Source organism: Zootermopsis nevadensis, unplaced genomic scaffold (assembly GCF_977971745.1).
Source record: "Zootermopsis nevadensis isolate Lab colony 2312 unplaced genomic scaffold, Znev_1.0 Znev_ptg000020l, whole genome shotgun sequence".
Lineage (NCBI taxonomy): Eukaryota > Metazoa > Arthropoda > Insecta > Blattodea > Termopsidae > Zootermopsis > Zootermopsis nevadensis.
In genome coordinates this window covers 17263536-17374037 of record NW_028259152.1, presented here as the reverse complement: position 1 = coordinate 17374037, position 110502 = coordinate 17263536, and the positions used below count along the sequence as shown (strand labels likewise).

The window sequence follows — 110502 nt, the reverse complement described above, 5'->3', positions numbered from 1 at the left end:
AACTGCACTTTTGTGATTTAAGAATTTGTTAATATTTTAATATTTTCCGTCAAATCACAATTTTAATAAGATAATAAAATATTTAAAATATCATTTCACGTTCATCATCGAATGATCGATTAAATTTACAAATCTAATTTATACCTGAGGACGGTTAAATATAACCGAAACATGTCGTAAGAGACGTTCCAATTTGTAAATCGATCATTCGATGCGGAACGTGAAATGATATTTTAAATATTTTATATTTTATTATCTTATTAAAAATTGTGATTTGACGGAAAATATTAAAATATTAACCTAATTCACAATATGACGCAAATATATTACCTTAAGAATTTGTGAGAATTCGCCTTTTCAGCTTTGCAATTTTACTGTCAAGGACTGAGAATTTTAGTTTATACATAAAATGTTTTGTGTTTAGCCTCGACACAGTTCAAATTTGGTATTGAATTTGAAGTACGTCTTGAGACATGTTCATTTCCTTGTGAACCGAGGCCCTACTTAAATGAAAATAGCAAACAGCTCGTTCATGAAATATGATGAATACAGACCAGAATCGCATGCATTTATATTGTGTACTTATGAATAATCGTATTGAATACAGAATATTCTCCTTTTTTTGCGTATGAAAATCGTTAACAGGGTTCAACCATGACAGTCTCGCGTGATGGCTGCCCATAAAATTTGGGGGGATGGCCCGGGATAGGAAGGGCTGCGAGGGGTGAAGTATACTATATACACCTATTCAGCCAGGATGCTGGAGTTGCCATGGAAACCCGGAGAAACCCGTGGGTGTTGGGAGTTTCCTCTGGTTCAGATGTGACCGCCTACCCTCCATTTCTGATGCCTACACCCCCTCCCCCGGTTTCCACCCATCCCCATGACTCCCACACTTGTTCAAGTAAATTCTAGTAACCATCAATACAAGAGTGACACAAGTCGTCATTTACAAACGCCGTACGTCGTTGCAAAATGCCATGTTAGTTCCATCGTTTTGTATGAAATCGAAACCACCGGCTCTTAGTCTGCAAGGAGTTCTTAACTGTTGGAGCAGAGTTGAGTGCCAGGTGATGATCTCGGTACTTGGGCAATGAGCACTGCCGTACGTTCACGTTGTAGGATTTGCTTTCCTTCTATGAAGGACCCTTCTTTTTCAGAAAAATATAAACTTTTTTCCCTTGTATCGTGACATGAGATCTAGAAATTCGGGTTCGATTCCCGGCGGTGCCCGAATTTATAACTTGTGTTGGGCAAGGCCGTGGTCTAGGCAACACGGAGTTTTCCTCCGGGGGCTTCCCCGGTTTCTCCGTGGCATCCCAACAATTACTCCATTCACACACAGAAGAAGGCAATGGCAAACCACTTCTGGATCATCTGCCAAGAACGTATATGAACAGGTCCCAGTCCGAGAAAAGGATGGAAGGATCCTGTTCATATGGACCTGTCGTCAGACAGAACACTAAATAATAATAAGATGAGGTGGTCTAGCGGTTAGAACGCTGGCCTTGTAATCCTGGGGGTCTCTGGTTCGATTCCCGGCGGTGCCCGAATTTATAACTTGTGTTGGGCAAGGCCGTGGTCTAGGCAACACGGAGTTTTCCTCCGTGGCATCCCAACAATTACTCCATTCACACACAGAAGAAGGCAATGGCAAACCACTTCTGGATCATCTGCCAAGAACGTATATGAACAGGTCCCAGTCCGAGAAGAGAAAAGGATGGAAGGATCCTGTTCATATGGACCTGTCATCAGACAGAACACTAAATAAATAAATTATCGTAGAAACATTATTCTGTCAAATGTTCTCTGTTTATCGTTGAATCTACTCCTACGTCCGACGACTGATGATTCATACATTAACAAATCACAATGGAGATTATAATTTCTGTGTCTTCGCTTAAAGCTTGAACTCTATTGTACCTGTGAAGGCTCCCGTTTACAGTTTCAAAAGTTATGTTATGTATTTGAATTCTATTGGAAAAATGGAAAACTTTCGATTGGAAGAACTGTCGTGTGTTTAATGTTGGCCTTGGTGAATGAAATTAACACGATGCACTGTGGCTACAAACGAGTTTTGTACGCGTAGTGACTGGCTAAAGGACTATCAGCTTCTCAACAAGGTCTATGTGATGCGTCTATGACCCGTTCTTTGGATATCTCGGAAGAACAGTTAATAAGAGACTGTGTTCATTTTGTCTTGTTACGGGAATAAATCACATTCACGCTTTCATCAAAAGTGCGCGATACCCGAAGTTAAGACCTTATAGGAAAATGGGGTTAATTAGATTCTCTGAAGGTGTTTGAATCATTCATGGTACCCTCGAGGAATCAGACTAGGTCTCTCAGAGATTATTAAGGACTGGGCCCCGGCTCGTATTGTCACGTGACAGAATTCTGATACGGGCTTACACGACAGTCGGACAGAACAGCGATTCGTGTCCATAAAGTGTCCTCGTCTGCAGTTAGCGTTACAGCGTGTGTTCAGAATGCTTTGATTTGAATAACGCCGAATGGTAACTATGTGTACCACCTGCTTTAACTATCATTTTGTATGATTCTCACTGTAAACAGCGATTATTCCTTTAAACAGCGTTAACCAGTTGATCTTTGTAATGGTGAAGTGTTGTGTTTTCTTCGCGGTACGGACTGAATTCTTAAGTTTCATTTGAAAGAGCTTCGGCTCCAAAGGTTAATTAGCGTTTTAGTCGTATTATTTCCTTAAACAAGGTTAACCAGTTGATCTTTGTAATGGTGAAGTGTTGTGTTTTCTTCGCGGTACGGACTCTATTTTTAAATACGTAATATTTAGACGAGCTTTGACTTCATTGATTTAATATATCCAATCTCGTCCACGTTTATGATATTGCGTTTTACATGGTAACTAGTTAGTGACGAGTCTTGTCTCGACCTCGTCCTACGTGTGCGTTCAAGTCTCCGTGGCTATCGATATTTCACGTCCTTCATCCACTGCGTCTCTTCTCCTCAGTTTTCATGCATTTCTGACAGAGGCTTTCAGCATCCAATTGCAACATCAGTTCCTCTTCATATCCTCTTTTCGTGTGTAAACTGAACACGTAATGGAGAGGTCATCCCTGCCCATCTGACCGACCGTCTGCATGATGTACGAGGGTCGCTCATTAAGTAATGCCCCACATTTTTTTTCTCAGCCAATAATGAAGATAGAAAAGTGTACTTTTACATGCTTGAGATTTGATGTTTCCCGCGTTCGTGTACGGAGTTTCAAATGATTCCAACCGATAGCGGAGCTGTAGTGAACTGTTAAAATGGCGTCTGTGAACGACTCTCGTTACAAGCAACGAGCTGTAATTGAATTCTTTTTTGCTGAAAAAGAAACTGTGGTGAACATTCATAAACGTTTGTGTGCTGTGTATGGAAGCTGTGCAGTCGATAGGAGCACCGTTGGTCGCTGGGCTAAGAGAGTTAAAGCTTCAGGAAGTGAAGAAACCGAGTTCCGTGATCTGCCGCGCTCTGGGCGTCCTGCCACAGCCACCACTCCAGACATGTTGAACCGCGCGGATGCCATTATTCGTGAGGATCGGCGCATCACAACTCGACAATTGGCCCAACAGCTTTCAGTCAGCAATGGAAGTGTGATTGCAATTATCCAGGCTCTCGCATATTCGAAGGTGTGCGCAAGATGGGTTCCACGAAGTCTCACAGCAGACCACAGGATTCAAAGGAAAACGATTTCTTCTGAATTGTTGGAGCGTTTTGATGCTGAGGGAGAGGTCTTTCTGTCCCGGATCATTACAGGTGACGAAACCTGGATACACCACTTTGAGCCGGAGACAAAAAGGCAGTCGATGGAGTGGCATCATCCTCAATCACCGAGAAAGAAGAAATTCAAGACAACTCCCTCCGCCGGAAAAGTCATGATGACTGTCTTTTGGGACAGTGATGGGGTCATTCTTGTGGATGTGATGCCAAGAGGTGCGACCATCAATTCAGACGCGTACATCAGGACCCTGAAAACCCTCAAGAAGCGTTTTCGACGAGTTCGGCCTCACAAGCATCCAGCAGAAATTTTGCTCCTGCACGACAATGCACGCCCTCACACAAGTCTGAGAACCCGGGAAGAAATCACCAAATTGGGTTGGACGGTGCTACCCCATCCACCCTACAGTCCAGATCTGGCACCCTCCGACTTCCATCTCTTTGGGCCACTTAAAGATGCTATCCGCGGAACAAGATTTGAAGATGACGAGAGCGTGATTCAAGCAGTGAGGACATGGCTACGTGCACAGGACAAGAGCTGGTACCGGCAAGGCATGCATGCACTTGTTCCACGCTGGCGTAAAACCGTACAAGTTGATGGGGACTATGTGGAAAAATAGTATGTGTAAAGGAAACATTGATTTATATTGTCACTAAATTTGAGCCATCTTGAATAAATATGTTCTGAGGAAAAAAATGTGGGGCATTACTTAATGAGCGACCCTCGTATCTTCGAAACTCCTTATTACTGAGAGTCTTTACAAGATGCTGCATTGCAGATTATGTTTGTACTGATTCTATATAGGCCTTACTTTCGTGAGATGATCAACTCTAATTTGATGAGTCTTCTCTTAAATGGGTCATCTTAGAAGAACTGATAAACTTACATTCTGCACCTGTTCAAAGCCGTATTCGTACGAGTTTGGCTCTGGACTCTGTTTTGAGTCATATGTATCGATACCTTCGCGCCCAATTTATTCCAGATACATTTTAATATTATCCACACATGGGTTTCCCAAATGGTCTACGTTAAACCCATTGTGTTGTAAGATTCTTTGTAATTATATATATTAGATTTACAGGATGTGACGTGAATTCTAGGTAGATATTCAGCCTTCAGACTGCAGTCAGTCACAAAATACACGTGATGCTGCGTGGTACTGGCGATCGTGAAGTGATGATAACGGCTGATCATTACGATGGCGTATATACAGACCTCCAGAGGGAAATTAAATGTTAACTGAACGTGATCCCAATAGCCCAAAGTTTACATCAGGTCAATTTGTGGCTCTTGGATTATGCAGAAACACCTTTTCAACGTTTTAAACCTTTGAATTCCTCCGAAGAGATTAAACTGTTATCTCAAATTAGGATTTGAGGTTTTCACGGTGGTGAGTATGAAAGATGGCTGTCTTCTGGGTTGTAGCGCGCTGTAGACTGTGCAGAAGTCTACCAGCGTTTCAGAGGTGGATGATGCTGGAGGCAGCAAGGACTTCTGAAACGTCAGTAAACTTCTGCTAGTCTACAGCGCGCTACAACCCAGAAGACAGCCATATTTGTTATGTCTAATGGTCACTAGGGGTTACTTTTCTCTTTCAGTCCTAGAATGTGTCATAAAATGTTCAGGAAAATTGGCATCTACACTATTACAGTAAAACCTCTCTAAGTTGGACACTTGTGGTTCCACGAAAATGTGTCCAACTTACAGAGGTGTCCAAGATACAGAGAAAGAGAAAAATCAGATTGTGGTCTATTTACTTACATACACAAACTGCTGTAGGCTTACTTGAATTAAGAATTAATGACAATAGTATTAATAATAATCTTTTGACGCCCACTCCCATGCATTGCCCATTACACCCCCAGCCTCAATAACATTTTCTAAAGTTAATTCCACTAATTTTCGCGTCCCCATCGCAAAAACAAAAATTCCATTTCTGTTAACAGTCTGAACTCAAATACAAGCTCAGAACTGATGGAGTTAAAACTGTGTCTTCTGCGATACTGTAGTCCAGTTAAGGGTTCAGCAAAAGAATGGTTAAACACTTGCAATGCATTCCAATGCTGGGTTCAGTGTCCATAAGACAATCCTCTAGAGAGGAGGCATTCATCAGTCAGAAATTCAAAATAACAAAATATGTAACTGAAAAACTTTCCCTCAAAAGCATCGAAGTTAAGTGCACGAACCTGTCCAACTTACAACAAAAGGGGTGTCCAAGATATAGGGTATTGTGGACATGTAAAATTATAGGATATTCGCCGGTTCCAATTAAAAGTGTCCAATATAAAGGGGTGTCCAGGATATAGGGGTGTCCATCTAGAGGGGTTTTACTGTACTACGTAATTTCACACCGGAAACGTCAGAAACAAAACTTACGTTCGCAAAGAAGTGAAGTTTTTTTTTAGTTTTGGGGAATCCTTTCTACCACTCAGTTGAGAATATTTTGTCCTCGCTTTAAAATTTACAAAAACTGTATTTTTACCCACTGTTTCGCACTTGCGTGAAACGTGGTTTCTTACCACGAGGAGAGACTACCGATTGGTCACGTCCGAAAGGAAATACGACTTCGATCCAAGAAGTAGGAAGTAAGATATCGAGAAGACGCTGTTACGAGTGAAAGACTTGCGGATGTACTGTCATCTGACCTCAGTCCGCTCTTGGTCCGTTGTTGTGTTTCCCGGTGCGAATACCAGACGGCGTGGGCGATCACGATGCCAACTACTTCCTCCCACGCTTTTCCTCAGTGAGGGGCTGTTTTTATTGAGAGGTATATGTGATACGGGGGTGGATAAACTGGCAAGTTCGGAGGGGTAGCTGCCCTCCCACGCACTGCGGAGCAAATTTAATTTTACGTGAAAAAGCACCGATTCTGGCGCAGAGACACGGGAGCTTCAGGCAGACATTACAAAATTCAATTGAGCTTTTCTCGTCCCCGGAACTATGTGTATGACGTCATGCCCCTTTTTTTTTGGTACGATATAATTCATTTCTAATATATCTCGTCAACGCTACATGTCCAGCCCATCATTCTCTCCTCGCTGCCCTAAACTACTGGATTATTTTTGAGTCTTTGTTCATGGAATTCTCTCCAAAAGAAGAGAACATGTTTGATACATGCATTTAAATGACATTTCATGTATGAAAATTTAAAACAAATCTGTGTTACTTCTTGGTTTATTAACGAAGCTTCTGATTTCTGTGATGGTTCTGAGTGTTGAATCAGGAATGGCGTGCCATGAAGAAACAGTGAGTTATTTGTTAATCGTATTTTTTTTTTAAGTTTTAAACATTTGCCTGTAAAGATGCAAACAACCAACGACAAATTTCAGTCTGGAGATTTGAACCTCGTACCGTCTGTAATGGAAAACAACAGCCCTATCCACTGCATGGAAACATGTGTTTTGTGTTCTTACACGTGAAGAGATAAATAACTACTATCCAGTCCACTCAATTTGTCATCCATTTTAAATCAATTTTAATTTGTTAATAATGTGAGTATCTTTACCTTAAACCGCGTCATTCTGATTCCTCACAATTTATGGGAACCCCCCCCCCCCTCAAAAGAAAATAAAAGCTTTATTATGCTTAGTAGAGTCCTCCATCTGTCAATCCTGAACGAGATGAATTCAGTCCACAACCTTCCATGTTATTTCAGTGTGATGTGTATTAATGTTATCCTCCCTTGTGTGTCAAGATCTTCTGGGTTACACATTTCTGTAAACCTTCCAACAAATAAAATAGTAGATTCGTTTAATTTTTAAGTAAGTGATATTTTATGACTTTGGATATCGTCACTTTGAGCAGTTCCTTGCGATGGGTCACTTAAACGGTCTCTTCGGATCACAAATCTGAATTAGTCTCTTACGTTTCTCATCTCCACCCTCCCCCGTTCGCCCTCTGCATCCAGCGTTCATTTGCCACGACACGACGTGCAGCCTTGCTACAGACCAGACCTTTCCGCTGTTACGTCGTCCGTTGTCGAAGTTGAAACGAACGGAGCCGGTGAGAATGGGCTGCGAGATTATACCTGGAATTCTCTTTTCGCCCAAAATGTGCTTTCTGTTTGGAGGAGGAGGCCACAATTCGTGTCCTTTCACCGGGGTGTGAAGACGACTAATTGATTCCATCTTCTACCGGAGCTAAAATTCCTTGGAGCTTTACCTCCAATCGTTGCCACCCTAACACCTTTTATAAGGTTTCCGGAATGCTTTCCAAGCCGTCGCTGATTCTACTGGAAGCAATGTTAAATGTTGTAATATAATTCTGGTCGTGCGGGGAGACCCTTCGGTCACGAAATGGAACAGAAGAGAAACATGGATCTAAAGCTAATGGTCGTCGTCCTTCTGATGTTTCATTCATTACTAATGCCCTTTCTTTTCTGCTCTGAATCAATAGTTGCTTATCTATGTGAAGTACATAAACACGTGTAAACATGTGTATATGCATACTAACATGGTCACGACTGAGTGTTTCTTTCTGGAGGAGGTCTAATTCAGGTCTCGAGTAGGACAGTTCTGACTGATTGAAGATTTCTGTCTTCTGGGTTGTTGCGCTGTGTAGTCTGGTCGATGTTTACAAACGTTTCAGAGGTCATACTGCCTCCGTCATCATCGCCCTGATGATGGAGGCAGTATGACCTCTGAAACGTCGGTAAACATCGACCACACTACACAGCGCAGCAACTCAGAAGACAGAACTCTTCATACTCTGATGATGGAGGCAGTATGACCTCTGAAACGTTGGTTACCATCGACCAGACTACACAGCGCAACAACCCAGAAGACAGAAATCTTCATACTCACTGCTGTGAGAACCTCAAATCTTACGTTCTGACTGATTGTTCGTGAATTTCCTGACTCCGTCCAGGTAAATGCCTGGAATGTGCAGTTCGCTGTTAATTTCCTCCAATTCATTTTCAATTTACAATCATATTTGATTTATAAACACAAAGTGTCCAGTAGTTTTCGAGATGCTACATGCGAACGGACACAACTCCTCATTTTGCGTTCATTTAACTCAGATTTGCAAATAATACTTAGAATTGGCCTCAACGAAATAGATTTTAAGGATAAGAACTCGACTGAATTTTCTTGCTTGTGGGATTTATATTATTGGCGTCTTAATCTGTGATCTATTTATTAATTAATTAATTAATCTTTGCTTGTAGTCGAATCATGTGCTGTTGTTGTGTTCAAGTGCCGATCTATGGCGACATAATTACTTACCAACAAGACGAACCCTAAAACTCGAAACAAGAAACCAGTCCCTCAAACATTTACCCCGCTCCGTAACAACCCCTACGACAAAAAATCGACCGATCACCTGAGCTACGGCTCGACCCTCATTAGTACGTCATCAGTTTTGGGACAGGGCACTGTCTGGACGACCGGGGTTCGATTCTCGGCAAGAATGTGTCGATCATCCCCATTTTATACCGACGTTCAGAATGTCCGTCAACAAACACGAGCTGTTGGCATTCGGGCTGTTGTTCTAGTGATCCCGGGTTCGAATCTCGGTTGTAACACCGGTTTTTCTAACTTTATCTCTTCCTTGCAATTCATTATTTATTAATCATGGCATTAGACGTCATACGGCCTGGTATGAGCTACTGACATCATCGTTATATAAACCGCCAATAGAAAAATGTCACCGGTGTAACTTTCAACTTTATCTTATAAATGAATTACATTCGTCCCTGAGCGTAAGTAAGACGTAAGGACGTAGAAGACCGCGGAGTGATTACCACACGTGTCTCTAACCTCGCCTTCTTTGATTCAATAGTTTTATGTGAAGATTGCCAATTATAAAGTTTCTCACTGCGTAATTTTCTCCGTCCTCCGGTTAGTCCAGGTGTCCTGCTCCCAAACGCACGCAGCGCAAATTTAAAACAAGTCCAAATTAGACTACTCATTTATTCATTTGCAGTTTCTACTCTTCACACAGATTTGTCCCGGATTCATTGCGTTAAGAAAAATCTGTTGTAACCCACCCCTTCATAACAGTTCCCTTTAGAATCCTGGAATACTTGTCTCCTTATTACCGCTTCTCAAATATCTCTCTCTCTCTCTCTCTCGTAGCGTGACGTACAGGAAGTGTCGTGAGTGCCATTTCCGGTTGCAGTACTTCCGGTTGAGACCCGTCCCCCCGCCTCCCGGATATCCGGCGGAAGACATGCCTCATCACAGTTACTGAATCCTAGTGACCGGTAGTAACGTGTAAGATGCTACAGGATAGGAAGGCTTGCCAGATGGTAGGTGTCCTCCAGCGTGGAGTACGCGCGTCGTAAGTGTGTTTGGCCCTTATGTGCTGTTATTCCGGGCAAAAACACGGATTTTGCAAAAGGTAAATTCCGCGTAGGAACTGGTTTTTATCTTGCGTTTTAAGTAAAATATGTGCGTTCTGCGAAATCGCTTATGGGTTGGTACATCATTGGAGTTACTTTATCTCCGGAGGTCTGTAGCTTTTCATCAGATCAAGAGATCTCGTGAAGCAGGCCTCTGTGTGTCCGAAACTAATTATATTTTAAGAGTCAGTGATAAAACTGTTGTTACCAACAACACAGAGGCAACACGGAGTTTTCCTCCGTGGCATCCCAACAATTACTCCATTCCCACACAGAAGAAGGCAATGGAAAACCACTTCTGGATCATCTGCCAAGAACGTATATGAACAGGTCCCAGTCCGAGAAAAGGATGGAAGGATCCTGTTCATATGGACCTGTCGTCAGACAGAACACTAAATAATAATAATAGCTGCTTTTAAGAGAGCGGTTTCAATTTGAAATGTTTGTGTAAATTCTGGTTTGATTTGGACCGATAGAGGCGGAAATTGAAACAAATCTTGTTGCAGACAGCAAGGCAGGTCTCGGCCTAACAAATGAAGAAGATGGCGACCATACTCAAATTTCTTATCGTTCATTTGTTGCGAAGTTCAAGCAGCCCCGTCCTTGATTGTCGACTTGTTGAGACGAAAGTGTAAAACGGCCTCAAAAAAGTTACACGGAGGTTTCCGACATCTGAACCGAGGACCTCTGAGGAGATTATATGAATGAACTGCGGAATTCGTGTAATTACATCCGTGGAAACTTCTCACGAACCCTGTAATGGCAGTTTGTCTTCCCATGAGAAAAGCGCGCAGTGCTGAGACAGAGTCCGAGGCTTGTCACATCCGTCGAATATTTCCATACGACCAGCTAATCGACTGGCTTTCGATATATCGGAATTCGTATTGCAATCTGAGGCACAACCACGGCAATTGAAAAAAGGACATGAGATTTGGTACTTGGAACATTAGGAGCCTCTATAAGGCTGGGGCACTGAAATCAGTGGACAATTTTACATTTTTCTATGGAAAGTGGAATGACAATCATCAGTTAGGGACGGGGATTTTTGTTCATAGCAGAATTAGGGCGGCAGTTAAGAGAGTAGAATTTGTTAGTGACCGGTTGTCTTATGTAATTTTGGAAGGACGTTGGTGCGACATCATTGTCCTTAATGTTCATGCCCCAACTGAGGACAAAAGCGATGATATCAAGGATAGCTTTTATAAAGAATTGTAATCAGTATTTGATACATTTGGCATGAAAATTCTGTTAGGAGATTTCAATGCAAAAATTGGGAGGGAGGATATCTTCAAACCCACAATACGTAATGAGAGTCTGCATGCACTTAGTAATGATAACGGTGTTATATTGTCACCCAATAGCTGATGTGTCCCATTCAGTTGCAAACCCTCCTGCCTGTCTTGGACCTTCCTGATGGCGTATCCTAGCGGAAAGTTGAAACCGTTCTTGATTAAGAATGTCTCAGATGCATATTTACCTACTCGAATTTTGTTATAGGTTTCATTTAAGCACATTTTTATTAGATTCACTTAGCTTATTTGGTATACCGAATTCAATGAAAGTATTTTATAACACTTCTCTCTTAACAGAATCTGTAAATAACTGATGTACGGTCCCACCGAACTCCCATTTTTTGTCAAGTATCTGACGAATGCAAAAGATCTGATCAATCGTTAATCTGTTTCGTCTGAACCCACACTGATGATCCCCAATAATTTCATTCGCATATGGAGTTAATCTTACCAAAAGAATGTTTGATAGAATTTTGTATGAGGTTGATAGCAGCGAAATTACCACACTCAGTCTTGTCCCCCCTTCTTATGAATAGGAATAATTATGGATTCCTTCCACTGTTGTGGCATCTCTTCCTTATCCCAAATTAACTGAATAAGCTTATGGATCCTCATATGCAACCCTTTGCCATCTGCTTTAATTAATTCTGCTGGAATCTGATCAATACCTGAAGATTTATAACTTTTCAACTTCCTAATGGCTAGTTAAACTTCATCTAAACTAGGTTCTGGCACCAACAGTTCAGCTGTATGCATTTTAATCTGTCTAATATCACCAGTATCATGAACATTTAAGAGCTCGCTAAAGAAATGTTTCCACCTATTCACAATTTTTATTGGATCTGCAAGCAAATTGCCACTATCATCCTTTACCAAATTGGTCTGGGGTTGATATCCTTTGTTAAAGTTATTAATGCCTCTGTACAGGTCTCTGAGAGGCATCTAACATTTAACGCGCGTAGAATCTCAGTGCGTAATTTCATAGAAATCGGTTCAGTGGTTTAAGTTGACATACTGTACTCGTACGAGTGATGAAACTCTTTGGATACTGAATCACAAAGCGCACATTGTTCTCTGAACATGTTAGCCGTATCTACACGACAAGAAAGTGAGTAACAACGTTCAAAATATTTACATAATTTTATCAGAAGCCGATACGCGGGCGAATAACGGACAGCGTACACGATGAACCGGACTTGTAGGAAAAATGATAAAATGTTGACGACTAGTGAAATGTTAGTGGCGAGATAACAGGTGCTGAAGTGTCTCTGATCTCCTGATTCAGCATCTCAACTGAACCGAAGACGACGATTCGGGCATCCTGATAATGAGGGACTACGCACTGCACGTGGCGGTTTCTGAAGGCTTAGCAGGTCGAGGGAAGTTGAAGGCAAAGTCGTTCGTTCCTCTGCAAAAAAGTCCGACCGTGTCACGAGCTGTGGGTGGCCAAGTTCTCTCACCGGCCGCTTTGACCCCACGGAAAGAGTTTCTGGATCTCACTGGGTAGAACCCTCCGCCTGAACGCAGACAGGAAGATATGTCTGTTGCTGTTGGGAATCGAATCGGACTCCCTGGGCTGTAGGTTAAGCTCCTCTCATCAGCATTGGCCTAGGAACTAAGTATGTGTCCCTCAGCAGTCGGACTGAATCTCTGGCCATTTCACCGGGACTACAGTTTAGCCACGACGCCGTCCCTGGTACTGATTTTGAAGACAGTGTCGTCAGTTAAGGCGACGTAGCTGAAGAGTAGGGGGTGTGACCTGTCCCCGTAAAATTTTAGGTCTTAAGAGGCTAGTCCCAATTCCTGGTTCAGGTACCCAACAGATTACGTGAAGACGGGAGTACAGTCACCTCCCGAAACGTCGTAGTTTTACGATACTGAACGACGAATAAAGTCCAGAGAAGTATCAACGCACTGTCGCTAGAACCCGTTTGCCTCTGCTTCGTTCATCTTCAGGGTGATAAAATATTATGAACTGAATGGTATAAAAATTTCGTGGAATTTAATCGATTGCTTTGTGGTTTAATTTTCCATAGGAAGCACGTGGCCTCCGAGGCGATGACGTGGTTCATAGACGGCGACATTCCCGTAAATGAACACGCGAAAACCGAAGGCGGAATAATCCGGGTTATGTGCTCTGGCTTGAACGATGTTAGTAATCCGCCCGTCACGAAACTAGACGCTCGAATTGCGAAATTTCGAACGCCATATTTGTAAACCAACCACCAATGGCTAACAATCAGCCGTTCGTTCTGTTCTGCAAGAAACGAGAGAAATCGCGTTAAGCGGTGTTGCAGGTAAGCCTACACGTCGCCTGCCGTTGACAGTCGCAGCGGAAAAGAATGTCCTGGGTCCCACGATGCAATCCGGAAGTAGCCGTGGCTTGCGGCCGAGAGTTTCCTTCCCCTCTCTGCATCCTTAAGCTGTTTTCAACATTTCTATGGCGCATTCATCCGTCTCTTCCATTCATTCCCTGTGCGTTCATACGCTCAAGGCACTCCTCGACCCAGCAGGAAGTACGATCCATTGTTCGCTCCCACCGGATGTGGCGCTCATGCGGCTTGTACGTGGAGATCCCAGGTTTGACGCTCTGCCGGATGTCTTACGTCGTACTCCAAAGTCTGTCCAGACAAATGCTGCTATAATACCTTACTTTTGACAACGACAGCTTCCTTCAACATCCCTCCTAATTCATCATTCAGAATCATACTTCCATTTGACGCTAAAGAAACAATTAGAAAAATATTCGTTTCCTTCGCCAGTTTTATATTATTTCTAGGATTTGAGGTTTCCGTAGCCGTTAGTCTGAAGATGACTGTCTTCTGGGTTGTACCGCCGCGTAGTCTGGTAGAAGTTTTACGGACGTTTCAGAGGTCGTAGCTGCCCCATGATCAGACAGCCTTGTTGATGGAAGCAACAGCAAGGTACCTCTGAAACGTCCGTAAAACTTCTACCTAGACTACGCGGCGCTGTAAGCCAGAAGACGCCATATTCATTGTGTTATTTACCAGAGAGGCGTCCCACAGCGATCGCTTAACGCACAAAAGCATTGTTGCCAAGCAACGCAGGAACAGTGGACATTGATCGCTTCGCTTAATGAAAACTTTTATGATCGCTTAGCAACCAAACTGACACCGACGGATGAAACCAAACGAAACAAAGCCCACAGAAGGCTTAGTGAATGTATCTTGTTATTGGTGAAGGTTGATGTACGAAGTATACGCGTTTCTAGGTGTGTCCAGACTTTTTCGTCATTCCCAGCTGGACCTGAATTCCAGGGACGGAGCCCTCAGCAAGACAGGCGTCCGCCCGAAGCGAGTTGCCTATCAACAAGGCGAAATATCGTGGTCTCACAGTTTTAAATGGTGTCTGGTCTCTCTCATTATTCTCACAGATTTGCTTTTGAAAACAACTGCTGCCCCGTGTAGCCTGGTAGATACTGACCGACGTTTCAAACGTGCGTATTGCTTCCTTCATCAGGAAGACGAGGGGGCCATCGTTCTGATGATGGAGGCAGCAGGGACGTCTGAAATGTTGATAAACTTCTTCGAGACTATACTGCGCTACAAATAGGAAGACAGCCATCTTTCTTATACAGGCCGTCAACCGATTTGATTTATCTGGTCCGATTATTCTGTACCTCAGTCCATCTTGGTTTAAATCAAAATTAAAAAGTGGTTTAGAAAATCTGTTACAAAAGTCAGAGCGTTTAAAAATAAATAAATAAATATAATAATTACACAGGGTGTCTCAGGAGGAAAGGTCAATATTCTGGGAGGTCATAGTATCGGTCATTGTAATCAAAAAAGGTGTATGTATGTACATGTGTCCTATCCCGAATGGTTTCCGAAGTAGAGTTATTTCAATGTATATTATTTAACGTATTAACATAAGTAAATTATTGCTAAAAATCTGAAGTTACTGATGGCTGGGAAATTAAGAGTTCAAATTTGCTGTTACCAAGTTTTGTGAAAATCCGTCAATCTGATCAAGATATCTCTGGTAGGGGGGGCAAGGATGTTGACATGATGATGCAACAAACCTCATCCTTTCATAATCTTCCGATCTGTGCTACACGTGACTGAATTGAATTAGTAATAAATGTTGTGTTTATGGGACTGTGACGTCATGTCATGTTATTTGATTTTAAAACTACCAATGATAATTCAAGTATTCTATAAAGCGATCGGAATTCTCGTTTTATTACGATATTTTGCAAGGACCGAGGAGGACAAGCTCTATCTGATGCTTCGCCCAGAGTATTTACCTTCTAGCCGGAAGACAGACAAAAAAATCAGTATCCGAAACGTAGGGAATTTTACAATTTTAATTTTTAATTTGGTTATGGTGTAATCTATAATTCTTGTACGCCGGACAAATGGATAATGTCCATGCATAATATGGTAATAATTTCAAATCTGCCGTTGCTTCGAAAGCTACAGAATGACAATCTCGCGATGTTGAAGCAATATATCTTCGGACATCGTTCATTGTCCGCTGTCCGGATTATAAGACAGACGCAACCAGGGGCCTTTCTTCATTTTAGCGGAAACAAATTAGCCAATGGAAACACAACCATGGCAGTAGTTTGCATCTGTATTTCCTTAGTAAGGTTAAAACAAAAGTATCCTCTGAAACGTCGTATCTTTATTCTAACCTAACCTCACAAGTTTATGAAATCCGTAATAAATAAATTTCTTTATATTAAAAATTTCTGTGTTGTAAATTACTTATTCGTCTGTGTGCAGGTTAACTACTCATCTTCATATGCAAAAGCGGCCGGAGCATGAAGCTGTGCAGTCATCTGCAGTTTCACTCAGTACTGAGACAGAATAAGAACTTTTGTATGACATCATAACACTTTCCTGGGGGCGCCTGAGGAAAAGCTAGGCGGATATCGACCCGCTGTGCGATGACGGTCTGAGTGCAAGGTATCAGGACCAGTCTACACGGGAAGTTCGGTGAGTTCCAGCAGCAACACGATTGATGTGTGCCACAGAAAGAGGCCTATCGACCTTTAGAAATTGTGTCTGTACTGAGACCCCCAATTTTCCTGCCCCTTTTCCTTCATATTTAATTAGCAGAGATTAACAAGTAATTAATTAAGTTCGTTGTTAGAAATTTTTCTTGAACCATTGTCCTTCGTGTGGAAAGGAAACTTAAATAGTACTTCGAATGCTGGTTTTCTCTTGGGGCAATGTCCAGCGATTTTTAAAGCTTATCATCTCAGAGACACAGGTTCCTAAATTATTTTATTTAGCTTCGACGAAAATCGAAATAAAGCCCCTGTAAAATAATGACTCACCCAACAGATCAAAGTCCTTGGTGAGAAGCTGTTGGCTCAGGTAGTGAGGACGTCTCCCACCTTTAATGGGACCTAAAGGTTAATTTCCGTCTTCACAACAACCTACTGCTGGTCCCTGTCCTTATATTCTATTTATTAAACGTCTAGTATAATATTTTAATTCCATCTACGCATTGGTCTTCCATGTAGACTCTTTCCTTCAGGCATTTTCACTGAAATTTAGTATGCGTGTAGGATATCTCCTTGCCTATGACATCTTCCATAATGGGATAACCCAAATAATGTTTGTGAAAATCTAAGCTAAATCCGTTACTTGGTCCTCAACGTGAAAATGGAGAAATTTCCCTCGTGGCGAATGGCGGAAATGAGCAGCCTCAGTTGTTGTACGACGCTCTACATTGCGAGAACAAAGACAACAGAACCACATTTTTGAGTTAAATGTCCTCAGGGCCTAGAAGCAAACACTGAACAGAATTATTTAAACGGTTCTAAGTTATGAAAGACTTAACGGGGTGAGGGGGTTGAATCTAAGTAATAAAAGAAAATTGTAATTCTTTTCTTTGTTTGTTTTATGTTTTGAAAAGTATTTTATATGCGTAAAAACATTTTTTGTTCTGCAAAATTTTCTGAGCAATAATTACGTAGTAGGGTTAGAATTGATACCACATAAAATTAGAATTTTTTTGATAAAAAATTAATTTATTAATCTTCAATAAAAACACTGAATGTTGCTAAAAGTAATTTTTCTCTGCTACGCGAAGTGTGCACGTGGAATATAAGCGTTATTTCAAAAGGGTATTTACTAAGTTTTTGTTAATATTATTCCCTGCTTAAAATCCGCGGCTACAGTTCTTAGCGTTTAACAAAAATGTTTCTTTACTCTTAGGTCTACCCGTGATCGAAAGTATTATATATTTTTTTTCGTATACAAAAAAAGGAAAGTTTTGGCACGAATTTTTTTTTTCAGAACCAAAGCTTCTGAATTATCACATATATACTCTTGCTGCATTAGACCTTCCATAAACCATATTAATGTTCATACATTTTTCTCGCTTTCCATGAAAAGCGTTTATTGTAAAATGAGATTTAATCAATACACAGTATTAATGAAAATCTAAAAATTACATTCCATGCATATTTCTGTTTTAATGCACTGAACTGTTCAATTATACATATCTTATGTTACCAAACGTGAATATGTTTCATAGTTAATAACATATCATGTTCAACATGAGTCATGTCAACGCATTCGACGTTACAAACGTAAAATGACAGATGCTTCACAATTATTAACGTAACTTTTTGTTGTACGCAAATCATCTAAAATTACTAGTATTTAGAATGACCTTGAAAAATTCAGTGGTTACTATCAGCTCTCAATTCGATTTCGTTGCCTTAATGATGTCTAGCATTCATCTTATGTCAGAAAACCTGCGACGATAGAGAATCACGCTGTTAAATGTTGATCAAACACGTGACCTTGTGAAGAAATTCGACCTTGAATTCATGTCCGTGACCTTGGAAAACTAGGCAGCAGGCTGAAGGCGTGTGGTCACACCGAGAATTTCAAAACATTGCGCCTTCTGTGACGACACAGGACACTTAGATTAAAGGTGAATATGAGACATGACCTTGTGGAGGTAAACGACCTTGAATCTGTGTCCGTGACCTTCTAAACAAAGGAATGGTTCAATGGCTGGTGGCACTGTGAACGTCTGTAACATTCTGTTGTGTGTGACTCCTGAGAACCGTTATGTTAAACATTCATACAAGAACATGAGTTTCCACGTGACCTTGAGAGGAACATCGTCCTTGAATCGGTTTTCGCAAGTTTTAACACAGAGCAATCGGGCTCGCAGATTTTCATGGCATTTAAAGTAACACATCTCCTGTTACTCGTGGCTGGATACAGCCATTAAGTGAGACGTGTACGTGAAATAGCGCTCTGCGGATGCAGAGTAGGCCTGAATTCGTGCTGGGTGCCGGTGAAATTCCAGCCCGATAGGAGCTCGGAAGGAGCCGGTGTACGTCGAGCGTCACCAGCGTACAGCCCAACCACAAAATTGATTCGAGATCCTTGGAAACATCCACTTGAAACATTCGTCAATCCATTTTGAGTCGAATTCAAATCAAAGAAGTCGACTTTTAATACAATGCGATATATTTTAATTCATTCGACAATCGATTCGTGTAAGATTTGAAGTTTCCACGGCGGTGAGTCTGAAGATGGTTTGTGGTCTGGTAGAAGTTTACCGACGTTTCAGAGGTCCTTGCTACCACCATCATCAGAAGACAGCTTCTTCATCGTCAGTCTGTTCAATAAAAACTTGATTCGTGTATCTACGGATGGATCCGTTCGTCCGTCCAAACCCACTTTGTGATAACAACTATCGTTTTATAAGCTTTGAGTCAAAGAAAGGAAAATATCCCGGAACGTTAGAAATACTAATGTCTACTGCATTTAGATACTACTCAGTTCGTAGTTCGTAATAAATTTAACATAGACTTCTGACAAATTAACGCCTCGATGAAAGAGACTACTTGAGAGACGTAGGCGTAGATATGAAAATAATATTAAATACCGCAAACACCTATTATAACAATCTAGGGGCACTGGTTCAAATCCAGGATATGGCTAGACCACATTAAGCAATAAATATCCACGTTTATTGGAATATTTCCCGCAAAATATATATTTTATGTCAGTTTTCTAATGTTACATGTAAACGAAAATGCAATAACAAATGTGGGTTTCCACATATACGATATATAAATCAATTAATATGTTCAAGTTTTGAAATCCACACTAGACATTTTTAAATTTTATCAGAGTAGGATTTTTAGAGTCAATATAATAGTTGTTCAGGATGTCAGTTATGGATCATCCCTCATACGTTGGCCACAAAAAATTGCTCGATATTTTGGTGTATATTTTAAGCACTTGAACGTCTTCAAAATTTTAAAACTTTTATTAGCTGTCCGTATGCTTTGATTTAACCTTGCGTCCTGGTTGCAAGCTATGAAAATAAATGTGGTTTCTTCGACGTTTAAGTCTAGATCAGTTCGACGGTAAAGTAGATTAATTGTATTTCCTGGTCCTGCTTACCCTCCTTGTTTATTCATATATTTTTTTTGTTATAATTAATCTTCGCCTAGTCCCAATGAGCCACGGTGGTCTAGCGGTTAAACGCTGGCCTTGTAATCCTGGGGTCTCGGGTTCGATTCCCGGCGGTGCCCGAATTTATAACTTGTGTTGGGCAAGGCCGTGGTCTAGGCAACACGGAGTTTTCCTCCGTGGCATCCCAACAATTACTCCATTCACACACAGAAGAAGGCAATGGCAAACCACTTCTGGATCATCTGCCAAGAACGTATATGAACAGGTCCCAGTCCGAGAAAAGGATGGAAGGATCCTGTTCATATGGACCTGTCGTCAGACAGAACACTAAATAATATAAATAGACCCAATGATCCTTATTTTACTGACATCTGTCCAAGTGAAAATCACACAAATTCTCTGAACGCGTAAATCAATGTGGAGAATTTCTACTCGCCATCTCTCAAAAACGCCTCGCCGTTAGGGAACGTTGACCTTGTGTTTCAAACCATTTTTAATACTGGCTGTCTCTCAGTTTCAAAACTGTTAATGACATATAACTAGTGGCCGTTGGTCAAACTAGTTGCCTAAATAATGACAGAGAACACATTTTTTGTTCTGCAAAAAAAAAAGCTGATAATTCTGCAATTATCTCGGTTTACTCTTTCGCATTATGCGTATTTGGCATTGAGATGTCCATTATATTTTAACCCTCTTGTCTAGAAATGTAATATCTGTTCTGTATGGGCTTATCAGTGATGATATCTGTGTGACGTCTTTTCCCCAAAAGCTGAGTTTTATCACTAAATTCATTTGTCTTCCTTTATTATCGATCTTATTAGCAGATCCTGGTGTTAGAACACTACGTTGAATCTTTTAAGAAACGTTTAAAGTAGACTTATAAAGTTAAAGTTTCCATAGTTAAGTTTTACTTAAACTGTATACGCCAATGTTTTAAAATGGTAAAGATTATTATTTGCTGGACCATTAACTTTCAATTATGTCCCACGTACCAACGTTGACCTTGATCCATTGTGAAAACATTGACCCTCAGATAGGACCTATGTAAAAACGTTAACCTTTATGTAAGTCTTACGTATGAACGTCGACTTTTAGACATTCTGTGTACAAATTAATGGTAAATTTTAAAGAAACGAAAGACTGTGGCAAGGAAAGTGTGACGGAGAAGGATAATTGATTTGTTGCTCCCCAAATTGTGATTTAATTGTCCACTGTGTGGGAGTCTGATATTCGATTTGGACCTACATGAGAATATGAAGGTTACTGTGTCTGCCGAGAATCGAAATCTGGCCACATAGGTTCTAGCCAATAACTTCCTTAGTTGACACACATCACATGCCTGCAATTTCGGGCTATGAAACCAGGTGTTCCGGTCGAATCTTGCATTGCATTCAGGAAGTCGAATGCCAGCCTGGAGATCGGCTGCCCTGACTAAACATTATCATGGTTTTTCTCAGCAGAGACAGTTGAAGCTGATTTATATAGCTTTACATGCACAATGCCAGTCGAGATTCTAATGTTTTTGAAACGAGTGATATATTCTGTCATCATCATTTTTGTGCACATTATAATCAGAATATTATCAAATCTAATAAAATGTCTATCTTCTCTCACCTACCGCCACCACTAGTGGATTGTTTGTTTGCAACCCACAGTTTACATCGTACGAGATTACGAGCCTTGTTTTGAAAACATGGTCGTAGAATGTTTGCAACATACTTTCCAGTATCGTGTTTCATTTCCTCCAAGTTTCGTGGGTTATTTTAACCCTTTGAAGCCGAAGATCGTCTGAATATTATTTATGAATTCAGTCCGTACCGCGAAGAAAACACTACACCTCACCATTACGAAAATCAGCTGGTTAACCCTTTGAAGCCGAAGCTCGTCTTCATAATATTTACGAATCCAGACCGTACCGCAAAGAAAACACTTCACTTAACCATTAGAAGTCGAATCAGGCGGTACCACATAAGATTTAACATCCCGGTCAAAGCCTTAATACACTCTTTGTTCGAGAACTCCCCACAAAAGTAAGTCTGGCTGAGTGAAGTCTGGAGACCACGGTGGCCGAATGTACTCGCCAAATTACTAATGCTATGAGGAAGTTTTGTTGAGAGCGCAGGCCACCGCCCTGTCCCAAAAGTTTGTTTTCAGTCGGTGTATTTTCGTCTTATCCACTGTTGAAATACATTTTGCTGAATTCTTCACGAACAGCGGCAAACGACTTCGAGGCGAGGCAAAGTTCTGCTCGTGAATCGATCATGTGACCACCTGCACAGTTTTTGCGCAACTGTCGTGAGCATCGGCCTAGCAATCAGGGTGACCTTAACTCGAGTGTCAGGAGGGGGGGGGGGTAGGTTGGGAAATTTGGGGTTGTAGGCTTGCGTTTAAAGATGAACTTGGTGGCATATTCAAAGCAGTTGATTCCTAGTCGATGAGTGTTATCAGCTCGTAACATGTAGGTCTTGTGTTTAAATGTTTTCAAATGGCTTTCTAAGATACGTGAGGTGCCAAATTCATTGTCTCATTTCATACAGAAACCGTAGCAAATGACTTCTTCGAATTTTCCTCAAGAAACCGTGCTTCGAAGTTCGTCCCGAGGTTCACAGTATTTCTAGACGCGTTCGTATTTACGAAGTGGGTGATTTCCCTAAACTCCAGCAGCTGGCACGTAGTTAAGAAGTTGCTCACACAGGGATGAGCGCTAGTTGTCACCACAGTTTTTAAGCGTTTTTGAAGTCAAAAAATATTACCAATTACAGCCAGGCCAATGAGCTTAAATTATTAAAAAAATCAGAAATTTCACAACGCATGTGATTTACAGCTCAGTCAGTATAGTGACAGACTACGGACTGGGCAACTGGGGTTCGATCCCCGACGGGAACAGAGGATTTTTCCTGTAATCTCTTTGTGCAGACCGGTTCTGGGTCTCACTCAGCCTCCTATCCAATGGGTACCGGGATCCTTTCCCCGGGGGTAAAGCACGACCGAGTGCCTAGGTCGAGAATTAATACGAGCTATACTTCATCTCCCCTCCGAGCGCCTGCATGGCGTATAGTGGGACAGCTTTACTATTTTTAATTTTTATGTGATTCACACTATAACCAGTTATTCAATGCAATGCTAACGGAACGTATGTGTATAGTGTTCGTTACACATCTGATGTTGACAAAAGCCCACCATGATCACTATTCTGAATCAGTCTTCTCTAATAAGTAAAATCCATTTCAACAGCATCCTTCAACATCCATGTCGTCCGTCTAATTTTCTTTTCCTTAATCAATCTTAGGCGAAGCCTACAAAATTCATTCTGTTCATTACGAAATGTTTTCCCCCCAAACCGATCTCATTTTAGCTTAAAAGATCCAAATATTCTCCTCAACACTTTGTTGTCAAACACATTTCTACACAACTTTAATGCTATAAACGAGATAACTCGTTCAGACTCGCCGTGCTTCCCTGAGTGATCTGCCTGCTTCAAGGGCGTGAAATGTATGTTATTCCATGAAAGCAAGTAGTTCAATTCGTAAAATTAGTTGCTTTAATTTTAGTGTTAAAAAGAGCATAACTGCACAGTCCATTGTGTGATTATTGTGATATAAATTTTTAGGTTATATCGCAATTTCATGAACAATAAATTCTGACCTGTCGCTCCTTATATTAAAGTAACTGTCAGCTGACAAAACCCATCCTATATCAGACTTGTCCTTTTTGAACTGTAGCGTAAACAATCATAGCATTTAATAATATTTTTTGCAGTTTGTTCGTATTTTATTTTAAATAGCACATAATTTTTATTATTTTATTATTATTATTTAGTGTTCTGTCTGACGACAGGTCCATATGAACAGGATCCTTCCATCCTTTTCTCGGACTGGGACCTGTTCATATACGTTCTTGGCAGATGATCCAGAAGTGGTTTGCCATTGCCTTCTTCTGTGTGTGAATGGAGTAATTGTTGGGATGCCACGGAGGAAAACTCCGTGTTGCCTAGACCACGGCCTTGCCCAACACAAGTTATAAATTCGGGCACCGCCGGGAATCGAACCCGAGACCCCAGGATTACAAGGCCAGCGTTCTAACCGCTAGACCACCGTAGCTAGCATATAATTAAGGAATACAAATTGTATCATATTCTTTTATGAAGTCAGATTGCTAACCTTTAAAACTTAAAATTCTGTGAGTTTGTGAGGAACCCGTGAAGAATCAGTTAAGAAAATCTTCCCAATTAATATTTATTTTCTGTAACGACAGACAAACGTTATCTAAATTTTACTTTGTGGCATCTTATGAAGCATCTGTGATCACTGGACTGTTTACAGAGAAAAGAGATGGTAAGATTATAAGAAACAAAGATAGCAATTGTGGGGGGAGATCTGAGAGACGTCTTATTTGTAAACAAAGACCATGTTTTTTCTCCCCAGAAGGTTCCCAGGCTCTACCCATTCGTCCTTCTGTTAAGGCTGAAATTAGCGTGCAGACGAAGCTTGAGATACAAGTAACGTAATATACGTATAATTTGTTACATTAATGCGTGATGAAACGTCAGATTCGAGGGATAAGGAGTTTAAGGTCAGCACTGTAAGGGTTTGAAAGGTGTATAACGTGGCAACTTGGAATTATAAATAATCTCAGAATGTTCTTGCAGACAGTGTTACAACACGAATTTAATAAAAATAATGTTTAAAAATTCAGTCCTTACGTCAGAGAAAACTCATATGTTTCCGTTACAAAGATCAGTCGGTTAGCGCTATCTGGAAAGTATCAGCAGTTTATGAGTCGAACACGTATAAATATTTTCTGGCCAAAATTGTGGTTATCGAATGCTTAAAGTAGATGGTGCATCTGTGTATTTTAAACAGCTAATTCAAAAGTGAAACATGACGCTTATGTACAAGAAACAAAATTTACCTTCAGTTTCAATGTTTATTATATACGCATGTTTCGACTTTAATTGGTTCTTTTTAAGTTCTTGAAACTAACAGATATGACTACTAATTTCTTTACACATTTTCTGTTGTTGGGACCTGTCTTAGGGGGCTCACGTAATTTACTAGTGGGCAAAGTTGTCTGCAGAAGGCGTTCCACTCTGTTCACGAAGACTTGGTTAAGGATGGTCATGTCAGGTGATGTTATCGCGGGACAGTTCATGGTATCAAGGCTCGGGATTAACAACACCAGAAAGCAATAGGTTATTCCAAAGTGATCCATAATTAACTCGTATCCCTCTAGCGGATATTACGTCACACAAGCTCAATTCGTGATGGCTACGTAGAAGCCTGAGTGCGTATGGATCACACTTCCGATATGCATTCGGAGGATCGTGTCGTTACTGATGCCTCGCGAGTCCTACAGTTTCTTCAGATGATTGCCTTCGGTACAGAAGAATTTTTTTGGGTGTGTACGCGATATAATATGGAATGCTAACCTTGTCATTTGCTCACAGCTGTCAGCTGTGCCGTGAAGATATCTGTGATCATTTTGAAAGCGAACACTGGATTCGTTAAAACACCGAGTTTGCAAAGTTGACGTATGTAAATTTATTAAAATGTCTTTGTTTCATTTATTCAATATTTTGGGACACACTATAGCAGAGTCACAGTAATCACAGTGCAGTATCTGGCATGAATCACCATCGAGAATCGACTCTTATAATCGGTTGTATTTGATTAGGTTATCATGAAGATACTTTATAAAATGATAAAATCAGGAGAGAAAAACAAACAAAGTTTAAGACAAATAAGTTATAATAATAGTCAATATGAAATAAATAAAGTTTGTTTAAAATGAAAAAAATATCTGTCGTCTCCGTCCACCAGTTTCTTGAAACGCAGAAATAATTCAGGAATGGAGAAAATTTATTCTAATTGAATCTGATACTGGAAAACGTTTACAAAAATTTACAATTTCATTTCAAACGCAACATTTTGTAACGGATGTGTGCGAGCTCTTTTATAATTTTATCTTAATAAATTCTTTTGTTAAAAGCTCGTGTCACATTTAAGATTTGTTGGACAAACATGAAGAATTATAAAATCCTTTTTTTAAATTTTTTATTTTTTTAATAAGATGTCTTAATAGTTTATTCAGTCTGCCGAACGCACACTTTAAATATTTTCATTTCCTAAGAAGACACAGGAGTACAGTAAGCATTCGTTTATATTCACTGTTTTTTTTTTAATATTACGTTCAGACCGCTATCTCTGATATCGAAAATAAATTCAAAGAAGGAAAATATCAGTACGATGAAAAAACAAACATCTGACGACTGTAACATACAGCTAACCCCCCCCCCCCCCCCCCCCCCCCGTTCTAAAGGCTTAGAAAAGCCTACTCCCTTATTAAGTGGATGTCAAACACGACCGTGGTTTTCAATTCTCCCACAGGAAAAATGTAGCCATGACGTCTAAGGCTCCGCGGAGTGATTTCCGTGATGTTTCATTTGGCAGTTCACGAACACCGTTCGACTATGTAAAGAATCAGTCGGAGAGCAAGTGCACTTATGCCCCTGTTTCGTAATCTGGCACCCACTGTTATATTTCCTCCTTCGCCGCCATCATCAATGGACTTGTCTCTCGTTCCCCCACCAATCCCCCTCCCATACATCCACCCACACAGTATCATGAATTAACCCTTTCATTTTCAATTGAATAAAAAGAATGTTCCACATCTCAATTGCTAATGAAACAGCTGCCTGTGGGATTAGTTTCTGATAGCATGAAACATCCATCCAGAAGGGGTATGATATACGAAAGGGTATTTTTCCAACCAACATGGCTACATTGCGTTTACCTACACATAGATCCGCGCGAGGGTGTAGGAAAAATTAAGAAAAGCGAAGGCGTTTTTCGGTTTTACTGAGCAGAGAAGGATATCTGGGCGGAGCTACATTTTCTGTCTGAAAAGTGGTCTTTTTCCATCTGCCAGCAGCCATGAATGAATGGTATAATGGCGTCACGGGGGGGAAAGGAGGGGGTAAGGACTGAGTCGAGGTCTCTGAGCAGAGCGCATGCGCACACCGCTCCCTTTACCAGGGGCTTGCTCTCTCTCGGCTTTGCAGAAAGATAGCCAAGGTTTCGGAAACTGGAACGTGGTCGATGTTCGTACGTGTTTTGTTATTGTACATGAAGAGGCTGTTGTTGCTTTGCTGTGAGCGAAACGACAAGACTGTGTTTTGTGTTGTGTTGTGTGGAATGAAAACTTTTGTGAGTTGGCTTGGTGTTCAGCGGAGCGAAAGAGAGCAATGATTCTCACTCTTCTCTTGCTGTTCAGCGCCTCCTACACTCTGACTAGCTACTAGCCACGGATCATGGCGGCCGCTGTTGAGACGTCTTTTGCTTGAATTACTGAATTCGTGATCACTCGTTGTAAATTGTAGGAGAGGAGACGTGACAGACTTTGCCTTCCGTTCAGTGAAAGTTATTACATACGATTTATTCCATCTCCATTTTTATTTTAAAGTTTGGTGCCATCTGTAAAAATCCATAGTGCCATAGGATGTGGATTAAGTTTCTCATTATTAACGTACATACAGAGGATAAAAGTTAACCTTTGTCAGGATCCCAGAAGAAAGTGATTGTTCGTACAGTTAGCTTATTTCGTACGAAACTTCCTCAACTCCACACTATATATATATATATATTTTTTTTGAAGTTTAAAATTGTTGTGTTTCGTTGAGAGAAATCTTTTTTGGTGAAGTGTCAAGTTTATTTTTGGTGATTGAAGAAAAATTGTGTTCCGTCTTTGTGTTTTTAACATTGAAACAGAAATAAGTGGGGTATAACGGATCATAACAAAGGACAGCGGTAAATCGGGAAGGACACGTGAATTTTAAGTTTCGTTCCAGTCTTTATCTAACTACGTTATTGGAAGAGAGGACAGCTTACCAACTAATCAGCTTGCTTCACGAATAAATAAACGTAAGTAAATCCTTATCACGCATTTAAAAAACTTTGTCTGTATTCGATACTTCGTATCTCTGTGGTCATTTGGTTATGGTACAGCATCGCCAGTTACGTGTTTCGTGAATGAAATCGAGAATCCAGGTCACATTGTTTGTGAAAGTCAGGGAAGTTGCTCATTCACTATTCATTCATTCATTCATTCGTTCGTCATTCTACCGCAAAGGTTCATTCACTTTAACGTACACGATATTCTACCGTTCATTTTATATGTTAACGCAAAATTTGTCTCGATGCCTTATTAAGATGGGTCGTGTAACGTTACCCCACACGGTCCCTCGTACAGTCCGCGCAAAAATAAAAACACACAACGTCTATTTAAACACGTGTAGAATTCGTCTTCATTGATGCTATCATAATGACTGTGTTGAGGCTGTATTTGTCCAAAAACTATCAAGGTTTGAAGAATAAACGATCGATAAATTATAGCTCCTTCAATTTTACTTTGGATTGAAATGTATCGGCTTTGCCTCGTAACATTCTTACGGTATATTTGAGTCAATTGTGGAATCTGTTTTTATCGTAAGCCCATCCTTGCAGTTTGAATGAGCGTTGGCCTGCTGGGTCAACATTCTTTGTTCCGATAGTAAGGAGTGTTTTGTCCATGTGCCAAGAACGAGACGACTTAGCTCACATTTTCCGTTCCTGTCTTACAAGACTCTCATAGAGGCCAATGTTACACGATGCGAGGCGAACTCCACTCGTGTTGTTTTACACTTTTATTCAGATATATTTTTTTTAACTGCGATGTTTATCCCGATCTAATTCTTATCTTTGATCCTAAATTTAATTATAAAACCGAATATGACGCCCGATATTTATTCTGTTTTACCAAATTTAGATTATCGACGTCTTGTTTACGTCTGTGTAGGATTTAAAGTTACGTTTAGTGTTCTGTGATGCCCATAATCGTCGGTAAAACGGATAATTATAAAAGTGCCCTGTTATTCTACGTTTAAAATAAGTCCTTTCCTTTGCAATATGTTTATCGAATTTTTTTTTTGTGTTATGTTATGTTCATCGCTGTTATGAATTCAGTAAATGATGCCATCTGAAGGACGAAATTATAATGAAACCTTAAGGTTCTAATTAGTTTCTCAAATAAAACGCAACGCCTCACTATTACGAAGATCATAACTTTCAGTTTAATTCTACAGGAACCTCGGTTTTTCGTGGTTTTCCTGAGTCCCTCCAGATAAATGCAGGGATAGTACCTTCATTATTCATTGTCGTCCTCTGAGTTACTGCAATTCCGTCGTTAAATAAGATTTTAGACGAACGGATTGCGATGTTTTTGAGACCGCCTGAAATTTCAAAGCTTCTGTCTTGAAGGCGGAGACGGTGGTTTTCCACAGAGCCTTGTGTACGAAACCACAATCCGTATTTTTGGTCTGGGGGGGCTCGTTAAAAGGAAAAAGTTTATGGTTTTAGAAAATCTCGTTTGTCGCGAGACCAGGCGTAGAGAACACGTACGACGTTTTTGCATTATGGAAGGCGATGGAACGGTTCATTGAAGCAATGCGGTTAGTTCCCGTAGTAATTGTTCTTATCGCGTTGTGTCCCTTATCATAATCCGTGTTGTAGTAACACACGTGTATTTGCCGGGACATTCTCGGTACAATTTCGTGATGATAAATTTCGTGTTAACTGAAATAGGCCAACATATTTGAACACGGGTTTTGGGGGGCTGGGGGGCGGTTCGTGCTTCTAGTGGTTTATGTAACTGTGGAATACAGACTTTTTTAAGTAGCTGATAGTCGCTCATTTTGTCAATAAATTCCACGCCGTCCATGTTTAAAGACGCTCAGGAGTTTGTTCGCATTTTAATTGTCTCATTACAGGTCCTTTGCTGTATAGAAACGTATTTAGTGTCCACTTCATTCGTACTTGTGGGGGGAGAGGGGTATTATAGGGGTATTTTCTTCACTAAGCATTCGATTTGATTTTGTATCGTTTGTGTAAGTACGGACTCCACGCTATTGGAAAAAATATTTTAATTAAAGCAGCTGTGACATCGAAGTTAATTCCTCGCGACGTGAATCTGCAGAAATAGGGAAATTAAAGATTTTATTTAAATGCGTTTCTCTAATCTGTTCTGAGTAACAACTGAAATTGAAATGGTTACAACGGATAAAATACTCCTCCTGCCCCCCCCTCCCCCTAATCAGTGTTCTCATAGCAAGTTTCAATAAAATTAAAGCAAGTCATGGCTTTTTGTGTGGGCGTACGGATCTGTTACATTGAAAACACTGAAATGCTGTTAATGGTTGTATTAAATCTCCGCCCACCACGAACTGTATTTCCTAGAAACGTCTGTCGTCTGTTATATTTCAGCCCAAAAGGAGGAGATGACTCCCCCCCCCCCATTTTTTTTGGGTGAAATATGGAATTGACGTCTGTCAGAAACGTTTTGGATGAAACGATGTATAAAATTACACACCAAATTCTTACTAAACTATAATTTTCGCTGTTGTTTTGTAGGCCTGTCTTGCTCAATGGAGGATAAGGGTATCTGAAGACGATATTTGCGCCTACCGAAGGGAACGTGGCTAGAGGTTTCAGAATATTACATAATTAGAAGCATCATAATTTATACCCTTCGTATATAAACTTATTAATAGGGTGATTACGTCAAATAGGGTGGGTGGACCGGTGATGCAGGTAAGCCCTCCGGAAGACGCATCAGACTTTCGAAACTATTGGACGAATGAAGCATTTCCGGTCTGGATCTATTTCATAAATCTAAAGCCGTGAAAGGAACCGGAAGTTGACGTCACGCCATCTTGTGATCGAATTCAAAATGTGAACTGCATAACAGAATCCGCGTGCGATGTGTGGACGGAGTTTACTCTGTACAAATGTCGTGTTGGTTTATCAACATCTTTGAAGGAAAAGCGATCCACGCGAAGGATCTTTGATAAATAAGTTAAATTGAATCTGTGTTATTTTTGCGTAACTGAGCGACTATGATATTCTCTTTCGCAGGGAGTTAGCATTTTTCCTGAGTAGCAATTTATGTGAAATGTGTCCCCCTTTTCAGCCATCGTTTATTTTCGTACTCTTACCTGATCCTTCTGCAGTTTAGACAGTCGTTAAATAGCTCACGAATAAACTGACTGGTAAAGATTTATAAAATATTGAATTCCTGTTGGGGAAACTTTTAATCTAAAACCAAAATGGCAACATTTGTACAAAGTTTCTGTTCACGGGCACGAAGATACCATTGCAGGTTATGCACTGAGAATATTTTGCAAGATGTGAGATTGTACACGGTCCTGAAGGTTTCGTAATAAATTAAAATGCCAACACGGCGTATTTTTTGAGGTTATGTTTTCGTAAGAATTGGAAACGAACATTTGGTAGCCCGTGTTTCGTTCTGTTTTGTTTAGAATGTCCAAGTAAGAAGTTATTTTATATTTCCGTTTAACACTCCCTTATTTCAGGGCCAGATTTATTTTAATGTAATAAAAATACGTTTTGATATAATGACTACCATTCGTGGATTACTTAACTTGCTTTGGGTTAAAAGAAAATGGCGCACACCTGTGAGATCAAGATATTAAGGACTAATACCACCTCAAACGAGTTTATCCCAAAAATACTGAGGTTCTTTAGTCTAGCAAATGCCAGTATTTAAGGTCGCTCACTTCAGTGTGTACGGTGTCAGGTTTTTAATGAAAATGTACAGCCATTTTGCCACAAATTGAAATGACAATATGGCTGCCATGCAATTTAGAGGGAGAAAAGTGGATAGGCGCTGTTTGATTCCCTGTAGAAGCGTATAATGTCATTACAGCAGTCACTAATGCTCCGTGCAGAATGACGTGGAAGGACGTCGCTTCTAATTACACGGATATACTCAAACAAACGCCTATTAAACGTGTGAACGTGTTTAACACGTTCACACGTTTTACAAAACGTATTTAAACCGTGCATGAACGAATGTGTATCTGGATGTAGAATGTTCGAATACTTTAACCGACGTTTTTATGGCAGCGTGTAGGGAAAGTTTGGGGAGGGGAAATCGTGTCACCTTAAGGGAAATTTAAGTTTTCTTGCGTCATGAACATCGCCCTGATGACGGAGGCAGTATGACCTCTGAAACGTTGGTAAACATCGACCAGACTACACAGCGCAACAACCCAGAAGACAGAAATCTTCATACTCTGATGACGGAGGCAGTATGACCTCCGAAACGTTGGTTAACATCGACCAGACTACACAGCGCAACAACCCAGAAGACAGAAATCTTCATATTTTTAATCGCCCTGATGATGGAGGCAGTATGACCTCCGAAACGTTGGTTAACATCGACCAGACTACACAGCGCAACAACCCAGAAGACGGAAATCTTCATACTCTGATGATGGAGGCAGTATGGCTTCTGAAACGTTGGTTAACATCGACCAGACTACACAGCGCAACAACCCAGAAGACAGAAATCTTCATACTCTGATGACGGAGGCAGTATGACCTCTGAAACGTTGGTTAGCATCGACCAGACTACACAGCACAACAACCCAGAAGACAGAAATCTTCATACTCTGATGACGGAGGCAGTATGACCTCTGAAACGTTGGTTAGCATCGACCAGACTACACAGCACAACAACCCAGAAGACAGAAATCTTCATACTCTGATGACGGAGGCAGTATGACCTCCGAAACGTTGGTTAACATCGACCAGACTACACAGCGCAACAACCCAGAAGACAGAAATCTTCATATTTTTAATCGCCCTGATGATGGAGGCAGTATGACCTCCGAAACGTTGGTTAACATCGACCAGACTACACAGCGCAACAACCCAGAAGACGGAAATCTTCATACTCTGATGATGGAGGCAGTATGGCTTCTGAAACGTTGGTTAACATCGACCAGACTACACAGCGCAACAACCCAGAAGACAGAAATCTTCATACTCTGATGACGGAGGCAGTATGACCTCTGAAACGTTGGTTAGCATCGACCAGACTACACAGCACAACAACCCAGAAGACAGAAATCTTCATACTCTGATGACGGAGGCAGTATGACCTCTGAAACGTTGGTTAGCATCGACCAGACTACACAGCACAACAACCCAGAAGACAGAAATCTTCATACTCTGATGACGGAGGCAGTATGACCTCTGAAACGTTGGTTAGCATCGACCAGACTACACAGCACAACAACCCAGAAGACAGAAATCTTCATACTCATCGCCCTGATGACGGAGGCAGTATGACCTCTGAAACGTTGGTTAACATCGACCAGACTACACAGCGCAACAACCCAGAAGACAGAAATCTTCATACTCTGATGACGGAGGCAGTATGACCTCTGAAACGTTGGTTAACATCGACCAGACTACACAGCGCAACAACCCAGAAGACAGAAATCTTCATACTCTGATGACGGAGGCAGTATGACCTCTGAAACGTTGGTTAACATCGACCAGACTACACAGCGCAACAACCCAGAAGACAGAAATCTTCATACTCTGATGACGGAGGCAGTATGACCTCTGAAACGTTGGTTAGCATCGACCAGACTACACAGCACAACAACCCAGAAGACAGAAATCTTCATACTCTGATGACGGAGGCAGTATGACCTCTGAAACGTTGGTTAGCATCGACCAGACTACACAGCACAACAACCCAGAAGACAGAAATCTTCATACTCTGATGACGGAGGCAGTATGACCTCTGAAACGTTGGTTAGCATCGACCAGACTACGCAGCACAACAACCCAGAAGACAGAAATCTTCATACTCTGATGACGGAGGCAGTATGACCTCTGAAACGTTGGTTAGCATCGACCAGACTACACAGCACAACAACCCAGAAGACAGAAATCTTCATACTCTGATGACGGAGGCAGTATGACCTCTGAAACGTTGGTTAGCATCGACCAGACTACACAGCACAACAACCCAGAAGACAGAAATCTTCATTGTTAAAAAACCTGAATGCTGAATCATCACGAACACTACACACTGAGAATTTTGTATTAATTTCTGTTCTACGTGTGATTTTTTTTTTTGCAAAAATTTGGAAAAGGAAATATACGGGATAATTTTGCCATGTGCCAGATGCTTTCGGTCCACAGATTTATTTATTTTCGATGGTACGTTTTAAGTATTTTAATGTGTAAGTACAAAATATTACCACAAAATACACAAAACTAGGAACTTGCGTCTAGTTAAGACACGTATATAGAAAACTAAAATGCATGTTTCGCAGATAAAATGAACTACAGAATCTGCTTAATAGATCATATTCCGGGGCTGAAATAAGACTAATGCCGTCACACTGCCTGGTACTGGGGCAATGTCGTATCATAAAGTGTCATTACCCCAGACGTGGTTAACATAACGCATAATTTATTGCCCTCCGAAGAATGCAGATTCGAAAGAATGGATACACATATTTGTACTTTCAAATTTTATCATCTGTTTTAAGAAATAAAAAAACTAAGTTACACTTTCCGTACAATCTGTTAACTTTCAAACGTAGATGAGACTTCCCTTCAACGAGATTCCTTTTCCCCACAGAGGAACGACGTCCATAAGAGCTCGCGTCTCTTTGCATCTCGTCACCAGAGATGTCAGTGTGAACAGAGCGCGTTCAATTTAAATCGTTCGAAAGATAATTAGGTGGCGCGATTTCCCCACCCCTCCCCACTTCCCCTACAATATACGCTCTAGACGTACGTCAGTATTACGTGACTACACAACGTACCTATCCATAGCAATATACATATACGTTATAACCCTTATTTTAATCGTTTTATAATCCTGGTCCGTGCTACTGAAAGTTCCTGGAGTCGAATATCACCCTGAACGACTACGCTGACAGAATATTCCCTGGATTTCTCTACTTTCTACTGACAAATTATGAGATGGTACCTACAAATAGTTGTCAGCCTTCGTTTTCTTGGGGTTTTGTGAACATTGATACGCGAAACAGTGCTACCACTATACGAGGTGCGATCGGAAAGTTTAAAGACTGTGTCAATAGCGGGCGAACCGGATGTAGTACGAGCTTCTGCCGCTAGGGGGTGCGGCCTACATTCATAGTGAATCAGTGTGCCAGCCGGCATCATCGAATTAGCATTTGTTTCTTAGTTACGGGCGTTTTTGGTAGTGCATTACACCGACCCTCCTGCGATTTCGGAATGGCGTGTGCATCAAATTTTGCCAAAGACTCGCCAAAACGGCTACGGAAACCTATGAAATGCTAAAGCAAGCATTTGGGGAGTCCGCAATGGGTCGTGCACAAACTTTTGTGTGGCATTCACGTTTTGAAAATGGCCGAACCTCTGTCGATGATGACGAGCGTTCTGGACGACCATCTTCGAGCACAACGCCCGAAAATGTTACGAAGATCGACGTCGTACCATCAACGACTTGTGCGACATTGTTGGGATAGGCTATGGGACCTGTCAGCTGATTCTAAAGGAAGAACTCCACATGCGACGCATCCTGTCTGAGGACCAGAAGCAGAATCGACTTCTCGTTTGTCAGGAGCTGAAAGATCTTGCAAGAACCGACCCCAACTTCCTTTCTAAGCTCCGTGTGACTTCTTCCTCTTCCCAAAGATGAAAATTCAGCTAAAGGGAAGGAGATTTGAGACGATAGAAGAGATTCAGGCAGAATCGCAGATGGTGCTTGACAGGCTGACAAAGAAAGATTTCCAGGGATGCTTCCAGGCTTGGCAGCGGCGCTGGGATCGTTGTGTTCACTCCCAGGGGAACTACTTCGAGGGTGATGGATGAATTTAATACCTGAGAAAAGTGTACGGGTTTTTATACGCGCAGTCTGGAAACTTTCCGTTCGCACCTCGTAGGGAAAAGAAATGTCTCTTTGTAAACGAATTCTGAAGTTCCATATGGATCCAACATAATTCTCTGGTGGACAGTTAAGCAGTAATTTGCTTTTAATGGATGGTGGTTACATAATACAGGGCAAGCGACTGAACGCCACCACAAGATAACGATACGTCGAGGTGGTTACCTCAGAATATTTCTCTAATTTGGGCGATAGTCTGTCTGTGGTGCTGGAGGTGTTGTGAATTCAGTTTTGATTCGCGTTAAGCTCAGATCAAGCGTTATCGATTTCATTCGGAAATCTCTGCATAAACATTATACATGACGTGGAATTCTGATGGCTGATCAATAGTATTCGGTTTTTATTTGAATGGGATTTCATTGTGGTGATATATTTGTAATGAAATCCACAGAAAGTAGTTGTTGACTGTGTGCGTTTTGAATCTGTTTGGTAACTGGTAGTTTGTGTCTGTAATTACGAGGGACTTATATGTTACCTGAGGAATATAATGTGGATTGTATCAAATTGAAATGAAACTTTTATTCAGTACTCTTGTTATGTTAAACTGAAGGTGGGATATAATACGTAGAAGGGAGTATTTTAAAGTTAGAGTATACATAAACGATATTTTGAAACCTTGCAGGCGATATGTCTACAGTGTACAAACTGCAATATAATATAAGCGAATTTCACACTATTCTCTACAGAAGTTGTTTAAACTGGTACCTCGTGACATTTATAATAAATTTGAATTTCAACATCAACAAGGTTCAGTGTCTTTTAAACCTGACGCTTGAACTTGCTATATATAATAGTTCTGTAGTGTCGGTGGTCTAGCGGTTAGAACGCTGGCCTTGTAAGCCTGGGGTCCCAGGTTCAATTCCCGGTGGCGCTCAGATTTATAACTTGTGTTGGGCAAGGCCGTGGTCTAGGCAACACGGAGTTTTCCTCCGTGGCATCCCAACAATTACTCCATTCACACACAGAAGAAGGCAATGGCAAACCACTTCTGGATCATCTGCCAAGAACGTATATGAACAGGTCCCAGTCCGAGAAAAGGATGGAAGGATCCTGTTCATATGGACCTGTCCTCAGACGGAACACTAAATAAAAAAAAGTGTCGAGAACAGTCTGTAATAATTTTTGTGAAAATGTAGTTCTGTCAAACAGCGTAATTCTGTATTGGTTCATGTAAGATGAACATAAATCTTCTGACAGCTTCTCACATTGCCCTATTCCTCAAGAATGCTTGGGGCTAGAATATTTATCTCCTTCTTGTCTTGCGAAATCTCAGTTTAACTGCAATGTGTATACCGACGAGGTGACATTATCAGCTCAGGAGATGTTTTCGTAACCTGACCGCGTTGAGAACTTAAAATTTTATTAAGAATGTGTTGAAATATCCCTAATGTTCAACTTCCCACATTATTTCTATGTAAATAAAGAATATTTATGAAATGAGAGATAAGAACACTTCAATTGTCCACATGCTGACAAGATCACTGCGTATTACAGATAATCTCTTGTCAAAGATATAAGCATGTCACATTACTTCTGTGTGTGTGTAAAGATAATGGTGTACCCATATTATCTGCATTCATCAATTGTCATCAGGTTTTAACATGATGATGAATGTTAAAGATTTTCCTATAGATAAGACGGTGCCCACTTTAGGGTAAATTTGGTTAGGGAGTTCTAAATTCAGGAAAGGAAAAGCACATCATACCGGTACCATCTGGACATAAACTTTTGGTTTCAATGCTGATTATACTAATTACTGTCGTCGTGATATATGGGCCAGAAAGTAAGATTTTTGACTTAGCCTTCGAACTGCGTAAAGCAGAATCCTTCGGTGCACTTCTGATCGTCACCGTGTGATTGACAATCGATTGCGACTATCGATTAGGTCTATGTGTGTGTGTGAGAGGATCTGGAAGGAGAAGCTGATTGTGTGCGTGATACCGCTATTGATAAAACGTCGTTAAATCTATGAACCCAAATTGAGAAGTGGCCACAGTTGTACTTTAGAACAGTGGTATTCAACCTGGGGTACGCGAAGACATTTTAGGGGGTACGTGAAATTTAAAATATATATATATATTATTTTATGATAAACACTGAATAATCAGTAATATAATTTATTTAATTTATTTTATATGTAGATTATATACTATGTATAACTTGAATTATACACCAACAACTTTGGGGGTACAAATTTGAAGAGAAATTATATCTGGGGGTACGCGAAGACATCTTAGGGGGTACGTGAAATTTAAAAAAATATATATTATTTTATGATAAACACTGAATAATCAGTAATATAATATATTTAATTTATTTTAAATGTAGATTATATACTACGTATAACTTGAATTATACACCAATAACTTTTTGGGGGTACAAAGTTGAAGAGAAATTATATCTGGGGGGTACGCGAAGACATCTTAGGGGGTACGTGAAATTTAAAAATATATATATTATTTTATGATAAACACTGAATAATCAGTAATATAATATATTTAATTTATTTTAAATGTAGATTATATACTACGTATAACTTGAATTATACACCAATAACATTTTGGGGGTACAAAGTTGAAGAGAAATTATATCTGGGGGTACGCGAAGACATTTTAGGGGGTACGTGAAATTTAAAATATATATATTATTTTATGGTAAACACTGAATAATCAGTAATGTAATTTATTTAATTTATTTTAGATGTAAATTATATACAATGTATAACTTGAATTATACACCAACAACTTTGGGGTTACAAAGTTGAAGAAAAATTATATCTGGGGGTACGCGAACAAAAAAGGTTGAAATCCACTGCTTTAGAACACACAATTTCACGTTTCGGCTGCTATGGAAACTGCGGGGAAGCTCAAAGCAATGTCTGTCAGCTAGTTTGAGACCCCCCCCCCCCCACCCACTCATCATCGCGGTGACGTCATGTGCGAGCAGGTTCAAAAATGAAGCCCACTAACCCTACGGAAAGGAGCCCTTGAGAGACGCTCAAAGTAGGAAGTTTGTTAACTCGTTGGGTTAAATTCATTCAACAGGCAATTTGTGACCAACTCTTCCTTAATAATAGTTCCGCTACTAATAACATTTGGAAGGAGTGTTTTTCAAGGTCACGCGCCCCTCCCAGCACCTGGCAATTTCAGTCAGACCTCATCCACAACTCTGGTCGTATAAGCCTGTGTGTAGCCGAACTATGAACTCGGCTGAAGAAGTTATTTGTAAGTTACTACGTTTATCGTTAACGAACACTTCAGAACCATCCAGCTTTGTCTCAACCTGCGGATATTTCTTGCGTTTAAATTGTCGTCTAGCGATAATTTCACCACTGGGCATTCGATGAGCTGCTTGCGTCAGTGTCACTGATAAGCTGACCACTTTTAAGGTGTTTTTTTTAATCCAGAAATCCTCACTTTAAACTCGCATTGAACTTTAACCGAGCGCTGTGTGTCAACCAAACCTAACAAAAACTGAGGTCACAGCAGATTTCTAGTAATCCGATCCCCAACACGTGTGTTTGGCATTTCTACGGTCCTGTCTGAGAAAAACCAGCAATCACACCTCCGTCCCTAAGAGTTCGCTCGGGTCAGTTTCATCGTACCACGTGCAGTTGTTGGTCCTCAGACTGCCTAATCTCGAGGCATCTCATGATACACAATCGCTGCTAACTGTACCCCTCTGCAAAACAACACAGAATAGAAGACCAACGATGACATTTACCTACCGCCTTGGTCTTCCGGGTGGTACATTTCTTTCAGATGTCGGCATCTAAATTCTGTACTTTTTCCTGCCATGTGTTCGCAAATCGAGACTTTCATCATCTGTTAATTATTCCCTGTAGTACAGGCATGTCACAAACACCTGACTACAGTTTGTCTTTTTAGGAAATAGTCGTTTTCTGTACAGTAAGAACGTGGAATTGACATGAGAAATATTAAGTCATTTCCGACGTAATTTTATTTAGTGTTCTGTCTGACGACAGGTCCATATGAACAGGATCCTTCCATCCTTTTCTCGGACTGGGACCTGTTCATATACGTTCTTGGCAGATGATCCAGAAGTGGTTTGCCATTGCCTTCTTCTGTGTGTGAATGGAGTAATTGTTGGGATGCCACGGAGGAAAACTCCGTGTTGCCTAGACCACGGCCTTGCCCAACACAAGTTATAAATTCGAGCACCGCCGGGAATCGAACCCGAGACCCCCAGGATTACAAGGCCAGCGTTCTAACCGCTAGACCACCTCATCTTATTATTATTTAGTGTTCTGTCTGACGACAGGTCCATATGAACAGGATCCTTCCATCCTTTTCTCGGACTGGGACCTGTTCATATACGTTCTTGGCAGATGATCCAGAAGTGGTTTGCCATTGCCTTCTTCTGTGTGTGAATGGAGTAATTGTTGGGATGCCACGGAGGAAAACTCCGTGTTGCCTAGACCACGGCCTTGCCCAACACAAGTTATAAATTCGGGCACCGCCGGGAATCGAACCCGAGACCCCCAGGATTACAAGGCCAGCGTTCTAACCGCTAGACGTTCACAGAAATGTTCTTCTACTAATATATTCAGACGCCTTGGTGAACAGACAATTATTGTGCACTGCGTTCGATGTTCCTCGTCCAAGGAGTCCCTCCGAATGTCTATAGATCAAGCCGTCGTTCCAAGTATCTCAGCGTTCGAGGTTTAAACCGACATGCATCGCTATGAATGCCACGCCGAATTATCGACACAGGTAGACATTCCTACTTTCCTTGCAGCTTTGGGGCTGCAGTCTGCTTTTACCCCGAAGCGAAAAAGTATTTAGAGCTAGTTAGGAGGAATGGGCCTCAGCTCACGACAATTTGCATCTCCGTATTTCCGGCGGAAATGGAAAGTCAGACTTTGCCTAACACAATATTGATGTGTTTTGTTACCGTTCATTGAGCTAGCGACCTTTCATATATGCATCAGGTCTTTTGAGTGACCTTTCGTTCTTAGAATCGTTTAGGACCTTCGCCTTGTATGTTTATGTATGCAGGGGAGACCGAGGTTGGTTGGTACATTCTTTTAGATTTCCATCATTAGATGTCATTCAGCAATAGTTACTATCAATGCGTTGCCTATTCTTACACTGCCCTCTAGGTCAGTGGTATTAAACCTGGGGTACGCGAAGACATCTTAGGGGGTACGTGAAATTTAAAAAAAAATATGTTATTTTATGATAAACACTGAATAATCAGTAATGTAATTTATTTAATTTATTTTAGATGTAGATTATATACTATGTATAACTTGAATTATACACCAACAACTTTGGAGGTACAAAGTTGAAGAGAAATTATATTAGGGGGTACGTGAAATTTAAAAAAAAAAAAAAATTATGATAAACATTGAATAACCAGTAATGTAATGTATTTAATTTATTTTAGATGTAGATTATATACTATGTATAACTTGAATTACACACCAACAACTTTGGAGGTACAAAGTTGAAGAGAAATTATATTAGGGGTACGTGAAATTTAAAAAAAAAAAAATTATGATAAACATTGAATAACCAGTAATGTAATGTATTTAATTTATTTTAGATGTAGATTATATACTATGTATAACTTGAATTACACACCAACAACTTTGGGGGTACAAAGTCGAAGAGAAATTATATTAGGGGGTACGCGAAGACATCTTAGGGGGTACGCGAAATTTAGAAAAAAAAATTATGATAAACACTCAGTAATCAGTAATGTAATTTATTTAATTTATTTTAGATGTAGATTATATACTATGTATAACTTGAATTACACACCAACAACTTTGGGGGTACAAAGTCGAAGAGAAATTATATTAGGGGGTACGCGAAGACATCTTAGGGGGTACGCGAAATTTAGAAAAAAAAATTATGATAAACACTGAATAATCAGTAATGTAATTTATTTAATTTATTTTAGATGTAGATTATATACTATGTATAACTTGAATTATACACCAACAACTTTGGGGGTATAAAGTTTAAGAGAAATTATATCTGGGGGTACGCGAACACTGCTCTAGATGGAATTCTTGTACGCCTCATGCGTGATGGAAACCTAACCTATCAAGGATTAATAAGACAAGTGAAAGCGTGATATTATGCGCAGAACACAGTTTTAATTATGAATGCTAATTTGCTAGGAATTATACCAACGATTTAAAATTTTATAGGGAGTCTAATTTTGGCGTATATGAATTTAAAATAAGAGGTGAAAAGAACAATATCATTAATATACAATTCGTGGGACACACCATCCCAGACACAAAACTTATTTTTTGTCTTATTTTAACCAGTTGATCGTAATTTGAGTTTATCATTATTAGAAAGTTAACCCGGCCGTGTTTCTTCGCCGGCGTATAGTAACTTGTGGAGTGTTTTCCTAACACAACTGTGTTTATCTTTTAGTTAGATTAACTTTTTAAATAAAACCTTTCAATTCTGCTTTTCTGAAAAAGATGCTACTTTTATGAACCGACTGTTAATGAAATTTCAGAGGCGATCTAGAAAAACTAGATAGAGCTAATCCCTATCTCCCAACTGTGTAGGAACCTGAAGACGGAGATAGAGTCCCATCTCCGAAACGTCGTTTTACGTTTTATATTTACTAGACGATGGATAATATCCAAGAAAGGTCCGGAGATAGGGATTAGCTCTATCTAGTGGGCCCAACTGTGTAGGAACCTGAAGACGGAGATAGAGTCCCATCTCCGAAACGTCGTTTTACGTTTTATATTTACTAGACGATGGATAATATCCAAGAAAGGTCCGGAGATAGGGATTAGCTCTATCTAGTGGGCCCAACTGTGTAGGAACCTGAAGACGGAGATAGAGTCCCATCTCCGAAACGTCGTTTTACGTTTTATATTTACTAGACGATGGATAATATCCAAGAAAGGTCCGGAGATAGGGATTAGCTCTATCTAGTGGGCCCAACTGTGTAGGAACCTGAAGACGGAGATAGAGTCCCATCTCCGAAACGTCGTTTTACGTTTTATATTTACTAGACGATGGATAATATCCAAGAAAGGTCCGGAGATAGGGATTAGCTCTATCTAGTGGGCCCAACTGTGTAGGAACCTGAAGACGGAGATAGAGTCCCATCTCCGAAACGTCGTTTTACGTTTTATATTTACTAGACGATGGATAATATCCAAGAAAGGTCCGGAGATAGGGATTAGCTCTATCTAGTGGGCCCAACTGTGTAGGAACCTGAAGACGGAGATAGAGTCCCATCTCCGAAACGTCGTTTTACGTTTTATATTTACTAGACGATGGATAATATCCAAGAAAGGTCCGGAGATAGGGATTAGCTCTATCTAGTGGGCCCAACTGTGTAGGAACCTGAAGACGGAGATAGAGTCCCATCTCCGAAACGTCGTTTTACGTTTTATATTTACTAGACGATGGATAATATCCAAGAAAAGTTTTATTCTATTAAAACGTGTGTTGCTCGACGGAAGTGTCATTAACGTCTGCTCTAAGTCACACCCCAGAAGATTACTGTCCATGATATAACATAATGTTAATATAATGGAGAATTATGAACTATAAATAGAAAATTTATATTATTATTGTCAGAAGCAGGAAGGCGCTTTGCGATTTTCTCTACTGCGGTGTACAACACGCATACTTAAAGAGAGAGACGGGACTTCACAGAATAATTAATTGTAACTGTAACTCGTGATAATACGTCGATGCCAGAAAGAAACTTAAACAGGAAGATATAATTCACGACAGTGCTGCCACGACAGGAAGAAGGCAGCAGACAGAACTGCCAAGGGAACTTAGCAGACACATCATTCAAGGATCTGTCACTCCTCTGTCTCCTTGAAGCATCAAGGACTCTTATTTCATTTTTTCCTTAAATCCTTCTTTCTCCGAGAGAAACCTAAAACGCTCCCCGCTGCAAGGTTCCAGACCTCGGAAACAAAAGGAAATTTTGACGAAGCAAAGATTTGTCTTGTGATCACAAATAAAATCTGAACAAATACGCGGTCCCCACCCTTAAATTACAGTATCAAATCTAAAACTTATTGACGATGGTGAAGAGTCAATTGAATAAAAATTTACTTGGATATTATCCATCTCTAGTAAATATAAAACGTAAAAACGACGTTTCGGAGATGGGACTCTATCTCCGTCTTCAGGTTCCTACACAGTTGGGCCCACTAGATAGAGCTAATCCCTATCTCCGGACAGGAACCTGAAGAAGGAGATAGAGTCCCATCTCCGAAACGTCGTTTTACGTTTTATATTTTACTAGACGATGGATAATATCCAAGTAAATTTTTATTCAATTGACTTAAATTACAGTATAATGACAACGAGGTGACAAAGAGACAACAACTTTGGGACCATCAGAGTTTGTAACATTCACGTGTTGTTTGTTAGGTTAGGTTAACGAGGTTGTGTTGCGAGAATAGGAGGATAATATTAAAATGAACTTCAAGTCTCCAATTGGAATGGAAGGTCCAGTGGTAAGGTTCACTCTTGACGTGGTCGGTCCATGGGGGTCCACAGAAACTGATACTTTCTTCAGTAAGGAAGACCGGAGTTGATTTGAGCCCATTTTTGAATTTCTGTCTCTTTTTAAAGATTACGATACGTCATATGGAACGGTGATAAATACACTCGCAAGCATTCTGTGTAACGCGATCAGTACTTGTAATTGTTATGGGGGCAGTTTCAACACTGAGGCTGTGACAAGATTCCACGCGTCTTCAGGAACACGATGTGTACAATTGTAAGGATCGTATAAAATGTTAAGAAATGCAAAATCGATTTTCACAACAGCCCGCCACCAGTCCCTGTCTAGAGCTACGCGAATCAAATTCACACTCCTCACTCTTTTTCCGTAAGATCCATTTTAATATTATCCTCCCATATACGCACAAGTCTCCCAAGTTCTCTCTTCCTTTAAGGAATTCGAAACAGAAATTTAATATAAATTTATTTTTTCCATGCGTGCTATGTTTCCCTCCAATCTCGTCCTCCCTTCAGACCGTTCTGAATACGAAATGCATAAGACTAATGTTTACAGATGCGGATTTGTCTCTACATTTCATGTAAACTAATTTTAATTGGCGAAATTGTACCAAATTCGGTGTGAACGATGCGCAATACGAGTTACTTCTGTCTTCAGCGAATCAGATATTCTTAGAGTCTGCAAATGGCTGCCCCATTGTACGAATGCGGAATATTTGATCGGCAGAACAATGCCTCTCGGGTCATGCAGGTTGCTTGCCCCACAGGAAAACCCCGACAGACAGACAGATATGGACGAAACTGTAAGTTGTTCTTTGCTCACGATAGAGCGCGAAGAACACCTAAATACTAACAAAAATTTGTCTGAGAATATTTGGTGGAATTTTCACTTGGAACATCCTAAATTCGGATGGCGTGTGAATGAATGTTAATACAGTATTTTGTGATGGTATGGATTGGGTTCAGCTGGCTAAGGATGGTTCCGTTGTTGGTGTACCGAATCTTAGGGTTTTTTCTTGTAAACGGGAAGGGAGTTTGATTAATAATCTACATTCTGACTAATTAATGTTCGGTTTCTTTAAACAAATATATATATATATATATATATATATATATATATATATATATATATATGATTCTGAAATGTCTGGATTGGTTGAGATTTTTAATCTTTGTTTTCTGTTTCATAGGGCCTGTCCTCTCGTTAGCCTACCTTACGTAAACAAAGCTGCTCTTTGTGTTATGTAAGCCTTTGTATTACATTTTAAATCCTGAAAAGGTAGTCACGTGGTTCGAGACCGATATGCCCTACGTTATTTCTAATGAATTCACTGGAAATTAATCTACAGAGTGTTGCAGTAATTATCGGGAAAAAGTAGTCGTAAATTCATCACAGTGTCACTTCGATATATCGTACATCGACCACAGATACTCGAAAAGTCGAAATTACGAACGAGCTAGATAGTTTGACGTTTATAACTTCGTGATCTCTGCCCCGTTTGATAGACCACCCGCATTCCTTATATCCGCTCTGAAAAAGTCGCTGTTGATTCTACAACCCACGGATGAATTTATCTGAAAAAAACTTTCGCCTATCAAGTAGTTTCAATGTGCATGCTTACAGAATTAAATATGTTTAAAGTAAAAATCGTATTGACTGAGGAAACCCACTGAATCATTCGATTCAGGCCTTCGTCTTGTGGTCTTGAAAATGTCTTCATTGAAGCAATTATTGTTTAAAATATAACCAGATCTCTATATGAAAGTGCATAATTATTGTCTTGGTCAGAAAACATTTCCGTCCTAGGAATTTATTTTTAAATTATTTAGTGTTCTGTGTGACGACAGGTCCATATGAACAGGATCCTTCCATCCTTTTCTCGGACTGGGACCTGTTCATATACGTTCTTGGCAGATGATCCAGAAGTGGTTTGCCATTGCCTTCTTCTGTGTGTGAATGGAGTAATTCTTGGGATGCCACGGAGGAAAACTCCGTGTTGCCTAGACCACGGCCTTGCCCAACACAAGTTATAAATTCGGGCACCGCCGGGAATCGAACCCGAGACCCCAGGATTACAAGGCCAGCGTTCTAACCGCTAGACCACCGTGGGGTCCTAGGAATACGGAGTTCAAAGTAACCTCGACCGTAGCATGCCTGTCGTAAGCTGAACTGTGCACGTGGAAATGGTGGAACGAGCTATAAGAATTTGTTTATTCCTACGCAATTTTATTTAGTGTTGTGGCACCCGGAATGCGTCTGAGAATGAACATTGCTTTCACAAATGGGAAGTAATGAAGCCGCAGTGTTGCCAAATTGTTCATAACAGTTGTGAGTACTGGTTCAGGGGGGGGGGGGAAACTGGGCATTGCCGACTGTCCGACTTGTCGAGTGGCATCGCTAAAAATTCCAGTACTCTACCTGCCGATACTGAAGGAAAATACGTCAGAAACTGTTAAATGTTGTGTTCGCCGATCCCCCATGCGAGGAATCATTACCCGAATGCATAGTAGGGTCTAGATAACATGTGTAGCCTTGCGCCAAATGTGCCATTCCTTCAGAAAAGATACCTCGTTTTACTTAACAGCTAAGCTACGTATAGAACGGATAATTTTAAAAACATTTTTTTTTTCCAATCCTCCCGGAGTTTAATTCCAGTTCCCGGAGTCCTGGAAGGCAGTGGGATAATTTTAAAAACATTTTTTTTTTCAATCCTCCCGGAGTCCTGGAAGGCAGTGGGATAATTTTAAAAACATTTTTTTTTTCAATCCTCCCGGAGTTCAATTCCAGTTCCCGGAGTCCTGGAAGGCAGTGGAACGAGTTTTGTCTGTGTGTTCCGATGGTCGCTGTACATCCCTTTCTTGAATCAAAGAAAAGTCTGTGTCTATGGCAGGGGGGAGTCAGTCAGCCAGCAGCAGAATCGATGATCCGTCCTTTTCGTGTGTAATTGCCTTCCCCCTCGGCTGTACAGAACAGGAAATGGGTTGGGGGACTTCCCCTCTCTGCTCTGACGTTGTAGGGGCGACAGGATGTCGTGTGGTGGGGGCTAAACCCATTCACTCCCTGCATGCTAATGTAAGAATGGAATAATTGAAAAGAAACAGTCCTTGTTTTTTTGTTTTTCGTTTGTTTCCTTACGAAAATAAGGAATATAGAACCGTATCGTATCCAGTGCAGTCAAGGACATTTAAAGTCTCTCGAGATAGTGATTTGGTTCTAGGCCAGTGAGTGTCGGCTGTAGTCATGATGTGAGGTCAGACGTTTCCACGCCGACTTTGAACCACGCAGACTTAACTCGAGGATTCGAAGTGTGAATTGGGACGGGACGAGTGACTTGACTTGTAGCGTCTTCAGTAGGAAACTTTTACGTCTCGTATCACACAAACGAGCAGTTTCAGAAATGCAATCTGAATTTTCGTTGGAAGACCTCGGATTAGAGCAGTGGTATCAAACCTTTTTTTGTTCGCGTACCCCCCAGATATAATTTCTCTTCGACTTTGTACCCCCAAAGTTATTGGTGTATAATTCAAGTTATACGTAGTATATAATCTACATCTAAAATAAATTAAATAAATTACATTACTGATTATTCAGTGTTTATCATAAAATAATATATATTTTTTTTTAAATTTCACGTACCCCCTAAGATGTCTTCGCGTACCCCAGGTTGAATACCACTGGATTAGAGCACATCAGAGACCTAGGGATGGGTGAAAATGGGTACTTGAGGATATGGAATGCATTCAACTGACTCAGTAAGGTCCAGTGACAGATTACTTTTGCCTCGAGGTTCCGTAAGTGGTACAGTAATGAACCACGGAGGGATCCGAAAGGAAGCGCCTTTCGCATGTGCCTTTTTAAAAATATTATCCCGGGACACTGCGGCCAACGTTAGCTCTCAGTTTGTAATCGACGTAATCGGAAATTTAAACCGCGTAGATGTACAAGTGAGAGTGGTCACCTTCACGACTCCGTCATTTTATCGCCGGGAAACGACCCTAGATCGATCCAATCCGGTGCCAGACTCTGTACAGCCCGAGATTTTACCCGGCTCACGATTCGAAGCTACCGCGCGATGGGACAGAACAGATCTGAACAGTCCTGTTTGCACACGGCACGTCGCCGCCCTCCGCGCGAGGCATTAGACACCGAGTAGTGTTCAAGAATCGTTTAATAGACACCAATAACAAATACCACGTCGGAACTTGGGGGATGTGAGAATTGGCGGAGGTGTAAGACCCGGGAAGGACACTCGAATATTCTCTCTGACCATCGTCCAATGCGTCTGGCTTCCTCGTCAGTGAGTTTGGCTTGACTGTTCTTTACAAAAACGAGAGGTCTCTTGTTTTGTGACAGGAGAGTACAGATTGGCGCTTTCGTTCAGTACCGTCTGAGTCATTCAAAAATTTGATTTTGCCCAAATCTGTAACTCAGAATTGTTACAAAACAGTTTGAAAAGTACCATGGGGGGGGAGTCTGAGAAGTATGCAGAAGGATAATATTAAATTGGAAATGTGAAAAGTTGAGTCTAGACCGGATGCTGTGGAAGGTTAGACGCTTAACTACGATGCCCCCATCTGGCGCCGGGATGTGGATTTCACGTTTCCTGGACTGCATTTTTCTTGGTGTGGTGCTGTTAGCGTCAGGTTAAAAGAACGGTAATTTGTTCTTCCCGAGGGTGGTCGGCGCCTCGCTTATGAAACGTCTCCATGTAAAAGCGAAACCGAGAGCCGAATGGACGTGGTACTGCCACCTTAACAAAGTCGAATCTTTGAACTGACAGAATATCAGGTCCCCGCGTTAAGGATCGCAGGTTCTCGGTTCGTTGGTTTTGTGCTTAGAACAGAAAGCTAATTCATCTCGTACCGACTTACATTCTATAATAGGAATTACCTTAAAAATCTAGCATATTATTGTCAGCTTCAACATTTCATTACGTTTTCACTATAAATAGCTCGCCCTCACCTCACAAGTTCGCACTGCCGCCATATTGATATTATACGATGTGCGATCGGAAAGTTTCAAGACTGCGCCTATAAAACCCGTACACTTATCTCAGGTATTAAATTCATCCATCACCCTCGAAGTAGTTCCCCTGGGAGTGAACACAACGATCCCAGCGCCGCTGCCAAGCCTGGAAGCATCCCTGGAAATCTTTCTTTGTCAGCCTGTCAAGCACCATCTGCGATTCTGCCTGAATCTCTTCTATCGTCTCAAATCTCCTTCCCTTTAGCTGAATTTTCATCTTTGGGAAGAGGAAGAAGTCACACGGAGCTTAGAAAGGAAGTTGGGGTCGGTTCTTGCAAGATCTTTGAGCTCCTGACAAACGAGAAGTCAAGTCGATTCTGCTTCTGGTCCTCAGACAGGATGCGTCGCATGTGGAGTTCTTCCTTTAGAATCAGCTGACAGGTCCCATAGCCTATCCCAACAATGTCGCACAAGTCGTTGATGGTACGACGTCGATCTTCGTGAATGGCCTGCCGAATCTTCGTAACATTTTCGGGCGTTGTGGTCGAAGATGGTCGTCCAGAACGCTCGTCATCATCGACAGAGGTTCGGCCATTTTTAAAACGTGAATGCCACACAAAAGTTTGTGCACGACCCATTGCGGACTCCCCAAATGCTTGCTTTAGCATTTCATAGGTTTCCGTAGCCGTTTTGGCGAGTCTTTGGCAAAATTTGATGCACACGCCATTCCGAAATCGCAGGAGGGTCGGTGTAATGCACTACCAAAACGCCCGTAACTAAGAAACATATGCTAATTCGATGATGCCGGCTGGCACACTGATTCACTATGAATGTAGGCCGCACCCCCTAAAGGCAGAAGCTCGTACTACATCCGGTTCGCCCTCTATTGACACAGTCTTGAAACTTTCCGATCGCACCTCGTATATGGTACGGAACTGGATTTTACAGCGGTTCGTAGTCTTCGAGAGACGTGTTTGGTGTAGGTACCATATTTCATTTGTCAATTTGAGTTGGTTGAAATTGTACGCTGTATGCCGTTCTGATATGACTTAATTTGCTTACGTGAAAGTGAGGTTGGTATTAACACTTCTAGATAGAATATATTTTCCGATCGGTCAGGGCCGTGTTTCTCTTGGCGTTAGTTTGTCCGGTGCATGTGTCCGTGAACATTATAGGGTCTTCTGATGTGAATGTTGCCATGTATCTTGTGTTTGCAGACTGAAGTCGGATTTAAAAAAAAAATCTGGCATCCGTTTGCGAAAGTCTGAGGTGCTTCGCCCAGCTAGAATCGTTGTCACGCAGTGGACATTGCATCGTTCAAAGCCCTGGTGATTTCTGATTCATCTGCTGGTAGTTCATTCCTGAATGAGTGTTGGGTCCTTCAGAACTTGGCTCACGTTTCGGAAAAATGTAAATTTTAACTTCATTGCTTCGAAGATGCCGATTTCAGAAGATGGCTGTGGTCTGGTGGAAGTTTACCGACGTTTCAGAGGTAATTGCTGCCTCCATCGTCGGTAAACTTCTGCCAGACTACCCAGAAGACAGCCATCTTCGGACTTACCACCGTGTAAACCTCAAATGCTACTTAAATTCCACTTTGTCAAAATTTAACAGTGGTTCAGTTTAATATCCGTCCAAAGTTAAAACATTGTCAGTAAGTATTCTGAGATTTTGAGACAGATCTCTGAATATTATTAAAAGCAACCTGAGTCCAATCCTAAATTCCGATTTCAATCTTCTGGCCAGTTTCTGAGGAACATACCGCCTCCATCTACCTGTAAGTACACTTGGAACCTCCATGTACTTGGAGTTGAGGTTTTCCATACAGAAACGTGTATTTTTTGTTCCATATTTTGTGCTGAATCCGTAAAATTCTGTTTTCGTTTCATTCGTGTCGCTGTTAAGTGTTTGGCTTTAAAACGTGCACTGCGTGCAGTTGCGTTCATAATCTTTGCAGCAGCATTATGATATCCCAATAATGATGCATGCATATTTTAGTCTGAACTTAATCACTCCTAAACTTAGTCAGGAGGATAATATTAAAATGGAATTTATGATCTTGTGGTTTAAGGGTGTTGAAGGACTGTGCTCTACGGAGTTCGTTATGCGTTAGTTTTTTTAAATGACCGCAGTTCCTGTAGCAGGGTTATAGGTCACAGGACGAGACGTTTTGCAAATTGTGGACTTAGCCCTTTGTTGCGTTGAAGAGATAAACTCATTGATAGAAATCTGAAGCCTGTTATCTTGTTCATTATCAGTGTTTGCAGAAGAAATGGGACTTGAAGGTGGTGAGAATTCTCGTACGATTACAGAAACTTCTGTTTGTACGTTTCTATAAGTGTGCTAGAGCAGTGATATTCAATCTGGGGTACTCGTACCCCCGGGGGTACGCGAAGACATTTTTGGGGGTACGAGAAATTTAAAGAAATATATTATCTTATAATAAACACTGAATAATCAGTAATGTAATTTATTTAATTTATTTTAGATGTAGATTATATACTATGTATAACTTGAATTATACACCAACAACTTTGGGGGTACAAAGTTGAGGAGAAATTATATCAGGGGGTACGCGAAGACATCTTAGGGGGTACATGAAATTTTAAAAAATATATATATTATTTTATGATAAACACTGAATAATCAGTAATGTAATTTATTTAATTTATTTTAGATGTAGATTATATACTATGTATAACTTGAATTATACACCAACAACTTTGGGGGTACAAAATTGAAGAGAAATTATATCTGGGGGTACGCGAAGACATCTTAGGGGGTACATGAAATTTTAAAAAATATATATATTATTTTATGATAAACACTGAATAATCAGTAATGTAATTTATTTAATTTATTTTAGATGTAGATTATATACTACGTATAACTTGAATTATACACCAATAACTTTGGGGGTACAAAGTTGAAGAGAAATTATATCTGGGGGTACGCGAACAAAAAAGATTGAATTCCACTGTGCTAGATCATGCTAGGATTCAAATTTACGACTTTCTTCCGTGATAGGCTGAAAGGGAGATAATTTCGTATAAGAAACAGCAGTTTTGTGTTACTAACAGTGAACTAATTGACCCACTCTGATTTTGGCCTGACGACGATAAAATGATCTCTTAGGAAACGTTAGATCGAGTTCAAGCGATTCCGGACGGGCTTTGAACTACTTTATTCAGATTCGCAGTCCATATTACATCCATTTTAATAATATCATCACACTTGAAACCAGATTTCCCCCGCGTTTGTTGACTAAAATTTTCTAGTCATTCCCCCATCCCACGTGTAAAGATTTTGTTTTCGGCGCAGTTATCTCGCGAAGATGTGATAAGGCGAAGTAGACGCGTCCTCTGTGGACATCAAACCGACGTGCGTACGTGTTGGTAAGCACGTCCATATTACTTCCTAACTGTTGTGTTGTTTCTGGTTATAACATGATTTACATATCGCCCGACCGGAGAACTCTCCTCTGAGGCAGTCTCAATGTGAAAGCGAATTGTAGTCTTTCCGATATCTGCTGCAAATTCCGCAGATTCGAGCCGCTAATACCGAATTCCGCTGTTTGAAAGGATCCTGAGGTAATAGCGTCACAGTCCTCACAGTCTCCTTCTCGACTATCTGCCTTAACTCTATTATCCAGACTCTTACTTCTTCTTAGTAGTGGACATTTGCTGAGAATCCTCACCAAAATTCTGTGCTTATATCTTATCTCCACTGTTTAAACACTTATCTGCACATAGCTGTGTAGTCCATTAGATTTCACTATCATGCCAGTACTGGGCGAAGAATGAATCCTGATGTTCGCTAACATCCTAAATGTCTTACTTGAAACATAGCAGCAGATGACAACTTGGAAAAATGTTTTATTTTGTATATCCAGATCTTCAACTTCTTTTAAAATATACGAGATGATAGCCACGGTGGTCTAGCGGTTAGAACGCTGGCCTTGTAATCCTGGGGTCTTGGGTTCGATTCCCGGCGGTGCCCGAATTTATAACTTGTGTTGGGCAAGGCCGTGGTCTAGGCAACACGGAGTTTTCCTCCGTGGCATCCCAACAATTACTCCATTCAAACACAGAAGAAGGCAATGGCAAACCACTTCTGGATCATCTGCCTAGAACGTATATGAACAGGTCCCAGACCGAGAAAAGGATGGAAGGATCCTGTTCATATGGACCTGTCGTCAGACAGAACACTAAATAAATAAATAAATAAAAATACGAGATGACGAATTTTTCTCATTCGTTGTCGATTCATTCTTTATTTGTGATTGTTTGCTCTCAACTTGTCAGTAAGCGCACTTGGAATTGTTCCTCGGCCTGTGATCGTCAACAGTACCTGGTGCTCGCCTCTTGTGGAGGTCAATTCTGTTCCCTGCCCGAACCCGATTATAGCGTCCAGGTTTCTCTTATTTTCTATCAGAATCTCATGATAACGTCGTCTTTTATCAGCTCCGAACACATTTCACGGTCATTATTTCATCCGATGTTAAATAAATGAAATATAAAGTGGAATGATTGCCTCTTTACGCAAAATTTCGTCGCCGCGTTCACAAAAGTCTATCCTGTTGTAGTAAAGGAAGAAGTATGTCCGAGGCGAGAACTGATGTTTGCGGCGAGGAATTATTGACCGTCCTCGCAACCCCTGAGCCCGGATACTTTCACCTGCAGACTTTCTAGAATGGAAAATGGAGTGGCGCTTGGATTCTGTGCGGGTAATGAGTGTGTAGTTTACCCGTTAGAAGCAGGCTGTCTTGTTTTCTACTACTCTCGCGATATTTGCCTGCAGAGACCAGCTCTTCAGAAAGTGATGATAGCCGAACTGGCCATGAAACAGACCCACTCTCGCGCTGTGTCTTTCCAGCATCCATCTCGATATTACCTTCTCATCCCACGAGAGAAATCTTGTCAGGTTGTGGGCACTCCAGCAGAGTTGTTGAACTTCGTCATTGGAGCATCGCACACGTCCGGTGGAGTTTTCGCAAGTGTCGGGCGGGGAGCTGACTTATCTGCTTTGATGCGTTCTGTCCAGGAAAGGAAGCACGACGTTCGTCCTAACAATGGTAGTAGGTATTTGTGTGAGGGTTCGTGCCGTCCGGAGTTATGCGTGACAGTACAGGCAGCTCCAAAATGCGAACCGTGCAGGAACTTAGAAATAAATTTGAATCGGTATCGACGCTTCAAAGATTTCATGTGGCCAGCATTTGAAGACTTCTCTGCGAAGGGTCAATCGGAACGAATAATTTTATACAAAGATAGAAACTTGTTTATATTTGGTCTGGGACGTTTCGACATGTTAGGACGGCCTATGCCAAAAGTAAGTGACATCCAGATTGATACTGACTCCATGGAGTAGTCTTTTTGAGAAGCTGATACTCGCTTAGCTGGTCAGGAGATTTCCCGCGAAGGTTTATAGCCGTGTTCACGGGTACTCGTCAGTGGTTACTACTGATTATTCCTCGAATTTTATCTGATTATTAAACTTACTGACTATGGAGCGTGTGTTTTTAGAGATAGGAATCGTTGACTTTGAATGTGGGATAATATTAAAGTGTATCTTAAAGGTAAAGTTGACTCTGGTTTAGGATGGGGTCCAATTGTGGGTTCTTGTGAACGCGGCAATGGATCTGGAGGCTTGATCCAAATGGGGTGGGGTGGGGGGGTTCTTGAACATCTCAGCGAAGTAAATTCTGTTCCTTGCAATTTCTACGTAACTCGGAAACGTTGTGCTGTAGACGGAACAGTCTCAGACCTATAAAGGCGACAGTTTTCTAAGGGAAGGCCGATTAGTGTGAGACTAGTGTGTGAACCATTGCAGGTATAAGAGAACAATTGTATTTGAAAGGAAATAACGTATCGATATGGATTCGAGACATCGATGTGACGTAGAAGCAGCATTCCTGACAGGGCCGCCAACATGATCCGGTTGGACCGCGCCCAGCTGTTTGGGCGGATCCGACAGTGACGCCCACGTCCCTTCGAAAACATTTTATAAGTTCAGTCTCGTTACTGAGAGCGCAGATCCTGAGTTACAGCGAGACGATTCGAATGTGAGGAAGACAACGTAAAATGGCGGAAGTTTCAGCGTTTGTCTGATGTTTTACTGATGATTAATCAATATGGATGTGACGTAAACATGCTTTTGTTGGGAGGGGGATGACATTCGTATGAAACTGTGGATTGTAACTCCCCGATCCTGTGCTACTTAGGTCACATGGCCGATCTCGCTGTATGAGGACCATCTTCGCCACCCGGGACGTGTAGCGCTGGTATCGCCGTGTGTCTTGCTGATGTAATTACGTTGTCAGATTTTAAAATTTCGATTCTTTGTATCCTGACTGGAATCATATGGTCGCCATGTGTACTTGTAGGTAGATGCCAACGTTTCGGAGGAACATACTTCCTCCATCTTCAGCGGTGAAGAAGCCAGAATGACTACGAGATAGATTCCTTCATGGTTGCCTAGCTACGAGAGGGCTGTATGCATTATAGGCCTATACGTTACACGAGATTTACATAATTAGATGGTGTAGATAGAGGAGTCACTACAAAGGGGAAATGATGTAATACAGATGTAAGATTTTGATAATTTGTTACATGCAAGATCATTAGCTTAATTCGAAGCGTGATCAGAGTCATTAGGTTTTCGAGAAAATGTGTCAGATGTTCAGTGCCTTGAAAGGAGAAATCAGAAGAGAGTACGAGATGAAAAGGACAATATACATCGGTTTAATTACAATGCAGTAACGTATAAAGTTTTGATTCTATCGTAAATTGTGTCAAGTCAACGGGAATTTATTGTGTAAGACTTGAGGTTCTCACAGCGGTGAGTATGAAGATTTCTGTCTTCTGGGTTGTTGCGCTGTGTAGTCTGGTCGATGTTAACCAACGTTTCAGAGGTCATACTGCCTCCGTCATCAGAGTATGAAGATATCCGTCTTCTGGGTTGTTGCGCTGTGTAGTCTGGTCGATGTTAACCAACGTTTCAGAGGTCATACTGCCTCCGTCATCAGAGTATGAAGATTTCTGTCTTCTGGGTTGTTGCGCCGTGTAGTCTGGTCGATGTTAACCAACGTTTCAGAGGTCATACTGCCTCCGTCATCAGAGTATGAAGATTTATGTCTTCTGGGTTGTTGCTCCGTGTAGTATGGTAGATGTTAACCAACGTTTCAGAGGTCATACTGCCTCCGTCATCAGAGTATGAAGATTTCTGTCTTCTGGGTTGTTGCTCCGTGTAGTATGGTAGATGTTTACCAACGTTTCAGAGGTCATACTGCCTCCATCATCAGGGCGATGAGTATGAAGATTTCTGTCTTCTGGGTTGTTGCGCTGTGTAGTCTGGTCGATGTTAACCAACGTTTCAGAGGTCATACTGCCTCCGTCATCAGGGCGATGAGTATGAAGATTTCTGTCTTCTGGGTTGTTGCGCCGTGTAGTCTGGTCGATGTTAACCAACGTTTCAGAGGTCATACTGCCTCCGTCATACTCATCGCCCTGATGACGGAGGCAGTATGACCTCCGAAACGTTGGTAAACATCGACCAGACTACACGGCGCAACAACCCAGAAGACGGAAATCATCGGGAATTTATTGTTTTCCCCCTCGCATCGTAGATTAGTTAGGTTATGTGACACCTGTTGGAACGTTCCACAGCAAGGTCCTTGAATTTACGTTACATCACGTTCAGACAGCTAGTGTAGTGAATGCTCTGTGTTTACTGTAAGACAGTGGTCTTCGTCTGTAGGAGAGAATTCTCCGGACATGGATTAAGGAAAGTTTTTCCATCCGTAAGTTTCGCGTGATCGCGAATGGGCTGTGTGACCGCATTTCGTACACAGTATTATTCCCCCCCCCCCCCCCCCCCCCCCCCCGAGCTTGGATACAGGAGCAAGGCGTGATCTGCTACACGTTCCACATGTTTACTTTCTGTTTTAAAGTGTTTGTTGAAATATTTTGAACACACAGTAGCTGAGGATATGTAAACTACATGTACACATGCGTGGGGAATATTGAGCTGAATAAACATACGCTGTTATTCAGTTCAGAATTGTTTCATCTTGTCGTCGTCTCAGAAAAAGAATAAATAAGCCAAATATAATTTTATGGAGAGGTCGCCTAAAGGAAAACTACAATTTAAATGATTTGTGGACGATGTGTCGAAGGAAATTCTGTTACTTTTTTAAACCTTATTCTGTGGCGTCAAATGTCCGCTGCAGTTGATATGACGTTGCTAATTACGAGCGATAGATACGCGAAAGAAATCCGTAGATCCTTGTTGCGTCTCTCGTTTGTTCTTCAGAGTGTTAGAGGAAGGGTTAGGTCGCTCTTCGGCAGAGTTTCTCAACCTGTCGCACGCGTGAAATTAAGGCACGTGAGTTAAGCTGAGAAGATTTTTTTACTGATTGCTGCAAACTGCATGACATTTTGAAATGTATACGTGAATTATGTACGAGTGCACCAGAAACGTCGATGCAAGTCTCAAACATTTATTATTTATATTTTATTTAGTGTTCTGTCTGACGACAGGTCCATATGAACAGGATCCTTCCATCCTTTTCTCGGACTGGGACCTGTTCATATACGTTCTTGGCAGATGATCCAGAAGTGGTTTGCCATTGCCTTCTTCTGTGTGTGAATGGAGTAATTGTTGGGATGCCACGGAGGAAAACTCCGTGTTGCCTAGACCACGGCCTTGCCCAACACAAGTTATAAATTCGGGCACCGCCTGGAATCGAACCCGAGACCCCCGAGGATTACAAGGCCAGCGTTCTAACCGCTAGACCACCAGAAAAATTGTTTCGATAATGTCTCTTTGTCCCTTGCCAGAACTTCCGCGGTTGTCCGCTCAGAAAGGGCGCTGACGTACTGTTTATGTTATGCAGGCAACTGGGACAGGTTGCCAAGGTAAAATCACTTCCAAACAGCCAAGGAGTAGAACCTGCACATAATGGCTACATAGATTAAATAACAACGACCCGTACAAGTCCGTGATTGGCCGTATTTTTCTTTCTTTCGAAAAATGTCGTTTACACACATGAAGTTTGCGGACGTAATTTGGAAACATTTGGAGTAACGGTTTATTAGTCGAAAGACGTGACAGATTGGCTGTGCACGTGTTATAAAGCTCGGAGCTCAGAGCAGTTTCATTTGAGATAATCGGAAAGTAACTCTTGTGTTAACGAGGACCACACTCACTTCCACTGTCCGGGCTGTCTGGTATCCCACCCTTAGCAGACAAGGAACGCGCGCAGATGGTTTTTCTCGTGTACTCCTTAGCTCAGAGTTGTGTCGAATACAAGGTAAATTTTATTTTCACGATTAGAGGATATCCGGTGATGTTTCAGCTTTTCACGGCGGCGAATATGAATATGACTTGTCTTTTGGGGGTTGTAGCGCCGTGTAATCGCCCTGATGATGGAGGTAGGAATCACGGGAGAAACGTCAGATCAACAACTCAGAAGACAACCACAGAGGCACTGGGGTGCTGTTTGACTATTTGAATCCCTGTCAGCTGCTTGTGAAGTTTGGTATGCTCTGCTCTCTTTTTGGGGAGGGAGGGGGAGGGGGGGTGTTTACCGTGAATTGGGTTGCGTTGCATTGGATCGCTTTCCCTTGGAACACGCGTGTCGTGATCGCTCGCCTTATGTAACATCCTGTTTGTATGGACTGGGCTCTCGTTGGTGTTGCCAAAGAATTCAGGCGAGGAAGATGTTTCTCTGTGCTTCGATCTAAATATTCAGAATGTGTGCACGAAGTACGTAAATTGAGTGAAATATCGGTGGGTATTGGCCGGTTGCGTGCCAGCGTTTTTGCCCAAGAAACTGGAGAATGGATTGGAAAATAAATTCGGTATTGAATAAAAATTTCTGTTCATGTAAGTTACGATATATAATCCGTACTTTATATGAAGCCCGACTCTCAAACTGCAGGACCACCCCTTTTCGGTTTTCCGCGGGTGCCACCTGTATGTGAATCCCGTCTCCATTTGCCAGGGTTACCAGGACCCCAACGGGACGTGAGTTCGACAACTTTAGGTTAGGATGGACCTAGCTGGAAAATAAGCTGTTTGAAAGCGGATATTTTGAGAGTCCGAAGGATGACATTGTGATGTACTCGGGACGTTAATCGAATGATTCGACATCATTTGGAAAGGGTGTCAGGTCGTGGTCTATTTTAAGGTTTTGTGTCATAGTTATTCCGAAGTCACGCTTTCTTACGACACTTCGTAATGTACGCAGCTGAGAAACGTTTTAAAAGTCAAGGAATGGATAAAACGTACAGGTTATACGAAATTGATTACCCCGAGGAAGCTTGTATAATAACATGTCTCTTACCTGGATCTAAGAAAACACTAAAAATGTAAATAAAGGAATGTTTTGTGTGGGCGTATTTCCGGGAACGAACGTCCACAGACATACATTTCGGAAGACGTCGAGGTATGGAACTAATTTATGTATCCTGTAGACGCGGGTGGTGCCACCTCCTGGTGTTGAGAACAAAGGCTCCTGCCTGCATGTGTGACTATCAGAGGTTCGTACGAGATCTTCCTTGGTTGGTGGATTCTTAAGCCAGCTCCGACTGAGATCTCGTGTTCTCAAGGCGGTTGAGTACAAATATCGCTGGCTTCTTGGTTGTGGCGCCGGTAGAATTTTTCCGGCGTTTCAGATGTACTTGCCGCCTCCGTCATCAGGGTGTCGACTTCCTGAAACTAGTGAATTTAGGTTCGCTGTGAAGCAAGTTCAACATTCTGGTCATCGAATCTTATTGGAAAGCGACCATTTGAGAAAAGTAGACTGAGGTGAGAGGACGATTTGAAACGGATTTTATGGACTCTGGGTTCTGAAGGTGAAGGATTGGCTTAGGATGGGATCCAGATGGGGAGGGGCAGATCTTTTAAACATGGTAATGAAGTTTTGTCCACGGTGGTCTAGCGGTTAGAACGCTGGCCTTGTAATCCTGGGGTATCGGGTTCGATTCCCGGCGGTGCCCGAATTTATAACTTGTGTTGGGCAAGACCGTGGTCTAGGCAACACGGAGTTTTCCTCCGTGGCATCCCAACAATTACTCCATTCACACACAGAAGAAGGCAATGGCAAACCACTTCTGGATCATCTGCCAAGAACGTAAATGAGCAGGTCCCAGTCCGAGAAAAGGATGGAAGGATCCTGTTCATATGGACCTGTCCTCAGACAGAACACTAAATAATAATAAATAATAGAGTTTTAGATTCCATAGGAGGCAGGGAATTTCTTTGTCTTGGCTGTGCTCCTAAATGATGTCCCCTCAGACTTTGTACAGATGTGGAACCCTTTCGTAACATTTTCACGTAATCCTATGAACAAGTTTCATTTGTCTTACTTATTTTTAATTTACGACTGTACATCCACAACATATTCAGGAAACATTTTATGTTGTACTTGCCTAACACTGAATAAAGGTGAATCTTTTTCCCAGTCACAAGGGAGCCGAGACAGGTACAGTTTCGAAATGTGGCGTCCTCGTGTCGCGTTCAACATTAAAATCATTTCGACATTTCGTTTTGTTGAAGGACATTTGAGAACGCTGTTTCGCGCAGATATAGAAATTTAAGTGGTTCCTTCACAATCTGCGTTGAGACGCGTGATTTAGACGTGCCCGAAATATTGTCAGAGGAAGCTTAATATGTGTTTGAAACCCGCGTAAGTCTAAATACCAATTACGTGCTCAAATTTTTCTCTGAATATCCGTTACTGTGTGTGAAAGCCTACCACTGCAGGTCTCGTAGATTTTCCATCGTGTCTGAAAGGACATCAATTGTCTGATTATCAAGGTCATCGGACGGGTCACTCAATATCGGACAATCGTCTGTGACACATTACTCCACTCAGGTCTTTACTTAAGAAGGACCTTTCATGTGCTTAGATAATTGTTTTACCTTGGAATGACATCTTTGTAAGTATATCTGCTGGTTATGCTGACCTCTGTAGCCACACTGTCTCAAGTCCAATTTATTTAACGACACTTATCAGTAACTCATACTATACGAGGTGCGATCGGAAAGTTTCAAGACTGCGCGTATAAAAACCCGTACACTTATCTCAGGTATTAAATTCATCCATCACCCTCGAAGTAGATCCCCTGGGAGTGAACACAACGATCCCAGCGCCGCTGCCAAGCCTGGAAGCATCCCTGGTAATCTTTCTTTGTCAGCCTGTCAAGCACCATCTGCGATTCTGCCTGAATCTCTTCTATCGTCTCAAATCTCCTTCCCTTTAGCTGAATTTTCATCTTTGGGAAGAGGAAGAAGTCACACGGAGCTTAGAAAGGAAGTTGGGGTCGGTTCTTGCAAGATCTTTGAGCTCCTGACAAACGAGAAGTCAAGTCGATTCTGCTTCTGGTCCTCAGACAGGATGCGTCGCATGTGGAGTTCTTCCTTTAGAATCAGCTGACAGGTCCCATAGCCTATCCCAACAATGTCGCACAAGTCGTTGATGGTACGACGTCGATCTTCGTAACATTTTCGGGCGTTGTGCTCGAAGATGGTCGTCCAGAACGCTCGTCATCATCGACAGAGGTTCGGCCATTTTTAAAACGTGAATGCCACACAAAAGTTTGCGGACTCCCCAAATGCTTGCTTTAGCATTTCATAGGTTTCCGTAGCCGTTTTGGCGAGTCTTTGGCAAGAGATTCAGGCAGAATCGCAGATGGTGCTTGACAGGCTGACAAAGAAAGATTTCCAGGGATGCTTCCAGGCTTGGCAGCGGCGCTGGGATCGTTGTGTTCACTCCCAGGAGAACTACTTCGAGGGTGATGGATGAATTTAATACCTGAGATAAGTGTACGGGTTTTTATACGCGCAGTCTGGAAACTTTCCGATCGCACCTCGTATATAGCCTCGAATGAGAGGATGATGGTGAATTGGAAAGGATATGGAAGGAAGCGATCGTGGTCTAATTTAATATACTATCCTGGAATTTGTCTGAAGTGACTGTGCACTTTCTGTGGAGATAACAGGACGTAGTTTGAGATGAAGGCATTTATCAGCCGTGTTGTGGTTAATTAGATTGAAAATTGGTTTGCACATGAGCATCCAATCTTCAGTCTGATTGCTCACAGATGTAAGCAAGACAAATACGGGCGACGTCAGTGGATTCATCAGCGTTCACAGCAGAATCCAGACTGATTTTAATCAGTTCAGTTAAATTCACATTCGATGTTACGTCCTTGATTCTTCAGAATTTGAAAGTGGAATTATTTTGGATAACCTTCAGTGATTATCTCAGTCTGTTGTGCTGAGACGTGATGAGATTTTGGTCCTCGCATTTGCCTAATCTTTAGGATGCTGCACAGGTTTTCGTTTTCACAGTTAATAATTTATGTCACATTAGCTCGATAATGCACAACTTAAACTCATTTACGTTTAGATTTAAATTTATTTCAATTTTGATCTCACCAAGATTCATGAACATCCAAATCCGATCTCTGTCCTAACCTCATAATACCTTCGAAATGTACTGGGAAACGTGTCATTCAGCTGTAATTTTAATTTCTGTCCCAAAAGCGTACGCCGACCGTTATACGAGGCGCGTCCTCAAAGTAAGTTTCCCTGGGGCCGTTTACAGAAACAAAACACAATTTCATGGAAATATTTATTGCAACAGATACAGCAAGTGTCCAGCTATTTTTCAACATATTCGCCACCGGAATTGAGACATTTGTCATACCGTGGGACCAACTTTTGAATACCTGTGTCGTAGAAGTCTGCCGCCTGGGATTGGAACCACTGTGTGACAACCATCTCCGCCTCTCTGTCATTCTCAAAACGATGACGCTGACGCTGACCGGACAGGAATTTCTTGAGGTGTAGGAAAAGATGGAAATCACTGGGAGCGAGGTCCGGGCTGTAGGGTGGATGATTAAACACCTCCCAGCTGAACTCCTGCAGGAGACTTGCTGTCCGTCGAGCCGTGTGCGGCCTAGCGTTATCACTGACCGCACTTCACAGTCGGCGGGAGCTGGAATAAGAACCTCCATCTTCAACAGCTGCAACGATGCTACTGTGAGAACGCGGGAGGTGCCGTTAGTGCATGCGCCATGCTACGTCATTGCTCTATCACGTACGCACAGTCGCTAAGCGCAATATAAGGTTTGCTAGCTGTGGGACGAGTGGGAAACTTACTTTTGGGACGCGCCTCGTACATTGTGAGACTCAAAAGAACAAAATTTATGTGAAATGGCAGGTACATAGAATTTCATCTTTGCCAAGTTTGTAGACCACTTTGCCGTCAGAGACGTTGCTCAGAGTGAACCACAAGAAGGTAGGTCTAGTTTGCACCCCACAAAGAAATATATAAACTTAGCTGCATTATTGTGAGACTCGAGCCGTTGTAAGTTAATCCAAAATTAGACTGAGCTATTTCTAGGAGGTTTGGGAACTTCTTCTCACAACACCGGGTTCCGAGGAATATTGTTTTGGAAAACACTTAATGCTTTAAATTCCACAAATACGCGTGTTTCAGAACAAGAAAATAAATAAATATTTGAATGTTAATACAACCAGTTTAAGCGACTGGTTTTGGGCTGATGAGTCGAAAGTTCGATTTCGTTCCGGGACCGGCTCAAGAGTCATCCGGGGCGGTGGTTAATATTTTAGTCCGAGGGTGGAGCTGACTGACTTCTGATCGTCGTTTTCGATGCTAAAACGTCATGGCTCTGTTCTTTATTTTACATTAATTAAAATCGGCTTGTCCCACGTCCTTACAGAAACGTAACAAATAAATAGCAAGATTTCGTTACTAATGGTCGGGAAGAATGAGATGGGCTGGGCATGTAGCGCGCATGGATGGGGCAAGAGGCGTGCACAGGGTATTGGTTGGGAAACCTGAAGGGAAGAGACCGCTGGGGAGACCTAGACGTAGATGGGAGGATAATCTCAGGCGGGATCTATGGGAGATAGGAGTTGAAGGAGACTGGATTTTGTTGGCCCAGGACAGGGTCCGGTGGAGGGCTTTGGTTAATTCGGTGATGAACCTTCGGGTTCGGTAAGCCATCTGGTTGGTTGGGTCCACTATTTGGGAAGTCCGAGGGGAAGAGACCGCTGGGGAGACCTAGACGTAGATGGGAGGATAATCTCAGGCGGGATCTATGGGAGATAGGAGTTGAAGGAGACTGGATTTCGTTGGCCCAGGACAGAGTCCGGTGGAGGGCTTTGGTTAATTCGGTGATGAACCTTCGGGTTCCGCAAGCCATCTGGTTGGTTGGGTCCACTATTTGTGAAGCCTGAGGGGAAGAGACCCCTGGGGAGACCTACACGTAGATGGGAGGATAATCTCAGGCGGGATCTATGGGAGATAGGAGTTGAAGGAGACTGGATTTTGTTGGCCCAGGACAGGGTCCGGTGGAGGGCTTTGGTTAATTCGGTGATGAACCTTCGGGTTTTATAAGCCATCTGGTTGGTTGGGTCCACTATTTGGGAAGCCTGAGGGGAAGAGACCTCTGGGGAGACCTAGACGTAGATGGGAGGATAATCTCAGGCGGGATCTATGGGAGATAGGAGTTGAAGGAGACTGGATTTCGTTGGCCCAGGACAGAGTCCGGTGGAGGGCTTTGGTTAATTCGGTGATGAACCTTCGTGTTCGGTAAGCCATCTGGTTAGTTAGTAATGGTAACACAGTAGATCGATAAGGTGTTTTGGTATGTGTAAGCAGGTTCAGGAACTACTCGCAGCTTGAAATGTTCTTATTAACATTTGGTTTCTCTGTATCTCATTTGGCGATTGACTTTGCTTATCTGAAGCTTGTTCCCCCCTCAATCAAACGCCGTCCGTGACCTTACTTCAGATTCATCCAACAACTCGCTAAGGAACTTGTGCAGCTGAGATATTGTCTTTTAATAGATGACATCTTCAATGTAGGCGCTACCCTCTGCACTGGGTGGAGGTAGTGGGTAGCTTCGCGCTCCTGCCGCTTTGGAAAGAGCCCGTTCTGTATTAGGCTCACGTTCGATATACTGATTTTTTTTTTTAAAAAAAAAGATCGATTGGTAAATTATGTTCAGTGAAGTAATTCTTTATTCCGAGAATCTTTTGAAGTGGTAAATCAAGTTACCGCCGTTTGGGAGAGTTGAGTTGCGCGGAATGTTGTCATTTGTTTCTTCGAAGTGTGGTGGTCATCTTCAAAAGTCCTGCCGTCATGTGATCCCGTAATTTAAGAACACGTGGGCACGTTAAGTTAATGATGTAATGACCACTACTAATGTTTACGGTCCAAACTGCTGGCTCAGGAATGTGTTTGTACAAACAATGTTCATGTTTGCAGGTTGGGTAGTACAAAGGTTGCTAGGCGTAATACCAGGAGCCAACAGGTAGGAAAAAATATAAAAAAAAAGCAGTTGGAAAAAAAGAAGGCTGTGTTCCGTTTCTCTACGTGCCTCACCTTCAGGGATGGCGATTCGACTCGGAATCGAGTGGGATATTTTTTCCTTTTATTTTCCTAACAAATTTCTATAGGTCTGGCACGATAGATGGCCCCGTGGGTATGTTTCAATGGAGGAAATATTTTTGACAGCGATGTATGTTGTACTTTGCAATGCTTCTAGCCAGAAATAATTTGTACGCGTGACTTCGGCTTTCGGATATGAGCCGCGTCGAGTAAATTATCCGACGTTTCGGTAAACACTGCGGTTACCGTCTTTAGAGTTAGCAACAACATTCATCCTCGAAATCAGAAGATTTATTTGCATTATTCTGTCGATGATATAGTCCAGTGGTATTCAACCTGGGGTACGCGAAGACATCTTAAGGGGTACGTGAATTTTTTTTTAAAAAAATATTATTTTATGATAAACATTGAATAATCAGTAATGTAATTTATTTAATTTATTTTAGATGTAGATTATATACTATGTATAACTTGAATTATACACCAACAACTTTGGGGGTGCAAAGTTGAAGAGAAATTATATCTGGGGGTACGCGAAGACATTTTAGGGGGTACGTGAAATTTAAAAAAAAATATTATTTTATGATAAACACTGAATAATCAATAATGTAATTTATTTAATTTATTTTAGATGTAGATTATATACTACGTATAACTTGAATTATACGCCAACAACTTTGGGGGTACAAAATTGAAGAGAAATTATATCTGGGGGTACGCGAACAAAAGAAGGTTGGATACCACTGATATAGTCCATCGTAATGAATTGTGATTCGCGGATGACAGACGTCGATGAAAACTTGTACTGCAAATAATTTTCCATGGCAGTCACAGAAGTTGATAGTATTTTACATTTGATAACATAAAACGACTAGAAAAATCCGCGGACCATGGTCTTCCTTGAAAGGTCGTAATGGTTCAGTTGGTAAATAAACTCCGCGTATTTTATGGAATATTGTGGTTCGTTACCATGTCCACAAGCGCCCGCCAGTGGGCTCTGTCCTGATCCACTTGAATTCTGCCCACACACAGTTTCTGTAAGATTCATTTTTAAAAATTTCCTTCTAGCATTTCTGGGCTCCCCTGTCCACGCTTTCCAACCAACATTTTGTTCAACTTCATGGCCCCACTGCGTGCTACATGCCTCCCTTATCTCATCCTCGTGTTTTATGGGAACATATGTTTGCCACGCGGCCTGGAACTAAATCACGCAGAATTCGTTCAACAGTAGGCTGTAGCATTGGCTGGTTGCTACTCTTTGGATGCAGGGTATAAAATTTGTAGGAATGCCAATCGAGATTATTTTACAATTTGATAACTCAGCAAAATGTAATCTGTGTAAATAAATACAGTGCTGCCTGATTTAAAGTGATTTTTATAATATTCTGTGCTGTATGAAATTATTTCGTGTCAGTATGTCTGTCTGTGTCCGTGTGTCTTGGACGTGGTGGTACTGTCTTTTTGCGTCTGAGTGTATTTGTCGTTGATGGACGTACTGAGTGGAATTGCATTTCTGAATGCGTGGAGATCGTTAAAGTATTATAAAATATTTCGTAATGGGTTTGATACTTTTTTAAGCCATGAATCATTTTTATATCTGTTATCAATTTTCATTGCGTTACGTTAAGTCATAATGAGCTGGGGAAGATCAGTCACTATAATCACTGTCTACGAACTGGACGACTGGGGTTCGATCCCCGACAGGTACAGAGGATTTTTCCAGTAACCTCTTTGTCCAGACCGGTTCTGGGTCCCACTCAGCCTCCTATCCGATGGGTACCGGGGTCCTTTTGCGACCGGTGGCTGATGCTTACCACTAACCCCATCTAGTGTCGAGGTCAGGAAAGATTATGAGCTGTAACTTCTCTCCCCCGAAGCCCATACATGGCGTATAGTGGGACAACTTTTTACCTTAAGTCGTATGTAGACATATACGAGCTGTCTGTTGTACGTAATGTAATACGCATTTCTATAAAGTTAAATAAAGGTAAGCTGGTACTTACGCGGTACAGTGAAGGAGTATAGGGGGCATGTAGGTAAAACCACTTATTCATCCTAGAAATTAGGGCTAAAAATTAGGAATCTGCGGTATACTTGAGCGACATTGTATTTCATTGACTGTGTTTCTAAATCGCAGGTATTATTTTCAGTTGAAGCGTTAACGGGAGTTTACTAGGTTATAGGCGTAATCCGTAACCGGATAGAAACGTCGATCTCGTCTGTTCGCGTCAGTCGGACGCACAAAAGATTTATTCGGAGTCCTGAAACAGTCTGGTGGCTGTAAGGACGCGCGATGTTGAGTCGAGTACGGGAACCGCGGGTCAGTCCATCGCTGGCTCAGACTTTTGAGCTCTTTTTAGCATTGACCCCGAGCTTCGGAACTAGTGACCTGGAATAGGGGCTCGGAAATGTTGACCGTGTTGGACATATCGCGATATACAATCGAGTTTTACTCGAATACACCAAAGGAGTGAGGATGAGAACAGAGATTGACGTCTCGATGTAAATACAAATTATGGCGTTCTTTGTACACGCATTTCGCTATTCGTATTAACTGTAGTGTTCCCTTTGCGTAATAGAGAAGTGGACTTAACCTGGTAGACGTTCGTTTTAACGCGTGTCTTAATAATCCGAAAACACGAAGGGGTACTAATTGTTTGTAGACTAATGATATTTTTATATGTTTTGGGTTTGTCGAGGAGAGTGACGGATGTTTGAAGAGTTCTTGGACAGAGGAATGTTTGTGGCCCCTAAGTCACTTCGGAGTCGTAATCAAACTTGTCACCCGTGACATGAACCAACCTTCTCCGCTTATCTCATGGTACGGATTTTGAAATATTCATTCTATGATTCATCTGCAGACTGTCATTTGTCAAGATCTTCAATTATTTACAGAGGAGAGAGAGAGAGAGAGAGAGAGAATCGCTGAAGAAATTCTTATGTCGTAGGATTTGAGGTTCTCACAGCGGTGAGTATGAAGATTTCTGTCTTCTGGGTTGTTGCACCGTGTAGTCTGGTAGAAGTTTACCGACGTTTCGGAGGTCCGTGCTGCCTCCATCATCGGGGCGTTGAAGATTTCTGTCTTCTGGGTTGTTGCGCCGTGTAGTCTGGTAGAAGTTTACCGACGTTTCGGAGGTCCGTGCTGCCTCCATCATCAGGGCGATGAAGATTTCTGTCTTCTGGGTTATTGCGCCGTGTAGTCTGGTAGAAGTTTACCGACGTTTCGGAGGTCCGTGCTGCCTCCATCATCGGGGCGATCATTGCCCTGATGGAGGCAGCATCCATCCTTATGTCCTTAAGTCGACGCAGGCTAATCCGAGTCTTGGTACAGCGACATCGTAAGTGGCTCGTGGCCTTTTGAGTGCCTGTGTTTTTATATTTCCTGTAAGTTTAGTGAAAATGATGTTTCCTTCCAGACAGCGGGAATGAAGGCTAAAGAACTCAGAATTAATGTATCCTGCGTTCAATCGCGGTCTTGTGGGCGTCCGATTGCGACATGCGCACGGACAGTTGAGTAACGTGCCAAAAGGATTTTTTGTTATTTATTTCCCAAGCATTTCATCTACCCCCATCGCCACAAAAGCAAATTCTCAGCTCGAACTAAAACTGTCTTATTAGAAATCGTGTTTAATAGCGGGAGTTTTGTGAATTCCTCGCTTTTCCAAATTTAGTGATGGATTCCTGAGTGGAATGCCTGAATAAGAACAGTCGCAAGGAAGCTTACGCATGCACTGACCTGGAATCGAACGGAGACAGTGAAATCAGGCGCGAAACTGTAGGAGAACCGAACAGGTTATATCAGTGGTACAGAATTTCATGAGAACTGCTTAATAATAAGTTCGGTCCGATATTACTTTTTCTGGACGTAATCCATCGTTTGATATTATAAAATAATACCACCATGTTTCGGGAGCAGATTCTGCTACCGTCTTCAGGTGAAAATATATATTGGGTTTGGTACGACAGAAGGGGATAATCCCAATACCACCTGAAGACGGGAGCGGTGTCAGCTCCCGAAACGTGCTGTTCTCGTTTTAGAATATCAAACGATAGATCGAATCGAGAGAAATCACGATAATGGATGTAACGAACCGTCGACTGAGAAGTTTACAGGAAGACAAATCTCCTTTGCGTGTTACACATCGAGCAAAGAATGAATATCCAACAGCTCGTCCCTCCTTCTTAAGTTGCAGTACATTTAATATCGACGTCTCTTATGATAGGTTAAATTTGACCGAATTTTCATGGCCGCCGTTTGTGACCAAAATAAATCTTACGGTCTCTGATTTCGGTCTCAGACGCCTTAACCCTGTGGTGCTGGGATCTTTCTGAGAAGCTGATAGTTGCTTTATGATCGTTCTTCTATTGAATCAGAGGTTTCACAACAGCCCGCCTCTGAATCTTATTCTCGGCCAATTGAAGTAGTCCACGCCTTGAACCTGTAACGACCTTTTTAATATTATCTTTCCTTATGCGGTTTCTTCCTGTCATTTTCTGCGAATTTTGTGGTTTGTTTGTTGCATGCTACATGTCAGCCTCATCCCATCTTCCGAGATTCGATCATCCTAATTATATTCGACGAAGAGTGTAATTTATTAAACTCCTGATTGTGTATTTTCTCAATCATGTCTCAAAGTACCAGATATTCTCCTTCTCAAACACCCTAGGTCCACTTTGCTCTCTTAGGGACACCGATATACGTAAACACACGGAGAACAAGAGCCCAAATGCCTTTCATGCCAAATTGTAATCTCAGTTCTCTTTCGGGCACCGGATACATTGTATCGGTGGTTGTCAACCTGAGGTCGCGACACAGACGAGACCATAGAGGGTTCTCAGTACAGTCGGCACAGTATTTCTGTCGTTTTGTGCTGACAATTGCCAGAAGGCTTGGTTATGATAGCCTATAAGTTGTACTTGTGTTGAATTTGGATGGTGACATTACGATTTCGTTTAAACCACCTAATTTGGGCTGGCCATAATTTTTTTTTTTTTACCGAAATTCCTCTTTGAGTGTGATATTGGATGTAATCTTACAGAAATAAGTTGTGCATTGGACTTGGTCAGAATAGTGTCGCTGTAGCCAGTGGACATGGTAATCAACCATCGGGCTCGATAATGTAGAGAACTTCTTGAACAACTGAGCGACTGCACTCTCATACAATTTAATAAATTAATAATTAATTGTTATTTGCTGGTGATGTCAGAGATCTCTAAAGCAGATCAAACTGAAAATTAAAAGTCAAACATAAGCTGGTCTTAGACAGGATAAGGGAAGGAAGAAGTCTATAGAAAAATCTTACGAGAAGAGATAGGATGGCGGGACACATTCTGAGGCACCCAGGATTGGTTAATTTGGTAAAGGAAGGAACAGTTGAAGGGGAGACAAAGATTGGAATTTATCCGTATTTTAGCTACACTCTATGAATGGAGTTGAAACCAACTTCCAGTCTTACATTTGAATCCCGGAGCTCCCGAATACGAAGTAAGGGTTGATAACCACTGAAAAGGGTCGTCGATAGTTGATAATGCGTGCGAACGGAACCGACTGAGAGGCCCCCGGGTCTGTGAACGCGGCAGGAAGTCGAGGTCTCAAGAGAGATCCTTGGACCTCTATTTGTGTGCCTGCGTTGCGTTTGGTTGGCTTTGAGAAGGTCGACTGCCTTTGTGGAGACAGAGACGGAGAGATAGAGAGAGAGCGCCTCGATGCTCTGGCCGCTTCTCTCCGGCAATTCGTTCTTCGGCTCGCGCATGATTTGGTTCCAACGTCTCCCACTCTTTTGTCTTCAACTGTACGTGTAATCTGTTGGTTCCCTTCGCTTTCTGTATGAAATATTGGAATGCGTCGAAGAAAAAAAAGTCCTCGTTATCAGCACCTTCAGTTGTTCGGATTCGCGCAAGTGAGAGGTTATTCGCCGCTGAATGTAGTTCACACAGGTAGCTTTTCGTACGAACGCAGTGGTGAGTGTTACAGATGACCGAGGAACAGCTTACCGACTGTGCGACACAGTCTTGACTTCCCAGGACAACCGAAAAGAGCGGTTGTTCTTCGATTTTAAAAGAAAATTTCCCCAAATTCGCAAGTTATATACCGCTGAACGGTTGGAGATGAAACCGGGAGTGGTAATGCCCCGTTACTTGACTGGGGTGGCTGGTGGTTTGTACCAAGGCCTAGATTTGAACCCAGGACTCGTGTACTCAAATACAAAGGCGGGTCGCGACCGTGATCAGGAAATGAATGCAAGAACACATCTGCAATGTTTGAGACTGCTAGAGGTTAGGAATGCTGGATAGTCTGAAACGACCGCGTCCAGGTTGAATTTTTAACTGGACTTCGTTCATAGTCTAGATCAGCGTTTCTCAATCTTTTTGTCCTTACGGAACCCTTGAAATAATATTCATGTCTCAGGGAACCCCTACATAAAAATTATTATATATAATTATTAATATATTTCTTTTTTATAAACTTAAAGTTCATAAGGAAAACTTAATATATTTTTTTTCTGATAGCTGGTTTACGCAAAAAATTACTTACGTTTTTCTCAAGTTTATTGAAAATACAAAAAAAACTGAAATCAAATTGCCTGTTCAAGAGTCCTCATACGGAGGTTTTCGTTCACACAAAAAAATTAACATAAATAACCAATATCGTATATAACACATATAAACAGAACTAAAACAGATAATAACTACTACAATAAGTAAATCGTTTATTGATAATATTAAAAAGGCATAAGATAAATCAAAGTAAAATGTCATATGAACAAATATAATGTGTGAAGGAAATGTTATTTTTGAAGCGAATTTAAATAATAAAATTTACTGGAGTCACTCGGTGATACGTGAATCCGCCACGTACACTGACCACTAAAGGCGGTTTGAGGCTGGCGCCGTATAGACGTCGCTAAATATATTTCTAAATGACATAACAGGTTGAAGACTTTATTATAATACACAAGAATTTTCCGAGAATTTGTCGTACGTGTATAGTAAAATTACGAATATGAAATTAAACATAAAAATGACTCAAAAATACATTTACATATAAGAATTTTCAATATTATAATGCACTCTTGTCAGAAAACTTTAGACGCCGACAGAGTGTGAACTAGCTTTGCACCATGGTTCAGATCCCACTTTAAGCTGTGCATCCCATCATCGGTGGTAAAATATCTGTCATACCAGCGGACACACTGTTATCAAATCAAGAAATTCCGTGAAGAACACACGTCTCGTGGTTGTCCTCAGGTAATCTTACGCTCTCAGTCACTCCACGGATCGAAGCCCTTCTTGAGAAGCCGAATGGTTGTTACCATGTTTACGTGAGCCACCACTGGACCGCGTCCTGAGCTAAAGAAATGCAGTCCACATCTTTAACCCTGTTTCGTTGTGATGAACATTAATGTTATCTTCCCAAGAAATTCTCGAATTTCCCAAGTGGTCATCTCCTGTACAAATGAAATGCCTTCTCAAAGAAGACGCAGTTGAGTCATGAGGCACGGAACGCAAGGCTGGCTTAAGAGACTCATCATGCCTTCCGAAAGGAGCTCTTTCCTGTTGAAGGCTGAAGGGCGATTCTAGGCACTGCCGAAACGTCGGATGTTGGGAATTCTTGACGCTATCCCAGCTTGGTGCGACATTAGGACGGTGTTTTCTCTCTCGTGGTTTTACTCAGTCCATCCAGGAAAATTCCGGAGTGATACCTTGAATTAGGCCACGACCACTTCCTTTCCAATTTTTTTATTTTCCATAATTATTCTTAACTCGACGCTAAATAGTCTGGGCTAGTGGAAAGGCGTCGTTAAATAAATTACTGTGTGTATGTCGAACGCCACGTGCCCTTTGGAGTGTTAAGAATTCGCCGTGATGAATCGGCAACTTCTCCAGCACGTTCGTTGTGCGTGTAGTCTAGACGCACTGTGTCAGGAGTTCGCCGAATTATTCTGATGTCCAGAAGTGGCCAAAACGCCTAGATTCACTAGAAGTACCGGATTCACATCTGACTTTTGTACCCGGAGGACAGATCGTTGTCGAATTGTCGGGAATGTTCTGAACACGGACATTTAAAAAATGTCGTGTTCTGATCGTGTTTTTGCTTTGTCTGATTTTAAGACGATTTGCTAATATTTCGGTAACCCCCCCCCCCCCCCCCCCCAACCTTCCGGCCCCTACTGCTACCAGATACATTGACACCGACATTTTCCTTTCTGGTTGTGGGACGAGTTACATTCAAGATAAGTCGGTTTATCACAAAGTGGCATACTCCCTATGAAGCATGAGACAGTTTAACATGGAGATAGTTCTTAAAGAACTCACGCGACACATTTCTATCACGGCACCAATTACAGGCAACTGCTAGGACAGTGGCATGCATTGAACGATCCCACGACCGCATCCTTCCACGTACTTTCCCATTCATGATCATGGCGTTACATAACCCGTATCCTCCATCAAGTGTCTTTAAAAATCCAAGACTGGCTCAGGATCGTCCACGGTGGAGGACTTTGTTATTAGCGATGTTGAAACGTCTTAAAGAGCTACGAAGTACTTGTAAAGCCTCTTTCACATTTCTATCTCCAGTTAACTTCTTTTTGATACTTTGTAAAATCACGGATCCAGTTTTACTCCAGTACAAAAAAAAATACTTTGTATATTTAAATTGTATGCAAGGACTGGAGGAATCTGAGGTTCTCACGGCGGTGATTACAAAGATGGCTGGCTTCCGGGCCGTAGCTCCGTGTAATCCAGTAGAAATTTAACTAACGTTTTAGAGGTACTTGCTGTTATGAGCCTCCCTGAAGATGGAGGCAGCAAGGAGCTCTGAAATATTGATAAAGTTCTACGGGACTACACGGCGCTGAAACCCAGAAGACAGCTCGTATCTTCTGTGTCCAAGGATCGATTTATTGCGTATGTTCCCAAATGGTGCCTGAAACAAGCGGGTGACGTGGAGGTATTGTCTATCATTTCAGGTACATTTCTTATCGACGAAACTACTGAACTGAATTTGATTATTCTTGGTGTTGAGGTCTGCATTAAATTTTGATTGCTGTCAGTAAAATATAACCGGCTCTTTACGCCGAGGTGCGGTCGAATTTAACAAAGTTTCTAAAAAAAAAAAATGCTTACCGTGTATCAGATGACTTTCAGACGCGCCAAAATTGAACGAGACGTAATTATAATTATGCTATTTCGGTTATATCACGTGACGCAAGTTTAAGGATGCCGGTAGCTGTGCCTCACGGACCAAGACGCTTTAAGCGTTCGGCTGGACCTAAGTCTGAAAATAACGTAGCAGTAAACGTAATTTCATTGATCTCGTTGGCTTTCGGTTTTTAACTGTTTATGTATCGGGTTCAATTTTTATTGTAACCGAGTTTCGAGCATGAAATTACGAAACATCCTGTGGCTGCAGTCGCAGTCCTGTTTTTAGAACGGCTGTTTATTCGTTGGAAATGTGATAACAACCGAGTGATAAGAGCTCGACGGTCAGCTCCGCGTTGTACCATCGAGTGTCCTTCAGTCAGCAGTGGCGGTGGTTCTGGATGTGTGATTTGACATACCCCGACGGGATTTACTAAATTTGAGATCCTTCTTCGCCCCGTGCCCAACACCCGAACTTCAGTTTTGTTTAACCCTTTGAAGCCGAAGATCGTCTGAATATTATTTATGAATTCAGTCCGTACCGCGAAGAAAACACTACACCTCACCATTACGAAAATCAGCTGGTTAACCCTTTGAAGCCGAAGATCGTCTGAATATTATTTATGAATTCAGTCCGTACCGCGAAGAAAACACTACACCTCACCATTACGAAAATCAGCTGGTTAACCCTTTGAAGCCGGAGATCGTCTGAATATTATTTATGAATTCAGTCCGTACCGCGAAGAAAACACTACACCTCACCATTACGAAAATCAGCTGGTTAACCCTTTGAAGCCGAAGATCGTCTGAATATTATTTATGAATTCAGTCCGTACCGCGAAGAAAACACTACACCTCACCATTACGAAAATCAGCTGGTTAACCCTTTGAAGCCGGAGATCGTCTGAATATTATTTACGAATTCAGTCCGTACCGCGAAGAAAACACTACACCTCACCATTACGAAAATCAGCTGGTTAACCCTTTGAAGCCGAAGCTCGTCTTCATATTATTTACGAATCCAGACCGTACCGCGAAGAAAACACTTCACTTAACCATTAGAAGTCGAATCAGGCGGTACCACATAAGATTTAACAAAAGAACATCCCGGTCAAAGCCTTAATTACAAAATTTCAGACTTTGATAAGTCAGGAAGTTACCGCGTTGACTTTCACGTATGACCTCTGTGTACGTAATGACCGTGTAATTCAGCGCGTTGAAATTATTCATATTATGTAACTTTGCAGCGGACAAATTGCTGAGAAAGTTGAACGCAGAGGCGCTATCCCGCCTATCAGCTGGGATTGTTATGACCAGCTGCCAGTCGTACCGTCGTTTTCATCCGATACGAGTCAAAATCGACTGACCTGGGAAGTAGCATTTTACGTAAATCGTTACATTTTATTCATTGTCTATTTGTGGTTTACTGAACGACTCTGTCACTTTATTAAGGTGTTCAAAGTGGGAGAAATTGATTAACAAAATGTCTGTGTTTGATCGATCCTTATGTGAATACTCCTTGCATTGCAGCTGGAACTAGGGTTTATACAAAAACCGACTTTTGAAAAAAAAACGGTTTTCGAATTGCAGTATTTCAAAAAAAACGGTTAAACCGGTTTTCGAATTTTTACAAAAAAATTAAATCAGTAAAAAAATATTTATACTTATTTTAAAAAATTTCAGTTTATTTAATATTTATGGAACTACAAAAATATAACAAAATAAAATATACTCCATACAAAACCAAATTAAAAACTAAAATAACTGAAATAACTGAAATCCGTACAAAATATAAATTATAAATTTTTATTTCATTTAGTATTTTTTCTTCAGGAAATATGATTTCAAAAAACATAAAATATCCACTGAACGATTACTTAATCTTGTTCTTATTCTAGATACAAAATTGCCTGAAATTGAAAATACTCTCTCACTGGCTACTGAACTTGGTCTTATCGTTTTCAGGGCATCAAATAATAAATCTAAATTCTGTTGCCTTCATTGTCTTCGGATTTGATATTATTTCAAGTCAAAATCTTGACGTTTTTAATTAATTAATTAATTAAATAATTTTTACATTTTAAAAATTTTAAAACCGATTTTCGAATTTTACAAATTTATCCAAAAAAAAAACCCGGTTTTTAAAAACCAACAAACCCTAGCTGGAACATTAAAATGAGTAGGAGAGTTAAGTTCTGAAGTCGTGTTTCATGTGACGACAGACTCGCTGAAATTAGATGTGTCTTGTTAAGTCATACCCTTAACACGTATCCGCGGTGTCAGCTGATGCGTGAAAGCCCAGTGCATTTTATGTACGTTCTTCATGTGATGTCCAGCACGTATCGATCTACAGAAATTGTCCTTATTTACATACGCCCACACACGCTGTGAAACCTGCGTTAAACGGACCACGGGCCAAACGTGAATCAGTCTATCACATGGTCTCCGTTATGCCAGCATTATGTAGAATTAACACCTTTCAGGTGACATCATCTTATATAAGTTGACATTGTTTGCTCTAAAACGAAGATTAATGACAGCAATATGATGCAGAAAACTGCGCTTGGATGTTAGTTAACTTCTGTTCATGTGCAGTTTTTCCCATACCATCCAGAAATATATTAAGTCTAGTCGTTACCAAAATACGTCAAATTTCTCTAACTACTGGATATTTACAATAAATTTAGAAAGAGGAACATTACGTGATTTTCAAACGACGTTTGCATGGTCTATCGTGATTTTTCAGTGTGTGTACAACGTAATATTAGTTTAAAATCAAATAGTTATTTTAAATGAAATTCTGTGCAATACAGAAAATGGCTTAGTACCTAAGAATTCCTTTATAAGAACGTTATATTATATATTTTTGTTGTCGATTACCTTTTAAATCGATTAGTCATCGATATTATGGTTGTCTGTAAAATACGTGTACGCAGGTTGGCCCATAATTGCAACAGAAACTTTGTTATTGAATGTGTATTATTCGCAGTAAGTTTTATGTTATTGGTATTACAAAAACACTGTTCGTGCTATGTCTGGATAGTTCAAGTATACGCGCATGGCAGCCATTTTGGCTCTCGTGTCATGGGGTGATTTTGTTTGAAAACATGGAGACCACCAGCTTTGGGAAATAAATGAATGCAAATAACAGCAAAATCGCCCTGATGACGGAGGCAGTATGACCTCTGAAACGTTGGTAAACATCGACCAGACTACACAGCGCAACAACCCAGAAGACAGAAATCTTCATACTCATCGCCCTGATGATGGAGGCAGTATGACCTCTGAAACGTTGGTAAACATCGACCAGACTACACGGCGCAACAACCCAGAAGACAGAAATCTTCATACTCATCGCCCTGATGATGGAGGCAGTATGACCTCTGAAACGTTGGTAAACATCGACCAGACTACACAGCGCAACAACCCAGAAGACAGAAACCTTCATACTCATCGCCCTGATGACAGAGGCAGTATGACCTCCGAAACGTTGGTAAACATCGACCAGACTACACAGCGCAACAACCCAGAAGACAGAAATCTTCATACTCTGATGTCGGAGGCAGTATGACCTCTGAAACGTCGGTAAACATCGACCAGACTACACAGCGCAACAACCCAGAAGACAGAAATCTTCATACTCTGATGACGGAGGCAGTATGACCTCTGAAACGTTGGTTAACATCGACCAGACTACACAGCGCAATAACCCAGAAGACGGAAATCTTCAACAGCAAAATAGTTTCTCGAAGTTCCAGAGGCACGTCCATATTGGAGGCATTATCTCATGAGCAATGATGATTTAGTTTGTATAACGTTGGATGCGTGACGTGGTTAATATTTTGCGTTATACTCTGACATGTTATGTTGTAGAGTAAAATTATCTTTTTCTTATATTTGTGGACATTTATAATAGCCACTGCTTCAGAATGGTTCATGTTCTCCAAAATGTATTACGTCAGTCGCCTTTGTTCGTTTCTTACCGTAGAACATCGATATATAGGATATGTTTCATGCAAATACGCGACATCTTTATTGACAGGATGAAGGGAACAGTTTCTTTAAAGGAAATTGTATAGGCCTAAATCTAGATCTGAAATTATCCACTTTTGCCCTCAGAGACACGTGTCAATACTTCTGTGTCGTTCCATCCGTAATTTTGATCTAACAATCTTACATTTTACACTCAGTCTTTGGATGTTAAGTCCAGAGCATCGCGTGTATCTAAATACGAGGCGCGTCCCAAAAGTAAGTTTCCCTGGGGCCGTTTACAGAAACAAAACACAATTTCATGGAAATATTTATTGCAACAGATACAGCAAGTGTCCAGCTATTTTTCGACATATTCGCCACCGGAATTGAGACATTTGTCATACCGTGGGACCAACTTTTGAATACCTGTGTCGTAGAAGTCTGCCGCCTGGGATTGGAACCACTGTGTGACAACCATCTCCGCCTCTCTGTCATTCTCAAAACGCTGACGCTGACCGGACAGGAATTTCTTGAGGTGTAGGAAAAGATGGAAATCACTGGGAGCGAGGTCCGGGCTGTAGGGTGAATGATTAAACACCTCCCAGCTGAACTCCTGCAGGAGACTCGCTGTCCGTCGAGCCGTGTGCGGCCTAGCGTTATCACTGACCGCACTTCACAGTCGGCGGGAGCTGGAATAAGAACCTCCATCTTCAACAGCTGCAACGATGCTACTGTGAGAACGCGGGAAGTGCCGTTAGTGCATGCGCCATGCTACGTCATTGCTCTATCACGTACGCACAGTCGCTTCGCGCAATATAAGGTTTGCTAGCTGTGGGACGAGAGGGATACTTACTTTGTGGACGCGCCTCGTAGATTGAGAGAACAAATGTAATCCAAGATGAGGATCTAGAAAGAAAATTTTAAATTAGGCCTCCACTTCATATTTTGGCACGCGAGATTTCGGGCAGGTATTTTGAAAGGAAGTGCAGATTACGATGTGACTGCCCCGTCGTGTGGAGCATCCGCGGAATTATATTGACAGCGAAAACCGAAAGGGTTGGAATGAAAAACTGCCATAGTCACCTCATCACCCGCTCCGGGAGCTACTCTGTATCTGCTTTTACTGCTACGTGGTTTCATTCATGTGGTCTTTATAATATTAAAATGGTTAGTGACATCCTCAGAAGGTCACGTGGTCGACTATTTCGTTGATAAGGTCCCTCAGTTGGTGCACTATTTTGTGGCTGTCGTGAGTCCAGCAACATATTATTACAGCAATGTAAATTTGTAATCCATTTCTGTAACATGCGTTAAATTTTGCCAATGTAGCAAAGAACTTTCGCACCGTCGCCATGTTTTGTCATTGTCAGAGTGTTAATTTATGTTTCACGCAGTATCTGACATGATACATTAATTATCGATCATCGTGAAACGGCTAGGTTAGCAAGCATACATTTGACGTTCCCATCTTACCGCGTTTTCCACCCATAATACACTTCGAAGGTTAGGTTATCACATTTCATGTCCCAGTTACGCAGTTTCCATGTTGGTATTACTGATGGTACGAAAAAAATGTGAACGTGAAGTATGTACAGGTATACCTCGGAGATATTTCGGGTTCGGTTCCAGACCACCGCAATAAAGCGAGTCGTTTTTTTTTTTAGTGCATATAAAAATTATGTTTACTATATACTGTAGTATTTTAAGTGTGAAATTGGATTAAGTCTAAAAAAACAATGCGAGAATTACCAAAATGTGACGCGAAGTGAGCACGTGCTCTTGGAAAAAATGGCGTCGATAGACTCGCTCGACGCAGGGTTGACACAAACCTTAAATTTTAGAAGAAAAACGCAATAAAACGAGGTATGCCCGTATATATTTCTCGTGAAAGCAGGCCAAAGCAAGTTGATTAAATTGTAATTGAAGTAATGAATTCGCACAGAATACGGCGTTGTATCACAGGAAAGGGGAGATTACGCTCCGAGACATACGAGTGAGAAGCACGTGATCTTTTTTCCTTTCTTTTCGTAACTCTGTTCTTCCTGCTTGACTTGGCACCCGAATTAATCTGCCCGGACGATAACTACGCCTCGCTTGATAACCAGATCGTGATACCGGTCCCCCCCCCTCTCACTTCGCCTGTGTACACTCTCCTTTCACCTCATTCGCAATTCTCTTGTTTGCCCCCCCTCCACCTCCCCTCCCCTCTCGCGAAAAAACCTTGGCCGTATTCCTTCTAGCCTTGAGTACTATCATTAGGCGTGGTACCGAGCTCTTTCATTATTTGCTCGTCGCAGATGTGTGTGTCCATTCTGACATCTTCTCGTACCAGTTAGTGACAAAACCGCAGGAGGACGGCCTTCCTACGCTCGTTCATAAACTATTAAGATACTAAGGCTGCCTCGTAGAGCGATCGATGTTTGTAGTATGGTTATACTATGGCCCTTTCATTCAAGACAAGTCAGTGATGGCTGCCACTAAACGTTCTCCCATTCATAAAAACGTACAGAGTTTCCTTAGCGGTACCGGTAGATGGCTCTCCAGTGGCTTTTCTTTAACTCGACGAGTCTCGGGCTAGTGTGCTGACTACAGTCACTGGAGCGTTGTCGAGGGACCAGCTCTGACGACTTGTGTAGAGACAACTTTTATACAGAGGATTTAGGTGAAGTTTGGTGTGAAATCTGAGTGGTATTTTTGTTGTTGTTGCGTGTTTGTAATTGTGTTGTGCCCGTGATTGAAGAAGATGGTGGGTGATTTAAGTGTGTGTTCAGAAATGTGGGTTAAATAGTTAACTAGCAATGTCGTCCTCTTCACGTTCATTGAAAAGAAAGCATCATCTGAGACATTGTGAACAAGAAGTGGCCGTCAGCGTCTCTGAATTACGAATAACGTTAACACAACGAAGTAAGTGCTACTTTTAAGTTGTAATACTACGGGAATTTCGGCTGAACGAACTATGGAATAAATATAACATTAGAATTTTGCCAGTAAATTTGTGCGTTGTGGTAAGAGACTTGATGTTTCTGAAGAAGGCAGTGTTTTGGCTTTTCGACATTCGGAGTCTTGTATCGTGTTTGTGAACGATGGGAGTTGGATATTGCGTTATCCGGTTTTTGTCGTGTCTTAATCTTGAGCTCTCAGATAACGCGGTTTCGTGTAAACGCACGTTAAGACTGAAGAAGGTACTGAATTTCGGCGTGGTACTTTCTTGGGTTAAACTAACCCACGCCCCCAGAAAGGCACTACTATCGAAGCGTAGCATCAAATTTGTTTCGAAATATTTGCGAACGCTTATAACTTGCATCTGACGCTAAATGAAGAATTGCATGTTTTAGTATTCTCATGTCTTCAGTTCCTTTCCACTAATTTTTAATGTGGATTATGTTTTGTGAGCTGTAGTTTATTGGGTTTAAGTAGGTCGTGAACTATTTAGGTTACAACATTAAGTGCATAAACTCTTAGCATTTCCGATGACATGGTCCGTGGGGGGGGGGCCCTCTTGGAATCGTAACCTCGGTCACAGATAATCTTGTATGACTATGTATGCGTGTTATAGGAGTTAGTGCTTTGTAGTCCTCGGGGACCCCGAGGAGGATGTGTTCAGCCTGAGCGAGAGCTCTCTGTACCCTGACCGGTGACCAGGTAATGGATTGAACGCGTAGGCTGACCAGTTTTTGTTTCTACAGTCCTTGAAGAGATCTGTTAACGTCCTTAACATTGTGAGAAACTGTTCATCCCAGTGAAGAACGTAAAATCACGATGTAGGATGTAGAGATGTAAATCCCAAGTATGGAAACTCGGGCCTAACACGAGATGTGACGTGTCGAATGAGTTTTTGGTGAGGAATGTTAACCCCTTTGAAGCCGAAGATCGTCTGAATATTATTTATGAATTCAGTCCGTACCGCGAAGAAAACACTACACCTCACCATTACGAAAATCAGCTGGTTAACCCTTTGAAGCCGAAGATCGTCTGAATATTATTTATGAATTCAGTCCGTACCGCGAAGAAAACACTACACCTCACCATTACGAAAATCAGCTGGTTAACCCTTTGAAGCCGGAGATCGTCTGAATATTATTTACGAATCCAGACCGTACCGCGAAGAAAACACTACACCTCACCATTACGAAAATCAGCTGGTTAACCCTTTGAAGCCGAAGATCGTCTGAATATTATTTATGAATTCAGTCCGTACCGCGAAGAAAACACTACACCTCACCATTACGAAAATCAGCTGGTTAACCCTTTGAAGCCGGAGATCGTCTGAATATTATTTACGAATCCAGACCGTACCGCGAAGAAAACACTACACCTCACCATTACGAAAATCAGCTGGTTAACCCTTTGAAGCCGAAGATCGTCTGAATATTATTTATGAATTCAGTCCGTACCGCGAAGAAAACACTACACCTCACCATTACGAAAATCAGCTGGTTAACCCTTTGAAGCCGAAGATCGTCTGAATATTATTTATGAATTCAGTCCGTACCGCGAAGAAAACACTACACCTCACCATTACGAAAATCAGCTGGTTAACCCTTTGAAGCCGAAGATCGTCTGAATATTATTTATGAATTCAGTCCGTACCGCGAAGAAAACACTACACCTCACCATTACGAAAATCAGCTGGTTAACCATTTTTAGCCGGAGATCGTCTGAATATTATTTATGAATTCAGTCCGTACCGCGAAGAAAACACTTCACTTAACCATTAGAAGTCGAATCAGGCGGTACCACATAAGATTTAACAAAAGAACATCCCGGTCAAAGCCTTAATAAGGCGATATATTTCGATCTGTTTGCTGTGGTAAGTTTCAGGTAATTGTCGTCGTATGTTACCTTGTGGCATTCGTGACTTCCACGTTGAATTGTTAGGATCATGAAGCCGTGTGCGTTCTTTTGGACTGGATGTGTAGCACGCATGTAAGTGTGGTAAAGAAATGACGTAATTTTGGTAGGAAAGTCCCCAAAGCACAGATGGGAGGATTATAGTTAAATGTTTCCGACGGAACTGGTTCGAAATAGAGACAGGGCGATTTTAAGGGAGGTGTCCGTGGTCACTGCTGTGTTTTGAGTTCTACATACAGAAAAGACTTTTGATTAGGCATTTTGGCTCTGATATCGAGTCGTAAAGAGGACAGCGTACGAATATTTTGACGTGTTTCAGGAGTGCCTTCACAGAAAGTAAGACACGCCAAGGAGATTGATGTTGACGTAAGAATATAGACAATTATTCCGAAATTATATTTGGTTCTTTACCTGAGTGCAGAGTAAAATTATAATTGATTAAAGACTCTCGGGCTACAAGCCTCGTCAGGTGGCTGAACCGTGAATTAACCATATCTGCTGCCAACGTTTCGACAGCCATATCTGCTGTCATCCTCAGGGCAGCTGATGGGAACTGGCAGTGGACAGGATCAAACAGGGTGAGATGGACTGTGAAGAGAAGTTTAATGGAAGAACTTGTGAAATGGGATCATATATGAAGTGGCGTAGGATGTCAAGCGACTATTAGCTTCTGAAATGTGACCTTACATGGGCCCCTCTGAAGCATGAAAGGGTCGGAATAATGAGGGAGTAGAACGGCTTACCCAGGCCGAGAGTTTCATTCAATAAAGCGGTTTCTTTCTGCGCAGGTCAGGCGCGCAGACTGCAGCCGAGGGTCGCGTTACCAGGGGCATTCGTGTTCATGTGACGTCGGGGACGAAGGAACAGTTAGGTTCGCGTTTTGAAACTCGTAGGAAGAAAGGGGAAATGTTAATCGACGCCGACATTATCTTACTCTACTAAATACACATTGGAGGGTACTTTTTGATAAGATGATAGTCGCAGAACTCGTCTAGTAATGTTTACCTTTAATGTTACGTCCTCTCTCGATTCAGTTTAATCCAGTATTTAAAGATCCATTTTAATATTATCAACCAGGTTGTTCCTTTCAGGTTCTGTATGCATTTATTTTCCAACTGCTGTTTGCTTAAAAGTGAGAGAGACACAGAAGGAAAACAGTTTTAGTTGTGTATGGTTGGTGTTCTGAGGGAATTGTACCAACATGGCGTTATGAAAATTAATGGGCTGATTGTATACTGTTGTCTGATTGGTTAGGATGATAGAGAATAAGGTTTGGAGGGGATGAAATATGCACGACATTTTTATCGTAACAAGTCACGGGAGGGTTGGTTATATTTTATTAATTCGAATTAATTTTTAATTACCTCATAATAGAGTATCGTGACGTTTTGTTTTGACGAAAATAAAGTTGCGATAGCTTAACTGCTGATTTAAGATGTGCTTGAAGAATTTTTGTTTGTTTTTGGTTTTCCAAAATTTGTGAGAAATGTAATTGCGCGCGCAGTGGATTCGTGTCGCGAGTTCCTGCTTCCGCCATTTTGTTATTACCAATTGCACGAAGTAAAAGTTGGATAGAAACAGGAGACGACTGAACAGGAGCGCGTGTCGTTGACGTGAATGTTATTTCACAGAAAAATGTTTAATTTTGACATGAAACTTTGTCTAAGATTGTCGTATCGTTTTGAAAGAATTTGTTACCCAAAATGTATGCACTTCCGGGGGTGGGGTGTGTGTGTGTGTGTGTGCGAGGACTGGGGTGACTGAAGAAGAACATTGATAAGGAAACCGCGACAAGAGACCAGTTTTCTTTTTTGAATGATTTTAGTCGCGAAATCAAGATTTAAACTTCAAACTGTATTCCGGGCTTTCGATGTTTTAACAGCGTCTCGGGGCCGCTCTAAGATCGAACGCTTAACAATTAACCACAGGTTTAGAACTCCGTTCTTCGTAATGTGGCTGCTTATGGAAGGGACTGTACATTTCTTCCGACTGAATGTTCACAAAGATACGAAACTTGCATAAACTAACATCGCTGTCTCCCTGCAGGCCTGCAAATGCGTCCTGTCCTGTGCACGGCATTGGCTCTGTGACAAGCCGATCCCCCATCTGAGTCCTATCGAGTGTCCATAAAGATTGCCCGTATTTTATTTATATAACGACGCTGTTAGGATGATTAAAGAGTGTGGAAGGACGTTGCCATGGTTTAATCCCTTGGGCAGTGCCGATATTTATCTGGACGGACCGTGGAAAACCATGAAAACTGTTAGGAGAGTTAGTATCAGGACCAAGATATGAACCGGGGACGCCACGAGTGCATGAATGATTCTGTCACTCTGTCCAGGTTGTGAGCGGAGCGCGTCGTCGTATGACCTGACGATTAGATCCTTACACGCACGACGTACTCGGTACCAAGTGGCCAGACAGCGCTCACGTTTTGATCTCTGTGAGTTGCTTTGAAATTTTCATCTGTCTCTGGCACTACCCAGCTACTAGTTCATCTTCGTCAGTTGAGCGAGGTTATGGGCATAAATTCACGTAGCAGGATGATTGTGCGTGATGAATAGATGAAATGTGACAGGAAACTGCAGGTAACCGTTCCAACAAGATTCACGAAATAGAAAAGTAGACAGACATTGACGTGCCCGGAAAGTGTTCTTCGCTCACGCCAGAGCGTAAAGAACACCCTAAAATGGATTCGTTTCTCGTCTCCCGTGCGTTCTACATGCCCCACCCATCTCACCGTCTTTGACTTTGTGATCGTAATATGTGTCGAAGAGTACGAATTATGAATATCCGCATTTATCGTAATTTTATCAATTTACATGTTCCTTCGTCCATATACGAGGTGCGATCGGAAAGTTTCAAGACTGCGCGTATAAAAACCCGTACACTTATCTCAGGTATTAAATTCATCCATCACACTCGAAGTAGTTCTCCTGGGAGTGAACACAACGATCCCAGCGCCGCTGCCAAGCCTGGAAGCATCCCTGGAAATCTTTCTTTGTCAGCCTGTCAAGCACCATCTGCGATTCTGCCTGAATCTCTTGCCAAAGACTCGCCAAAACGGCTACGGAAACCTATGAAATGCTAAAGCAAGAATTTGGGGAGTCCGCAAACTTTTGTGTGGCATTCACGTTTTAAAAATGGCCGAACCTCTGTCGATGATGACGAGCGTTCTGGACGACCATCTTCGAGCACAACGCCCGAAAATGTTACGAAGATCGACGTCGTACCATCAACGACTTGTGCGACATTGTTGGGATAGGCTATGGGACCTGTCAGCTGATTCTAAAGGAAGAACTCCACATGCGACGCATCCTGTCTGAGGACCAGAAGCAGAATCGACTTGACTTCTCGTTTGTCAGGAGCTCAAAGATCTTGCAAGAACCGACCCCAACTTCCTTTCTAAGCTCCGTGTGACTTCTTCCTCTTCCCAAAGATGAAAATTCAGCTAAAGGGAAGGAGATTTGAGACGATAGAAGAGATTCAGGCAGAATCGCAGATGGTGCTTGACAGGCTGACAAAGAAAGATTTCCAGGGATGCTTCCAGGCTTGGCAGCGGCGCTGGGATCGTTGTGTTCACTCCCAGGGGAACTACTTCGAGGGTGATGGATGAATTTAATACCTGAGATAAGTGTACGGGTTTTTATACGCGCAGTCTGGAAACTTTCCGATCGCACCTCGTATGCTGTTATTAGCAATCGTTTTGCGATAAACAATTTAAATATGAAAATTTTGTGGAAAGTTAATAGGAAGATAAGAGTGAACATAATTTCGTTGATCTCATACACTTGTGTTTGTAAATGCATTGCCTGCGGTCTAACAGTGATTTTAAAAAATGATCTCAGACCAACGATCTATTAATTTTTTTAGATTAATTGTTTTACGCTCTGTAATGAACCTCTTATGCCTAGGGAAGAACGGAGTTTATAGGAAGTCTGAAGAAAATGTATTAAAAACAAGAAAAGTAAGATTTGTATTGATAATTTCATAACCAGGAGCTTCGTAATTTGTCGGGGGAATAATTTATTCATTAATGCGTCAAACACAACGTATTACGCGTCGACAATTAAATTCTGTTTCTATTAAGAGTGTTTCGGTTAGATTATATTCATCATCAGGTGAGTTTAAGGTTACGTAAAAAATATATGGCCTGCTTATCGTAAGAACCGTGTTTTCACCAACATTGATTAAAGTAATGTTCTTTGGTTTCTTGTAACGTTGTAAAATATACCAAAAAACTGTATTTAGATGGATGCTGAAGTGAATTACAGATAAGCTTAAGAATGTGTCAGATGTCGCTGTTTTTCTGTGAGAGATGTAACTGAAATGGTGAATTGCGTGGCTCTGTCCATCTATCCGTGTCTATTGACAATGGATTCGCTTCCGGTAGGCCACGCGCGTGTCGGCGATGTTTGGAACAGGTGCAGTAACTTCAAGCCACGCTGCAACTTTGCGCATCTGACATTCAAACACGTGTGCACTTGGGTTGCCAAGGAGACAGCGGCCAGCGGTGAATAGTTACAGTTGTTATGACGACTAAACAACGTGAAGTTTATGTGTAAAGAAGCCTTAAGCTACGATTAGCTGGTATTTAACTACCGAGACGTAGAGGAAGTCACTTTTATTACAGTGATCTCCTCGAAGATTAAGTAAATCCGGACGAGAACCTCTGAACATACGACTTATTTATTGGGTCTTACATGCATATTAAGCCACGGTGGTCTAGCGGTTAGAACGCTGGCCTTGTAATCCTGGGGTCTCGGGTTCGATTCCCGAATTTATAACTTGTGTTGCACAAGGCCGTGGTCTAGGCAACACGGAGTTTTCCTCCGTGGCATCCCAACAATTACTCCATTCACACACAGAAGAAGGCAATGGCAAACCACTTCTGGATCATCTGCCAAGAACGTATATGAACAGGTCCCAGTCCGAGAAGAGAAAAGGATGGAAGGATCCTGTTCATATGGACCTGTCGTCAGACAGAACACTAAATAATAATAAGATGAGGTGGTCTAGCGGTTAGAACGCTGGCCTTGTAATCCTGGGGTCTCGGGTTCGATTCCCGAATTTATAACTTGTGTTGGGCAAGGCCGTGGTCTAGGCAACACGGAGTTTTCCTCCGTGGCATCCCAACAATTACTCCATTCACACACAGAAGAAGGCAATGGCAAACCACTTCTGGATCATCTGCCAAGAACGTATATGAACAGGTCCCAGTCCGAGAAGAGAAAAGGATGGAAGGATCCTGTTCATATGGACCTGTCGTCAGACAGAACACTGAAAATAAAAAAAATAAATGTAAATAACACGCATATTATGTTATTAATCTTGTTTTACAAAATAAAAGAGCAAATTGCAAACAGATGGGCAACTTTTCGGAGGACCTCAACTTCGTGTGTCGCATTACAAAGTGACCAATAGATGCAATATATAGTCTCTGTACTGCCAAGGAATCTGTTGATTCATTACTGAATTGCTGTAACAAATCCGGAAATTTAACACGCGATATATGTATCGAATGACCGGTGATCATTTTCTAAAATTTACTTTTTCATCTGAAAGGATTCGAAAATGTCGTAAGAAACGTTTCGGGGTCCTTTAAAGAACTCGTCTGTTGTTTATCCGTAGATTGGAAACTGTTCTAAGACTTTTCAGTAAAACGTACAGCTTTACATTTTCTAAGATTCTTGGTAGAAAATTGTCTAGTACATTACAAATTAATTGTACAACGTCTTAACTACTTCGTACACTATACAAGACGACATTGATTTCCAACTTCAGAAACTCATATCACATCACGCCATATTTGTAACTGAAATCACAAAACTATTTCCCCACATATAAACACGTTTATGTCATCGTGTCTTCGTACACTGAAGATCGAGTGTACAGTGTCTTCAATAGTTTTTGGGAATAACTTATTACTCTTGATTTCATTCATGTCGTGGGTGCTAACATGACTTTATGATTATACTTAAGTTATTTTTATATTAATTAAATCAACATTACTGAACCATCTTCTTCTGGGTCTTCCAACTGGATGTTTTACCTGAGGCTTGTCACCGTCAGATTCCTGTTTTATAATTCTGTATCCGTCTCCGCCAACTGCAGTTCTGCGTGACCTCTGCAAAGCACGCATTTCCTTGTTATGTAATCTCTGCACAAAGTATTATTCTCTTCAAGGGTCTTTGCTTTCCTGGGACACGTGCAGGTCGTCTTCCTTTCAGGCGTAGCTCTCGTCGTCATCAAATGGTCCATTTGTGCTCGTACTTCGTACATGTCCGTCTTTCCCTCCTGGTTTTAACTGTATCATAATTATATTTCGTTGTCCCTGGACCCCTTGTGGGTTTTGAACGCGGTCCTCGTTCTTGGCTACGTTCAAAATCGTTGTAGCTGAGGGAGATGGTCCATTGGTCTCGTCTGTTTGTGTATCACCAACGCCAAGGACATTCACGTTCATGTACTAATACGAAATCGACCATTTTATAATGTTCTGTGTGCGTTAGTACATGCAGTGACTACGTAATTGTACCTTGTATCACTGTTGCGCTGAGGATCTGATTCTGACCACGTTGCCAGTTCTATGTGAACAGGGGATAGTGGAATGCTACTTAAGACAATTAGTCAACTGTTTTCGTATGGAAACCCATTCATGGAACATCGACAAACATTCTTATTCGGAGAAACCCTATCGTGTATCACATTTCAGAGTTTGATGTTGAAATGAGGAGACAAGACATGGAAAATACTCCGTGATTTTTGCTGTCTTCAGTATGAAGAAGGCTGTCGACCTTATATCTTCCAAGGTCGAGGAGAATTTCAAGATATTTAATACAGTCACGACTCCAGTGCTTTGCTGTAGTATTAAGAATGTAATTTAATTTTTGTCTTTCATGTTCCGGAAATATATTATCCGGACCCAGAAGTTGTTACGATTATATAATTTCTTGGTTTTTCTTAGTCGTCGCTTGAGTAGGTTTTAACCAGAATTATCGCTAAACACGATTTGCCTTGAATGACTGCTGTTAATCTGTGTTTTTTTTTAAAAGGCATCTTCGTCATCGTCTTTTAAGATGATTTTCGAAATGGCGTTTTCTCCATTAAGTCGTCTTACCGCGTCTGGTATCCCGAGAATAATTCTTTATGCTTAGTTACGTATTTTCGAGCGCTGGGCTACAGTACTGGAAATTTGAGGTCATGTGATAATACGAGAAGTTTAATCTGTTTTAACAAACGATTATATTACAAATTTAGAGAATTAGACCCCCCCCCCTGGACGGGCGGATAGATTAAATGAATTGTTGGTGTATTTGATCCTACCGCCTGTGCAGAAAAGTATTAACCCAAATAGTGTGTAGGTTTCAGCGGTTTAGTTTTGAAGCTCAAATTCTTATAGTTTATTTGGTTACAGTTAATTCCTGCCTGATTCTTAACTAAAATGTGCATTACTGAGGCAACCGAAGGGCTCGCGAACATTGGCACAGATTTATTTATCCGGAAGGGTCGTGTCCAAAAGGAAATTAACGTTACTCCAGCGTTAGCAGTGACCCCCCCCCCCCCCTTCCAAGGTCGCAGCTTTAAAATACGCAACGTGTACATTGAATCCTGTGATGTGTCCACATTTTTCAGACCTCGGCCCTTTTAATTCCTGGAGTCTGGGTCGTGATTCATGACTGCAGGGACAAACCTTGATAACGCTTTAATTATCTGCGGGGTAGACGAAACTGGACACCCCGAGGCAATTTATGACGATGGTTACAAGCTAGAGGGAAGTAGACTGCAGAATAATTCCGGGACAAATCCATGCCGTTAGGGGCAAACCTGGGCAGTTTTGGGCTCTAATTTGATTCTGTAGCCCGGGACGGACACATCTGTAAGGGGTTTGATTGAGTACAGTGTTGATTATGTAGGCGGCTGTCTTGTGCGTTGTAGTAGTTTACCAACGTTTCAAAGGTCCTTGCTGCCTCCATCATCAGGGCGATCATGGAGGCACTACAACCCACAAGGCAGCCGTCTTCGTACACCCTATATTATATGTGGCTGATTGATTGATAATATTTCTTGACTCAGCAGGAGTACTCGACTTTAAGAGACAGTAGATTATTGTTTTGCATTTCATGAGATGGTAAAGTTGCGTCATATTGTGATATAATAAATATATATTAAATCTTGTCCGTCTAATCACAATAAATTCTTATTAAATATTAAAATATTATAATAATTAACATTTAAAATATTAAATGATGTTCTTTATCGAAATATTCGATTGACATTAGACCATCATTTTTCATGTTTATTGTAATATTTTAATATTTAATAAGAATTATTGTGATTAGACGGACAAGATTTAATATATGTTTTGCATTTGATTTATAACCCGGAGAAAATTACGAAAATTAAAATAATTACTCCCAGATCAGTTATAAATTGATTCTGAGGTCGTCATGATTGACGAGTCGTCTGTCATTTGTAACCTCACGTGACGAGTTTCGAAGTGGTCGCTGAGCTCGAGCAAACTTCTCATATAAAAGAGGACAGGAAAAGGAAAATTGTAACTAACACCTTCAAAAAACCGTGGCCGATTGAAGTGCGTTTCTCTTCTGCATTGTTTATAATCTGCAATGTGGTTGCGAGGGTAGGGCTCGAATGACAGCGCTGACGAGGCGTCACAGAACACTGGGCTTACAGCCTCCGGACTGTATGCAACTGTAAATAACTCCTACACTTTTACCTCTCTTTCTGTACGCGCGTCTCGCCCTGAAGGAAGATTACGCATTCAGGGCGATTGGGAAATGCTTGATGTGAGGGCGAGGCATGCATGAGGACACCAGAAAACACTTTATAGTCGGACACCTGTGCAGTCCACAGATCAGGAGAAAATCTCTGCTAGGAATTCGATATACGCGCATGCGCAAGATTTCGCGGTGAGTGACGACCCATCCTAAAAGCATTCGTTCCACAACCACTGAACGAACAACAGACAACAGGCTTTCATGTGTTCTGATGTGTACAGCTTTAAGATTACCTCACAGTGGCACAGCGATTTAATCTAGAATATTATCGCAACACCCACAGAACACATTAGAGGTACACTCACTACTCGCTACTCTTAACTGCTTGATGTTTTCAGTCTGTGTAGTAGAGTAAAACTCTGACGTATCACACTCCCCACCAATAGCAGCCCTCTAGTCCACCAGGCAGTAAACATCCTCTCCCCCCCCCCCCGCACCGACCAGAAACGACTTCACCCAGCAGGATTTTTCTCGTGATCTGTGGACAGTAGTATGATCGGAAAACCTGGGAGTAGATGGGACGATAGTTTTAAAACGGTGTGAGGGCGTGGACTGGATTATTCTGGTTTAGGTTAGGGTCTACTGGAAGGTTATCGCGAGCACATGAGTGGAACTTAGGGTTCCATAAAAGGTGAATAATGTGTCGACCAGCTGAACGGAGAAACATCTTCTCAGGATGGACTTTGCTCCACATTGCGATTTACGTATCCTGCAGCTGAAACAGCGCTGTTAAATAACGTAGGAATGTAATGAAGTGTGTTGAATCCGTGACCTTGATGCTTGAAACCTGTCTGAGTGCAGTGGGCGTCTCGTTGCCGGGATCAGAACTTGAGAGACGTCTTTCTTTCGCCAAGACATCAATCAAGGAATGTAAATGTTTTCGCTGTACCCAGCTTCTTCTCACAGCCGGGCAAGAACAACACCGAGAAATCAAAAGCGTTCGCAGACCAGAATCTTCGGAACGAAGAAGACCACACGGGAGATCCGGAGAGGATAATATTAAAATGTAGGCGGCGTGGAACTGAATTCATCGGCAGTGGCAGGTGGTAACAGGCCTGGCGGTATCGACACGTTGACCTGTGAAGAGTATCTTGACCAGATGAGTTGCTATCAGCTTCTGTACTGCATTGAGTTCGTGATAGAAACGGGATGTGACGTATCTCTCACGCCGTGGCCGCCCTCCTCGACGGCTTTCCAAAGTCTTTACAGGCAGGACTGGCGAAATCGGACCAGTAGTGCGAAGGTTGCCAGAACTGTCGTCTCGCCCCTCCCCGGCAGTTTGCAGTAAAAATGGCGGGAAGATTTGCGTGAGTGTGCATTGAACCTATCTTGCGGAGGCGGGAGAGGAAGGGGGGGGGGGAGCTGAGAACGAGGTCAGTGACAGCAACGTATGAAAGAAAAATCTGGTGAAATGAGCTGAATTCTTTAGATAAGTCGAACAGTCAAGTAATTCTCTGGTTTTTATGGTACCCAATGTTCATTACCGTGTTGACAATAGCTCGCTTCTAGACTATATCGTAGAACAAATAGACGGAGTTACGTATTTCCTTGAGATCAAATGTCATCCATCTATAACGAGGTCTGTAAAGTAGACCCTTGTCTTCGGATTTTACGACTGAAAGTCTGTATGCACGACTGTCCCGTGCGTTCTACATGCCCCGCCCAGCTGACCTTACTCTCTTCTTGTTTAAAATTGTCAACATCAGGCCGAATCTTTGCTTTCGTCATGGTTGGTTAAACTAATTTTCATTTATATATTAAATCTTGCCCGTCTAATCACAATACATTCTTATTAAATATTAAAATATTACATTAATTAACATTTAAAATATCAAATGATGTTCTTTATCGATCTCATAATTTTCATTTGTTTAATTAAGACTGATCTGCCCAGTTGTGGACTGTGAGCTGGGCGGGGTTTTCCTCTAACCCGTCTACGTTTTGGGGTCCATTCCAGGGTTTCGAGGTAGCATGTAGTCGCAGGTGTTTTTTTTTATTTATTTCAAGCCACTTGTGCACTGAACATTTGTAATTAAAATTAGTTTCGATGTGCAGTCATGTGTAACATTTGTCTTTCCGGCCAGATTTAGGGCCACGCGTCGCATACACGCCGAGATCCTGATTTTGAAAATAAAATAAAACGCTTTAATTATAAGTGTCATCTGGAAATATTGTGTAATACACCAATTCTTTGACATATTTAAAAGAAAATGTTTCAAAAGAATAAGAAACAGTTTTGCAGAGTGATAATTCTGATGCATTCGCGACAGAATTTGACTTTTGAGAGATGAAACTTGTGGAAGAACTCTGCACATAGCAGCTTGGTAACCAACGTAAGAAGCAATACATCGAACTGCTGAAAGCGACGATTTCCGCGGGGAGCAGCACCGTCGAAGAGCCCAACAACTCAAACTGAAGCGATGACGTCACAGTCAATGACGTAATTCTATCGCCACACGAAGTCGTATAACCCGTCACGTTGGTATTACTGCTCCTGAGCAACCTTCAGAGTTTAACCGCGTCCCATTCCGTGTTTTATGAAGATCTGGTCAGGCATTCTCGAGCTAATTGCTCAGGTTTGTGATTCCATCCACTGGTACAGCCTCCACACCAAAGTTCATGAAAATCCATTCAGCCGTTCTCTTGTTATATGCGTACGGACGGACGGACATGAATGTTATTTTTTCATAAAATGACAATGTAATTATCAAATCGAGGTTGACGACATGGGTGGGACATTTGGCACTTCTGGGTAGATGTATGATGACTGCTGTTTATCTGAAACGTCGACATCTCCTGGAGGTCTGCACGGATTCAGTAAACAAAGAAAAATTTCCCTCTCTGCTCCAAGAACAAATCCCACTGACCCAGAAATGGTTCGTAAGTAAACGCCTTGCAGACTAGATATCTTTGCACTGTCCCTCAGACGCCAAAATAACCTGGGATCTTCTTAGAGCGTCGTTAAATACTCAATTCAAGGTTTACTGTAGTTTATGCTGTGAAAACATATTAATGATACGTTAGGAAGGGCTAATTCCGAAGAGATCGGGCTCGTATGAGAGTAAGATAAATTTCGGGCTTGGGTCAAATGGTGGGCCGAGTGAAATTATGAAATTTTAGCCCGTGGAAATCTTTTAAACATCCACACAGCGGTTAGAACGCTGGCCTTGTAATCCTGGGGTCTCGGGTTCGATTCCCGGCGGTGCCCGAATTTATAACTTGTGTTGGGCAAGGCCGTGGTCTAGGCAACACGGAGTTTTCCTCCGTGGCATCCCAACAATTACTCCATTCACACACAGAAGAAGGCAATGGCAAACCACTTCTGGATCATCTGCCAAGAACGTATATGAACAGGTCCCAGTCCGAGAAAAGGATGGAAGGATCCTGTTCATATGGACCTGTCGTCAGACAGAACACTAAATAAAATAATAAATAAATACCCAAGTTCACACGGCTTTGCATTCCAGAAGCCAGTACAGACGAAGGAAGAGTTTTAAAATATTTTTCGCATTTCCCTCGGGGAAGTGCCGAAGGCTGAGGCGGTAAATTCCCCTCTCGCTGTGTTCTGTTTACAATTCATCATGGCCGGCGTAAGTCTCTAGGGGTCCGGGGGAGGGGAGGGGGGTGCATAGTAAAAACCAGCAGATGGCCGTCTGTACGGATTTGAAGCAGATGAATGGAAACTTGACAGTTGTTGCAGTGAGTTATGATTTGGAAACTCCGAATATCTACGTAAGCATTCTCAGACTTTACATGACGTCTTACACACGAGCGTCTCTGCATACGCCACAGATCACATATTTAACGTGTTTCCACTTTGGTGAGTCCGAAGATGGCTGTGTCTTCTGGGTTGTAGCGCCCTGATGATGGAGGCAACACGGACCTCTGAAACGTCAGTAAACTTCTACCAGACTACATGGCGCTACAAGCCAGAAGATTATATATTATTAACTGCACACAGTTGTGGTTCTAGGCAGAAGGATTCCGATGACAGAGGTTTTTCGAGAGGTCGATTGCATTGATACACTTTTTTTTTTTTTTGAACAGGATGGTTGCATTGGCACGTCCTGTTCTACGCAGGACAACTTTAGTGGCTTTGGAAGGCGCACATTCGTACGTTACCTTCACTTACCAATCGAACACTAGGCTTCAGCGATCAGCAAACAAGATCGAATTTAAAAATAAGTTGAATGTAAAAGTTCAAGGTTCTCGTGGTTGAAGACCTTTGAACTCTTGCTTGTAGATTATGAATATTTACTTTCTGTTCATTATATTCAATTATGTGTTGGAGTAATTTTATTAATTGTGGCTGGGTGCAAATGTATCGTATGTCGCAGTCGGACCAACTCTGTAATGTCAATTTTGCTTTGTGAAGTAATTTATGTTTCGTATTCCAGTGTTTCTGAGTTCGATTCTTCGCCTAGGACTCTTCCTAATTTTCAAAGTAAATGTCCCCGATAACATTTTGGTTGTATGATTGGCAAAATTCCTTACGCACGGTCACACTGTCGTCCAGAGTCAATCAGTGACATGATGCGAGTGTGGTTCATTTTGCGCCGAGTGTGTCGTAGTGATGGCTGTTGCATTGGATGTTTTGCTATTCTCTTTCGTGTTATTTTTCTAATATATTGTAAACAGATGTTCTCCTGTCTTCTTCAGTGGTTCTATATTCCTGATATTTACAGTCTTCGTGAGTATGATAACCCAAACGTTCCCATAAAAACCATCTCGGTTCGCACCATGAAGACGCTCAGGGGGAGATATATTGTTTATGAATATATTAAAAACAATCTCAGTGGTCATCCTCGCCCTAATCCCCTACATGTTCAAGTGTTCTCCACGTTTCGCAAAAATAAGTATACCATTATTTTAAATTTATTTACTACAGCCATGCTTAAATTAAGTCCTTTGGTAGATAACTTGCTCCATATAGCAGACCTGTTGATATCATCTATTAATGCACAATATAATATTCGTATCTTCTCGTCCAAATATTTATCTAGAACTGTTGGTAATATAATAACATTTTTTCGTTAATTCGACTCATCTTATATAGCCCTTCTGCATATCTGATAATATTTTTTTTTCTCTGTTTATCAACTGAAATCCTTATTCACCCAGCCAAAGTTATCGTAGTATATTTTTTCCCATAATTGAAAGCAATAAATTTCCTCTATAAATAATAATATCTTCCACACTAGCCTGAAAAATGGCTGTCTTGCGTTCATTAGGAAATATCCCCCCACACTGGGAACAGTCCCCTCTATCCGCGTGTAGTGCTTACATGGACCCGCGGGTCCTACCCGGTGGACAACATCATCCAGCTACTCAAACCTGCATCTTCCAGACAGACACACACGGAAGAAAAGTGTACAATGCATTCATTGCTATTTTGCTTACCTCACTTTTGAGTGTTCATTTGTGGCCGTCACATATGTTATTGCAAAATTCATTGGACACGTATCAAATATGGGCGTGATTTTTGTTGAACAGAAATTAATTTGTCATGTTTTATGCACAGATGTGTACGATGAGTCTCAAACACTGATAAAGTTTGATTTGACCTCGTGTTTTGTGAGAGTTACATTGGACTTGATAAGAATGAGAACTAACCCTTTAAAGCCTAGTTGCAACTACACTGAGTGTCCGGTGACTTAATATCAGTACTTACGAGGTCATTGCCAGTCACAGATGTCAACGAACATGAGTCCCAATTCTCGAATCTTACGGAGCTCTTGAATATTAGAATTTCAGGACGATTTCAACCATAAGAGAGTCAGTTTTGCGTTTTCCAGCATCGAAAAATTTTATTTTGTATTCATACGCCACGTTTTCTACATGCGACACCACACGTGTAAATGAAGCCGAGTGAGGTCCGGTGATCACGTTGGCCATTTTTACTCACGGCCAGCCCATCGGACAAGGAACTGCACTATGACGTCGACTGCAGAAATGTGGTGCCCCGCTATGCTGGACGTGGAGCTTAACCCTCTGAAGCCGAAGATCGTCTGAATATTATTTATGAATTCAGTCCGTACCGCGAAGAAAACACTACACCTCACCATTACGAAAATCAGCTGGTTAACCCTTTGAAGCCGAAGCTCGTCTTCATAATATTTACGAATCCAGACCGTACCGCGAAGAAAACACTTCACTTAACCATTAGAAGTCGAATCAGGCGGTGCCACATAAGATTTAACAAAAGAACATCCCGGTCAAAGCCTTAATCGTGTTTTATGCCTGTTCAGATCATATTAAAGTATGCTCGTAGTTCCGTAATCGTTGAGAATCGGATCGAAAATCAATTCCTACGCCGTGTGTTCAGTTTGACGCGTGATATTGTATCGCAGGGTTGGGCGGCCCTGAGTTCAGAATTTGGGTGAAACCGTCACTAGAAGCTTTCAGGTCTTCTTTCTTAATTGAGGCCGTCGAAATATCCGCTCTTCAGTGGAATTTTGGAAGAAATTATCTTCTTTATTCGTCAAAGCAAACGTCTCTTATAAGTTCCTTACACAGGGAGTGTGGAAGTTATGTCTGTGACATTGTAGGTTATGTTGCTGTGTAATCATAACCTCGAAGACCATAATTCCTACCGCCCTCAAGAACTTTAGCATTTTATGAGTTTTTTTTAGCGAGTTATACATCGTGTATTACCACTCGCGTTTATTTATTACAAATATAAATCTGTTGTAAGATAATATTCGGAAGTATTTCTTTTCTTTGTAGATTTTCTCCGTGAAGTGTACGAATTGACGATCGTGTGATAAGTCTTAAAGGAATTGCGAAGCTGATTTGGTTCCCATGGAGAAACTGTATTTCTTGTAGTCAAGAAATTCCCCTGCCTTATGTGTATCCCTAAGGTCCATCGCGTGTTTTTTTTACAGCTCGCCACTGGCTGCTATCCTAAAGCAGAAGAATCCAGCCCATATTCTGACCCTGTCAGCAAAATTACGTATTCGTTTGCTTTTAAACGATGTAATAATTGTAATTACCGTTCAGGCCTTGTGGACTCTTCCAATTCTGAATTACTTCTAAAAATCATGAATTAGTTTGGAAATCTGACAAAACTCCTTGCAAGGAGGAATATAAATTAATAATAATAATAATACAAAGACGCTCTGATGAGGGTTTTAACTCTAGGAGTCAGCCATTGGTTTAATACATAAAGTATAAAGATTGATCTAGATTGTTTGTCAAATTTCTTTAATTTTATTTAAAAGTTCAGGATTTAAATTTAATACTGTGCGTCCTGGCGTAGCATGGTGCCTCAGTCAGCTGACTGCACTACAAATTGGCAGACAACGCGACTGCGCACTTGTGACAGGCAAATCGTGCATCGTTAATGTCGGTCTCAAGTTCAGTCTAGTTTCTGATAACCTTACAGATGGACGTCTTGGGATTTCAAAGGCGCATTACAGGTTGGAAGACTTACTAAAATAAACATTTGCAACGGTGCACGCTACTGTCGTAAGTTTTCCCCGATGGTTGAAATGAATTTCCCTTCAGCGCCAAACTGACGAACGTGCGAAATCAGGAACAATTCCACGCCTTCTTAATATCACGTCTCTCTATCTCTAATTTTGCTTTTAAGGGGAGAGTCAGGATGTCGATGTTGGTCTTCTGGGTTGTAACGCCGTGGGTAGGTACCAATGTTTCGGAGGAACATACTTCCTCCATCTTCAGGGCTGAATGCCTCTAAGCCCGCACGGTGTTACCAACTACAAGACCAAGAGCGACATCTTTACCGCCTTGAGAACCTCAGATCTCATTGATGTCTTCTCGCCTGTTGGGTGATGTAGCTTACAGGCCTGTACTGAAGACTGACGGAGGATTCCCCACGCTTACGATGTGAATTTTGTTTCAGCCGGCGTTCGTTGCAGCCATGTTGGATCTGTGAGCTACACGGCAACAAGGATTGTTGCGTTCGGCAAGGCGTGAGATGGGAGCTGAGAACAATGATGGGTCCTGGGATACTATCGCCAAAGACGAATTAATGCTGTGAAGAGAAACTGAAGGAAGACTGTTCATACATGGCCCATCATGGCGGACTGGCCAACCAGACGTCCGCGTCACAGTCCCTCCAGCAGCAACAGCAGAGCTCTATTGCGCCCCCGCGACCTCCGATGGCGCGGGTGCACCGCCCCCGCCCGGCGATAATGACACCGCCGGCCCCGACTACTTTAATACTCCAGCCTCTAGGCACCGCGACGCCGGCGTCCCCCACGTCAACGACCTCGAGGCGGCGGACGCCGCCCACGGCCGCGGAAGTGTCCCTCGCGGCCCCGAGACCGGACGGCGAGCGGACTGTAAACGAGTATGTGGAGACGCCGTTCCGCCCTGCGAGCGAGCAGTCAGAGAAGAACTTGGGTGATCGGGTGAGCGAGGAACGTCCCCTCGACACGCCACACCACCACCCGCTGCACCTGCCCGTGACGAAGCAGCCCGGAGTGGCCGCCGCGGCCTCCGTCAAGAAAGATGCTCCGGGCAGTAGTAGTTCCGGTGTCAGCGCGCCCGCTGACGCAGGGACGAGTGCGGGCAACTGCTTCCGAGGCTCGATCGTCTGCCCCGAGTGCGAACGGTGTCGGTGCAACTCGTGTCGCAATCCGAGGCCCCTGCCGTCTCGATGGCTGTGTAACAATGCGTGCTTCTGTTCCGCAGAGACGAGTCTCGACTACGCCTCGTGTCTGTGCTGCGTCAAAGGCTTTTTCTATCACTGTTCCAAGGACTACGAACTGGACCACGACGACGGCTCGGCGTCGTGTGCCGATGACCCGTGCTCCTGCGGTCCCCGCCGCTGTCTCGCGAGATGGGGTTGCCTCGCGGCCGTGTCGCTCGTCCTGCCCTGTCTCTGGTGCTACTGGCCCCTCAAGGGGTGTGTGGGTTTGTGCGAAAAGTGTTACGTGGGGTACAGTAACAAGGGTTGTCGCTGCGAGCCGCGCAGGGACCCTAGGATCTCCGACGTCACGCCGGAGAAAAGGCTGCTGGACTCCAGCCCTGACTTCTGAGGTGCGTGCGTGTGAATGTCAGTGGATTTGGGGAGGGGGGGGATGTCTCAGGGTTTCTAAAGATTGGCCTACCCGGTAACCTGCTCCGAGTTCTGTCAACTATCCAATTGTAAAATTATAACGTCATAACTTAACAGAGACAGAGAGAGAGAGTTGGTGTTATGAAGAGAGAATTCAGTGGAATTTTAAACTGTTCTGAAATGTTGTTGGTACTCCCTTAACCTCAACTCGATGTATCCTACTGGTTGTTGTACACTTGGCAGGCGTCGTTTTTCTGTACGTGGCGTCGGGTTGCGGTAGTGGATTTCCTGCTGCACCTCTGGAAACAAAAATTCTGGCCCGTCTCGGCACATACAGGATGATCAAAAAGACACGCAACGCGTATTATAAATATTTATTGACGGTTTGCAATTCAGTACAAATCGATCGGGGTTGATGATAAATATAAAAGACCACACGCAGGTCACGACACGTTGTTGACCTGTTCGCGAGGAATGGGTTGCGTGACTTTTTGACCACCCTGTATTTGTATGAATAACTACTGGTCTGATTGTTAATTTGTGAATTGGTCAATATTTCTTCTGTTTTACGAGGTCTGACTAATAATTGGGCCGATGTGTACGATTTCTTACTCTGAGCGTGCAGATTTCATTTTTTGAAAATTCTTCCTTTTCCGTCATCACGTTGCTCTGAATGTCTTACTAGAATCTGACTTTTCCAAGGATGTCGTTTGCTTTGGGAACACGAAGGTCACATGGTCCCAAATCGGGTGAGTACACCAGAAATTAGTCTTCTAGCCGAGCGTCGCTTAACTATAATAGTTGTGGGGGGGGGGGGGGGGCATTGGCATGACACAAACTCCACTTACGTGACCAAGGGCATAGTTTTAAGACCGATGCAGCTCTGTGTAGTCTGGTAGAAGTTTATCGACGTCTAACAGGTCCTTGCTGCCTCCATCATTACGGGAGTGATGACTCTGATGGTGGAGGCAGCAGGGACGTCTGAAACGTCGGTAACCTCATCTTCAGCCCCCCCCCCCCCCACAGGACAGTAGAACCCAGAACCTCAGGTCTCGTATATGAATATCATTGTTTGATCCAAAACTGCTGAATCAGTTGGTTGCTTTGCAGAAACATGAGTTCCGTTAATTGTCAGATCTCGTAAGACCAACGTAATTTGTACGTGACGCTTTCTTGTAATTCTTTAAGCAGAGAAGTTATTATTTAAATCGTTGCTGGGAGTCTTAACAATATTTACAGCTGAATTCACATGGAAGTTTGTAGTTTTTCTGTGAGGATGTAGGAGAGAAAAATAATACATTTATGAGATTTTGTTAAACCAAGTTATGTTTCATAAATACAGTCGCGTGATAGCAAATCTGGATGCAATTGCATTATTATGTTAGAATGGTCGTGTGACCAGAAAGGGAATGTGATTTCTTGTACATCCTCTCATTAAAACTAAGTTTTTTTCAGAATGTAAGAAAGTGAAACTAAGCTGGAATCCTTTTTTTGTGGTAAAGGAAGGTAAAAGTCTACCCTTATTTTCGTAAATAGGTGAAATCTGTTTGTAAATATATCACAAGTTTCATGGACCTTAGATACTAAATTTTGCGTTTGTTTATTGCATAAGTTTCTAATTTCCACAGTCAGGGAGCATTTTTCAAAACTGGTACTGTTGTCTTGTCAGATGTGTGGTTGTTACGTTGAAAAAGTTGTCCAGGAGCATTCATGCACTGGTTCGCCATCGGCACATTTTTCAGTGTACATTTTTTAAATTTTCAGACGCATTACTGGGGAATTTAAATGTGGAATGAGAGCAGAAAAGTATGTTGTATTTATTTTCCGACTGAAATTTAGTCTGAGAAATTTTGGGCGGGGAGTTACGAGCTTCCGTTTACCTGGTAACAACGAGTGATCTGTTCAGTTTTCAGTGTGGTGTGGTGGCTGATTCACGTAAAACAGGAGAGGAAAGCTATTTTTGAGCAGAACGATAATTTTAAAAGATATCTGTGTAAGAACACCCATTTAAAATATTCTCTCAACAAGTTTCGCTTTTCCATGTTCATGTTTTATTGTTAAAGAATATTTGAAAATAACCATTTCTGTGTTTAATGTTTCGTTAGTAAGCCAGTACTAAGAGTTTGACAGAGTAAGGGAATTTGTGTTTTCTAAACACGTTCTTGTATCTTTTTTTGTATATATTTAAGTGGATAATTGGTCAACTTTCGTGATATAACGTGGCACTCATTTGACATCGTTGTTGGTTGGATAGTTGAAAAGATCCTTTGCTGATGATGTAACTGTTGGTATGGCGTAAGAATTCGTTGAAGGCGTGCTCAGTTGCTGTATTTTTTTTATGTTTAAAGTTTATTTTTGGCGAAGGAAAGTTAAAAACGAGAAAATTAATTTAAATTTCGTGGACTGTAATGGATTTTAAGAAGAAGAAAAAGATTACTGATACATCGTGAATCCGTTGTGATCCTTGTGTATTTGTGTTTGTGGCACAGTTGTGTTGCATGTAGTTTCGAAAATATATTTGTATGTTTGATGTCTAGAAATTTAAATATAATAATGTGGATGTCATGAACAAACGAAGTTGTTTGACTGATGGGCACTTTTACACAAGGAAGTTCTTGAAAAAGTACATTTGTCTTGGAAACTGGTGAGATGAAAGATTTACGTTAGATTTTGCAAAATTTATTCTTCCTTCTTTTTGCACAGCTTTAATTGACACCCCCCCCCCCCCGTCCCCCACCAATTATTTATGGTTAGTCAACAAGTAAGTATATTTTGTGTACAAAGCATTTAAGGCTGTTCATGTTGGTCTTATGGGTTATATCGCCATGTTTTGGATGAAATTAATGGGGTTGGAATATTGAAGATGGAGGCACTGTGTCCCTCCGCAACGTCTCGGTGTCTGTGGTTGCCAGAATCCAAAAGACCAAGATCAGCATCTTCTTCGCCATGAGAACTTCAAGTCTTGTTCAGGACGGTTTGTGTCTTAGGGAATTGCAATGCCAGGACAGGTCGAGGCGTCTTTGCTCATACGTCATTGTATATTCATGTGTACAACTGAATGTAGTTATTAAAACTTTTAGGTTTTAGGTTCATAGTGAAATCTGGTGACCTTTTTACCGAGGACTTCAAGAGTGAAGATTTCTGGCTTCTCCCCCCACTTTTTCTCCCACGCGAGAGATCTGGCTTCTTGTGGTGTGCTTCTGATAGATGGTTCACGCATTTACGTGCAGAACTTCCTTGGGTCTTCCTTGTATCGATGTGTGTCGAAGTTTTGGGTTATTCTATCTAGAAAGAGCGATGAATTGTGTGCAAAAATGCGTCGAACAGTTGATGCGTCAAATTGTCGTTCGTATTACTCAGGCAAGTAAATGGTAGTTTTTATGAACTCGCTGAAATGTGCTCAACATACACAGGGTTTTGCCATGTGGCAACTATTTTATGTAATTTATTAAATCGACTGAATGCAGAAAGTGAGGCACTCCAGTTAAAAGTCAATGCTTGATTTCCTCACGTCACTCAGTGAAATCGAGAGCAATATTACTTAGCTACTCCGCTGTTGGATCATTCTTTACCAAAATTAGGAACATCGAGGTTTTAGCAGGCCGATAAAAATTGAAATGTGTTCCATTGCTCACCTCATCGGGCTGATGATCTGTCAGTGTTCAACATGTCATGGGGGATTTTCCTCTCGTTTTGTATAACAATTTGAAATATTATCGAATGTTGTAGTCAGTTAATTTCCATGGTTTTTTATCAGTTTAGAATTTCTTCCGCAATGAAAGATTCTCTGCAGAGAAACGGAAATATGCCGGGTGGGATGTGACACAACAAGTTTTTTTGTACACTACAACAAAAATGAAACAGTTGAAATTTTATAATTCCAAAACCGGAAGTGACAACATGTGGCGGCGAGTCTGAAGACGGCAGTCTTCTGGGTTGTTGCGTCGTGTAGTCTGGTAGAAGTTTACAACCCAGAAGACAGCCGTCTTCAGACTCGCCGCCTTAAAAACCTCAAATCTTGCTTATGGTTTGTGTAAATCCAGTCATTTGCTAATTTCCATTTGTTACAATTGGTTAACCCAGATGTCTGCTACACAAGATTTGAAGAAAAATACTAATGAATCTTTGTGGCTTTACGGAGACGTGTGCCTAGATGCAGACCGGGACAGTCTCTCTTGCTGGCAGGCGTGTGGTTTGAGTACGAGACTAATGTTGAAGGCGAAATACGCAAGTTTGAATTGTGATTGCTTGCACAAATACTCATTTAAGCTGTGTATATTATTCAACTGTGTGTTTCAACGTTTCCTTGTGGAGATCATACCAAGAGAAATTTGCAAATATGTTCAAAAAATGGAATGTGTAATCATTTGTAAGGCACGTGCTCTTAAGTAACTTTTGTTAATGAGGAAACAGCAGTCGTCAGTATAACAGCTACATTGTGCTCCATCGGCAAGGGGACGTGTGTGTTTCGAAATCTTATTTACAAGTTCTATGTTCAATTTTGAATGTGGGCAAACAATTTTACATTCACGAAAGGACACGGTTTACAAACATTCATGTTTTTTTTTTAAAAAAATTAAACCAATTGCGTGTACAAAACATCGTTCGTTATTAAAGTTGCCAGGTCTTCAAAATAACGTATAAAATGTTACACAATTGTGCATTAAAAGGACATACGTCAACATAAAAGTAAAGCTTACATAGTTCACTCCTGCGCTAACCGCTTGGCTAGTAGCAAATATGAATGCTCTGAACCCTTTTTATTACGTTCCTGGTCACGTGGTTTGAAAACAAACTATTTCAAGTGTTTCTTCAATTTAGTAATTACTGGAATATCTAATTGTGACCAATGGCGGATAGAGGCAGCATATATTCGTACATGCGGATTATGAAATATGTATTATGACACCACCTACACCCTTACATCACTTCCGGTTTAGGACTTTGAAAATTTTAAGCATTTGGACACTTTTATTACGTTGATTGTACGTGTTACTGGACTGTACCGACAGATGGGAAGGTATATTGAAGTGTTGTAGAGAATTTTAAAACTTCAATTAAAGAGGGTATGTCTAGCGGTTAGAACGCTGGCCTTGTAATCCTCGGGGGTCTCGGGTTCGATTCCCGGCGGTGCCCGAATTTATAACTTGTGTTGGGCAAGGCCGTGGTCTAGGCAACACGGAGTTTTCCTCCGTGGCATCCCAACAATTACTCCATTCACACACAGAAGAAGGCAATGGCAAACCACTTCTGGATCATCTGCCAAGAACGTATATGAACAGGTCCCAGTCCGAGAAAAGGATGGAAGGATCCTGTTCATATGGACCTGTCCTCAGACAGAACACTAAATAATAATAATAATAATCAAAATATTGGGTACTGGCAGAGATGAATCAGCAGGTTCTGAGATTCACAAAGTTACAAGTTCAACCTGGAACAGGGAATAATTGCCACAGGATTGCAAGGCATATATTTTTATGGTTATTTATTAGGTTCATCAACAGTGGAGTAGTTATGAAGGAATATCGATGTCTGCTACATACAAAAAAACTGTATCAAACATTTTTCTGTACGTGGACAAAATTACAGAAGACGACCAGTGTGCATCTTCTAATATAATGAGTTAACCACTGATCACATTTTTCGAAATTTATGAGATAAAAAATTGGAATTCAGTGGGAGAGGGTACGAGCCGTTTTGAGATTTTTTGAAATCTTGTATCTCAGGAGAGAAAAATCGCACAATATTCTCACTGCATATGAAAGTAGGATAATTAGCGTAGGTTTAAGGGAAACCCATAATAAAGTCCACAGCGGTAAACATTATTTCTTATTCTGTGTGTCCGAAGAAGGGGATTGTCGTCTTTGCTTCTCGCTTCTTTAAAATGCGCCGTTGTCTTCCATCTCCTAGATTTAGATTTGTTCTCATATTTTTGTCTGTTTTGTGGTGTAGCGTCAGATGAAGTTTTGGTCCTTTGGTCTAAACGTGAGAGGAAGTTGGGAGGCTGAAGAACAGATCACGATGTCCTTCATAATTTATACTTTTCACAAAATATCAAGAAGGCTTTGTGTGTGGGGTATGAAGCAGGCAGAGTGAGATGAAAAATGCGTATAAAATTTTTGCCCGGAACATGGGTGGAATGATAATTTTGTGAGGATTTGGACTAGATTTATCTGGTGAGGACAGTGTCCAGTGGACGGCTGTTGTGGACATTTTAATCTTCGGTTTCCGTAATAGGCAAGAATTTCTTGACTGTTGTAATGAAGTCACCGTTTCAAGAAGGACACTTCTGCCTGAAGTTACTTTTCTATCATTCCTACATTCAATCCCGAAAGTCAGAAATCTATTGAAAACGCAAGGACGTTAGAATTACTGTATCAGTGGTTCTTCGTGGGGTTTTTTTAAGTTGTAGTAGACATTAAGTGCCCAGTAATCGATCCTCCTCTGGCAAACCGCCGAATAAACATTAGCTCGGTGAAAGGAGTTAATTTGGAAATAAAAATCAGCCTGTACTTTAAATGGAAGAAATTTGTAGCGCTGTGGAGATTCACTATATTTATTCTGTACATTTAAAATGTTTTTAATTGTATAAAGACTAAGAGATTTATTTATTTTTTGCCTACAGCATAGCTCAGCTGGGAAATTCGTTTTCCGGTACTGCCTCTGTGGTTAAATAGAGCGTCGGTTATTTTCAGAGTCGCAGGTTGGTTTTGAAGCTGACACATTTGGCAAATCACACAGATGTGACATTTCTTTTAATTCTGTATTTTTATAAGATGATAAAGTTGCGTCATATTGTGATAAATATATATATTTAATCACAATAAAATTCCTATTAAATATTAAAATATTACTATAATTAACATTTAAATATTTAAAATATATTTCTATAGAGAACATCATTTTAATATATTTTAAATATTTAAATGTTAATTCTGTATTTTAATTTGAAATTTTGAAGGGAGAAGTGTTTGGAGGGGGGTGAATTTTGGTCAGTATTTTCAGTTTTCTAAAAAAAATAATGCACGCGAGTGTTTTGCGGGTAGGCGGTGTTTTGGACGTTTGCTTAAAATAATTATTGCATGTAGAATTTTAATATATTTATTAAGAAAATTAATAAGTGTTGATTCGTGCATTACCATTTGTCACCTCAACAGTTGAGTGTCTTGGGGCGGAGTGCACTAATGTCGTCTATACATCTTGATTCTTACAACTGCCTGTTACCACATAATTACTTTGAAATGTTTATGCATCACCCGGTGGTTACAGGAGACCTGACTTATGTTACTTCAGTAATGTCAACTTTACCATTTGACATTTGTGGAGAAGTTACGTAATGTTTCAGTGCTCATTCATTGATTAAAAAAAGAGACGAGTTATTTAATCAGAGATGTACATAAAAGGAACCCACTCTACCAAGGACAGTTTAAAATGTTCTACACTTCTCATATACAAAATATATTCATTTTATATACTAATAATTATCAGATGATATCAGCATCTAAAACTCACCTGCTGGATGGTAGCTTTCGCCCTCCTATTAAAAAATGAACATTTTTCTGTGTCAGAATAAGAAAGGAAATGTACAAAGTCCTTAACTTAAAAGATAAAAGCTCTTACGATGTATTTGTTGTAAAAATGCTTATTTATTATATTTTCCTCTCTCATTCAAAAGTTCTTGAACTTTATACATATATATATATATATTGATTATATATTAATAACGGTGCATCTTACATTGAAGTTGTATAGAGTGGTATTTCTGAGACTTTTTTCCAGTATTATCTAGTCTTGAAGTCTTGTTTTTGTGAGCTGAACACATGGATGATTGTGTAACCAATGTTTTTAATATATGAATGATAATGTATCATAAGTAAATGTATAGGTATGACAGTCTATAGATACTGTGAATCATGCTACATTATTTCAACGTATAAAGAAATTTCAGCTTTGTATATTGTCTTGTAAATATTAAACACGAAACTGTAACAATAACAGAGACCAACAGAAGAAATAATTTTGAGTTCTTCATTTACATAACTCATAATATCCTATATCCCTCTTCGTAATATAATCTTGCGTATAGGATGTTTCTTTATTACTAAATATGCCTTAACGTTTCTTATGCTGGTTGGCTTGTGATGTTGCTTTGTAGACGAGCGTTGTTTCTTATCAGTAAACAGCAGTACTTAGCCCTTTGAAACTGAAGTCCATCTAATTAATATTAAAATATTCAATCTATACCAAAAAGAAATCACAAGTCTCTCTTTAGTAAGATCAATAAATGAATAAACTAGTTAAATCTGTGCTGGAAAATAATAATTTTTTATTCTAGGAATTGTTCAGTGCACATAAATATATACTCTGCGAGAAGAATTCAGAGTTGCGGGTCATTACAAACAGTTATGTGCATATCTGGTAATAAATAAACGTCCGATTATAAGTTCCCATGCAGAAGGTATGACATTGCAGGCCTCGATCTCATATGACTGCGTCAAATATTTCACATTGGCCAAAAATCATCAAAATAGCAGCCATAAATCGCTCGCTGTGGTTGGTGTTTGTTACATTTTCCCGATATTAAGTTTGTGAACAGACACAGTTTGCCATAAAGTCGTCTTATACACATACTAAGTTGTTCCGAAGTCTTATTTCGTGGTCAGTCTCCAACGAAAAATGTCCTCATCTTCGGTAGAGCCAGGCCCGCCTCTGGGGGGTCTTACCGTTGGACGTTGGCTGTTAATACGTAGGCTAAATTTTGCAGACTTTCTTAATTACCTATTGTTATTCAGACACGAGGCCAAAGCATTGAAATGTAATCAAGCAGACACAGAACAGGTGTTGAATCTACATCCTTTTATTTTGTCTCGTTATAAAGGTGAAATTGAGGCGTACAGTTTGGTGCAATGATGAAGTTCTTTCAGAAAAAGTATGACGTCATGCAACTATGGCGTTGAGTGCGTATGAGATGGCAACTTCTGCATCATAATTTATGATAATCAACAGATCGCATTCCGTGTAATATAATATTTAGAGCTGAAAAAAAATAACACCTTTAACCTCGTTCTCTGCCAGGTTTACGTTTCACAGCTTTGTAAAGCCACTGGCAAGATCGTAGTTGTGTGTTCAGTGGCTGTGAACGTAAGCGAGATTACAGGGAAATTACCACCGAAAAGTTATCGTGCATTTCGTGTGTCCCACCAATATCATGATTTATTAAAACGACTGCAGGA

At 41.4% G+C, this 110502-nt stretch overlaps 1 protein-coding gene across 3 annotated transcripts; it reads left to right on the top strand.

Moving 5' to 3' along the window:
- Positions 1-9849: 9849 nt before the first annotated feature.
- sty (sprouty signaling antagonist) lies at positions 9850-109286 on the top strand. Of its 3 annotated transcripts, XM_087352034.1 has the most exons (3): positions 9850-9989; positions 16123-16335; positions 100109-109286. In XM_087352034.1, exon 3 carries the CDS (start codon positions 100275-100277, stop codon positions 101247-101249), a length of 975 nt encoding a protein of 324 aa, XP_087208160.1. In that variant the 5' UTR covers positions 9850-9989; positions 16123-16335; positions 100109-100274; the 3' UTR covers positions 101250-109286. The 3 variants fall into 3 exon arrangements, with proteins under 3 accessions (XP_087208160.1, XP_087208158.1, XP_087208159.1); XM_087352032.1 differs by lacking the exons at positions 9850-9989; positions 16123-16335 and adding an exon at positions 26837-27716; XM_087352033.1 differs by lacking the exons at positions 9850-9989; positions 16123-16335 and adding an exon at positions 80909-81502.
- Positions 109287-110502: the final 1216 nt, after the last annotated feature.

Excerpts from the sequence above, each read along its gene's own strand:
- sty (XM_087352034.1), top strand. The coding sequence starts at position 100,275 with ATGGCCCATCATGGCGGACTGGCCAACCAGACGTCCGCGTCACAGTCC.